The sequence below is a fragment of the Zootoca vivipara genome, chromosome 4 (genome assembly GCF_963506605.1).
Source record: "Zootoca vivipara chromosome 4, rZooViv1.1, whole genome shotgun sequence".
Lineage (NCBI taxonomy): Eukaryota > Metazoa > Chordata > Lepidosauria > Squamata > Lacertidae > Zootoca > Zootoca vivipara.
Genome location: NC_083279.1, coordinates 592,872 through 737,050, shown reverse-complemented (window position 1 = coordinate 737,050; position 144,179 = coordinate 592,872). Strand labels below are relative to the sequence as shown.

The 144,179-nt window shown below is 40.6% G+C and overlaps 1 protein-coding gene across 1 annotated transcript; it reads right to left on the bottom strand.

Annotated features, from left to right (window-relative positions):
• Window positions 1-24,774: 24,774 nt before the first annotated feature.
• DIAPH3 (diaphanous related formin 3) lies at window positions 24,775-139,221 on the bottom strand. Its single transcript, XM_035116128.2, has 28 exons — window positions 139,054-139,221; window positions 136,752-136,784; window positions 133,353-133,529; window positions 132,031-132,135; window positions 129,189-129,319; window positions 126,784-126,858; window positions 125,143-125,212; window positions 122,254-122,390; window positions 121,024-121,129; window positions 117,958-118,068; window positions 117,446-117,564; window positions 116,988-117,104; window positions 114,333-114,451; window positions 113,829-113,893; window positions 112,470-112,574; window positions 111,182-111,490; window positions 109,748-109,862; window positions 108,483-108,572; window positions 106,006-106,100; window positions 102,943-103,044; window positions 101,617-101,856; window positions 100,295-100,424; window positions 97,273-97,397; window positions 91,308-91,472; window positions 90,015-90,150; window positions 87,612-87,704; window positions 87,337-87,402; window positions 24,775-26,250 (listed from the first exon to the last, which is right to left on the bottom strand). The coding sequence occupies exons 1-28, from the start codon at window positions 139,180-139,182 to the stop codon at window positions 25,991-25,993; spliced, it is 3,525 nt and encodes a 1,174-aa protein (XP_034972019.2). The 5' UTR covers window positions 139,183-139,221; the 3' UTR covers window positions 24,775-25,990.
• Between the last annotated feature and the right edge of the window lie 4,958 nt (window positions 139,222-144,179).

Here is a 144,179-nt window from a genome sequence, read left to right as displayed (position 1 = left end):
ATACTGTATTGGATTCTTGTCTCATTACATCTGCATACTACCCATTGCTTTTTCCTGTAGGACTAATTGCAGTCGTTAACAGTCGTCAACAGGTTTACCACCCCTATCAGCCAATCATCACCCATTCCCACCACCCTTCTGAGTAATACCCCTCCTCACCCTCTCACTATATATAAGGGTCTGGTGACTTCTGTTTCAGTGTATCTGAAGAAGTATGCAAGCACACAAAAAGTTTATACCCAGAACAAACTTAGTTGGTCTCTAAGGTGCTACTGGACAATTTTTTATTTATTTCAACAAGGATATAGTTTGAGTTCCTCATTAATGTGTCAACACAAATAGAAATTATTCATATTGCAGTTGGTGTATAAGGGATTATTATGATGACTGGAATGTAATGGAAATTAATAAGATTTTGGAACGCAGAAATAAAGCAAATAATCAAACCATCAATTCTAATGTGTGTGGGGCCACTTTATCTAATAAATAATTGGTATTAATAACTATATTATAAATTGGTATTGTTATAATGAGGCTATTACTGGATTGTAATGAAAAACTTTTTTAAAAAAATATTATCCGAGAAGCAAAGATATACTCATTTCCCTGAACACGTGTTCAGTTCTGGGATCTCACCAGCCACTGTTCCTGCTTTTTCAAGCAAAGGGACTAGAAACTTGTTCCAAAGTCCAGCCAGGGCCAGCCCTAAGGCAAGGCTGGGTGGCGCAATGTGCAGAAGGGATCTTCGCACCAGGGTGTCAGATATGCTTAAGGCGGCCCTGAGTCCAGCCAAACTGCATGGGCTTGCGGGGGGAAAGGGTATCAGCTAGGTGGGAACTTTAGGCAAAGCATCTCACAGATCAAGTGCATGACCCTAAAAACAAGTAGCATAGGACCAATTTAAAATGGTATCGCTAATAGCCTCTTCCAAGTACAATTTAAAATTCATTACAACAGCTCCATTCTTTGGCAGCAACCAAGCATGGCAATAGTCCCACCCTCCTTTTTATTACTACTCTTGGGAAATAAAAGGCCACCTTGTTGCTAGTAACTTATTGATCACTTTCTGCTACTGGCAGAACTAAAAATAAAAAGGAAGGTGGGTTGCTTCCTTTAGAATCAAATTTCAGTGGAAAAATATAAAATTAAAGACACTTAGCATAGCAAACCCATAAAGTTCCACCTAAATAAGCAGTACAGAGGAGCAGATGTTTTGAGATTTCCCAGGCAAATGGCACGGTGTTATAGGCCAATCAATACTGTTAATGCTAATTGTAATGTACTGTTGTCAAAATGGCACTTTATCTTAAAGCTAATTCCTGATTTATACAGTTTCCCATAAAAGTAGCCCCCCAAAAGAGACAGCTTGTTCCCTGCTAATGAGAAACTGGCGTCACTAAAACATTGTGCTCTGAATATTTGAAAGCAAAATCTGAAGTTTCTTTGTGGAAGAGGCAGAAATGAGCTTAAAGAACTCACTTGCCAGTTGTTCTTGCTTATGATCATCTTGTTCTATTATACAGGTGGTAAATAATAATAATAATAATAATAATAATAATAATAATAATAATGTGATTTGGCACATTAGAGGTGTTAAGGTATTGTAGCATGTGCTTGCATGGGCCGTGATAGCTTATTTATTTATTAAAAATATTTATACCCACCTTTCACTGAATGAATAATCCCAGGGCAGGGAACGTTAAAACCAGCAAAACATTTTCACAAGTAAAGCAACTTCAAGAGGGCAGGTGAAGACAATGAGGTAAAGCAGCAGGTAAAACAAACCAAGTGGTAACTTAAACAACCTGGGTGATTAGAAGTGTCTTTCAGCTCGTTCCAAAAATATAAGCAGGTTGGTGGAAACTGTTCTGGAAGGGAAGACATGTTGAAGCAGATCAGGAAGTGCGGATGTAAGAAGGCATTGACTTCTGTTCCGCCCTGCATGCAGCGCTGCTTCCATTCTGCTACAGTTTGGCTTCCAAAAAACCCTGTGTTATCCATTTCTCTCTGTCGGCAATGGTGAAACTTTATGTAATTTCAGTTATGTTATCATTGCATCTTTGCACATTGTTGATTTCAATGCAACAGAAACACAATGCAAATGGTAGAGGGAATCGTCAGTTGCATACTGTTATGTATCACTTCTTCTTCGGCCGAGTAAGATTGTCTTCCATGAACATGTTTGGGATGGGTTTTGGGAAGACGCCTGTGCGTGAATTTGTTTTATGTGTGTAGATCAGTGCACGCTGACCAACGCACAGTCTTTGCAGTAGGGCTCTGTTCTGATGGCATGAAGTAGTCATGACAAACCAGTAAATTCCTATCTGCTGCAGCCTTCATCTGCCTTCACAGCCGTTGTAACATATTGCTTGTTATCATCCGCCTGTTCTGCCGTTGAGGACATTCTTGGATCATTCTTTGTCTAGCTCCTTCCCTTTGACCTTACCGCCTTGGGTGACCCTGCTGGGAGTCCGAGATTCCCGACGGCTTTGCTCATAAGGGTCATAGGAACATGCAAGCCCACTCATTACGACAAGGTGGTGATCCAGCGAGTGGGTATTTAAAATGCATACCCCTACATTTCCTCTTGGCTAACTATGCCAGTGGTGAGCAAAGCTAAAAAAAATTAAAAAGCCATTTCGCATATGCACTAATCACATACATATACACATCACATCACAAACTCCCCCCAATCCTCCGCAATTAGGCTTTTTAAAATCTTCACATTTTTCAAGTCCAATTGTGTGTGTGTGAGAGAGAGAGAGGGGGGGGGTCTCTCCCAGTGCACTCATGCTGTAATTTTACTTGAACAAGACAGCCTATTGTGGTTTCTTTAAAACCTAAATCATGTGCAAGGCAATGGGATGAAGGCGGAACACTGGGCCACATCCTGCCTATGGGCTGACAATTCTCCACCCCAAAGACACACCTGTCAGGAATGGCTAATACTACAGAGTGATCTGTACTCACAACAGTTGCAAAAGCAGCACAGATGACCAATTATTCATGAGGGAAATATCTGCCAACTTTCAAAGGATTATATGCATAATATTTCAGTCAGCCCACGAGAAGCCTTTTCAAGTCTTGGCTCTGCTGGTCTCTCTCCTCTCTTCATCCTTACTATTCAACATTGTGTCAAACCATATGGGGACAAAATTTAATATAATTTGGAACACTACCACTTCCTAGTCCAGCTTTGGCTTGGCAATTTTTACGTGCTTCTAATGAATTACTTAACTTAATAGAGTCTGGCATTGCCAGATCATGTACTTATGAGAAAGGACTTGCATTTTTTGTTTCTATCCCAAACACAATGTTAAAAAATTAAATCACAGTTGGGGGGTTTCAGATGCCCACATGATTTACTGACAGATTGGATCACTTTTCTTCAATCTCAAATTCATTCCAGAATGATTGATGCTACCATGCTCTTCAGCAGGTAATTGACATTAGTGAAAGAGGTGCAAAATGTGTCTATGTGGTTTTTAAAGTGACCACTACCATCCCAATTAACATCAGCACCATCCAAACTAGAGCCAAACATAATTTGTTCCAAATAATTGTCTCCCAAATTCTTCCCTGGAAAGTTTGACACCAAATGTACTTCATAAACTTCATCCTACAGTATTTTATTTTAATATGAGATACAGTGGTGCCTCGCTTAACGAACGCCCTGTAAGGCGAAATTTTCGCTTAAAGAAAGGATTTTTCTAGCAGAGGTTGCCTCGCTAGACGAATTCATTTCACGAAAAATTCTTCTAGCGAACCGTGGTTTCCCATAGGAATGCATTGAAATTCAATTAATGTGTTCCTATGGGCAATTTTTTTAAAAAAAAAAATTCAATGCATTCCTATGGGATTTGCTAGACGAATTTTTCGATATAAGAATAGACCCGTGGAACGAATTAAATTTGTCTAGCGAGGCACCACTGTAGTTTGTAATGCCAGGCAATGGCACCATGTAATAATGTTAGATGGCTGGTACACAGTGCTTTCGAAATAGTTAAACTGTGTTTGAATTGAATTTAGTATTGTATAATATTTGATAGGCGACAGTTTGTGAAATTTCATGCCTGATCAAGAGATGCGGACAAATCTAAAGCATTCTAGTTCGGATGTAAAATCTCACATTCAACGTACGTCTTTAGCTTTTCCTGTTCAGAAACTGAATGTCAAGATGGGCACTTTCACCAACTCCCAGTCATTTGTTCATCTATATCAACAAGTTATGCTAAGAGGGGCAAAGCAGATGATTAAACCTGAGTAGGCATGGTAAGATCATCTTGTGGGTGACCACCCTGAATCCTAGGATTATTATTTATTAATTCTTTACAAAAGAGAATTTCACAAGGCAGGGGAAAGAATCATGCTATCTTTCCTGTCCACGTCATGTTCCCCTTTTTAATTCTCACACTGTTTCATGGCCCTATTCTTAGTTACAATCTGGCTGCCCATTGGACAAAAGAACAACCTGCTATATAGAGGAGGCTTCTCTTCAAAGAAAAGAACTGGTCTTTTTGGCTGGTGCATTCTCTCTTTAATTAAAGTGGAACTCCGGGTAATTGTTCTGCAGGTGAGATGTCTGCTCATCTCATGCCAACACCTGGCTGCTTCCTCGGCCATCTTCCTCTCTTTTCAATACTTTTCCCAAAGAAAAATGGCTTTGAAAGCCAAAAGGCATGATCATAATAGGTACATTTTTTAAAAAAGCAAAATTGAAATATTACATTCTCTTTGTCCTGTGGAACTCAGAGACTGCACCAGCAGCCTGCCATTATCAAGGCAATGCACTGAGCAATGGGAAATAATTTTTTCATTGTTCATGTAGGCTCAAATACCGAATGTGAGATAGTTTCTAAAATATGCATGGGCTCCACACACAATCTCTATGTGTCCTAGAGGCAAGAAGAGATGCAGGCAAAATGACACCTATGGCTCTCCATCAAATGCCTTGTTGCCTTCAGACATCAGTTCTCAACTTCCATGCTTTCCCAGGATCAGAAGATGGAAACCAGAAATAGATCTGGGTGTCATCAGCACACTAGGGACATCCACCCTAGCCCAAATCTATGGATGACTTCCTGCAGTAGAGTCACCTGCTGCATCTCATGTCCTGTGGTTTGCCATGTCATGAGATTTGGATCCTTGCAGCACTTGGCCCAGCACAGGCCATGAGATGCAGCAGGTGTCTCACAACATCACTTTATGGGGGTCTGTCTACCACATAGCACTGAATCCCCCTTACAGTGATATGTACACATTCTATCCTGGCTAAACTGGGCTTGAAAAGGACAACTCTTTTTAAAGGGGGTGTAGCCCTTCTAATAGATGGTTACCCATACTTCCTTCCAAGTGCAATATAATATGACTACCTGGTCCCAGCCAGCAGCCGCATTTTGAACCAGCTGACGTTTCTGAGTCATCATCAAAGCCAGCCCCACAAGGCGTGCATTACAGTAGTCTACTCTAGATGTACATTGTGGATGCATGACTTTTACCAGCTGCACTTGGTAGAACTCTGGCCACGCCTGGACCAGGAGACCTTGACCACAACAGTTCAGGTTTAGGTGACTTTCAATATTGGGTTACTGCAATGTACCCTTCAATGGGGCTTCCCTTCTGCTTCCCTTGAAACTACAGCTAGCATAGAATGCTGCAGGACAGTTGCTGAGAGGGGCGAGACCCTGACAGCATAGAACACCTCTGCTCAGTGATCTGCACCTTAATAGCTCGGGAACAGCTTACTTGCAGGTTTGCCTTGCCCCAGATGTGCCTAGCTGATCATTTGAATTTTAATAATAAAACCCCCAGTTGTAAAAAAAATATATTTTAATGTGGCAGCCCTTATGCTTTAGAATTCCCTAAATATTGGCACTAGGAAGTCACCTTTATTGTTCTCTGTTTGGTGCCTGCTTAAAACATTTTTGTTTCGGCAAGCCTATCCAGACCTGTAGATGTTGGTGCGTTTTAATATTTTATTGTTGATTTTAATTATGTTTAATCTTTAAACTGTTTTTAATGATGACTTTAATATTTCTTGTAAACAGCTTGGAGGTTTTATTGCAATCAAGCAGCATATATGTTTTGTAAAATAATAATAATAATAATAATAATAATAATAATAATAATAAGAAGAAGAAGAAGAAGAAGAAGAAGAAGACTAGGTTCATTTTCTCTAGAATCATAGAATCATAGTTGGAAGAGACCACAAGGGCCATCCAGTCCAACCCCCTGCCAAGCAGGAAACACCATCAAAGCATTCTTGACATATGCCTGTCAAGCCTCTGCTTAAAGACCTCCAAAGAAGGAGACTCCACCACACTCCTTGGTAGCAAATTCCACTGCCGAACAGCTCTTACTGTCAGGAAGTTCTTCTTCCTAATGGAATCTTCTTTCTTGTAGTTTGAATCCATTGCTCCGTGTCCGCTTCTCTGGAGCAGCAGGTAGGGTCACAACTTGCATGCCATCCTAAGCTGGCAGGAGACACTCCTGGGCAGTGCCATCACCTGTGCACCCACAGCCAATGCCAAGTCCTGAAGAACCCCCAAACTGTGAACTTGGTTCTTCAGAGGGAGTGCAGTTGCACCCCTTTACTCAAATCAGCTGATTTCCCTACCCATAGCACCCACATTGCATCCTCCTTTAGGCACCCATTCAAGATTTCTGCAGCCCTCCTGACATTAGTAGATGGAAAACAGATGGAGCTGCATTTCGTCAGCATATTGCTGACACTTCAGCCCAAACCTCTGGATGACTTCCTTCAGCAAATTCATGCAGAATAGATATTTAAAAAGAATTTACGAGAAGATGGACTCTGTGGCACCACATCTGCCAAAGGCCATTTTCTTCTACTTGGCAAACACCACTGTTCAGAAAGACTTGGATCCTGTAACTGTTTAATCAACTTTGTAGCAAAAAGAGAAGAAGCTAAGGAATCATCTGCCACCAACACAATGAAAGTAAGAAGGAAATAAAGGTAAAGGGACCCCTGACCATTAGGTCCAGTCGCGGACGACTCTGGGGTTGCGGCGCTCATCTCGTTTTACTGGCCTTGGGAGCCGGCGTATAGTTTCCAGGTCATGTGGCCAGCATGACAAAGCCGCTTATGGCGAACCAGAGCAGCACACGGAAACGCCGTTTACCTTCCCGCTGTAGCGGTTCCTATTTATCTACTTGCATTTTGACGTGCTTTCGAACAGCTAGGTTGGCAGGAGCTGGGACCAAGCAACGGGAGCTCACCCCGCCACAGGGATTCGAACCACCGACCTTCTGATCAGCAAGCCCTAGGCTCAGTGGTTTAACCACAGCGCCACCTGGGTCCCTAAGAAGGAAATGGCAGGCAGTAAATTGAAAAGCCCTCCAAACATGGTATTCTCCAGCTGCAGTTAACTATAATCTATTAGTCTGATGAGTTAAGATAACTTGCTCTCTTTTCATGGCAGAGGCGGCCCAGATGTTGTCAACAGAGCTTGATGTATCAAGAGACAGGGAGCCTGTGGCCCTTCAGAAGTTGTTGGATAACAATTGCTATCAATCAAGAGTTGCAGCCTAGAGTTGAATCCTCGTCATATACGGTATATACCGTATGTGCTTAGGACTACGCTTGGCTCCCCCCCCCATTGTGATAACAACATCTTCGCCCACAGTAGTGGGAAACTGTTGAAAGGGTGGTATCTTCTAAACTCCAGATGCATACTGTGGCTGCCAGCCATCTTCCACTGACCATCTGTCCATGTTAAGAAAAGCCACAGTCAATAACCTCTCCTGCATCCATTTGGATCTAGAAACTTGATTATTAGTACCTGAGTGTCCTGCCAAAATTCTAGTCCATTAAAAACATTCAAAAAGGGTTGCCAAACCAATCAATTCTTCCTCGTATCCAGTGAGCCATCCTTTTATAGCAGAGCTTCTTACATGGGGGCGACTGGCCATCATGGAGTCTGTCCTCTTGACACACTTGTTGGGAGAGGAGCATAAGATTAACGTCTCCTCTGAGTAAACGGGCTTTGGCTGCAATAAAAAATGGGATTGCTGACTGTTCAGATGACCACGGTAGCTGCATATTTAGCAGCAGCTTGAACTGCAGGCATTAGCTCATATTGATCTCTGTCCTGAGAGATAAACTCACCTGCTGATGTTTGTATATTAAGCTGCTGTTAAAGGCACAAGAGCAGGCTAGGCTACTTTTTTTCTAGTAATTTGGCAAGCCTAATAAAGAAGTGGCTGGAATATGTCAGAGGCTGCAAAAGTGGGACCAATCATATACAAGGCTTATTTGCTCTGACCATTCTGCCCCCCCCCAAAAAAACCGTGGTGTGTTTGATTCAGTTCATATGTGACAATTGTTTCATGCATAGAGCGTACAAATGTCAATTTCCAAAGCAAAGTTTGTCAGCTAAGCCTGTAATTTCCATTTAGATTTGTTTCATTTTTCAGAGCATGGAAGCTACAGAGCGGAGAATCTCTTGGCTTGTAAAGTCCCTTTTCAAATAACAGTAACTGCATTCTGAGGGCTGCTTCACACATTACATTTTTCACTACACTGAGGTAAACAAGCGTAGAAAAACGAATCTCTTCCATCATTTGAAATGCAATGCAAAGCTTCTTTTTGTCAAAGCATCAGTCAATGGGAACCGGCCCAATCCCATTAACCAATTGCCCACATGTCACACAATTAATCTTCTACGGTGATTTTGAATCAATTATTTTGCCACCTCTACATTATTCTTTGCAAGCCTTCTGAAAAAAACCTTGTTCCATTTTGTCAGTTTTTGCCTATGCGGCTGCTACAGAATCAGGATGTGAGATACGTGTGAATGAATTTTATAGATCTTTCAGCTGAGTAGCAACTTTTCCTTAGGTCACACAAACTGTTTTCAAGTAATCCAAATATACAGCTATATTGTAACATTATAAACAGGAACAAAATTGGAAAATTGTGTGTGGCTTCCTGTTTCCGGTGGTGAGAAATGGCTGACTCCTGCACAATTGGACCTCAGCCGTGCCGGTAATTCAGGGTTGATATGGGGGTAATTAGCCCTGGCAGACTCCCCAGGGTGGGGGAAGACTGTCTCGTAGACCCGCACATTGTCCGAGATTGCCAGCTTGCATCAAGGTGCAAGCGGCAGGACACTGGGTCCCAGAGCACGACACGGCTGGCACTGTCTGAAGTCACTTTCATAGCCAGAAATATCTGTTTGATAAAATAATTAGATTTGGACAATAACAGAGATAGTCTGGACTGAAGAAGATTGAGAAAAAACCTGCAGAACTGCACAGTCCCTGGTGTTTAAGCTTGGACTTCAAAGAGATTCTCATCATGGTGTTTGGATTACAGAGGTGATTGGTATGTTCTTTTTTCTTCTTCTCAATACCTACAATTGTTTTTTTTATGCTAAGCCTCATTAAGAAACCTATATATATATAGATGGACTTTATAATTAAGTATTCAATTGTGCAGCTTTACTTAGACTTGAAAGACTTGATAAAAAGAAGAAACAAGATGGCACTTGTTAATATGACACAGCACGGAAAATGAGAATTCCTCCCTTTTTCGAGGGAAGTGGGAAATACTTGCTAGCTGACTTTATAATGATTTGAGACAACAATTTGGGATAACATACAGTGCATCTGTTTGCATAATTTCTTCATTATGAGCGAGAGAGAAGGCTAAATGGATGTCTAGCAACCCCCTTCTAGGGCCCAGATGGGGGGATTGTGTGGTCTTTGGGAAAGCTGATCTATCACCAAATGATTTATATCTGTGGAATACAGTTCATTTACATTGCAATATTGCAAACCGTATGCTCAACAATTTAACAATGGGAAATCAGTAACACCTTAACAATGTGGAAGTTACTGCATCATTAAATTTCAAACGACAGGCTTGGACAACAGCCCGGATTGGAATAATTTAACAACTTGGGAGTTGCTGCGTCATTAAACTTCAAACGATAGACTTGGAAAGATTGGAATGAAGTCAAGAAAAGCTGCGCTGGTAAATAGACAGTTGAACACACACACACACAAATAAAGCTATACTCGATGGATGAAAGGATATATGATTTCTGACATGATTGAGAATCGCATAGCTTTTCTTTCTTTCTTTCTTTTTGGTTAATATTTTGGGGTTGAGAGTTATGAAGTATTAGGAGCTAATCACATTTAATTATGGTTCAAGTATTTTGATTTATTGATTTACCTACTGATTTAAGTATTTAAATATTTTTATTTTTGTATATGAATTGAAATATTTGAATTTTGTTATTTTTCTGTTATCTTTTTTGTTATCCCTGATATATATGATTTATCCTAATTTTTTGTTATCCTTACTCTTTTTTCTTTCTTCTTATTGTAAGTTATATTTCTTTAATAAATAAAGTTTATTTAGAAAAAGAAAAAGAGAATTGCAGAGCCAGGGATGGAGAACTTTAAAGCGTTAAGATCGGAATGTGGAAAATATGAGAACAACAACAAGAAGGCAGGAACGAAGATATTGGAGATATACTTCAGAGGTCCAGACTATGGGGAGCCCGGAAAAATTAATAATTTGGATTATAATTTGGTTGTTTTTTATTTGAGTTTATTGTTTTTAATTGGATTATGATTATGATTTGATGGATATGTTAATTGGCTGTTTTTATTGGAAAATCAATAAAAATGTTTTTAAATAAATGTTTTAAATTGTGTGGATAGGCCAAGGTTTTGTCTGCAATGAAAAATAAGAGAGGAGAGAAAGCCTGGTTGCACTGCTACCTCCTAGCACAACTGTTTCATTGAATCTAGGCCTAAAGCTTTAATAACTTTTCCTCAAGAATTCTGGGCACTGAATAGGGTTACCATATTCTGAAGAGCAAAAACGAGGACACATTTGCTGACTTCTACCTTTAACTATTGATAAATATCCCTACTATATGTAGGGTAAAGAAGCTGTGCTATATTGCTGAGGTGGCCAGAGAAGAGAAGAGGAAAGCAAGTCTTTAACCACCAGTTATGTCTATGTCTCATCCAGAAAGTATAGCCAGAGTTTTCAAAAGCAGTTTTCAATCAATGTGCCAGTCAAAGCAAATAAATGCAAAACACACTAAAATAGGGGTCAACAAACTTTTTCAGCAGGGGGCCAGTCCACTGTCCCTCAGACCTTGTGGGGGGCCGGACTATTTTTGGGGGGGAGGGGGGTGAACGAATTCCTATGCCCCACAAATAACCCAGAGATGCATTTTAAATAAAAGGACACATTCTACTCATGTAAAAACACACTGATTCCTGGACTGTCCACAGGCCAGATTTAGAAGGCGATTGGGCCGGATCTGGACCCCAGGCCTTAGCTTGCCTACCCATGCACTAAAACAACAAGCCCAAAACCATTACACTAGGCAACACAACCAACACTGAGCTCTCCTGAAAACATCCCATTTTACCATCAAGGTACAACAATGACTCCAAGGACATGAACCTGTGTTGTATGTTAACTCATGTACAGTGCATTTTTGCAGCCAAACTAGACCTGCATTTGATGCTACATACCCATAAATACCCTCCCAAAATAAGACCGCATACTAACAGATGATAAGCAGAGAATGATGTCTTTTTAAAAGAAACAATTGATTCTTTTACCATTCAGAGAGCTACAAGACCCAATAAACAGTTCAGAGCACAATGCTGGAATTAAAATTAAATAGAGTTTATTAAAAAGCAAATAATTATAATTACTTTAACAATCCCTTCCTTTGTGTGAAAACTGGAGGAGAGCAACCATTTCCCTTTAAAAAAAAATGCAGTATAAAAGGAATTTTTTTTAAAAAATGGAGAAAACTAAAATAAAGCTATTAACACATCTACTGAAAATCTCCAAGCATTTTCCTTAGTTTTAAATGAGGCAATGAACCCCATCAAGGTGTGTGCATTAAATCCTGGAATTTCCAGCATTGAATTGACACCTTCAATGTATACAGGCAAGCAGCCGCAAAAGTCTGATACAGCTGATTTGCCATGAAATGGTTGTTCCTTATACATTATTTTTAAGGCTGCTGGAGCAAGAGGATGTGAATTAAATAACCAAAAAATCTCTGCAAAGTAGGAAGACACCCCCCCACCCGCCACCACTACTGGGGGGCGTCCTGTAAGTTACATATCACTAGGTATAAAATCCCAAAGAGTCCAGGACGAGGGACCTCTCCAGCACAGGGAATCCCACCCATACAACAGCCGGGTTCCTTCTCTGCGCCTCTTCCTGAGACCACAACCCTCCCTGAGCTCTCATGCGGTGGGGCGGGATGCCGGCTGGAGAGACCTCGTGTTCATCCAATTAATTTGAAGGGAGGGTTGATGGACACTGCTGCCACCCAACCGGGCTTGCCAAGCCACTTGAAAAGCAGGCCCTAAAGCGAATCAAGTCTGCAGGCGGGAGATCCAATGGTGGTGGTGGGGTGGACATAGGTGGGTAAGAGAGCACCTTGAGCCAAGGAGCACTGCAGAGCTGCTGAATGACGGGAGGCGCGCCCAATAGACGGATACCTAAGGTGGGAGCAAGGGGAGCAAGTAAAAACGAAAACAAAAACCCGGACATTTTGGCTTTTTTAAATACAACAACCACCACTCCAGGTTTGGCGTTTTACCCATGGAAAAGAGGACATGTCCAGGAAAAAGAGGACGTATGGCAACCCAAATTAAAGGTTGCTGGGAATTATAAATCGGTGAGGGGTAAACTACTGGCCCCAGAATTCTTTGAGAGAAAGAGTGTGTTTCTAATCTGCTTTAAAGGTATAATGTGTGCACAGCCTGGAAATCATCATTTATGACGATCTGGCAAGAAACGTCAATAAAATCAATTTATTTATAATTTAGCAGGAACTAGTAAGTAAGTTATTCTTAAAGCAGTAAGTTTAGAACAGAATATAGCCATGTAAAAACATCCGTGAAATCAGAGTTAAAACATCCAGCATATAACAAGAATCTCGATTTGATGGAGCACTAAGAAGCAGATACTGAAACTGCTGCTCTCGGTTTAGATCTCCTGGAGGCCAAATGCCCTCCAGAAAGAAGTTGTGCTGGCTATCAACCTAAAAGCAGCAAACGTTAAGAAAGTTAGGAGATCCTTCCTGAGCAGTTTCATAACTGGGACACCACTAATGCGAATGCCCTAGATCTTACTGACTCCTGTCACAGCAGGAGCTCTGCAGGTGATCTAAAAGCACATGGAGATCCCTACTGGAGCAGATAGCCCTTCAGATATCCAGGGGCCCAGACTCGTAGGGCTTTAAAAATTAGTATTCAAATTAAACTTGAAAAGCAGTGCAGCCCCTTCCTGGTCCTGAACACTGAAGCAAAAATGCAAATAGGGATTTTCCATGTCTGCATCTGCTTATATGTTACTGGGCCAATTAATCTGCAAGGCCTTTAATGACTTTGGTCCAGGATACTTGGGGTTCTCGAAGCTATGAACATGAGTCTAACCAAATTGCGGGTTTGCCTGGCGTGCTCTGGTCCATGGGGTCACGAAGAGTCAGACACAACTAAACGACTAAACAACAACAACAAACTTTACAGTCCTCCTGATTCCTTCTATCTCTGCCCAGTCACCAAGATCTTCAGTGAATTCCCCACTTGGCTCAGTTGCACGGCTCATTCCTACCAGGAGATAGATTGTGGGCCAGACTCTGCGGAACTCTCACCCAGCTGAGAGCAGACAGGTCCCTCTCTATTCCAGCAAGTAGGCTCAGATCTTTGACTTTGTCCCACTCCTGGCAGCAGACTGGGTGGAGAGAAAGACGGAAGGAAGGGAAGGAGTGTGGTGGCAGAGAGAGAAGTTAGGGTGAGCCAATGCTCTGCTGCCAGGATTTGATCCCCAGCAGAAATCCCCCCCCCCCCAGAAATGCAGCCTTTGACAGGGAGGAGGCAGTTGCCCAGCCCTGGTTTAAACAAAGGGATGAACTAGATGCGATGGCAATTATTTAATTTCTAACAATGTGTACATTTTTAACAGTCACAGGGTGGGGTTTGAGCAGGGGTGCAGAGGAACAGTCCAGTCCAGTCCTTCACACACACATGCTCAAAGCACATCATGGAGAAGCCTTCATTGGGAGGGAAGCCTCTGTTGGCAGGAGGAAAGGTCTTAACCTCTCTCTTTGCTCCCCCTTCCCAGTGGGTGCTATCTGCATTCACACACACACACACACACACACTAACTGCATTCACACCATTATGTCAAGGTTTTTGTCGCTACCCCCCTCCTCCCACTAACTTTGAACATATAGAACAGCCATGCACTGGCTTAGACCTTTGCTCCATCGAACCTGGTACTGGCAAAGGCTTCCAGCAAAGGCCTTTCCCTTTCCTGCCATGGACCCCCTTTGGAAAGCACACAAGGTCAGCGTATGGAAGTCCCCTAATTTAAGCCAGTGACAAAAGAATAAGCCTCAGAAAAATGGTTCATTAAAGTGAAGTGAAGAACTCAACTTTCCAAAGACTAAAAGCAAATATTTCTGTGCCCACACTATGTAGCCTAAAGGATATTTACAAGAAAACGAGACTCAGTTCTCCCTCGCCCCATTCAGGCCTCCATAAACACTATTTATGACCACTTTCACTACCAACCAATAACTCTTTCCCTTAAAGGACATCAAACAGAGAAAACGTAATATGTCGAGACGTACTTTTTATGTCAGAATTCTGGTAACAAAAGAAGCTCTTTGATGTGCTTCTTCAAGGTTTACAGTCCACCAATAAGTAAGTTGTGCAGATGTAGTTTATAATACTGCACATGGAGACATTTTCTCCCTGTATTTCTTAAATATATTTTCACTGGGGAACTACTCTGCCTCGTCCACTCCTGAAAATGGGGAAGGGCATATCCAGAATTGTAATACTACAGGTTTCTGTTTTAAGAACAGGCAAGGATACATATTCTAATAATCTTATATGTTAGAAAATATATCTGGAGCTATAAAAAAACAAATGAGGGAAAATAGTTTCCTCTGCTCCCCCCCCTTCTGTTTTTAGGCCAGTGCTACTACGATTGGCTTTAGCAATCTTTATCTCTGCCTCCCAGAGCCTGGGAAGGAAGGTGGAGAGCTGAAATATTTATGAATAAGAGCATGGTCCATTGTTTTAGGTTGATTATTTTTATATATATATTTAAAAAATCTTTACATACTCATTTTGAAATTGATACAATATGGCAGAATATGACGTATTGACCTAAAAACATTAGGAAGAACTTCCTGACAGTAAGAGCTGTTCGGCAGTGGAATTTGCTGCCAAGGAGTGTGGTGGAGTCTCCTTCTTTGGAGGTCTTTAAGCAGAGGCTTGACAGCCATCTGTCAGGAATGCTTTGATGGTGTTTCCTGCTTGGCAGGGGGTTGGACTGGATGGCCCTTGTGGTCTCTTCCAACTCTATGATTCTATGAAAATATTTTGATACTATGCAGTGGTTTTTTCCTGGGGGTATGCATACCCCTCAACATTTTGTGAATCTTTGTACTTTTGTCCATTTACTGTATTTATTTTTCCTGATTTTAACTATAAAATGGTGATTTTCTTGAGTCAAAATGAGAGTACCCCTAAACATTTTTAAGGAAAAAAAGCACTGATATTATGTAAAAACTAGTATTTATGTCTCTGTGTGTATATATAATTAAAAATTGCCTTTAGTGGTATAAACCTTCTCAAAGTGACTAAGAGGAAGATATATTTTAGCATATGTGCTGCCGAAGCGAGCACGAGTGAGGAAGATATATTTAAAATACAATTTACTAAACCAACAGCATTAAAATAACATTCAAATTTTAATCAAAAATCATAAATGTAAAATATAAAATCAGCATCAATTAAAAACAGGCTTAAATATTTAGGTCTTTTAAGGGAAGGATTTGGGCATACACAGGCAAAATTGCAAAATGTCATTAAAGGCACCCAGTGAGATTTGATCTAGTCCTTATCTGCAAAGCCCCACCTAGCACCTGCACTTAAGGTTGCAGCTCCCCAAGTGAAATAGAATAGCAGAAACCCTACCAGTTCAGCCTTCAGGTGGGGAATGGATTTTTGAGTGGTCTTAAACATAAAATACTCTTAGTTACAGGTAGGAAGCCGTGTTGGTCTGCCGTAGTCGAAACAAAGTAAAAAAAAAAATTCTTTAAAAATTCAAAGCAAAATAAAAAAATTCTAAAAAAATTCCTAAGAGGTGCTACTGGAAATAATTTTTTAAAAAATTTTGTTTATAAAATACTTTTGCATACAAAAGCAGAATGTTATGGGCTTGTCTTTTTGTAAGTCTAGGAAATATTTTGTGTGGAAGCATGAAGACTAGGCTTCCTCAACCTCAGCCTCCAGATGTTTTGAGACTACAATTCCCATCATCTCTGACCACTGGTCTTGTTAGCTAGGGATCATGGGAGTTGTAGTCCCAAATCTGGAGGGCCGCAGTTTGGGGGTGCCTGCTCCAAAAGGCACAATTTGTGAAAAGGCACAATTTGTCAGCCCATAAGGGACACATTTCACTCACCACCTTCTGTGTATTACATTTAAAATCTTTAGTTATTCATTTTAGATGCCTCCGTGCTCATGTTCCCCGAAGCAGCTGAAGTACTAAATGTAGCTGAGGCACTGAACCTTTAAGGATCAGCTTTATGTGTTTACCTACCAAATCTAAGCTCTGATTTCAGACTAGCCTAACACAAGCTAAATTGGGGATGCTGAAATACTGACATTTCCCTGTACCTAGCTGCTTAAGCAAGGGTGAGGTTTATCTGAACAAGATTCCGCCTTAGATAGTAGAAGGGTGAGCAATGACAACTGCATAATGTTTTCCAATGAGAGCTTCATTTTTGAACCTGTCTGATATTTGATGCTTTATCCAAGCAGTGTTATGCTGAAGCTGTTTACTAGTTTCTGCAGTTTGTCAGAGTCAAAAGATTTACTGCCAAGATTTACTTTCCCTTCCAAGGGAAAAGAACAAGAAAAAGAGTAGAATGCTCTGATCCTTCTTGGGGGACTTGACAATCACAAAGGAAAAAGGTTCCTGTATTTCAGAGGTGAAGTTAATGGGAGGTCATTCTGCTATATTATATAGAGCCGAATGCTCCTGTTGCGGTTTTGTTAGAGGCAAAGAAAACCTGCAATGTGGTTGATGTTGTTTCAACAGGATAATCCAGTATTGTAGACCTACCAATTAGAAACTGATATAGACCACTTACCTTTTGCTGGATGATGTGATGTGACACAGCTGTTGGGGAATGGGGCGGCGGCGGCAAAGTCCTCACTCGTGTGACCGCAGGCAGCATTAACAGCCTCTGCTGCTCAAGGCGTCTTCTGGGATGTCCTGCAAAGCACTGAAATTCTAATTTGCCAATCATGGCCAGACTAGTGGGTGAGGTTTTGGAGATAGACCTGGGGGAGCCAGTTTGCACTCAGGTCCGCCTCTGTGGCTGCACTGTGAGTGGGCAGCGAAGTTGGTGTCGGACATCCTACCTACCCATCCTGTGCAATTCAGCCCTACCAGAAGGTAAGTTGTTCTAGCATGACCTGGAAACGATGCCTTATGAGGAACGGCTTAGGGAGCTGGGTATGTTTAGCCTGGAGAAGAGAAGGTTAAGGGGTGATATGATAACCATGTTCAAATATATAAAAGGATGTCATATAGAGGAGGGAGAACGGTTGTTTTCTGCTGCTCCAGAGAAGCGGACACGGAGCAACGGATTCAAACTACAAGAAAGAAAATTCCACCTAAACATTAGGAAGAACTTCCTGACAGTAAGAGCTGTTCGGCAGTGGAATTTGCTGCCAAGGAGTGTGGTGGAGTCTCCTTCTTTGGAGGTCTTTAAGCAGAGGCTTGACAGCCATCTGTCAGGAATGCTTTGATTGTGTTTCCTGCTTGGCAGGGGGTTGGACTGGATGGCCCTTGTGGTCTTTTCCAACTCTATGATTCTATGACCTTGCTTGGGAATTAATCAATCGCCATATCTGGGGCCAGGGAGGAACTTGCCTGCAGACAAATTGGGCCTGTCTGGAGGTTTTGCCTACCTCATAGCAACAGTCTCCACTTTGTGGAGGAAAGACACTGGGTTGGATCCTTAGTGAAAACTGGAACAAAGTTTTTAGGGTGCCCCGGTAAAGGAGTCCATGGAAAAAGTTTTGTCTGGAGCTACTGCCTCCCCCCCCCCAGTAAGCACCATGCTCACTGCTCCTGGGATTGCAATAAGAGATGAGCTTCTGATGCTGTAACTTATCAGACTGGTCTGCCACATGACCTAGGAATCCAGGATTTACTACCATGGGGCATAACCTAGCCAACTATGGGTGCTGCACCCACATAGAATCATAGAATTGGAAGAGACCACAAGGGCCATCCAGTCCAACCCCCTGCCAAGCAGGAAACACCATCAAAGCATTCTTGACATATGCCTGTCAAGCCTCTGCTTAAAGACCTCCAAAGAAGGAGACTCCACCACACTCCTTGGTAGCAAATTCCATTGTCGAACAGCTCTTACTGTCAGGAAGTTCGTCCTAATGTTTAGGTGGAATCTTCTTTCTTGAAGTTTGAATCCATTGCTCCATGTCCGCTTCTCTGGAGCAGCAGAAAACAATCTTTCTCCCTCCTCCATATGACATCCTTTCATATATTTGAACATGGCTATCATATCACCCCTTAACCTTCTCTTCTCTAGGCTAAACATATCCAGCTCCCTAAGCCGTTCCTCATATGCATTGTTTCCAGGCCTTTGACCATTTTTGTTGCCTTCCTCTGGACACATTCCAGCTTGTCAGTATCCTTCTTGAACTGTGGTGCCCAGAACTGGACACAGTACTCCAGGTGAGGTCTGGCCAGAGCAGAATACAGTGGTACTATTACTTCCCTAGACATGCAGAGGATTCCCACGGACTCAACAAAACCATTTCCCACATTGGTTTTTAGACTGGGCCCAGAGGCAGTGAGTGGGGTGCATAAAGGTAAATAGGAGTTCCAAGGTTCCTTCACCTGCCCCAAGACAAGTTAATTGTGTTCCACAGCAGGCATGAACTTGCACCAAGCAGAGGGGAAAGCTAGAAGAGGATATGGTGAAACATGCAGGCCTGCCATTCACCTTAATAGCCTCCACAGCTGCCTGGAGGTGTGCAATTGAGTGGCAGTAGAAATTCTGCATGCTTGGACCCTGCACCCATGACTGACTAAATTGTGTCCATGCAATTTAGCAGCAGGCTGGCTGAGCGTAACAAATCACATTCTGCAATACTGTTTATCAAATGTTTATGTTCTTATTTTAGAATTGTCATATTCATCATGTTTAGTGTTGTGTTACTGAACAGATTAAATAAAGAAGTACCTACCTCTTGACTGAAGAGTGTGCTCATGCTATCAGTACCTTCTCTCAAACCACCAGTGTGTCAGAAAGTTCTTGAAATTGAAATTGACAAACATACCATTTTTTTTCTCAGGGGCAAATATCAGGTTGGGAGTGTAAATAAAACCAGGCATGGATCTGCTCATCAGCATGATGAAGATCAAGTGCTTGCAAATGCTGTCACTCCAATAAATGTCAGTTAACGCACAAGCAAATGGACCCACCCACCCATAAGTTTTTCCCAACCTCACAATTTGGAAATCAACTGCTTTAGTTGATATTTAAGATGACGCTTGCATTGATCATGTGGCTAGACCACTTTTCAATGTTGCAACTGGGACAAACTCCATGTCAAATGCATTTTGCATCATATTCAGGAAAATTGGCATGCTGAAACTTTTTTTTTTTTAAAAAAAGGGAAGAGCAGTTTCACTGAATATCCTTTAAATCTGTGTTTCCCAACCTTTTCCCGACCATCTCCCCTTCTGACTTTGTTTCCTTCCTGTGACGGTGCCCCCCCCCCAAAAAAATCAATACAAATATTGTTTTTCTTCACTTCTCACTCCCCCCTGTAGCTCTCTAGCCTTGTGCTGTACCCCCCCCCCATTTAAATGATTTTTACCTGTGGCCCCCTTGGAATATTGGGGGGGGCGCAGGGGGCCATATGGCCCCGAGTTGGGAACCACTGCTTTAAATGCATGGCTCAGGATCCCTTTTACCCTCACAATTCTCAGTAGAGCTATAGCTCTTGCCCCATGAAAAGGTACACAAAGCAAGGGGGCATGGAAGCAACTTAGGATCAAGTAGAAACACCCCTTGCAGCGCCCAGTTATCACCCCTCCCTTATACTCCTTTGGCAACGAAGTGTCAAAATTTAAAGTGGTAACCATGCTCAAGCCAAACCTATGAACCATATCTTGCCCTTGAGGCCGATTGCAACTGGCTCTTCTCTGCCTTCTGCTGATGAAGTTGTTCCTGGGTGGAATGAGGGAAGGGTGCCTGTGCAACCATCACTTACACCAATTTCGGGGGCAGTAGAGTGTCATCTCCTGCTTTTCCCCCTACAAAAGTAGTGGGTCTCTACGCATGGTTGGAAACCTTCCAGCTGGCCCAATAAAGAACATTCAGTGTCTCTATGTATGCATTGAAGGTTGCAAATAGATGCAGTCTCACTAGCTTTGGCAAAGGATGACTCACTAAGGCCATTTCCATGCTCAACATAGTACTCGAATATACTAGTGAGTGTTGCCAATTCTTTTCAAATAAAGAAAACTGGAGTTATTTTTGTCCACATATATTTTACTTTTGGCTGAACTTAAAGATGCAACAGAATGCCAAAAGGACACGCCCTAAACAACATAGCACCTATAAACTACAACTATTCAGTTAGTTTACATAAAACACAGATATTGTGGTATATTGGACCACATCTCTTCAGACAGGAGTCGAGGGATAGGATGGCTGAATATTCCCCAATAAGGAGATGGGGAGCTCTGTACCGTATTGGCCCGAATATAAGCTGCACCCGCAAATAAGCTGGGGAAAAAAGAAAAGACAGTACCTGAATATAAGCCACTCTACACCTATAAATGGCAAATGTAGAAGAAATTCTTATGGGTACCATTTCCCCCGCGCTGCTTCGGGGGGGAGCCACTCCGCTTTGCTGGTAGCCTTCCCCCCCTTCTTCCTCTCAGCCGGCGTAGGGGAGGCTGGGGAGCTGTTTCATATTGTAGAAGCCAATTTTTGTAAGGTTGTGAATTTAAGACGCCCTTGACTTTCACGGTCGGAATTTGGAAAAAAAAAGTGCAGCTTATATTCAGGCCAATACGGTATGTACAAAAACTAGCATTTTAGATAGGCTAGATTAGTACTCTTCTACCCAAGTTTTCCACATGCTGCAAAGTGTGCATGTGTAAGTATAGAAAGGTATACATTAAAACACTCAACCCCCTTTTGCATTCTGAAATGTTATGAGTAAGTTTTAACCACAACCACCAGGTTCTCTAAACCAGGCTTCAGTTATTGAACCATCTCAGACATTTTGGTGCTCCCTTTATTGGGCCTTAGAAAGCACTGCTAATAACAAAGCCAGTGGAAGTGATGATATTCCAGCTGAACTATTTAAAATTTTAAAAGATGATGCTGTTAAGGTGCTACACCCAATATGCCAGCAAGTTTGGAAAACTCAGCAATGGCCAGAGGATTGGAGAAGATCAGTCTACATCCCAATTCCAAAGAAGGGCAGTGCCAAAGAATGCTCCAACTACCGCACAATTGCGCTCATTTCACACGCTAGCAAGGTTATGCTTAAAATTCTACAAGGCAGGCTTAGGCAGTATGTGGACCGAGAACTCCCAGAAGTGCAAGCTGGATTTCGAAAGGGCAGAGGAACCAGAGACCAAATAGCAAACATGCGCTGGATTATGGAGAAAGCTAGAGAGTTCCAGAAAAACGTCTACTTCTGCTTCATTGACTATGCAAAAGCCTTTGACTGTGTCGACCACAGCAAACTATGGCAAGTTCTTAAAGAAATGGGAGTGCCTGATCACCTCATCTGTCTCCTGAGAAATCTCTATGTGGGACAAGAAGCTACAGTTAGAACTGGATATGGAACAACTGATTGGTTCAAAATTGGGAAAGGAGTACGACAAGGTTGTATATTGTCTCCCTGCTTATTTAACTTATATGCAGAATTCATCATGCGAAAGGCTGGACTAGATGAATCCCAAGCCGGAATTAAGATTGCCGGAAGAAATATCAACAACCTCAGATATGCAGATGACACAACCTTGATGGCAGAAAGTGAGGAGGAATTAAAGAACCTTTTAATGAGGGTGAAAGAGGAGAGCGCAAAATATGGTCTGAAGCTCAACATCAAAAAAACCAAGATCATGGCCACTGGTCCCATCACCTCCTGGCAAATAGAAGGGGAAGAAATGGAGGCAGTGAGAGATTTTACTTTCTTGGGCTCCTTGATCACTGCAGATGGTGACAGCAGTCACGAAATTAAAAGACGCCTGCTTCTTGGGAGAAAAGCAATGACAAACCTAGACAGCATCTTAAAAAGCAGAGACATCACCTTGCCGACAAAGGTCCGTATAGTTTAAGCTATGGTTTTCCCAGTAGTGATGTATGGAAGTGAGAGCTGGACCATAAAGAAGGCTGATCGCCGAAGAATTGATGCTTTTGAATTATGGTGCTGGAGGAGACTCTTGAGAGTCCCATGGACTGCTAGAAGATCAAACCTATCCATTCTTAAGGAAATCAGCCCTGAGTGTTCACTGGAAGGACAGATCGTGAAGCTGAGGCTCCAATACTTTGGCCACCTCATGAGAAGAGAAGAATCCTTGGAAAAGACCCTGATGTTGGGAAAGATTGAGGGCACTAGGAGAAGGGGACGACAGAGGACAAGATGGTTGGACAGTGTTCTCGAAGCTACGAACATGAGTTTGACCAAACTACGGGAGGCAGTGCAAGACAGGAGTGCCTGGCGTGCTATGGTCCATGGGGTCACGAAGAGTCGGACACGACTAAACGACTAAACAACAAATTATTGGGAAAAATGAGAGTATCGCTTCAGGGTCACAACCCCCTGGACTTAAAAAACTAAATTTGAAGAATAGTAGGGTTTCGCTTAGATTTCACGGGGCCCTTTATCTATCCTTTGTTCATTTTGAACAGTCTGAAAATAGTGCAATAAAATAGGTGTGTTCTAGTATATTTCTTTGAATAGACAAGACACCTGTGGCCAGAAAAAGTCTGGATCACCTACCATCATTTCCTTCATGACCTTTAAAGATGTCATTTGAAACTATTTCATTTCCAGTTGCTTCATTCTGCACAAGATGCAATTTCAGGTCCCCAAAGTGAAATCAAGTAGCACATTTATCAGATCTGTTTCCTAACCTCCCTGTTTCTGTGCTGTTATATGTCAGGTGCAGCATGCATTCAAGAAGCATGAAGATCCTGGCCTTTCAAAACACATTTCATTCTTACATCATCATCAGGATAAGCCTGTTTAGATGTAGGGAAGAAAACCAATTTTGATGATGAAATGCTTTTTCAGCCTTTTAGAAGATTTACGTTCAAGCACTACAGTTCTCATAGTATGTTGAAGCAGTTGAAACAATGTTGACCTAATTGAAGGTATTCTTGCTCTATAATCGTAAGACCACACATCACTTTAGAATCTGTCCAAATGTAAGACCACACAACTCATAAATTAGGGGTGGGGAGGATTGCAACAGTGGGGAAAGAAACTACCTTTACACACCTAAACACTACAACTACCAATAATATATCGCTAAAGTTAATGCAAAAGGTTTCAGACCATAGAACATGCTGTGATATTTCAAAGAACTGGATTTTTCCCCCTATCAGCATTGTTTGCAAATGTAAGTTTAAGAAGAAAGTGCAGGCAAATAGAGACTCCTACAACTGGCCTTCTCCCCTTTCCCCACAAGGGGAAGAGGTCACTGACTAGTTCAGTACAATTTGAACTGTGATTTGGCTTTGCTTTAAGCACCATTGTGGTAATCAAAGGAAGCCACTATGGCAAGTTTTCAACCTTTTTGGGTCCATTGACCAACTCCATTCTTTCTGGGACACACTATGGGGCTCAGGAGCCCAGTTATGTCACCCCTCCCCTGCAGAGCTGTCAGCCTCTCCCCCTTTTTCGAACACCCTCCCTTGTGGAGCGTTCCTTCAGCCTCCTCTCCCCTCTCCCTTCTCCTTGGGAGTCCTATGGTCAGCCACAGCTGCCACCCCTGGTCTTTGAGCTGCCCCCCTGCCCCATAGAGAGGTGCCTACTCAAACTGCCCCACAGGGGCCTGGGGAGCACGTCCTGGCTAGCCCTAGAGGCACCATTTGCCTGGAGAGCTTGTAGTCATGGCTGCTGCAACAAACAGCTGTGCAAGCCTTTGGGAGGCAGAGATGCAAGAGGACATCAGAGGAGGGAGGGAAGGAAAGAGGGAGAGAGGCCAGTGTTGCCTGTGGCACCCCTGGCCATCATTCAAGGCACCCCAGGGCGCCAAAGCACACTGGTTGAAAACCACTGCCTATGGCATTGGCTGGTACTCGTCAGCCTGCAGCAAGAGTTACATTCTGCCCTACTTGGCCACAGAATTCAGTGTCATATCTAATGGAAACACACCAATAATTTGGTTAATTTCTCTTTGCAAGTGAATGGTTCCCAGCCAGCAGCTATATCCTGCTTTGAGTAAATCTAGTACCTTTTTTGCATTTCTCAAGAGGTACAAGCCCACAAAAAGTGATCTGAGTTCTTTACATTAAAAAGAAATTCACATCTTCCAAAGGCCTATTTGTCTGATTTTTAAAGGAGCAAATAAATACAAGAAATGTGTAACAAAGAAATATATTAAATTCAATAATCCCTAAACCATTTTGGTGAGGAATTTGAAGTTTGATCTGTTTCAACATTCTGGTTTTATTTGTTCAAAAATAATAAAGGCAATGCATTTTTTTTAAAAAAAATAGCTCCTACACAACATTTTGAAGAAAATTATTAATTGGTGTCCAAATAATCTGCAGGTATGATCTTATAAGGCTCTCATAAATGGATCCAGAAGCAACATACTATTGCAAGAGTAATTAATTAGTCAACACTGCAGTGATGTGCAATTTACAAATGAATTTAAAATACACCAATATTGATTAATTATGTGAGAAATCGCTACCAAATCCAAGAGCATGCCTCGTTACAAAGCGAATTAAAAGCCAATTCTGGCAAATATTTCCTTAGGTGTCTTTCTGTGCACAACAGAAAAATTAAGATCAGTTACAGTCAAAGAGTAACTAAGTTCCTTTAGTAATCATAAATTTGTGCTAAGGCAAAATTGTGTTTTATTTCAAGTTTGAGGAACAGCTATAGGTTGGATATACATTTTATCATACATTTAATATTACTTTATGCATAGATACGCAGTGTTGTCTGTAGATTAACAATAAATGAATGCATTTTAGCACTTACCTGATGAAGAATATACTATTAAACTTATTTATAACTTATGTAATATTGTATTGCACTTTTTTCTACTAAAATTTCGAACTCTGCAATGCAAAATACCCAGGATGTACATAGCTTGATTTGCATTTTTTAAAATTTAAATCAATAGCTTACAATTGTTTTAAAGTGGAGCACATTGGGGAGGGGATGAGTGTTAATCAACAGTCAACAGATCTGTGAACCAAAATCCCCCCCCCCTTTCCCTCCTTGAATTGTCTTCCAACTATGCAAGACATCAATGCCATATTACAGGAATACAAAGAAGAGTTTTATATTCAGGCACAAAACATTATAAATCCATACATCAAATGTGCATCATGCAAAACATGTAGCAGCCATGAGAAGCTTCTTTTTGGTGCCAATCAGATAATAACATGTACTGTTTCAGAAAGCTAATGGAGATCAGTTGTTCAAAAGCTCATTTACATCCAATACTCACAGCATGTGAAAAGCTAATGAATTAGTCTTTCTGAAAGAGAGGAACATGCTAATTTTTTACTTGCAGGTATTTCTGATTTGGAGAATCGTTCCACCTGCATTTCTGAAGTTGTATATTCTGCTATAGACCTACATTTTTCTTGAGCATCTTAAGGGACTCAGTTTTTGCTTTGTTCGGTGAAGTCAAAGATTACAGTGCTCGTAATCTTGCTAGCAGAGCTTCTACTTCAGGAATTGCTTCTCCTTTAGAAACAAAGCCAGAAAGCTCCATTTCTTTCCCTCTACTACTTCCTCCATTACTAATACCCTTCTTCCCAGCAGCTGTTCTCTTTTCTACAGATGAATTAGTTTCCATCTTGAAATTAAGGTCCTTGTTCATTGGATTCCTTGTTGATGTTATGTTCATATTGTGGTGCAAATGTAACTTTTCTGTTGGTGCCTTTTGGTTTTCTGTAAGGTAGAAAACAGACAAATCACAATTATTTTTGACTCAAGCACCCCAACTGCTGAAAACTGGCAAAGCTGTGCAATTCTACATGCTAAAGAGAAGAGCGGATGTTTGATTAATGAATTGAAAGAGCAGAGAAGCAAAGTAAACTGTGATCTAAGGAAAACACATTGAAGATGAACTGTTAATAAAATAAAGAAGTCTACCCACAGACAAAGTGTATGGCTAGGATCCTAAGAGCCACATACTGTAAGCAAGCCCAGTGGGATGTTTAAACTTTCCAAGGCATGCTTGGGTACATGGAAGTGGAACCCTAGCCTGACATTTCATAAAGATAAAGCAGGAGCGCTTCTCAAATGCTGAACACTCATTCCTCACACTGAAACCAATAACATATTGGAACCTTCTAAACAAAGAATTAGCCCCAGAGGAAATAAGAGAATGGTGATCCTCGTCCCCCACCCCCAAGTAACAGTTCAGCTCAGATGAGGACACTTGTCAATAAAATCAGTATAGGGTATTTTTACATTTGCAAATTCATGAAAGTGAACACAGCAGCTTCCAGATACACAGGGTTGTATCCAATGCTGTGGGGATCTCGCCTTCCTCTCCTCTCCCTGTACACACAAAAAATCTCATTAAGAAGGCCCCTTGGCTGGATCAGGCCATCTACTCTAGTATTCTGACGTCAAAGCTCCCAAACCAGATGCAGTTGGGAATATCATAGTTCATTATTGTCCCCATAATTTGATCTATTAAAGAGGCAGAAGAAAGTGTAGATTCACTTGGGGCCTTAAACAATACATAAGGCAATTATAAAAAATCAATAGGTATATTCTTCAATTTACTTGTCTAAACAAACCTTCTGATGGACCCTATACTTTTTCTTTTAAAAAAGGCATATTCAATATTCATGTAACCTTGAACAAGGCTTGAAAATGGTTTCAACAAACTTGACATGACATTTAGAGTTTTTTGGTTATTCGCTGAAAGATGTTCCATCATCCCAATAGTAATGACTTTGGAGCACAGGCAGTCACTCATGACAGTGTGTTTTATGTGAGTGCTGAAAATCCCAACCGAAAACAGCTTGTACATTAAAAGGCTGCTGCTGAAGATATTTACTGCACTGTCATTCCCTGGCCAGGGGCTCACAATGATGGATGAGTTTTTTACACAGTTTCTTGGGCAATCTCGACGAATTTTAGAAGTATGATCACCTTTTGGCTGTTAGGAGAAAATAAAATAACCTCTTCTATCTCCTGCATCAGGGGGACAATTGTTACTTAAAATCCAATAAGAGAGAAGCAATTTTCACTTAGCTTCATTTACTGTATGAGAAAATTGCACAAACATATAACCAGAATTAGATACACACAAGACTCAAAGGAATGGCACTAAGCATGTAAGATGACTGTGCCTTTTTGAATTTACATAGTATGAATTTAAAGAGATAAATACTGGAATGATTATATTAGCCTGAAAAAGAAGAATAGCCATATTAGAGACAATTCAAACTTAATAAAGGCTCCTGAACAAGAAAACTATTTTCTTCCTATCATGCAATTTGTAGAAATTCCCATGTGCAGCTAGACTTTGATATGAGGGCATTTTAACCTTTTTACACATTTGGGGTCATAACTCACCTTAAAAGATGCAAAACTAGCCTACTCCACTTCAGACTACTTGCTATTTCCTCAAAGTACAGGAATTGGCTGCCCTGTGGTACTGAAACTCCCCTCCCCATTCTGTCTATATATTTTTGTGTGTTTTAATTTGAAAGTTTCTTAAAAGGGCATCAACATGGTGAGAAACCGTTTTTTGTTGATGCAAATGTTAACCATTCAATATCCGTGGGGCAGTATTTAATTAACTATTTACCCTAATACAAGGGGATTCGTAGATGCCCAGTGCATTTTGGGGAAAACCTCAGAACAGATGTAGGTGGTGTGGGGCGGAGGGGGGGGGATAGAGTGGTTCCAGCATGCAGGGGGAAATCCTTGCACTGATGGAACAGTTAACTTAGTAATAATAATAATAATTTATTATTTATACCCCGCCCATCTGGCCGGGTTCCCCCAAAAAACTTAGCTCTTTTTTGCATATACAAGTAGCTCCAAAACTGCATGTGGTTTTCGGCTTCAAACAAAAAGCATCAGGGGGGCTGAGAAAATAATAATTCCTATGGATGTATTACATTCATATCCCATGCTTGTGCCATCTTAAGCTGTAGCAATTGTCATGAGGGTGCATAACTACTGTTGGTTGTTTTGATTGTTGTTAATGTGAAGTGCATCTTGTGAAGCAGCTCTGGATATGAACAAAAGCCTGGATTGAAGTACATCTTAGTCCTTTTATGTGATAGTCCTTTCAAGGACCCTAGGGCAGTACACATTCCCCATCCTGTTTATATCCTCAATGACAAATAATTACAATTACAACAAATAAAGGCTTGACATATCTTGCTTTGCATGCCATGCTTCTATCTCATATATTGGTTTCACCTTTTAAGTTGCATTACTGAAATAAATGTACTTTTCGACGATATTCTAATTTTCCGAGTTTCACCTGTATACACATCAGGTCACTATGTTCTGTACGAGAGTTTCTCCTTCAAGTTCCTGTTGTTGCTGCTGCTATTATTGTTAAAAATTATGTACCACCCTTCACCCAAAGATGTTAGGGCAGTTCACAAGATAAAAACACAGGATAAAAGCACAAAAACCCCAACCCCCCCCAAAACAAAAAACCCCAAACCCTCCCACAAACACATGGGCACCATAAAGTAGGCCATAGAATATTAATCAGTCCAAGGCTTGGTTGAAGAGAACATTTTTGCCTGGTGCCTAAAGATGTACTGTACAGTGGAACCTCAGGTTATGGTGGGGATCTGTTCCAGAGGCCCTGCCGCAACCCGAAAATGACGCATATCGAAGTGCCATGTCTGCACACATGCAGTGCAATTTAGTGCTTCTGCGCATGCAGAGAACCCAGAAGTAACCTGTTCCGGTACTTCCGGGTTCGCCCCGGACATTCACCAAAGCGGACGCAGAACGAAGTTTGACTCTATAATGAAGGTGCCAAATGAACTTCCCTGGGGACAGCATTCCACAAACGGGGAGCCACTGCAGAAAAGGCCCATTCTTATGTTGCCGCCCTTTGGACCTCATGCGGAGGAGCCTCAGATGATAAACACAGAGTCTAGGACAGTTTATCTGGGGAGAGGCGGTCCTTCAGGGATTGCGGTCCTGAGCCCTTTAAGGCTTTATAGGTCAAAACCAGCACTTTGAATTGGGCCCAGAGGCTAATTGGTAACCAGTGCAGTTGGACCGGGATCGGTATAAAATGCTCAAACTGCCTTGCCATGCTCAAACTGTTTTTATATAAAACGCTCAAACTGTTTTTATTATATTTTGTACATTGCCTTGGTGCACAGGTGGAAGACAACTAATAAATACCGTATTTTTCGTTCCATAAGACGCACTTTTTCCTTCCTAAAAAGGAAGGGGAAATGTCTGTGCATCTTATGGAGGGAAGGCACTGGACGGCAGTGGGATCCCTCGGCTGCTGCTGCAGTCGCAAACGGAGGGACACCTCTGCCGCTGGAGCCATGGCTCCCAGCGGTGGTGGAGGAATGAGCAGCCCCAAAGCAAGCTGCTCATTCATCCTCCGCAGCCACCGACAGTGGCAAAGGGGCGGGGAGGAACGAGCAGCCCAAATGCGGGCTGCTCCTTTGGGCCGCTTGTCCCTCTGCCACCTCTGCTGCTCGCAGGAGCTGGCATAAGAGTTGCAGTTGGGAGAGGCACAGTGCAGCGCCTCTCCCAACCGCGCCTCCTGTGCATGCCCCGGCGAGAGGTGGCGACGGGACCGGTTTTAACCCTCTAAAAAACTAAGTGTGTCTTATGGCCAGGTGCATCTTATGGAGCGAAAAAAAAGGCAATAATATTAGAAACCATTTAATAGTTAGTAGTACTCCTTGACTTAACCATTAAAAACAACAGAAAAGCAATATAGATTTGCCCATCAGAATTGGGATTGGTTGTAGCTCTGTTCAATAAAGTCCCTGGGGCAAACCTAGATTAGCAACCCCATAATGTCTGAAAAGGGCTTGTGAAATTGCACAAAACCATAGTGAATGTTTATATGCCCAAACATGTTGTACACCTCATCCCCTACATCCTGCAAAAATACACTTTCTACTATGGGTTTTGAATAGTATTTGTTCGATTTCATAATCTAATTCTTAGTGGCGAGTAGCAAAGTCTGACATTTTCTACTTTGGTAAGTTGATAGCAGCATCTTAGAGCACCTCTAGCACTACGCATTCTATTCAAAGATCTTTTCTTGGGTTTCTTTTTATTTCCTGCCACTTCACTTTTGATTGCTGGAAATTGTGTTTGAAAGCCAGGTTCACTACATGGCTCAGAGCTGATTCACATTATTTTTTTCTGACTTGGATATAATTACTCATGTCAAGAAGAGAGCATTAAATGTAAGATGCAAGGAACTTTCAGCATTTCTCTCTGGGTATATGCATCAGGAAGCAGATAAATGTAATAGGTATCCAGCAAGCATACCTAGGGAGATACTTTGTGATTTGCACTTGCTGTTTTCTACATGAATTTAATCTTCATGCTGAAAAAAAGGAGAGGTGAAGCTGTATCTATTTAATTGCTTACAGTTGTGCTTATTTGAATCCTAAGATTTTGGAAAGGTATCAAACCCAATATTATGCTTACTGGAACTCATCTTTCTTGGATCAAAGATGTATGTGGTCTATGCACAGGAACTTGTTCAAAGCTTACAGTGGCTGTCCATCTGTCCATCTCAGCAACAGAAAGGAGAATTGAGTTAGCACTTACAGATCTGCTGTTTTGAACAGTTTTAAATCTGATAATTGCAGAATGTGTCTAAAGCTGGTTCAAATGACAATTAGGCATATGAAATGCCCATAATGTTAGATATACTGATTTAATTTGTTCAAATGGGATTTCTTAAATAGATATTGCTGTGTGTTTACAGAAAGCACTTTTGAGTTTTCATGTGGTTGGTTAACTTTGGTCACATGAGAAGTACCAAGTCACACACTCGATTTTGTGTGAGTTCACTGTGCTGTCACAGCATAAAGAGATGGCTGTATAAAGAAGCTTCTCTGAACACTGCTAGAAGGAAAGTGTTAATGTTTTTTCTCTGAATAAAGAATACAGAGAGGGCTCTCTATGAATAGTTAGACAGCAGTGCAGCAGCTATTGGGTCTCTGAATAGAACAGAGAGAAAGGTTGAAAGTGAATCTCTTCAAGGAACTGCAAGGGCTATAGGAAAGTCCAGACTGAGTGCAGAGCTGGAAGTGGGAGAAACAGTTTATGGTTTAAAACAAGAAGCTATATTTTAAGTGAAGCTGAGTCAATACTTGGATAAGCATATCTATTGCAAATGTGAATATATTCTTTTATCATCTGTTCTGCAAGTAAAGATTTTGAATGTTTAAGGAATGTCTGGGCACTGCTTTAATTCCTAAAAGGGAATTTAACTAATGCTCAATTTTGATGTAGGAATTGTGAGGGCATTGTATCAAAACAAGATGAACGCTGCACCCCATAGTCGCCTTTGACTGGACTTAACCATCTAGGGGTCCTTTAACTTTACATGAATACATCACTCCTTTCCAAGCTTTCCAATATGTTCTTCATGATAATATATACAAATATATCCTCTAACTCTATACTATACTACTTCAGCTAGTACTAGTCACTAGAGAGACACAGTGTACCAATGGGTTACATCCTGACCTAAGCTGGGTTATAGCAATGGCCCTGCCATTCCCCTTCCCCTTTTTCTTTAGTGGTGGCCAGAGGCCATGGAAGAAAGCAGGAAGCCTGTGCCTTTAAGAGTTAGGCAGAAAAGGGGATTAACATATTGGCTGTCTCTTAGTGCAGGTGCAGATAGGGCCTGAGCCTCCACAACCACCAATGGCCATGAACCACCACTGGCAGCAACAGCAGCAGATATTGAAAAAAATCTGGTAACCTTACCCTGGACGGCCTCAACCCAGTATACCTGAAGGAGTGTCTCCACCACCATAGTTCAGCCTGGACACTGAGGTCCAGCGCCGAGGGCTTTCTGGCGGTTCCCTCGCTACGAGAAGTGAGGTTACAGGGAACCAGACAGAGGGCCTTCTCAGTAGTGGCACCCACCAAGTGGAACGCCCTCCCAGCAGATGTCAAGGAAATAAGCAACTATCTGTCTTTTAAAAGACATCTGAAGGCAGCCCTTTATCTGAAGGGAAGACATCTGAAGGCAGATAAGCTGCCCAGAGTGGCTGGGAAACAACAACAACCATATTTTTTCTTAACTTTGTTACATTAAATGTGCATTCTGTAGCTGACCTTGGTAATGTTTTGTTTTGAAATCTGTAAGAAGTTAGGGAAGTTTTTAATGTTTGATGTTTTATCACATGATGATGATGATGTTGGGAGCCACCCAGAGTGTCTGGGGAAACCAAGCCACATAGGTGGGGGATAAATATTATTATTATTATTATTAAGCTAATATTTGACTTTCCTGTTAATTACATTGCTTTGAATTTATACTTTATATTTGACTTTCCTTAGTAATGTTTTATTCTGGATTGCTTTATTTGATGTTTTAATGTGTTGTAAACCATTCTGAGTTTTTTCTTTAAAATATAAAATGGTATACAAATAAATTAATAATAATAATTAACTTTTCTCACCCTATATGACAAGCCACACCTACAAAAATTCAATCTCTTATGCAATTGTTAAAGATACAGAAACTCAATCTTCTCTTACAACTCTTTGTCCTGGAGAGAAAAGCTGGAAAGTATGGTTACCAAAAAACAAAAACTCATAAGAATAGGTTCCCAGGTACAGTTAAAAATTCTGGGTCTGAAAATTGAAGATGACAAAGAATAAGGTTGTAACACCCAAGTAAAAGTCATGCAACCATTTCACGCTTGCAGCTGTAATATGATGCCAGGTCAGCTTATGCAATCCAAGGAACCTTGAAATGTTAGCCTGAACCCCTTCCTCTAACACTACATTCTCCTTCCATTATTCAGCATCACCCTTCATCTAAACTAAGAAGAAGCGACAGAGTAAGGTCAATTGTCAAACCACGTCAAGGAAGAAGCTTTGTGAGCTGTTGACAGAGAAAGCAGGAGATCTGAGGTGGTGGAGATAAAGAATGTGGAGAGATGAGATGTAGGTGTGTGGAAAGGGGAGGGGGTTGGGGTTGGAACTCACACAAATTGATTCCAGGGAAAGTAGTATATAACAGGAGTAGCAGGCATGCAAGAGAGGTAAAGTGGGCTAATACGGACATAACCAGAGAAATTTTGAGAATTAAAATCTATTACTGAGAATTTGTTGAGAGGAACATTTGATGCAGTTCAGCAACTGCTAGCAGTTGTTTACAGTGAAGCTGGCTTCCTGTGCTAAAATGTGGCAAATTCACTAGATATTGGAAGTCATGCTGCATGTACTGTATCAGCTAACGGTGCAAACTTAAGAGTGCTACATTTACACTGAATTGCAAGAAGCTGCTTGCTGTACAGTATTCCAAATTGAAGCTGTATTTACAAATGCCTTGCCCAAAGTGGTTGCTTCTGCCTTCCAGGTTTCTCCTTTGCCTATTAGTAGATGTACAAAGACACCCACCCATATGGTTTGGAAGGCTTATAAACCACACTTTCAGCAAGCAGCCCCTTGTGATGTCCATTGTTGGCATGGTATGTAAATACGTAAGGAAGCCAAATTAAATGTGTAAAGGCTTTATATGAGTGTGGGATCAACTACAGAAGGAGCAGCATCCATGTTAGTAAGAGGTGAATAACGTCTAGTAAGGAAGGAAGTACAGTAGTAGTTCTCCCCTACCCAAAATCTGGAGAGTAGAACCGATTCTAGGTCTAATCCAGCTCTAGTGGCATACAGCAAAGCATGTGTCCACAATCTCTCTTACTAGGGCAGTCTTTCTTTGTTCTTGGAAGTACCGTACTTGATGTCCCAAGATTAACTTTACAACAGCCTAGCTTAATTCAGAATGTTGATGTCTTTAAACACTTGTGCAGAGCTTAAAAAGTAGAACAAGCTAGCTCTAGGCTAGCTTTACTTTACTTGTCATTTGTATTTCAGGGGCACCCATGAAGAGTTGTGGTTATCAGTGAGGTACTAGCTATGTCACCTTCTCCTAAATGTGATGGAAAGCAAAACATCTGATTTGAGATGACAGTGAAGCTAGCTCTTGGAATGTGTTGAGAACAATGCGGCTGCCAAGTATGAAGAGAGAACCAAATAGGAAAAGCTGGGAATAGGCCTATTTAGGTATAAAAAGCAGATTATGGCACGAGAATGGACATATTAGCAACAGTGCCATCCTACTTAATCCTATAATAATAATTTTATTATTTATTAACACACACACACCCCACTCTGGGTGTCTTTCAACACCTATACAAACATCATAAAATGTCAAACATTAAAAACTTCCCAATACTCTGGTCTGTGGAATGCTCTCCCCAGGGAAATTCGCCTGGCACCTTCATTACAGGACTGTCTCTCCCGGTATGCCCCGCGGAGGACCTTAAGGTCCATAAACAGTAACACCTTAGAGGTCTCGGGCCCGAAGTAAATCAGATTAGCCTCAACTAGAACCAGGGTCTTCTCAACACTGGCCCCGACCTGGTGGAACGCTCTGTCTCCTGAGACCAGGGCCCTGCGGGACTTGATTTCTTTCTGCAGAGCCTGTAAGGCAGAGTTGTTCCGCCTGGCATTTGGCGTGGAGCCAACCTGATTCCCTCCCTCATTTTCCCTTTCATATGAGGTTGCCTTTTTAATTTAATTTTGATGTATTTAGTTTTGTTGTTGAATTGTATTTTAACCAGTTGTTTTATATTTGGTGTTAGCCGCTCTGAGCCCGGCTTTGGCTGGGGAGGACGGGGTATAAAAATTATTATTATTATTATTATTTATTATTCACCTTTAGGCACCAGGCAAAAATGTTCCTTTTTAACCAGGCCTTTGGTTGATTTGATTGACATCCTATGCCCTTATAAAATGTGGGTTTTTTTGGGGTGGGGTGTTATTGTGTTGTTTTTATTTTGATTATATATTTTGTGGTTTTGTGTTGTGGCTTTGTTTTGTGAGCCGCCCTGAGACCTCCAGGTACAGGGGGAATATAAATTCAATAAATAAATAACAGTCGTACCTCTGCTTATGTATCCCTCCGGTTACATAAACTTCGGGATATGTAAGCTGCAAACCCGGAAGTATATTTCTGGGTTTTTGCCATGCGCGCATGCGCAGAAGTGGATGAGGGTGGAGACACTCCTTCAGGTATACAGGGTCAAGGCTGTTTAGGGCTTTAAAGGTCAGCACCAATACTTTGAGTTGTGCTTGGAAATGTACTGGGAGCTAGTGTAGATCCTTTAGGAATGGTATTATATGGTCCTAGCAGCCGCTCCCAGCCATGAGTCTGGCTGCTGCATTCTGGATTAGTTGAAGTGTCTGTGTCACCTTCAAAGGTAGACCCATGTAGAGTGCATTGCAGTAGTCCAAGCGGGAGATAACCGGAGCATGCACCATTCTGGTGAGACAGGGTGCAGGCACTGTCCTAATCCTTATCAACAGTAAATTCTATTGAGCACACACCAACTTTACTGGATTGCATTCTAGCAGCAGCATACACCCCAGCTAAGCAGGAAAGCTTATGAGTCTTAAAAGACAATATAAATACTGGTAGATACAGATATTCTGTTGTCTTACTTGAGACACAGATAACCTGTTCCCTACCACAGAAACAACAGCTATTTTGCAAAAGTCCTGGGTGAGGTAGAAAGCTCAAAGGGCATGTTACAAATGCCATCTGTTGAAGCAAGATCAGAGAAATTACTGGCAAGATGGATTTAATATATATAGATATGCACCCTGTGGTCTATTGAGACCACATAGTTGCATGGATGATTGCAAAAATATATGGATGTTAAGGCCTCCGTATGAAACAGCTCAAGGGAGCACATCTTACATATTAAATGCTTAAAACTAAGCAAACATTTTATATGAAAATTAGCTTTGCTCCCTTCTCTATCTGGGGAACAAAGAATATGATTTGATGAGTTTGAGGCCTTATTGGCAAAATTATAATTGACAAATCGCTGGACCCACATGCCATCCACCCAAGAATTCAAATGCAAAATTGCTAAACTGCTAATACAAAATATGTAAAGCATTAAAGATCTCAAATGCAAAATTGTTAATCTAACAAAAAATATGTAAGCTGTCCCTAATATCAACCTCTATACCCGAGGACTGGAAAGTTCCCATTAAAAAATGTGGTTAATATATGCTTAAAAAAAATAACCAGTTAGCTCAACATCTGCCCCAGGAAAACTAGTGGAAAGCACGATCAAGGATAAAATTACCAAGTGTATAGAAGAACAAGTGTTGCTGAACTGGAACCAGCATGGCTACTGTAAGGGTAAGGTAGGGGTCGGCAAACTATGGTCCGTAGGCCGGATCCAGCCCAATTGCCCTCTGGATCCGGCCTGCGAACAGTTCTGCAATCACCACTTGGATTGGCGTGATTGCCATTTCCCGCAATTTTGTTTCAGGTGCCATTTTTTGCTATTTTCCCTCTCCCTCCCTCCCCGTAGCGGCGCCTCCTTCCTCTTCTCTCCCTCTTCCTGGCTTCTCCCCACCCTGCAGTGGGGGGAGGAAAAAGAAAGTTTATTAAATAAAAGATATGTTTTACAAAGCAGCTCACCAAATACTGCTGACTAGGTCTAGAAGTTAACAATAAAAGGAGAACTCTTGCACATCAGTAACTGGTAATGAAACAGCTGAGTAGGAATAAATGGTCAGTTTTCCTAATGAAAGGCTATAGAAAGTGGAGTCCCCCAAGGACTGGTACTGGGACCTATGCTTTTTAACATGTTCATAAATAATTTAGAGTGGTGGGTGAGAAAAAGCTCCAAAAGGATCTCTTCAAACTGAGCGAATGGGCACTAAAATACCAAATGCAGTTCAATGTAAACAAGTGTAAGGTGATGCACATCTAAATTTCACACATATGCTTATGAGGTTTGAACTGACAGTGACTGATTTAGAATGCCATTCATTACCTTTTGGTTGTAGTGAACACCTCGATATCTGAAATTTAAGATTATATATATATAGTTTTGGAAACAGAGAAGAAAATTAACCCAACAAAGAAATTAGTTTTGGTAGTCTTTAACACTGCAGTGCCCCTTCATGGATCAATGCCTTGTCATGGCGAAGGGGCTTGAATAACTCAGAGAAGCTATGAGCTATGCCATGCAGGGCCACCCAAGATGGACAGGTCATAGCCTGAGTGCTCACTGGAAGGACAGATCCTGAAGCTGAGGCCCCAATACTTTGGCTACCTCATGAGAAGAGAAGACTCCCTGGAAAAGACCCTGATGTTGGGAAAGATTGAGGGCACAAGGAGAAGGGGACGACAGAGGATGAGATGGTTGGACAGTGTTCTCGAAGCTACGGACATGAGTTTGACCAAGCTGTGGGAGGCAGTGGAAGACAGGAGTGCCTGGCGCGCTCTGGTCCATGGGGTCATGAAGAGTCGGACATGACTAAACAACAACAACACTGCAGTGAGGGTGGTGGCAGTGGGTGTATATAGAACAATGTTTTGTTTCTCTCTGCCTGCTTCAGTTTAACTAAGCAGCCTTGGAAAGCGGATGTCTAGACCAAGAGGCAATAGTACAAACAGAAGAATGGAGATCATCATGGGATATTGATTATGCAACAAGTTGAATTCAATCAGAAACAGCCAATGTAAGAATGCATGCATGTTTGTGTGTGTAAAGCAAATATTTATGATAATACCAGAGCATCTGCTGATTACAGGGGAAGCTGTAGGACATTTCAATAAATATTTGATATAAACCATATCATAGAATTAAATAGAAAGCATTATGGAGAAAAAAAAAGTCAACAAAACTTTTATAAAGGGATGTATGACTAAATCTTTTCAACAGAGTGATTCTACTCACAGCAGTTAACATTGGAATTTTATGTGTCTACTACTCAAGAAGTAAGGCCTATTGAATTGAATTTAAGTATGAATAGTGCGCTTAAAAGCAACATTTAATGTCTTTTTCATATTGCCTGATATTAACTTCTTCCTTCCATAACAGACTTATATAAAACTAATATCACATCTTGTACTGCACAAACATGGCTGTGATGCTTTTATTCCTGAAGAATCTCTAGTTATGAAAGCAGCATTTGACCTATACTATACAGTACAATGCATCAGAACAGTGTCTGTAAAATAATACACACAAATGTGATAGGCAACAGTGAAATTATGTGGTGAAACTTAGCACCCAAACTCTGAAAAACAAGGTAGTAAGGATTCTTCTACAACTCTGCTTCATCATCTTGGTTCTTTGGTGTATCATATAATATTCCGTCAGAGAATTGCTCTTAAGGGATTTAGCAGCCAGTTGCGGTGCTTCAAAATGTATCTCTTTCCCAATCTACTATTACTGTTACTTCCCTGGGGCTGTGGAAGTTCAGGGAACACAGTTTACTTCATCCTTCACTGTCCAATCCTCAACTCCAGTTTAATAGGATGTCAATGAACTTTTTTTTTCTTTTTCTTTTTATGATTAACTGAGAATGGAAGCATTGAGAAGGTGCTGCTTTATAAAGAAACATTGATGGATTATTATTATTTCTTTCATAAAATTTACGTACCACTTGACTGTAGAAAAAACTTCAAACCTCAAAAACCTCATCAATGCCTTTCATTTAAAAACTGGGCCACTTATTTTAAATTACAAAGGTAAACCCATAACATACAACTGCATGTAAAGGCACTTTCATAAGTGACCTTAAGATCTGCTGCAGACATATCAGGCGGGAGTACTTCATGACCTGGTGGCTCCTCCTCCTCCTCTCCTCCACCCAGTGGTGTACATTCTGCAGCACATTACCTCATTTGATTTAGTGTTGGATTTGCACCAGCATGACTTGAATCCTGGGCTTAAATTGTGCTATATTTAAATTCTGCCTTTAAATACTGTTTCCTTACTATGGGGTAAATAGATGCTTCACTTTGCCAAGACATCAGCCTCTCCATCCTGATGTAAGTCCTGGGTGGCTGATATTTTGTTTACTATTCATTATTCACTGAAATGCAACAGTGAAATAATAACAGTGAAAAGAAACAGAGAAAGATTTGGTAGCTATGCTCTTGATGAATTCTTTGCCTTGCTGCCATTCTTCCTGCCTGCTCTGCACCCTGCAGTCATGTAGGGCTGCTTGCCATCTACCTGTCCCATTTTTGATAGCTCCCACCTATTGGTACATTGCTTTTTTCGCTCCTTCTACTCCTCTGATGGTGTTACAAATCGTAAATTGAAAAAATATTAATGTTTTAAGGCTGATATGAATTAAGTGATATGATAATTAAGTGATATGATAATTCATAATTAGCTGATATGAATTAAGTTGAACATGCTTTGATGATATTTCCTGCTTGGCAGGGGGTTGGACTGGATGGCCCTTGTGGTCTCTTCCAACTCTATGATTCTAGCTAATATTTCTTTTATTTTTAAAATGAAGGGGTGGCTAAATTGTGGCTCTACACTGTGGCCAACGATCAGGGATGATGTGACGTCCCAACATTAACAGCAACTGGTTAACAACCCATGGCCTAGGAAAGCGCAAGGTGTTGAAGCTTCCCAGTGGACCTGATGAGTGCCTGAATGGGACAGCATTGGAAACCCCCTGCAAGGGATTTTTAGATGGGAAGAGAAGGGCAAAAAGAATAGAAACAAAATGGCTGGTACTGATAGCTCAAGCTGTTAAGTGCAGTAGAATTTCTAAAAATATTTTCAGATAGGAAACATGCCACATAAGGTATCAAGACAGGAATGCCAAACACCAGAAGAAGAAGAAGAAGAAGAAGAAGAAGACACATTTGTGACTTAATCCAGAAATATTTTTAGCTGTTGTCAGAATTTCATGCAAAATTTATTCAGTTTGAATAATTTACTTAGTGCATTTCCATAAGTATCATAAAAAGCAGTAGCTAATAAAAAGATAAATACCTTAATCATCCTCTCATTTTCCAGCAAATCACAGCCATTGCTTCATAATTATTAACATTATTACATTCTAGTAACAAAAGTTCTGCTCAACACGAGCCATTAACCACAGCCTCATTTGAACATATGCAGCCTCTTTATTCAAAATGGAATATAAGCGCGCCAAGAGCCCCCTTCAGTGCATGGAAGGTTTGAGTATATGTGCCTAGTTTGTCCCATTTTGCTCCTCAGTAGGACCTTACACGAGGTTCTGAAACTCCCTCTGCAGACATGAGGATTTGGGGTGTTTGTGTTAATCTTTAATTCTTGATTCCTTGTTACCTGCTTTAAGGTTTGGATCTTTGACAAAGGGACATTATATTAAAACTAGCAATGATCTGGCCTTTTTTGTGGGCAGCACTAGAGTAAGACAGACTTTCACACCACCATTTATTCTTCTGATTTTGTAAGCTGGTCTGTGACCGTAAGAATAAATTCAATTCACCACCATTTACTGTATATGGTCCCATTCACTGAATGAGTCTTGTAAGACTTGTTGCTAGTGTAACAAAGGAAGTAGCTAAAATTGCCTTTGTAGCCTTAAGAATGTGACACAGGTTCAAGGGCACAATGTAGTTAAATTGTCATGACACATCCAATGAATTATAACTGGCATAATTTTGGATTACTATTATGTGTCTAGGACAATTTACTTTCACTGGTTTACGGTTTATATTTTTGCAGGATTTTTTCTTTTCTTTTCTTTTTGCAACAGCATACAGCTAATGCAATAAGGCTGATGAACTGAAAAACAAAAGCCAAGAATTGTTTGGTCTTCTTTGAACAACCCTCACTAGATTTAGGTAGCTAATACTGAAAATTACCATGGTGTGTTTGGGGTTCAAGAAATACAGTCGTACCTTGGTTCGCGAACATCTTGTGAGTCGAATATTTTGGCTCCTGAACGCCGCAAACCCAGAAGTGAGTGTTCCAGTTTGCAAACGTTCTTTGGAACCAGAACATCAGGAGCTTTCTGCAGCCAATCAGAAGCCACGCCTTGGTTTCCGAACATTTTGGAAGTTGAATGGACTTCCGGAATGGATTCCATTCGACTTCCAAGGTACCACAGTATACCAATCTGTGATTATTCTTACTGTAGCAAGACAGACACTGTTTGTTAGGTAAAATTTTAGTGAAGGTCAAGGGAGCTTCTTTTTCTTTTTACAAAACAAAAAACAAGAAAGAAATCAGCAGCATAGAAATATTCCGTATCTGAAAGAAAATTACTGTTCCAACATAGGCAAGCAATTAAAAAGATATGCACTGGTACACTCCTCAGTAATTCATGTCCCCCCCCCACTCTAAAAATCTTATTCTAAATTCACCCACAGAACAAGAAGAGGGGCACATTATTTTTTCTTTTAAAAAGCAAGCCTGATTTTAAATTATATAAAGGACCTTGAACACTAGCTTATAGGTGGTTTCCCATCTATGATTAAAAGTACACTTTATTTTAATTGCTTTTAAGCTCAGATAAAATGTCATTTTAGTTACTCTAATTGCTTTTAAGAAAGCACCAGGAAATAATGTTGCAAATGGATCAGAACAATTTAAAATGAATGAATGAATAAATAAATAAATAAATAAATAAATAAATAAATAAAATATTTGATTCTATTCATGTAAGTATTTTGTTGATACATGCAAAACACTAGACAACTATAACTGCAATACAGTACTATTGGAATAGAAAATCGAGCACAGTTTAAAAAGCTGTCACTAGATAGAATTACTGTTTCAAAACATAAGCAATTGTTTCTTGGTGACAAGGGACATGTTCCCTTAATGTCAGAGCTTTGTTTTGTTTTTGCATTGCTGCACACCACCCTAATCTCAGAGCAGTGCAAGATTCCAGGAGTTCCAGACCCGTACCCAGGGTTCCTGTTTCCTTTGGGAATGAGGCACAGCAGAGGCAGTGATTTATGATATATGGTTTATTTACACATATATACAATAGCGGGGGGTTCACAGCAGTAACACCCCCAAAAGGTCCTGTTTCTCCCATACCTGCAGCCTTAGATTGAAACAGAAATCAGACATTGCTCTCAAATGTTGCTCTGTCTCAAGCTTGCTGCTTTGCTTCTAGGTCCCATCACAGCAACTCCACTCTAAACTCAGGTTTTCCCCCTTCTAATGTTCTAACACAGGCATCCCCAAACTGCGGCCCTCCAGATGTTTTGGCCTACAACTCCCATGATCCCTAGCTAACAGGACCAGTGGTCGGGGAAGATGGGAATTGTAGTCCAAAACATCTGGAGGGCTGAAGTTTGGGGATGCCTGTTCTAACCCCACCCACCTGCCATCTCACACAGAGCCCATTTCCTTTGTTTCCCTTAATAGTCCATCACCCAGGCTATCACCTGAACACAGGAAGCTAGCCTGGCTTATATTTTAACACTTGCGAGATCCAGGGATTAGAAGTGTCTCACATACAACCTAGCTCCCCCACCCCCCAAAAGCTCATAGTACAATATAGAAAAGCAAACATGAAAGCTGCTACATAGATAGGACAAATATCTACTGTATGACTCTGAATTCTCGTACAATGGCTTCATTCATTTTTATAATACATCTGTACTGTTGATGCAATCAGTTCAGACCTCACCATTATTTCAAACCAATCCATAACAGAGAAAAAAGGGAGGCTGTTGACAGGAGTTAATGTGGGTTTTATTTTGCTTACAATTGCTTTCTAATCTACTAAATGGCTGTGAAAATTGATGCACTGTTCAAAGTGCTTTTATACACTACTATAGATAAAAGGCTGATGTGCTGCAGTAATCCCTGTAATGCTAAATTGAATTTGACAGTGTTCTTTGTTTTCTCAATTTCAATGTAAACAGGTAAGCCTCCTGAATTTATATTAAATTTAACTGAAAGCATATCCTGTTAATTGAAATGAAGGCTGAAAATGGTTGAATGAGATAGCATAATTTTAAAGAAAAATTACTTAAAAACACAATCCTAGGACCAGAAGCAAACACTCACTGAAAGCTAGGTACCCCAAGGGTACCATACCAAAGTTAAGACTCCCCCATGTTTAAAAATCTGGATAACCCACATTCTCCTGCAGTTGCAGTAGATACAGCTCAAAAGACAACATCTTTAATAGTACCCCTCATATCACCACTGACTATGGATCACCTCCCCCTGGCTAATGGATAGGGTTAATCCAGAATTTCACTTAACAGAAAAGCTTTTTGTTATCACTGCAATCATCTACAACATGTATCAACCACATAGACAGGCTAGTATGCTTAGACAGGTATTCTATAGGTTATGCTTAAAATTATACGAGGCAGGCTTAAGCAGTATGTGAATTGAGAACTCCCAGAAGTGCAAGCTGGATTTCAAAGGGGCAGAGGAACCAGAGACCAAATTGCAAACATGTGCTGGATTATGGAGAACGTTCCAGAAAAACATCTACTTCTGCTTCACTGACTATGCAAAAGCCTTCGACTGTGCCCTTTTTTTTTTTTAGCAAAAAGCACCATCTTATACACAGAGAAATATGGTATTTAATAGCAGGAAAACAGCAGAGCACACAGCAGCTAGAATACATAGCCTGGATAGACATTGTACAGATGATTTTATTTGATTAGATGACAGCCAATTGGAGTGGATGACCACTATTTTGGGTTGCTTCATCCCTCAGTGAGTAGTTTTCCTGCTGTGAGAGAAGACTAGTCTGCTAGCTGTCTCTTGTAAAACACAAAAACACACACCATAATAACAAACAAAAACAATACCCCTTGTTTAAATGTCCATAATTTAAAATAATAATAATTTTATTAAAGGTTTTCTTGGATTACAGAAATACATACATCATCTCTACTTTTTTTACAGACCTCCTCCTCTCTTCTCCCTCAACCTTATACTGTATACAACATCGAGTCTCACAAGGCTGTAGATCAGGCAACCCCAAACTTCGGCCCTCCAGATGTTTTGGACTACAATCCCCATCATCCCTGGCCACTGGTCCTGTTAGCTAGGAATCATGGTAGTTGTAGGCCAAAACATCTGGAGGGCCACGGTTTGGGGGTTCCTGCTGTAGATTGTTTAAGCAGCCAAAGGCCTGGGAAAAGAGGGATGTTTTTGCATGGTGACTAAAGATATATAACAAAAGTGCTAGTTAAGCCTCGCTGTGGATATTGACAGTATAATAAAGGGGTGGTTCATCTTTTTTGGCCCAACCATACAGGAGCCCTAAGAGCAGCAGTGGTAGAGTAGCCAATTCTAAACACATACTTCCGAAAATTAGACTTGAAAGTAACATTTTAACTTCGCTAGGGAGATATTTTCCTGGCGATAGCAGGTAGGCTGGATAAAAACTTTCTATTACCCACTAGTGAAGTTCAATCCATCATGGTCCCTACAAGCACTATATGCATTTTCAAAACAGATATCAGTTTCAATATTCTAATAATGAAGTTACATGCTTTATCTAAGTTAATGAAGACACGAAATAATATTTTTACTGTTAATCAGTGAATCCTTTAATGGCATTTGACCATTTTTTTAACCTTTCTACTTTTTATGGCTGATCGTTTTTCTCCAACAAGTCTTTTATTAAAAGCTAAAATATTAACCACATAAGTTTTCAATTACCAATCCCAACCTGTTAGGAAAAAAGAGGATTTTTTGCCAGAAAATGAAAAGTGAAGATTTCCAAAGCAAAATGCAGTAAACTTAAAAGGGGAGGCATGTTGGAAATGTAAAGAGAAGGATGGCACATTTTATCACGTGGTGGAATTGAAACATAATTTTTAAAAATTGGGAAATGATTTATAATGAAATGAAAAGAATGTTAAAAGACCAGAAGCTTTTTTTGCTAGGCATTATAGGTCAAGACTTGCCAAAGGAGCAGAAGAAACTAATTATGTATGCCACAACAGTGGCTAGGATATTACTAGCCCAAAAATGGAAATAACAAGATACCAACAAAAGAAGAATGTCAAGAAAAACTGATGGACTATGCGGAAATGGTGAAACTGGAAACTTAGAGACAAAGCCAATCGAGACTTCAAAAAAGACTGGGAACCATTCATGTTGTACTTACAGAAATATTGTAAAGAGGTGAACTCACTAGCAGGGTTTGAGTAAACACAATTAACAAAATGGGCATAGAAGTTAAGATGTATACATTCGAAAATAAAAAAGTGTAAGAGGTAGTTTGAAAACAATTATGATATAAAAAGGATAAGAATATTTAATAATAATAATATTTAAATAGGGAAATAAGAATATTTTTTAAAAAAAATGTAACATAAAGGTATAATAAAACAAGCAGGAGAAGTTAATATGCAATGAATCAGAAGAGGAAGTTGAGGGAAGTAAGGGGGGGAGATATGGGAATTGTATTTTTTTCTTTTTCCATGAAATAATGTCATTGTAATCAATATAAAATTGTAAAACTTGATAAAAATTATATATTTTTTTTAAAAAAGGGGAGGTATGCACAGAGAGAAGGGTGGTTCATATCTTGGTTTAATGAAAAATACGAGTCTCTCTCATGAGAGACTCGGAGGGTGGCAATATGAGAAGCTGCCTTTTCTGCAGCGGTGCCCTGCGTGTAGAATGCTCTCCCCAGGGAGGCTTGCCTGGCATCTTCGTTACATATCTTTAGGCGAAAGGCAAAAACATTCGTCTCCCATGCCTTTGATGAACAATTCATAGCCTTATAAACTGTGGGGGTGAGGTGGGGGCGTAATTGCTTTTATTACTATGTTATGTATTTTTGTGTTTCTACATTGTAAACTGCCCTGTGATCCTCAGATAAAGGATGGTATATAAATTTTATTACTACTACTACTACTTTTCCTCCTACTAAATAGTGATAATGGTAAATAGGACAGATTTAGTGTTGGGAAAGATATTCCAGTGTTTTCTAGAACAAGAAAAAGCTCAGTGTGAAGAAGTCTTGTTGAGAGAGCCACTTCCGCGCCTGCGACGGAGGTGGGGTTGTGGGCTGCCCGACTGTACCATCGCGTAGGGGCTGCACACACGGGTTGGAGTCGGATATAGTCTGTTAGGTTCCAACGCCTAAGCCAATTCCGCTCAACATGCATAATTAATAAAGTTGTGGCCTTAACCACCCAATTAAATCTTAATCACTGTGTCATGAGTCTTTATTACATGGGAAGGAGGGCTATTGCCACACAATTCTGACACATTCCCTTAAAGGGTTACACCAAGAAGCAATATAGGTGAGAAGAGGCAGCAATAATGGGTGCAACTGCAGCTAGCTATAAGCAAGCTTTGTGAGCAAATTGAGCTTGAAACGCTTCAGGTCTTGCCAAACATATAACCCAGTGTCAAATGCCAGGTTGAGTCAAGTAGACATACATAACAGGGTATAATTTTCCTTTTGAGATTCCTAAGAAGTTGACCTTCTTTCTAGCTGTCTGGTTAAATCAAAACTATACTTCAGGCATCTTCGACCATTCACTCAAATGGCAAGTAATTTGCTGTAATTGTGGTGTTAAGCTTATGTTTCTGTTTTGTTGATAGTGTTTTATAGACTGCAATTGTTTTATTGATTATTTGTTCATCAATCACAGGAATGACGTTGTGGGAGAACGTGGCAAGATTTTTGAGTGACGCCATGAAATTACATCACCATAGGTCCTAAGAAATCCTAACATATCTCCAACTATGTTTTGTTAATTGTTAATTGTGTTATGTTCCAGTCCATGTATACAATGCACTTTTTCTATGCCAATAAAGGAGATTGACTGATGATCATTTGTGAATTATTTTATGGTATATGATTTATGTTGCATTTGTGATGTTCTATTATAATTATTATGTTGTTGTCATTAGTTTGTAAGCTGCTTTGAGATTCATCTGAATGAACGGCATAGAAATACAATCAGTTAAGGAATGAGCAGCAGTGAGCTCATTTCCCTTCAGCCACAGAAATGTGCATTAGAATTAACTTTTCCCGACACCAGGATAAGACACTTCACACTTACATTTCTAAGGTGCTAAGAGTGTTTTATTCTATGTCTTTCTTAAAATGCTACAACCAATATGCCAGCAAGTTTGGAAAACTCAGCAATGGCCAGAGGATTGGAGAAGATCAGTCTACATCCCAATTCCAAAGAAGGGCAGTGCCAAAGAATGCTCCAACTACCGCACAATTGCACTCATTTCACACGCTAGCAAGGTTATGCTTAAAATTCTACAAGGCAGGCTTAGGCAGTATGTGGACCGAGAACTCCCAGAAGTGCAAGCTGGATTTCAAAGGGGCAGAGGAACCAGAGACCAAATAGCAAACATGTGCTGGATTATGGAGAAAGCTAGAGAGTTCCAGAAAAACGTCTACTTCTGCTTCATTGACTATGCAAAAGCCTTTGACTGTGTCGACCACAGCAAACTATGGCAAGTTCTTAAAGAAATGGGAGTGCCTGATCACCTCATCTGTCTCCTGAGAAATCTCTATGTGGGACAAGAAGCTACAGTTAGAACTGGATATGGAACAACTGATTGGTTCAAAATTGGGAAAGGAGTACGACAAGGTTGTATATTGTCTCCCTGCTTATTTAACTTATATGCAGAATTCATCATGCGAAAGGCTGGACTAGATGAATCCCAAGCCGGAATTAAGATTGCCGGAAGAAATATCAACAACCTCAGATATGCAGATGACACAACCTTGATGGCAGAAAGTGAGGAGGAATTAAAGAACCTTTTAATGAGGGTGAAAGAGGAGAGCGCAAAATATGGTCTGAAGCTGATCGCCGAAGAATTGATGCTTTTGAATTATGGTGCTGGAGGAGACTCTTGAGAGTCCCATGGACTGCAAGAAGATCAAACCTATCCATTCTTAAGGAAATCAGCCCTGAGTGCTCACTGGAAGGACAGATCCTGAAGCTGAGGCTCCAATACTTTGGCCACCTCATGAGAAGAGAAGAATCCTTGGAAAAGACTTTGATGTTGGGAAAGATGGGGGGCACTAGGAGAAGGGGACGACAGAGGACGAGATGGTTGGACAGTGTTCTCGAAGCTACCAACATGAGTCTGACCAAACTGCGGGAGGCAGTGCGAGACAGGAGTGCCTGGCGAGCTCTGGTCCATGGGGTCACGAAGAGTCGGACACGACTAAACGACTAAACAACAACAACAACATTTCTTAAAAACAAAATTTGCAAACAGCCTCTGAACTGTTTACAAAAATATTAAAGAAAACATCAAAATTATCAATAAATGGTTAAAAACATTTAAAAATATTAAGAAAATACTGGGTGGGGGTGTCACATAACAAGTTAGTTTGACTTGTACACACTGAGAGGTGTATTTGTTAAGAATGTTCTATTACCGTACACAAATCTAATGTGCCATCAAATCAAATGTTCACTTCAATTTTCAAAATCTTGAACCCAAAAAAGTATTTGCTGGCACCCTCAAATCTAATACGCACCCTATTTTTTTGTGATGTAATTTGGCCAATAATGGTGTGCATTACATTCAAATAAATACAGTATATTAGGAGTGGCTGACCTGTGGCCTCCAGATGGTTGCTGAGCTGCATATCTCCCATCCCTGGCCTTGCTGGCTGGGGCTCGTGGAGTTGTAGTTAATCAGACCCAGTCAGCCATGAAACTTGCTGGGTTGCGTTCGACTGCTCACCATTCGACAAGGGGTTTACTGCTGAGTAATGCATGGTTGTTGTGGTATGAATACACACTAGAAATGGTGAGAGCAGGGACCCCTTCTGAACCAAGATAAGGCACTTTAAGTATTACCAAAACCGTGAGGTTTAAATGTCCGGTTTCTTTGCAGAGGAGGATACAGAAACAACCAGAACAGATGAAGGCCACACATCTTTTCTCCTGGCAGAGAAGCATCTGTGACAGCAGGGCCTCCTTCTGAACCAAAGTAAGACTTCTTCAGTTTAGTTAAGGTAAAGGGACCCCTGACCATTAGGTCCGACTGGGGTTGCGGCACTCATCTCGCTCTATTGGCCGAGGGCTTCCAGGTCATGTGGTCAGCATGACAAAGCTGCTTCTGGCGAAGCAGAGCAGCATACGGAAACGCCGTTTACCTTCCCGCTATAGCGGTACCTATTTATCTACTTGCACTTTGATGTGCTTTCGAACTGCTAGGTTGGCAGGAGCTGGGACTGAGCAAGGGGAGCTCACCCTGTCGTGGGGATTCGAAATGCCGACCTTCTGATCGGTATTAACCCACAGCGCCACCCACACCCCTCAGTTTAGTTACTTCCTAATAAAGAAACAATGCTTATTTCTAAAGTATCATTCCAAGGAAGTAAGATGGGGACAAAACCAGAACAATTTGGCCAAATCCTGTGACTGATCATTGGTCAGCCTCTGTGACCTCTCAGCAGGCCTAGTAGCTCTTGTGGGCAGTGGCCGCTATTGATCACACCCCCACCATTAGGGTTAAGGGTTAGGGTTAGGACAGGACCTTGCAGTTGTGATGTGCATACTCTGAAACAATAATTCTCATTTGGCCCCTTTGCTATTGGTCATTAGGTCATTTGACAAAGACTTTTGTTATTCGGCCAGTTCCTTAGAGTTAGCCCTTTTGTTTCTCATAGGTCATGGGGATCTTTCTTCCTGGCAGGCTACCAGTGTATGGAGAGGGGAGAAAATAAGAGATCGGATCCTCCCTCTTCCCATGGCCCTTGTGGAGTAAGTGTTGTGTAAATGGTGTCCAAGTGATTAAGGGAGCTGGATGGGTAAAATGTGAATTCTTCTATGACTCTGTTTTTAATCCAAGCTGGATAATGCAGATGCCTGAAATGAGCATTACGAGTCCTTGAGTTTCTGTCTGGAGCCAAGGCTTTTGATCTTCACCAGCATCTCCAGTTGGTAAAGTTATTGTCTGTTAAGGTATTTTGGTTAAGACACCATCACCTGAACTACTAGAAAAATAAGTCAGGATGCAAAGTGTGTGTGTGTGTATTTGGGGGGGGGGGTAATTTTCTTTGAATAGCAGCACTCATTCTGAAAACCCTGGACATGGCAAACTGCTGCTGGTATTCTTAAAAAATAATAATTCAAACTATCATACTCCAGTCTAAATTTATAAGTACGGTAGGTCATAATCCAATATCCATGCTCTGCTGTTTGTCCCCATCAGCCAGTGAGCATACACTACCTCTACTCATAAAGTCTCCATTTGGCTTATATTAGAACAATAACATAGAATTAGCCTCCAAGGGTTAGCTTAGCTCCTTTAAAACTTTCTAGACCAATGGTCATCACAACATGTTTTAATACTAAATTAGGAACATCAGATTAAAAATAGGTTTGCCATATGCCACAGAGGTCTAAAATAGACTTGTTCCTTGGGTCACAGAACCATGGAGTTGGAGGGGACTGAGGGTCATCTAGTCCAACCCCCCGCCCGCAGTGCAGGAATCTCAGCTAAATGGGTCCTCATTCTCTTTTAAGGAAAAGGCCCCTTATATCACCATTTGCAATATGAGAGTGCTTTGTTATAAAACTGTACTAACTAAAGACACAAAAACTAGTAAATATTAGTATCTTTTTCTAGAAACAAATACAATTATATTCATGCAGAAACAGAAGACTCAGAATTACAAATCCAAAATAGTGTTACAGGCATGCATTCATAAAAGAATATGTGCATATTATTATTTAATAAGGTCACAATAACATGTGACTTAAATCCACCACAAATCTAAGATATGCAAGCAATACACTAATATCTGATTAATTCCAGAAGTTAAAGGAACTGCTTATTGCTTGAAGTAATAAGATTGAAGTACATGTTTAATATATTGAACTTCAACCCAACAGAAGCAATCCACAATTACAATGTGTTTAATCAATGTAATATGGCAAGCATCTTTAGCTATCCATGGCAAAGCCAAGTATGACATATACCCTGTAGATATTTTGCAGCAGTTGGCAGGATTAACTGTGCAGCAATGTCTTATCACTACTTACTCTCCCCATAAAGGGAGTTATTTATTATCATTTACAACAACAAATACTGTATACAATTTGATGTAAAAACAGAAAGGCCTGAACTGGCATGCAGTTGCTGTTTGCCAGCCACATTTTTCCTAATGAATTGCCCCTGTTGCTCTGCATCTCTCTGATTACAGTCAACAGCTTTCATTAGTCATTGCAAATAAGGCTTGGTGCCACCTTATTTACATTCCTATTGCAAATAATTAGAATTTCATGTTATAATCATGCAAGAAGCTTCTGAACTTGAAGAGGCCATTTGACATCATTCAGCACTTAATTTTGCCCAAAAGAAACTTGGAAAATATAGTTCTGCATTTGTTAGAAATGTGGTTTCAACACACACACACCCTGCCCCATCTCAGCTTCTAAGACAGGGGTCGGCAAGGTTTTCCGGCCGTGGGCTGGATCGTTCCCATGGACGATTGTCCGTGGGCCGGACACGCGCAGCGTGATGCCGAAAATCGCTTCTGCACATGCCCGGAAGCCAAAAATCACTCCTGTGCAGGTGATTTCCGGCGTCTGGGCATGCACATATGCGATTTCCTGCGTCTGCATGTGCACAGATGCCATTTCCAGCATGTGCACGTGCACAGATGCCATTTCCGGCACTACTCGGCGAGTTCCTGCGCCGCACTGCGCCGGTTTAGTGCAGCATGCGGGGGACTTGCCAAGTGGGCGGCTCAGCGAGAGGGCAACTTGTGGGCTGGTTAAATGGCCTCTGTGGGCTGGATACGGCCCATGGGCCGAAGGTTGCCGATGCCTGTTCTAAGATGAGGGGAGCTATTTCTCAAAAATGATCTGTCACAAAGGGAGTCAGGCAAGGTGAAGTGGGGCAGATAATGACAACAGTAATAAGTTACAATTCCGTAATTACTCCTTGAAAATTAATGCTGTATATCAAACAACTAACAGTAAAATGGGGTGCTCATGTTATAAATTTGTATAATATAGCTTTACATATTATTTTTAAAAGTTTTATCCCACCCTTCATCCTAATGACAGGTTGTGTTACAAAAATAAATAAAAGCAACCAACATTTAAAAATATAAAATATTAGCTATACAATAAAAAATAGAAACAGCCTGACAGCTTCCTGAAATTCTGTCAATTTTCTTTTGCATTAAAAAACTTGGTAGCAAAAACAAGACTTCAAGCTGGTTCCTAAAACTAAACTTAGATGCCAGCCAAACCTTAAAGGGGAATAAATTTGACAAATGGGCTGCCATTACTGGGAAGACCCTTTGCAGTTGGGAAAAGCATTTGGGAAAAGTCACTCAGAGGTTTGGACTTTGAAGTCTCCAATATGCAAACAATGTACAGCTCTGCCACAACTTTTCCACCTACGGTATGTATGTCAGGAAAGCTCTGTGAACAGCAGTGTTAGAAACTCATAAGCTAATCACCTTATATCTAGGTTACGGGCGCCACAACTTAATGTTTGGGTGCCGTGTTTTATTTCAAAACGATTTACACCCAGGGTTAGAAATTCAGATATGTAAGCTATTCACTAAATGGCCCCTGAAACCTAGGTTATGGGCGCAACAATGGAATGTCTAGTCACCTTTTTATCTTTTTTTCTGGTTACAAAGCAAAAAATAAATGCCGGCTCCCTCGCCCTGTAAAGCGAGATGAGCGCCGCAGCCCCAGTCGTCTGTGACTGGACTTAACTGTCATGGGTCCTTTACCTTTTTTACTGGCAACATTAATATAATTAACAATTCATTCACACATTTTACAAATTACAATAATCTCTTCCCCACCCTCCGGAACACATGAACTTACACAATTCCCATCAGTGACACATTTGAAACATCACTTTTAAATAGCAATTAATTAATTAATTAATTACAAAAAATAAATTAATTAATTACAAAAAATAAATTAATTAATTACAAAAAATAAATGAGGCCCAAGTTCAGCAGTATTGTCATTTGAATAATTAATATTTAAAAATACTGGAGGGGGTGTACATACACACACTCTTAATCCAGTATGTTATGTCACAACCTCAGCAAGTACTGTGGTCAAATATGTCATTATATCAAAATATATCAAAATTATTGGAAGAGCAGGCCTAACAGCACAATGCTAACCAATTAATTCTACACAGAAATAGAGCCTTTTTTTCTTTTTTCTTTTTGTGTAGCCCAATAGTTTCATTTCATTTCTTATTTTTTTTATAATACTTTTTATTGGAATTTTTCAAAATACAAAGAAATAGACACAAAAAGAAAACACTACAACGATAACAAAACACAAAAAATAAAAACACAAAATCAAGTTACTTATTTCTTTTTCCCTTCACATTGTATATGGGGACCCCCTCGGATTCCCTTCCCCTGTGGTTCTTTGACAAACTTTTATTTTAGCAATTTCTAAACCATTTTAATCACCTTATATACTCTTCTTTTAATCCTTTCAATTAACATATTCATAAATTCCACAGTTTATTTTCAGCCTAATTCTGATCTTAATATATTACTTTTGCATATTTTTTTAAAATATGACTTAAAATCTTTCCATTCTTCTTCTGTCCTACTGAATTCAAAAGGGCTTACTCCCAGGCAAATGGGATTGGGACTGCAACATAATTCATTATTTTTTAGCAGTACCTCTCCAGCAGCATGCTTATGAACATGTTTTGCAGGATTGCCTATGCAGCTGAGCCTTCAAAACCCTGCTTCATGTTCTGGATACCTGGAATGCCACATTTACTGTGGCAAACAACCTATGTAAATGTTAATGCATTTTGCACCCCTTTCTTTTAATATCCAGAATTTGAGAGTATTTCAAAACATTAAAAGATTAATGTAAGCACCACCCTCCCTCTCTCACATGATGGCTGCCATGTCCACTCAAGAGTGTGGAGAAACAAGGAGATGTCAAACTTACATTACTGTGGCATAAAATAAAGGAACATTTGTAGGTGCATACCGCAGTCTGACAAAGTGGTCTTAAATGTGTTAAGACTTTAAAAGGCCATAATATTCTTTGGGGAGAAAGGGTGGTATACAAACGTAATAACGAATAGAATAGAATAATTTGTTGATCATGCCAAGTCAATTTAAAAGAAAGAAAAACTGTAATACAGAAATGGGTTTTTTTAAAAACCGCTATCACTAGGCAGGTAAATAGATCTCAGAATGCCCCTTTTTGAATTTTTGTTTCACAGCCAACTTATCAGTTATGGCAGAAAGGTATGTAACATATTCTAGGTAACTTTCTGGGTTTCAGATTGCCATCTTTTTCCTGGTGAGCACGTGCAGCTGCAGAATATGCACACCAGACAGAAATTCAACAGCTCATGCTTATTTTATCACTGTATGTTTGAAATGGGGAGGTTCCAGCAGTTTGAAATGTTTTACTATGATGCTGAACTTGAAAGAAATTTGAGAGAGAGGAAAAAGTGAAAGAAATATTTTCTCCTGCTCTGAAGGGTAGGACTCAAACCAATGGCTTCAGGTTACAAGAAAGGAGATTCTGACTGAATGTATGGGAAAACTTTCTAACAAATAAGAGCTGTTCAACAGTGGAACGGTCTCCCCTTGGGAGGTGATGGACTCTCCTTCCTTGGAGGTTTTTAAGGAGAGGTTGGAACAAGTAAACCAGTAAAAGGAACAAGCTGAAAATTAATCCAGATAAGACCACGGCTCTGAAGGTTAGGCTGCAGCTGATCAGAATGGAGGTGTGAGAAGTCCTGGATGAGGTTACACTACCCCTGAATGATGTTCAGTGCTTGGAAATGCTCCTGGTCTCGCCACTATCTGAGGTGCAAATAACACCAGTGATCAGGGGTGCCCCTTAGCAGTTAATGCATGCCACTTGAAATCCTAACTAAAACAGTAGAAACTGACTTGTTACTTCCCAGCTGGACTTCTGTAATGCATGAAAATTATTTGGAAACTTCCAATTGCTGCAAATTGCAGGATGTTGGTGGGAATTAGGAAGCCACAACATGAAATCAACTGTACAGAAGTTCTCCTAACACAATGCTGATGTTAACCTTCAAATGGTTTGGAACCAGATGATCACTATCTCAATATGTACAATCTTGCTTGTACCTTATGAGCAACTTCGGAGGTCTTGCTCATATATCCACTGAGAAGATCCGTTATCATGGTGAATGGCCTTAAGTTAGTGCTGGCTTGCAGGGTGGCAGAGGTGGGGGCTATGTTGCTCTCCTGAGTTCCCAACACCGGTTATCACAAGCAGTTACTGAGAGGAGAGGGGAAAGGCAGTGAAGAGCTTGGCATGATGCAGGGATAATATTAGAGCCTATCCTATTCTCCCCACATTACGACCACACTGCCCCAAGCTCCCCACTAATTTACCAACTCCTGATAACCATTAGAAATCAAAGACAGCCTCACTCATGCTGCCTTGCCAATTTAATAAATCAATAAACACAACTGATTTATTAAATTTGTTACCACCCTTCACCCGAAGATCACAGGGCAGTTCATGACAAAAGTGCAAAAGTACTGTTTCATAATAATGTATGCCGATTTTTTGTGTCCAATGTACCTATGTATCTTTTTCTATTATGCATGGCATTTGTGTGCCAAGACCCCATGATCCCGCAGTTCAAAACAACAGTATATGGTATTATGGGTTCAAATAGGCCACAACCTGTATTGGTTACAGATGAGGTTTGGCATAGGCATTGGGTGAAGCCAGATTATATCATTCTAGCCATTCTGCTGGGAGTGCATCTAAAGGTAAACCACCGTTGGGATGGGGCTATGACTGGCAAAGAGAGGCAGAAGGAGTGACCTAAGCCAGGCCACAATTTATCCTGCCCAAGAGCAGGCCCAGCCAGCACTGATTGGTCAGACGGGTTTTTAAAAATCAGGGGAGGCCTGCCCAGCCCCTTGCCGCAAAACCACCCACCAATTAAGGCAAGCAGACTTTTTGAGGCCTTTACTCTGAAAGAGTGCCTAAAACACTTACTTAGAACAGGCATCCCCAAACTTCGGCCCTCCAGATGTTTTGGACTACAATTCCCATCTTCCCCGACCACTGGTCCTCTTAGTTAGGGATCATGGCAGTTGTAGGCCGAAACATCTGGAGGGACAGTTTGGGGATGCCTGTTCTAGAATCCTGTGTAACAGAAGAATTCTATGCCAAACTCATTTCTTATCTCACTCCATCATTCTTATTCTTTTCCTCTCCCTCACACCCACCCACCCACTCATACACACCCACACCCACAAGAGGAGCAGTAGCAGCAGTTCCAGTGGCATAACCCACCTTATGCTGGGGTGTAACCTAATTGTGCATCAGGAGCCATCATGAAGACAGGCATATTAGGACAATTCAACAGAATCAAGGTTCCGTAGATGCTTATCCTAAGTGGAAGACATCAGTCGTGTCAAGCAAGCTCCCCTGAATAGCTGCCTGGCCACAATCTTTGGCTTTTCCTAAAATGGGCGTCTGCAGGAAAGACTCGGAATCCTATTCAGCACACTGGGGATTTGTGACACACATAAAACAAACACAATAAAGAAACTGCACATTCACATTATAACAATATTGTTTCATGAAATTTATAAAAACATAGAGGCAAACAACTTGAAGAAAGTCTATATTTTTACATATTGTTCACAAATGTATCACTATATAAAGAGCTTATGTTTTCTGCTATCTCCCTATGGAGAGTTTTCAGTCCCTCAAGAATAAGTCCTAGCGACAATTCTGCTTGCTCTTCCTAGGAGAACAGTCTTGTAATTCAAAGGAAATTCTTACTAGCTCTGAAGCCTCTATATTATTACTGTGTCATCGGCTTTAACCTATATTTCTATTGTTTCTCAGAGATATTTTCTTACAAAAATTTAAGTACAACATATGCCAATTGCAATAGAAATACTATTCCTCCTTCATCAAATATATTTTTGTTATTATGGTACCAGTCCTGTATGCACCAAACCTTTTTTCAGCCGTTTGTTATATAGAGCACCATACAGCTATATTAGGAAGGTGTGACAGGATTAGGGTTCTGTAGATACCCATCCTACTTTTTATATTGTTTTAGTTTTGAAAATAAAGACAAAATATAAACAAAATCAAACATAGTGATACAAAAGGTGGAGGATGAAAGCTAGGATAGAATGGGAGGGAAGACAGTACCCTACATTAACACATGTGATGCATCTTTTAATCACAATCCAAAGCATTTATCCTAATCTTATAAAATATATTCTCTCCACAAACTCAATTGAACCATTGGGGGTCTATGTTGCAGTGACATGTATCAAAAATTTAGTTCAAATAGCATCGAAATGATTTAGATTCTTCCCTGCTTACTTTTCTTTGATACTCAGAGAGAGCTACATTCCAGACTCCACCAAATCAATGATCAAGCAAGGGAGGTCAGCAAGTTTTCCATTGACTATCTGACATTCTTCCCGCTGCTAGTAATAGAAAGACCAGTATCTTATGAGATACTCTGGGATTTGTAGTGCTTTCTATTGAAAGCAAGTTCAATACTCAATCTGGTGTTAATGATTGATCTATGATTTGAGTGATAATGGTAAAAACCTTTATCCAAAAACTATTCAAAATTTCACATTCCCACCACACATGCACATAAGTTCCAATAGTGTTACAAGATATTTGTACTGTATTGGTTTTGGAAAGGCGTAACAGAGTATCACCTAAATACTGCTTTTAGAGTGGATTATTGAATCCTAGAAGATAACAGTTTTTAATGGAACATTTACCGAAATTTGACCCCATTTATGTTCACCAATCTGACATTAAGGGCACCATCCAAAGATATCATAAGACCCTGAAAGGAGCCCACTGCCTGACTTACTAGTAATTTGTAAATATTGGATACCAAGCCTTTAGAATTCAGAGTAGTTAGAGAACGTAAACCAGTGGTTCCCAATTATGGTCCGTTTTAGCGCTGTGCAATTTTTCTTTCTATTTTTCTTTTTAAAAATATTTATTAAGATTTTTTTTGTTAAACAATACAAATTGCCTATACATAATCTCTGCAGCTGCTTTTCCTCATCTCCATGCCTGATCTGCACGCACCCACCCGCCTGATCTCTGTGACCCAAGTCCCTTGGAAGGATCATGGATTTCCTCCTCAGAGGCAGAACTGTTCAAAAAGCTCTTCAGTTGAAGAAATCAGTACCGTAGTATCAAGCAAACTCCCCTGAATGGCTGCCTGCCCATGACTGTTGGCTTTTCCTGGAATGGGCACTTGCAGGAAAGGCTCATAATCCACTTCAGTGCAGTGGGAATTTGTGGTTGATATGTGAACAATCCAATATGGAATAGGTTCACTGAAGGTAGAAAAACTGAGAACAACTCTTAGGGACAGTTAACAGTTAACATGCAGGCATTATGGTTTGGCATTATGTTTGCACCTAATAAACCTCCCCTATCAAATATTCTACCCACAAAAAGTGAGTTCGGCAATTAGATTTGTCTCTAACATTCCCTCTCCAGAGAAAAGTTCAATTAGTGAGTGGCCTTCAACAGTCATCCTCAAAGTAGCTAGGAAAAAGACATTCTGACCCGGTAGTTTCAGAGTTTGATGATCAACAGCATTTTCCAGAATGTTCCTTCTTAAATTTTACTCTTGTACTGTACACATTTTCTACACAAAACTCAGGCCCAACTACATCTCAGCCTAATTTTTTTTGCATAGAGAAGCATTTTGATCAACATGTTTTCTAATCATCATATAACTTTGCCTTTGAGGAGTAATGCCATTTCCTTTCCATGTCAATTCTCTGCACCACTGGTCTGCCACAATCCATGGTGCCCACTAGAGCAAAACTCAGATGTAGCTATCAAATCAATTATAACAGCTTGCCGCTGTCTTATACCGACAAGAGATGATTGATAACAAAACCTGCCTACTTTCAGTTCTCAAGTGACAGCAGCAAAACAGCCCCTGACTGCTTTTACTTGTATTTGTCATAAATCAATAGCAATTTCATCACTCAAAAAGGTGCTGTCAACTGTGTTCAGTCCATCAGATTTCATTTTAGTCTCAATTTTAGCTAAAACTATTCAACAGCATTAATGCATAGACTTCAGTTCTTAAGGTATGATAAAGAATGCAAGTACAACAATTCAGAACTAAGACACATTTTTTTCTGCATGTATAGGGAAAAAAATAATTGAAGCTCAATTACAGTTGAAATGAAGTACAATGCTTAGTATTTATGCAGCACTTTTTTGAAATGCTTAAAGCAAAACACATATATTATCTTAGTTTACAGCAGCCCTGTAAGGTTTCGGCGGGAAGAGTTCATTGCTGACCTGAGATGTGTACTGTAGATTTTTTAAGAGTACTGTGCCTCTAAAATAACTACACTACATACCAGCATCTCCACTTTGCATGGGATTGTCTTATGGGTATGCAAACAGGATAACAAAAGTTTTCCATCTATGAAATGCCCTTTCCGACATAAAATGTTTAGATAAGACAAGTGGGAAATTTCTATCATTGTTGGTGGACATGCCCCAAGGTGGCGGAATTCTGGAATAAGATATATGAAAAATTGAAAAAGCTGTTAAAATGTACTTTCCGAAAAAGTCCTGAAACCTTCCTTTTAAGTATGACCCCTTCAAATGTCCCGAAGGACAGAATAAATATCTTGCTTTATGCTTGTGCAGCGGCAAGGGTTTTAATTGCATCGAAATGGAAAGGAGTTAGCCTACCAACAGTCCAAGAATGGCAAGAAAAATTGGTTCAATATCTGAGGATGGCAAAATTAACTGCAATAATTAGGAATGTTCCGAGGCAAAAGATAATGGGGGAATGGAAATATGTACAAGATTACTTGGAAAAAGAAAATTTAGAATCTAATTTGGCAAAATGCTTAGAATAGAGATATAAAAGGAGAGGTTAAATTATAAAGCAAAGAGAAATATGGTAATTAAATAGATCAAGAGGTATAGCAAGGAAAAGAGAATCTACAAAGGAAAGTGTACGGTAAATAACAGGAAGTGAATTTTTATTTTTAATTCTTTTTCCCCCCTCATTTTTTCTTTGTGCCCTTTTGCTTTTCTATTTTTGTCCTGTATCTTTTTATGTCTGAAAATTTATGATTTGTTCTTTATGATTTTGTAGTTCTGTTTTTTGTGTGTCCTATTTTTTCTTGGATTTGTACGTTTTATAAAATCGAATAAAGATTTATTTTAAAAAAAAAAGTTGCATCTTCCATTCAAGAATGACCAATAGGCAGGAGTGTTATTACACCCCTATAAAAAGTTCAATGAACTAATTTGACTTCTACTGAAAAAATAATTGCACATAATATTAAAATAAATAGCTTCATTTTATGCAGTATTAACTGGCTTGTAGAAGATTTACTTCAAGCAGGTGCATTCCAGCAATACCCATACAAGGGCTTTTCACAACATGGAACAAAACAGAAATGTTAAGCAACAGCTACAATAGACAAACTTGTAGCCTTGCTACAAATCTGGAATAAGTGTATTTCAAAGGAAACCACATTACATCTGAAGTTGAAGCACATACTTCCAAAGCAGAAATTATAATTATCCATTTAAAAAAACCATTAACATTGATTGATAATTTGCTTAAAACCACCTTTGATGTTTACAGAGCTCAGCACATCTCTCTCCAACAATACACCCTCATTTCTTTTCTTGGACAAGGGCAAACCTAAGTTTTAATCTGCATAATATGTAACAATAAAAGCACGAAGAAAAAGAAACATCTATAAAAGTCCACATAAACAATTAAATTTGGCTTGCCAAACCGTAAACAATTAAATACAGGTGCTGGAATGCATGGCCAACTCACAGATTTCCTGTTCCCCATCTCCCCCAGGAGAAGTGGGTGAGCCAGCCAGGTTTAGAGCCTCCACCTAAGTGCTCAGCTGGTGGCACATTAGGCTACTTGGGAGGAAGTGGAAGTGCATGAAAGCACCTGCCTGAATCAAGGCCTGACATAGTCAGAAAGGGGTGGGTCCTCCAGCTCCATTATAAGCTCCCAGCTGGAGCAATTCATTGCTGAAGTAACAGCTCCTTTCCATGCTCCAGTATTTCTGATCTGTGGGGAATGGACACTTTTAGAATAGTGTCTGGAGCCTGCCGTATATCACAGCTTACCTCCTAACAGGGATGAACCCACAGTGTGTTTTCTTTAATTGATACAATGCTTTCCCAAGTTAGGGCTCATCTGCACTTCCATTTGTCCTGCTGCTTTCCCCTGGGAAAACCCACAGTTTAGGACTGAATCAGAGCGAACAGAAATCATGATTTGCCATTTGTTCCAATTTATCACTAATGAGTGAGTTTTCCTGGGTAAAGTGGCAGGGCAAACACAAAATTGCTTGGACAAGTGGAAAATGACCCAGACCTGTGCTTTCTAAACCAGTGTTTCTCAACCTTTTTTGGGCCACGGCACACTTGTTCCGTGAAAAAAATCACGAGGCACACCACCATTAAAAAAGTTTAAAAATTTTACTCTGTGCCGCCCTATATTATAATTATGACTGTAAGAAACACTTGCCAAATATTGCTTTCCGGCGGGTCAGTGTTGTGTATTGGCGGCCGCCAGGCTCGTTTGCACTGAGCTTTGGGAAAGAGGAGGAGAAATATTGCTTTCCGAAGGGCAAATCGCCCTTCTCGTCGCCGCACGTTGCGGCACACCAGCCAGCGTCTTGCGGCACACTAGTGGTGCGGCACACAACAGCGGCACACAACAGCGGTTGAGAAACGCTGTTCTAAACAAAGGACAAGTGGAAGTGTGGACAAGCCCTTAATTACTCAAAGTGTAGCAAACAAAAGGAATAAAGGAAAGAAATGAACATTTCAGGAAACACATAACAGCACTTGTCAGGGGACCTCTGTACAGGGAGCCTCCACCTCTCCTGTTGACCAGCACTTTGCCCAGTGAGAGCAGCAGCATTGGGTCAGGTGAGGGGAATCAGGAAGTTAGCGGGACGGAGGTGTCAGGGCTCAGCGATGGCCAAGAGGTGGAGGGGAACAGGCAGCCCCTTCTGGCACCCGAATTACGGCGCGCCACTAAGCGGAAGGTCGGGAGGAGGCATTTTCGGGTGCCCAAACTCTTATGCTGGTTCCGTAGCTGGAAACGTCCACTCCCGGATTCTGCAAGTGACTGAAAGGTCATGTTTTCTGCTATCTCTGCACTGCAAATACTATGCACAATAAAACTCTTAAAGACAGAGTGGACTTGGGCGTCTTTACTCAAGAGTAGCCGCAACAACACCATAACAGCACTGAACCACTTAATTCAGATAGCAAGATAAGCTATCTATCCCCAAATAGTCCTACCAAATTCAATAGGTCTTAGGTATTGTAGTAAAACCAGAGTAAAAGTGAATTGTTCTTTCCTACATAAAATACATAATTACATAAATTATGTACCTGCGGGACCACCTCTCCCGGTATGCCCCGCAGAGGACGTTAAGGTCTACAAATAATAATATACTGGAGTCACAAGGTGGTTAGGCTGGCCTCGACCAGGACCAGGGCCTTCTCAGTACTAGCCCCGACCTGGTGGAACGCTCTCTCTCAGGAGAGACTAGGGCCCAGCGGGAGTTGTCAACTTTTCGTAGGGCCTGCAAGACAGAGCTGTTCCACTTGGCCTTTGGACTGGCTCAGTCTGACCCCGGTGTTACCCTCCCCTAAGGTTGTCTCCTCACAAATGTGGAAGAAAAATGTATAGCACTTGTATAAGTTCCTCAGGCCAAGGAGACAAGTAGGCATGTAGGTGGCAAGGTGAGCCTTCAAGGAAACTGGTAAATACACCCTGAAGCTAATATTTGAATATGAAAGATGATGAGAACTATTCTGTCATATCATTAACATGAGTCATGTTGACTTATATCAGAATTTTGCCCTAAAAGATGATTAATTGGTTTCTCATATATCCATAAATCATATAATACCTTGCAAGTATCTAGTTGCTGCAATCTATTTGTTTTTTAGATTGCCCTTAAAAATACATTGTACACACAGTATTTCAAAAGAATGACAATGATTGCTGAGGCACTTCCTTTATGAACAACCTGAATACTGTGTTGAAATGGGAAATGGAGATAAATAATCTACACCTCTTTATGAATGGAATGGCATAAGAGAACTGACATTTTCACACTGTGAACTTGGCATGCTCTCTAAATTAAGAGTAGTATGTTACCAAGGAAATTTGTTTTGGGTACTCTGCTTTTCCATTTTATTTCAGTAGACCTTAAAAAATAAAGTTGGTCATTTCTAGCTTGCCCAATATGGAAGCATGCAGAGTGTAAGTAATTTATAAAGTTTGTGAATAACTATGAAATGACCTATCAAGCTGATACATCTTTTTGTACTTTCTTCTCCTTTTAAATGCAAAGACTTGTCCATTTCTGTGACTGCTTCATCCATACACTCCGCTGTAGAGTAGAATCACACCAAGATAAAGCTTTAAGCATGCAAGGCACTTAAATTTATGACATTTTCATGTCTGCCTATATTATGAAAGATGAATGCCATGGCAGTTTACATTTCCTACACAGCAAACTTAGAAGATTTTGTTAAAAAGTTACCACCTGCACTTTAACATTTCTTATGAAAGAAAAGCAGTTAAGATGTTACAGATTTGTTAGGCATTCTCTTCTGAGTACTATTAAGAGCAACATTTCATCGATTTATCCAGTAGAAGCCTACATCATTGTACAGATGGAGAACCTTATCTCATTCTATTAAAACTGACTAACGTAACATGAACTTAGGATATATTTTTAAAAGAATGTTAATTTGGATGTCATATTATTTTTCTCATATAGCTCATGCTTAAATAAACTTATTAATGATACTCTGTAGGGACTGGATGAAGGAAAGAAGAGAGAAATATTCAGGAGCATATTGCATTTTGTTAGTATCTGTACAGATCAGTGCTGCTCCTTCGCCCTACCCCATTGTTTAATGCCAGTAGTATTTTAAGAACATGAGCTTGCTAGTTCAGGCCAGTGGCACAAGTCTTCAGAAGTATATTGACTCCAACTGTGGCAGTACAGTGGAACCTCAGTTTATGAATTTTCGGTTTACGAACGCTGCGGACCCATCTGGAACGGGTTAATTCACTTTCCATTACTTTCAATGGGAAAGTTCGCTTCAGTTTATGAACGCTTCAGTTTATGAACAGACTTCCGGAACCAATTACACCCATGCTTCGGGTTAAGTACGCTTCAGGTTGAGTACTCCGCGGACCCGTCTGGAATGGATTAATCTACTTTCCATTACTTTCAATGGGAAAGTTCGCTTCAGTTTATGAACGCTTCAATTTATGAACAGTCTTCCGGAACCAATTGTGTTCATAAACCGAGGTACCACTGTATAACATATCCAAATGGGTTACTTAGTAGCCATTTAAAGCCTTATCCAGGATCCCCCCCCCAAATGATCCCTTTCCATTAAAATCTGGTGATTTGCCAGTTTTTGTTTTGTTTATTAGTGTCACCAGTGTTTGTCTCAGTTCCTTAGATTCGCTTCCACCAAATGTCAGTTCAAGCATTTGGAATCATATTGGATCCACAGCTGTCCATGGAGGCACAGGTCAATTCTGTGTCCAGGACAGCTGTCTACCAGCTCCATCTGGTACGCGGGCTGTCCGCAGGCTGTCTCGCCAGAGTGGTGCATGTTCTGGCTATATCCTGCTTGGATTACTCACTGCAATGTGCTCTATGTGGAGCTACCTTTGAAGGTGACCCGGAAACTACAGAATGTGGCTGCCAGATTGGTGACTGGGAGTGGCCACCAGGACCATAAAACACCTGCATAACAATGCAGACCCTATAAGGTCTACATTGGCTCCCAGTACGTTTTTGAGCACAATTCAAAGTGTTGGTGTTGACTTTTAAAGTTGTTTATTTGACTATTTGTATCTGCTGAGCTAACCAGTTTTTGAACAAAGCAAAAACTTATGGAAAAGTACACAGCATTTTTAATTATTTTATGCTGACTTTTCTTACAGAAAAAAGCAAATAATAAATAACTAGGGTTTTTAAAAAAATCTCCTTTATAGACAACACATTGCTTTTCTTCAAATTTGTTTGAAGGTAAATATATTTTGCATTAAACTTGTACACCTTTAAACATTCTGCATTACAATGTAGCAATGTGGAATAAAAATGAATACATTTCAACTAAAGTGATCTTTTTTAAAAATCGTGATTTGCAGCATATTGATTATAATAGGCCAGCCGAAAAAGCAGCAGGAGTACAGGTGAATGTCCCTGTGCATGTAAAGTGTTCATCACTGAAAAGGCTCTCATAAATATTAGATAACTACAAGAATAAAACAGTTCTGAGAACTAGAAACTAATGAAAGCCTCAGTCTGGATGAGACACGTTTTTCCTTTGGGGAATCTTGTGGTACCTGGGGGCCTGGTACTCAGCAACCCGTCTCTGAATGGAAGTGTGTTCATATTCCCATGTGACCATTGTGGGTGTGGTGAGTCAACAGCAACAAGAGGACTGGGAAGAAGAAATTTTAATGCAACAGCTCTCCCAGAAACTCCCAGTCTCCCCCAACAGCCACTGGTGTAATCTTTCTAAGGAGGCTTACCAGACTCAAGCAACATCCTGCTGCAAAACTTTAAAATCCTCTTTTAAGGAATTAATCAAACTATAATGAAAACTTTAGAATCAAGATGCTACTTTCCAGATGCTTACAGTGGCACCTTGGTTTACGAACTTAATCCGTTCTTAAAACAAAGTGTTTTTAAACCAAGGCGTGCTTTCCCATAGCAGCAGGAGACTCAATTTACAAAAGGAACACACTCAGCAGGAAGCAAAACATGTTCTGCTTCCAAGGCAAAGTTCAAAAACCAAAACACCTACTTCCGGTTACAGGTAGGTAGCCGCGTTGGTCTGAGTCGAAGCAAAATAAAAAAATTCCTTCAGTAGCACCTTAAAGACCAACTAAGTTTATATTTTGGTATGAGCTTTCGTGTGTATCTGAAGAAGTGTGCATGCACACGAAAGCTCATACCAAAATATAAACTTAGTTGGTCTTTAAGGTGCTACTGAAGGAATTTTTTTATTTTACCTACTTCCGGGTTTGCAGTGTTCTTAATCCAAGTGGTTCATAAACTAAACTGTTCTTAAACCAAGGTAGCACTGTACATTGTTGCTCAATTTTACTATGTAAACTGCTCCGAGTGTCCGACTCTTTGTGACCCCATGGACCAGAGCACGCCAGGCACTCCTGTCTTCCACTGCCTCCCGCAGTTTGGTCAGACTCATGTTGGTAGCTTCGAGAACACTGTCCAACCATCTCATCCTCTGTCGTCCCCTTCTCCTTGTGCCCTCAATCTTTCCCAACATCAGGGTCTTTTCCAGGGAATCTTCTCTTCTCATGAGGTGGCCAAAGTATTGGAGCCTCAGTTTCAGGATCTGTCCTTCCAGTGAGCACTCAGGGCTGATTTCCTTAAGAATGGATAGGTTTGATCTTCTTGCAGTCCATGGGACTCTCAAGAGTCTCCTCCAGCACCATAATTCAAAAGCATCAATTATTCAGCGATCAGCCTTCTTTATGGTCCAGCTCTCACTTCCATACATCACTACTGGGAAAACCATAGCTTTAACTATACGGACCTTTGTCGGCAAGGTGATGTCTCTGCTTTTTAAGATGCTGTCTAGGTTTGTCATTGCTTTTCTCCCAAGAAGCAGGTGTCCTTTAATTCCGTGACTGCTGTCACCATCTGCAGTGATCATGGAACCCAAGAAAGTAAAATCTCTCACTGCCTCCATTTCTTCCCCTTCTATTTGCCAGGTGATGGGACCAGTGGCCATGATCTTAGTTTTTTGATGTTGAGCTTCAGACCATATTTTGCGCTCTCCTCTTTCACCCTCATTAAAAGGTTCTTTAATTCCTCCTCACTTTCTGCCATCAAGGTTGTGTCATCAGCATATCTGAGGTTGTTTATATTTCTTCCGGCAATCTTAATTCCGGCTTGGGATTCATCCATTCCAGGCTTTCGCATGATGAATTCTGCATATAAGTTAAATAAACAAGAGACAATATACACTACAGCCTTGTCGTACTCCTTTCCCAATTTTGAACAACCAATCAGTTGTTCCATATCCAGTTCTAACTGTAGCTTCTTGTCCCACATAGAGATTTCTCAGGAGACAGATGAGGTGATCAGGCACTTCAATTTCTTTAAAAACTTGCCATAGTTTGCTGTTGTCGACACAGTCAAATGCTTTTGCGTGGTCAATGAAGCAGAAGTAGATGTTTTTCTGGAACTCTCTATCTTTATCCATAATCCAGCGCATGTTTGCAATTTGGTTTCTGGTTCCCCTGCCCCTTTGAAATCCAGCTTGCACTTCTGGGAGTTCTCGGTCCACATACTGCTTAACCCTGTAATGTAGAATTTTAAACATAACCTTGCTAGCATGTGAAATGAGCGCAATTGTGCGGTAGTTGGAGCATTCTTTGGCACTCCCCTTCTTTGGGATTGGGCTGTAGACTGATATTCTCCAATCCTCTGGCCACTGCTGAGTTTTAAATAGTTCAGCTGCAATATCATCACTTCCACTGGCCTTGTAATTAGTAGTGCTTTCTAAGGCCCATTTGACTTCACTCTCCAGGATGTCTGGCTCAAGGTCAGCAACCACACTACCTGGGGTGTACGAGACCTCCATATCTTTCTGGTACAATTCCTCTGTGTATTCTTGCCACCTCTTCTTGATGTCTTCTGCTTCTGTTCCACTTTTGTCCTTTATTATGGTAATCTTTGTACGAAATCTTCCTTTCATATCTCCAATGTTCTTGAACAGATCTCTGGTTTTTCCCATTCTGTTGTTTTCCTCTATTTTTTTGCATTGCTCGTTTATAAATATATAAATATAAATAAGTACTTTAAATAAGTACATTTTGAGAAAAAGCATTTTCCATGCCGAAAATATGTGAAGATATATTTTGAGGCAAGGCTGGCACCAACCAGAGTTGGGGGGCTTAGGCAAAGTGCTTCTAATGCTGCCCCCAACATAGATACACACTCAATGGGGCTGCATTCCACCCTCTGATCGGCGGCTGCTTCTACAATGACAACAGTAGCAGCACAACTTACCACCCTCCTCATCAGACCTCCAGGCAGTGTTTTAGTGTTGGGTGGTGGCAATGCCATTTTTGAAAGGAAGCCAAGCCTACCTCGTATTACTCATCCATGGTAGCCACCTGCCACTTTAATTTACCACAAAAGCAATGTCCTAGCCTGGATTTCATATATTTATGGACTGTGGCATTCATTATATTTTGGATAGAGTAAAAAAGGGGGGAGCCATTGCAGATGGGAACCAAGAGATAATGATAATAGTCTCAAAACTTGCTATATGATGCCTTTCATAATGCAGCCTATGTAATCCATTGTGTTTTTCATTTATATTTTTAGTGGAAGAAATATAACACCATGTAAAACAACCTGAAGCATTCTACCTATTTATGCAACCATAGGCAGGTGCTCTTCCCATCTACTACAAATGCTGTATGAGGTTAAATCAGCCAGAATAGCTGATGCTTTTTACAGTTATATCAGACTTGTTACTAAAATCCCCAAGGATCCTTGCAAAGGTATAGCAGCTGACATTCCCCATCAAACCTGCAGAAAAGCTGTGCTCTCATGGCTTGCCCTTGATAAGTCAAATTTACTATAGATGAGAAGAGGCCATGAAGTCACAGAACTGTGTATTTCCTTACCTGTAAGATTAGCCAAATGGTACATAATGAATGCAGGTTTGACAGAAGGAAGAACTATTAAATAAGCCAATACTTGCCTTCAATGGGGTGGGGGGTGGAATCACTCCAACCTTTACCTCCTAAGAAAGATCTATAATCTTCTGCCACAAGTCATTTGGATAGTAAATGCCAGAGGCAGGGACCTTGCTGAAATATCTGTGACATAACTTCAATGGGATAACTAGCTGCAGTTTACCTTGATAAATTCTCTTTACATTCCCACTTCATAATATGCTGATCATTTTATAATGAAGTAAGGAATCGTTTAGGACATAAATCAAGAAAAGGACAAATGTTATTCAAAAGCTATTCATGATGACTAAATTGCGACATACTCAAGTTGAGGACTGTCAGGTGCAGTACAGACAAAAAGGAAATTAATACCACTATTTAAAGTGGCTAGAGTGTGCTAGGGGCTGCACAAAACTCAGAAGCTACATGGTCTCGGTCTAGAGACCTTTAAAATGCAAACATATAAAGAGTAGGGGCAGTGAATGAAAAGTACAAGATGGCACTGGAAATTGAGTTAAAGGATGGGATACCTCAAGAACGGTACTGTTAAAGCAGTGGCTTTTGAAGTGAGGCGTGGAAGAGATGGAGGAAGATGACAAAAATAGAGTGGGGGTTATTTTGGATACCAATGACACCTGAAAGATTCAGATGTGCTTCCACGCCCCATCTGTTCTTGAGTGTGGGGTCCTTTTGGAGTAGAACAGAATAAAGTGAGAAGAATGTTGCTTAAAGGGAGAAAAATTAAGAGAACATCTGTTAACATGTATAAGTGCTTTAGGTGCTTTTACAGGGCTCTTTGAATCCATAGGAAGCTTGACTTATGAAATGGAAGTGCAAGGAGAAGATTTGGGCAGAGGAAGAAAGCATTATGAAGAGCTCATCAAAATGTCTTTTGCCTGAGATCATCTTTTGAAATAGTAATGCAATTTCATTTTAAACAGCTGTGTACATAATAAATCCCAAGTATAAAGGGATAGAAGCCATTTGCTGTATTTGAAATAAATTCAACATATATACACAGAATAAAGGTCATATTGCTATCAGAATCAGAGAGCCATCTAATTTTTATTCAAACCCTGTAAATCCACAGTAAACTATAAGTTTCATATAGTATATGAACATTTTCATCAGTTATCACATTATCATTATAGTGCTACTAACTTTAATCAAAGCAAGTCCATATGAGTTAATATTCCAACTATTTGAAATGTTACATCTGCTAACTATTAGAAACACACTCAAGAGTTCTGTGTGTTTCCTTGCTATAAAAGAACTTGGGAACCTGAGGAATCATTTTTCAATGCTGAAGACAGAATATCTTCATATATTCAGAAACATTACATGGCATTTTTCCTGGGACTATACCACTGCAGAACAAAAGGTAGGGAATTAGACACTTGCCCACAAACACCCTATGTCTACAGAAAGCTAAAATGTTATGATGCGACTTTTCTCTGTGATGTAGTGGTACCTCGGGTTGCGGACCCAATCCGTTCCGGGGTGCCGTTCGCATCCCGAAAAGTCCACAACCCAAGCGGCGATAGAGCGCATGCGTGAAAGCGCAATAGAGCGTTTCTGCGCATGTGAAGCGCAAACACTTCTGCGCATGCAGCAGAACCCAGCAGTAAACACTTCCGGGTCTGCCGCGTTTGCAACCCAGAAAAACGCAACCCGCAGTGGACGCAACCCGAGGTATGACTGTACAAGCATTCCACCAGCAATGAGTTTTTTACTTGTTGGGCCATCTCTTAGGATGTTTCCGTATGTATAGCTCAAATACAGGCCTACTGTAGGTGATGTGCTCTGATCATTTATTCTTTTAGATACATACTGTATTTTTCATCCCCTATTTGGGGGGACTCCAGATTAAGAAAACACCCCTCAGCACTACCCATGTATAAGACGAGCTCCCATTTTAAACCTAATTTTTTTGTTAAAAAAACCCAAAAATCTTATACATGAAAAAATACAGTATGTCTTTGTAATAGAAGCTTCTCTTGCTCCAGTAATATACAACCAGTTGTACAATAAAATAGGCCTGGTAAGAAAAAGAAAAAGGGTGGACAACCAGAGCACATATCGTAGTTTTCTGTACACATATAATTGATTCCTTTATGTAGATTGCACAGTCTGTAATTCTCTACCTATGCTATGTGCCATGTTTCTACGAAAATAAGACACCGTCTTATATTTATTTTTCCTCAAAAAACAAAACAAAACACGATGGCTTATTTTCAGGGGATGTCTTATTTTTAATTACATGTCCAGCCTAGCCTCTTCCTTGGCACCCTCCAGAAGTCCAGTAGTCCAAGAGGAAGATAACCAGGGCATGCACCACTTTGGTGAGAAAAGTCTGCGGGCAGGTAGGGTTTCAGCCTGTGTACCAGATGGAGCTGGTAGACAGCTGCCCTGGACACAGAATAGACCTGTGCCTCCATGGACAGCTGTGAGTCTGAAATTACTCCCAAGCTGTGCACCTGGTCCTTTAGGGGCAGTTAAACCCCCCACCCAGGACCCAGGTGGCGCTGTGAGTTAAAGCACAGAGTCTAGGGCTTGCTGATCAGAAGGTCGGCGGTTCGAATCCCTGCAATGGGGTGAGCTCCCGTTGCTCGGTCCCAGCTCCTGTCCACCTAGCAGTTCGAAAGCACATCAAAGTGCAAGTAGATAAATAGGGATCGCTCCGGCGGGAAGGCAAACGGCGTTTCCGTGCGCTGCTCTGATTTGCCAGAAGCAGCTTTGTCATGCTGGCCACATGACCCGGAAGCCGTCTGCGGACAAACGCCGGCTCCCTCGACTGGACCTGATGGTCAGGGGGCCCTTTACCTTTACACCCCCACCCACCCCCTAGCCCCCCAAAACAGTGCTTCTGTCTTGTCAGGATTCAACCTCAATCTGTTAGCTGCCATCCATCCTCCAACCACCTTCAGGCACTCACACAAGACATTCACTACCTTCACCGGTTCTGATTTAAAAGAGGTAGAGCTGTACATTATCCACATACTGATGAAAACCCAGCCCAAACCCCCTGATGATCTCTCCCAACGGCTTCATATAGATGTTGAAAAGCATAGGGGAGAGGACGGGACCCTGAGGCACCCCACAAGTGAGAGCCCAGGGTCTGAACACTCATTCTCCAACACCACTTTCTGGACACGACCCAGGAGGAAGGAGCAGAACCACTATATTATAGTGCCCCCAGCTCCCATCCCCTCTAGCCACTCCAGAAGGATACCATGGTCGATGGTATCAAAGGCCGCTGAGAGATCCAGCAGAACTGTGAAGCAGCTTTCACCTTTGTCCTTAGCCTGCTGGAGATCATCAACCAACATGACCAAGTTTCAGTCCCATGATGATGCCTGAATCCCGATTGGAAGGAATCCAAATGGTCTGCATCCTCCAGACATGCCTGGAGTTGTTCAGAGACCACCCACTCAATCACCTTACTCAAGAATGGAGAATGGAGACTGGACGATAGTTGGCCATTGTGGCCAGGTACAAATATGTTTTTTTAAGAAGCAGTTTAATTACCACTTCTTTCAATGCGTCTGGGAAGACTCCCAACACAGAGGGAAGCATTCACCACCCCGTGGAGCCCATCATCCAGTCCTTCCAGGCTTGCTTTTATTAGCCAACATGGGCAAGGATCAAAGAGACAGGCAGGCAGTTGGTTTCACTTGTCTATGTCTGAAACCATGGGTGTAGACCAGGGGTCAGCAACCTTTTTCAGCAGGGGGCCGCTCAACCATTCCTCAGACCATGTGGTGGGCCGGACTATATTTTAGAAGGGGGGAAAAAGAACGAATTCCTATGCCCCACAAATAACCCAGAGATGCATTTTAAATAAAAGGACACATTCTACTCATGTAAAAACACACTGATTCCCAGACCGTCCACGGCCCGGATTGATAAGGTGATTGGGCTGCATTCGGCCCCTGGGCCTTAGGTTGCCTATCCCTGGTGTAGACAGTACTGAGCCAGGTTGACCAATAAGGAAGCTTCCAGTGTACCTATGCAGAGTCATTTATCCAAAGGAACATTTTTTCTTTGCAGGCTCAAGCCAAATCTACAAAGAAAAATGCTTCATTTGGTGCCATGGTAAACTCTCATTTAGGCTGTAATGCACTATACATGACATTAAAAGTGGTCTGGACATTGCAGTTGTCTAGAATGGGTTGCAAGATTATTAACTGGATTGTGTCATTTGAACATATTCATTCTGTGTTCTGTCTGTTGCACTGACTCTCAATCTGTCTCTGGGCCAAATTTAAATAGCTGCTTTTAACTGGTAAATCCCTAAGGATCTTGAATCATATAATTGTAGAGTTGGAAGGGACCTCAAGGGTCATCTAGTCCAACTCTCTGCAATGCAGGAAAATTGTCTTCAGACACCCTGCTCCATGTACACACCCACCATATATTATTATTATTAGTAGTAGTAGTAATAGTAGTATTTACATTTATATATCACCTTTATCTTCCAAGGATCTCAAGATGGTGTACATCAGGCATCCCCAAACTTTGGCCCTCCAGATGTTTTGGACTACAATTCCCATCATCCCAGACCACTGGTCCTCTTAGCTAGGGATCATGGGAGTTGTAGGCCAAAACATCTGGAGGGCCGCAGTTTGGGGATGCCTGATGTACATGGTTCTCCTCTTCCCCATTTCATCCTCACAACAATCCTGTGAGGTAGGTTAGGCTAAGAGACTGTGACTGGCTCAAGGTTACCAGTGACCTTCATGGCTGAGCGGGGATTCGAATCCTGCTCTCCCAAGTCCTACTCCAACACTCTAACCATTGTGCCACATTGGTTCTAATGTGAGGTGGATAACTACCAGATAAAAGCCCTTTTAATTAGTGACACCTAGTAATGGAGCAGACTGGAAGCTCATCTGGCACCATCTTTGCAGCCTTTGGGACACCCAGGTCTTTTAAACTGTTCGACAGTGGAATTTGCTGCCAAGAAGTGTGGTGGAGTCTCCTTCTTAGGAGGTCTTTAAGCAGAGGCTTGACAGCCATGTGTCAAGAATGCTTTGGTGGTGTTTCCTGCTTGCCAGGGGGTTGGACTGGATGGCCCTTGTGATCTCTTCCAACTCTATGATTCTAAACGGGCATTTCATTTTTTAAAAAACAGGTTTTGTCTTTTATTATTATATTTGCATTATCCTTACTTACTAACTGTAAACTGTGTGGAATGGCATACAAATGTTGGAAATAGATAAATAATAACAAACCAGCTTTTAAACAGCTCTCTATCCCTGAATTTCTCCCTTTCCAATCAACAAAATCAGATTGTATCCCTGCTCACAAAATGGCACTGTCAGCACTGTTGACTGCTGAAATAATTACTTCCAAGTCAAGCATTCAGTTTCCTTGAGTAACAGTACTTTTTGGGTTCTCAATATTGCGCACCCAGCACCTCAGACTGCTTTGCAACCATGCTAAGTTAAAGACTCAGAAGGGAACAACAAATGGCTACAATTAGCATTCACCCTGCTCCTGCAACAGAGTTCCATTGCTATGGCAACTGGAGTTGCCCAGACGACACAGGGCTCTGGCTTCAGCTTGTGTACAACATAATCGCTATTAAGCAGAATAGCCATGGTTCTGTCCCATGCATTTGCCCACTGGCATTTCAGAATGTTTGCTTTATTTTTTCAAGATTAATTAAGAAATTGTGTCTTTATTTTCCTAACATACAGTGCCTCTAAGAGTAATTAACCAGAAAGATTTGAAATGGCTCAATTTCTGCTTTCCTTTCTAAACCATTTAAAAACACACATACAAACCTTGGAATACAGCCAAAAAAAAATCAAACAGAAGGTTCTTCCAAATATGCAAATTCTCACAGGTGGCTAATATTTTATAGCAACTGATGTAAAAAGAAAAGAAAATGATTTATTCTTAAGCAACAGAGCTGACCAAACAGTAGTGTACAGACTTCTATATGGGTGGGATAAGTCTGTTTGGAAAAACAAGATAAGTATGCCACTGCAATTTAATTATTCCAAAGTGCATTGCAAGTTATTAATTCAAAATGAATTTAGGTTAACTAAAATGATTTTTTCAGAAATGAAGAAATGATAAAAATGGTCATTTGTTTTCTATGTAATTCTGTTGAACCATGGAAATTGAAGAAGCCAAAGCTCTTTCTCTCACACATACACAGGCTGTTAGGATACACACATTTAACAGAAATCTTTAATGGTTTTTTCTAAAATCTCAAGCATATTACAACTGCTTTCTTGTAAAAGATAAAGGAAATGAAGTAAGCAGTTTAGAGGATGGTCCCACATTCAAAACAGTATCAACTAACCACAGCACTGAGATTGGTTTTTAAGCAGAGGTTGTATGGTCAAGTGTCATGGATGCATAGCTGCCAAGTTTTCCCTTTTCTCGCGAGGAAGCCTATTCAGCATAAGGGAAAATCCCTTAAAAAAAGGGATAACTTGGCAGCTATGCATGGATGCTTTAGTTGAGATACCTACAAGTGCAGGTAGTTGGACTAGATAACTCCTGAGTTCCTTCCAAGTCTATGAAAACTGAAGATGGCTCAACACTATAATGCTTCATCAATAAAGACAATGCTACAGATTTACATTAACAACATTGTTCCAGTAAAGGATGTTCTACTAAGAACCTTAAGGCCTGTTTCTCATTTCACAATATAAACTAGAAAGCATTTAGACAAAAACTATGAGAATGCTGAGGATCAGTGAGCCTAGTCATTTTTATTTACCGCATTTTTCCGTGTATAAGACTAGGGTTTTTTCCATTTAAAAATGTCAAAAATTAGGGGGCGTCTTATACACAGATAGTGCCGAGGGTGGACTGGCGATTGGTTGTTGCTGCAAAAATATGGGGTGTTCTTATACATGGGGGTGTCTTATAGAAGAAAAAATACGGTATTTGAGCTTATTTCCTACTGACCTCTGAGGCTCAATGAAGACAAATAACACATTTTAAAAAGCGAAAATTGAAATACCAGAGTGTCCTATCTGGGCAGTTAATGCATTTACACTGAACCACTCATAAAGTTTCCTAAAACTGGAGTAGTAGCAAGAGTTATAACATATAGGGAGCCATAGCTAATCTGACCTCTTGAGTGTGCTTACATAATACAGTGGTATCTCGGATTAAGAAGTTAATTTGTTCCGGAGGTCCGTTCTTAACCTGAAACTGTTCTTAACCTGAGACACCACTTTAGCTAATGGGGGCTCCTGCAGCTGCAACGTCACTGGTGCAGGATTTCTGTTCTCATCCTGAAGCAAAGTTCTCAACCCCAGGTACTATTTCTGGGTTAGTGGAGTCTGTAACCTGAAGCATCTGTTACCTGAGGTACCACTGTATACTGGTCTTCAAAACACAGCCGCTTTATATTTTTAAGATGCACATCCAAAACAATGTCTGCTATAAAGGCCTTAGCCTAGATCAGTAATGAGGAACTTGTGGCCCTCCAGGTGTTGCAACTTCAATTCCCATCAGCCCCACCCAGCATGGCCACTGGTCAGGGATGATGGGAGCTGTAATCTAGCAATACCTGGAGTGCCACAGATTTTAATTTATTTCAGGTATTTATGTACCATGTTTTATAAGCGAGAGCTCACGAAGCAGCTCCCGATTAGTGGCCCAGATAAAGTAGAGCAGGGACACAGCATACTTGGATACATTCATGGGGTAGAATATATTCATGGGAGTCGCCGCCGAGACCATATAGCACCAGTTTTGAAAGGCATTGGCTCCCAGTACGTTTCCGAACACAATTCAAAGTGTTGGTGCTGAACTTTAAAGCCCTAAACGGCCTTGGCCCAGTATACCTGAAGGAGTGTCTCCACCACCATCGTTCAACCTGGATGCTGGGGTCCAGCACCGAGGGTCTTCTGGCAGTTCCCTCCCTGTGAGAAGTAAGGTTACAGGGAACCAGGCAGAGGGCCTTCTCGGTAGTGGCGCCTGCCCTGTGGAACCCCCTCCCATCAGACGTCAAGGACTATCCGACTTTTATAAGACATCTGAAGGCAGCCCTGTTTAGGGAAGTTTTTAAATGTTTGAAGTTTTGTTTTGTTTTTAATGTTCTGTTGAAAGCCGTCCAGAGTGGGTGGGGTAGAATTATAATTATAATTATTAAGCTATGTGGTCCTGCTAGTGAAGTCTGTGCAAGGGCTGGTTCAAATGGTCTTTCCCCTCTCTCCTCCACCATGTGCCCCCCAAATTGGCATGGGGTGGTGGTTGAAGAACTCCTGGAATAGCATACGGGGTGGTAAAGAGAGGATGTTCCACCAGGCAGGCAGAAATGTATTCAGTGACAGAATGTTTTAAAAAGCACAGAGTTGAACTCCTCCCATAGTATTTAAAGGAATGGTCACAATCTTAAGACACCAGGGGAAGGTAAAGAGGTAAAGGAACCCTGGACGGTTAAGTCCAGCCAAAGGCGACTATGAGATGCAGCACTTATCTCGCCTCAGGCTGAAGGAGCTGGCATTTGTCCACAGACAGCTTTCTGGGTCATGTGGCCAGCATGACTAAACCGCTTCAAAACAGAGGAATACACATTTCTAGACATAGTAAATAAGCACACAAACATTACTAGCCTGCTGTGGGCTGGCAGTCGAGAGATGGAGAACTTTATCTCTCCTGTAAAAACCTACTGCATTTAAGAGCCAAGCACTACTATATCAAGAGCAAAGGCCTACCTAGACCAGCAACCTGTTTTCTCCAAGGCCAGCTAGATGCCTGTGATAAGTCTCCAAGCAGGACATGAGCGCAACAGCCTGGCCCTGCTGTTGCTCCCTAGCATGCTCTGGTTATAGAGGTAGATATAGACTTACCCTTCATTAAAAAAAATTCTAATACCCCTCTAAACCCTTCCAAATTGGTGATAAGTGAATTCCATAATTCAGTTATGTGCAAATCTTAACTATTCCCATTCTGGATGTAGAGGAGGGAGCCGCTCATTTCTGGAAGCCCACTTGGTTCCTATGCTGAGCGCAGAGGATTACTACATCCCTCCGCTGACAACTTGCTCACTAATCTGTGTGGAATTGCATGCACTTGGTTGCATGCAATTCCTTGTTGCCAATGACTACCAGGCAAGAATTAAAATACGAGAGAGGCAAATTGATTCTATAATAGCTGAGCATAGCTACAGCATAAAAACAGTGGTTTTAAACTACAGGATATCAAATTTAGATTGAAAGTGTTTGAACAACAACAGGCCACATAACGGAGACACAACACAAAAGCAGACGATGCAACAGCCCCAGTTGCCTAATGCCATTATCTGTAGCAGCAAAAACGCCATAAGATTATGCTTTTGTGAACTACAGTCTACTCCTCAGAACCTTATAATAGCTTTCTCTGTTATCTATGGTTCTACACAACTTTTTGTTCAGAAATCCATTGGGAGAACATTTCAGCCTCCAAGGATACTCCACTGCCCACATGAACATTGTTATTCTCTAAAGAAATAATTTAAAGGGACGACTGGTGTGAAATTGTTGAATTAGACCTATTCAAGAAGTTTGATTTATTTGTTTAGGCTTGAATTGAGACAATAGTGTCCAGTCCCAACACAAGTGTTAATTAACATTTCGAACCTGGGATGACTGCACTACCCCCATTTCTGCTACTGGAATTAATTTTTGTATGTGCTTATCTTAAATTTTACACAGAATTTTCAAAGACTGTACTTTTGGCATTTTATTGCCAGTTGTCCGTTTTCCTTTAATATACTAGGCTTTTTGCAGTTTTTATTTTATTTCACATATTACGGTATTTAATTGAGAATTTTGTCCTAGGTTATTTAATTTTATATTTAATTCTGCTGGCCTAAGGAAATGTCATATTACAAAGGAAACTACCCCCCCACCCCGTATCATCTTTCTTGCTCTTCACTGAATGTTTCCAATCCCAGAACGGGGAAACACAGAATAAAAATAAACAGAGAAAAACAATACACACTAACTACAAAATAATTTAAATACCAATAAACAGCCAAACAATTCTATTGTAAACATGCAAAACTACAGCAACAACAATTAGTATTTCCAACTTAACCAAATACCTAGGTAGCAACAAAGACTTAGGCTTTTTTGTGTGAATTTTGTAATTTCATACGGGCACACCTGTGAACTGAGAATAACACATCTGATGAAGTCCCCTCAAGTCTATGAAAACTTGCACTTTAACGTAGGCCAAGCTACTGTGTTGTTGTTTTTTGCTGCCACCAGCAAACACTACCACACCTCCTGAAATGGAATCTAATCAGCCTTCTAATAAGGCACCTCACTGCTATCACATTTGCTGCATACAGCAGGGGAAAACCCACACTATTTGAGTGTAAAAAGGAAATATGTATTAACAGATTGAGGCCAGATGGCTCTCCAGCTATTTATGACACACTACTGTGGCAGCTAGCCCTACACATCCAGCCCTGATGACTGAATCTCCTACAGAAGACCTAATATAGCTCTCAATGTTTGCTCACAAGATAAATCTTGTCTAGCTAAGGACTTTTGATAAGACCAAGATATATCCGTTAACAAGGAAAAGGTTGAATTCTACAATACTTGTCCACAAAAAGCACATTCCTTATTCACATTTTTGATACCATACATAGGAACAAGCAACTATATACCAATTCGCTGGTAGAACGTTTTGCAAACCTAACCGATACTGCTCCGCTATTGTTAATTTTCAGGTTGTTATATTTTAGAAGTATATAATCCAAATTAAGGGCAGTATCCAACTAAATAGTTCTGCTACAGCAAATACTTTTGGCTGTGCAAAAGTACCCCCCACCCCCCACCTGCTGTGGGTTCCCCCCAACCCTCTGAAGCAGATTTAGGGAGGGTGCAGGGGGCTCGTGGGGAGAAGAGAGGGAATTCAGTTGCACAGTCAAAAGCTGCACTAACAGTTTAGTTGGATACCACCCACAACATGTGACTGTGACAAAGACGCTTCAGGTATCAGCTACTAGAGTAACCCCTGGTGACAGAAGTTAGTGTCCCACACTTATTAGATTCCTCTGATTAGTACAAAAAGTAAATGTAAGGTCAGTTAAAACCCTCACATTTGGCTGCATTTGGATGTCACAATAGACCTTTGTTTAGGTCTATTATCTATATTTAGCTGCAGAAGAAACTCCCAGCACATCCATGAAATATGAAGCCTTTATGGTCACTACAGCTCAGCATTACAACCAAACCCTAAACTGTAGTTCATCTTAACTAGTCAGGGGGGGGCACTAGCTTGACAGGTGGACATATACCAGTGATGGGCAAGACCACAGTCAAAGTGGGTGGTGCAACAGATGTGACATTTAGTACCTTTGTACAGTAGGCTATATTCCAACCATGCAAAACACAGAGATTTCTACTGCCCCTCCTCTAACCTCTCTCTCAAGGCAATCAAATGTCACATTTCACATATGCCAGCCATGTGAAAGCACTCAAGGAAGAGATGGAGCAGGGCTGGTGAGATGTGGCCTAGGGAAGGTCCTGAGTGAAGGATAAAGAGGTTTGAAAGGCTACATTTTGTCCCTGAGACTGAGGTTGCTCATTGCCAATTTAGTCAAGCACAGCAATTGTTTCTCTCTTTTTTATTTCAAAACTTTACTGCAGAACAGTCTTAAAAGTGATTTACAAATAAACATTATATGAACAAAATAACAAAGTAGTACATTGAAAACAAGCAATGTGGTCCAGCCATTTAAGTCCTTTATGCCAGTGGTTCCCAATTAGCTAAGTATTGCAGACCCCCTGTTGTCTCTCTCTCTCTCTCTCTCTCTCTCTCTCTCTCTCTCTCTCTCTCTCTCTCTCTCTCTCTCTCCTTTTGACCAAGTTGCGCCCCAGGACCTGATTCAAGATGCAAGTGACTAGAAACCACAGGAGGGAAGAGCAGAGTTATACTTGGTTCCTGCTTCTAGGCTACCCACAGGCATCTGGTTGGCCACTGGGAGAGCAGAATGCTGAACATGATAGGCCACCAGCCTGATCCAACAGGCTTCTCTTATGTTAAGTGCTGTCAAACTGATTGAGAACAAATGGATACTATAGAGCTGAAAGGGGTTCAGAAAAGGCGAACCAGGACAATCAAGGGGATGGAGCAACTTCCCTTTGAGGAAAGGTTGATTTGGAACTTTTTAGTTTACAGAAAAGGAGAGTAAAGAGGGGAGATGACAGAGGTTTGCAAAATTGTGCATGATGTGGTTACAAAGACATTTTTCTCAATCTTTCATAATACTAGAAGTCAGGAAGATTCAGGTCAGACAAAAAAACAGTGCATAGTTAAACAATGGCATTTGTTCCAACAAGAAGTAATGATGGCCATCAACTCGGTTAGTTTAAAGAAGGACAAGGCTTTTGATAGCTAATAGCCACAGTGCCTACTTTCTACCTCCCCTGCGGCAGGCAGTCTGCCTCTGAATGCCAATTGCTTGCAACACAAGTGGGGAGACTGCTATTGCACACTCATCTCCTATACAGTGGTACCTCTACTTACAAATAACTCTACTTACGAATTTTTCTACTTACAAATGGAGCTCTGTCCGCCATCTTGGATGCGGTTTAGATAGGATTTTTTCTACTTACGAATTTTTAGATAGGGTTGCTTCGACTTACAAATCCCCCCCCCAATGCATTCCTATGGGATTCGACTTACAATTTTTTTTTTGACTTACAAATGTGTGTTCGGAACACATTAAATTCATAAGTAGAGGTACCACTGTATGTGGGCTTCCCCATAGGCATTTGGGTGGTCACTGTGAGAACAGGATGCTAGACCTCTGGTGTGAGCCAGCAGGTTGCTCTTATGTTTAAATTCTTCTAAATAAAGGATATTGTCAATTGGGAACATACACTTATCATTTACCAGCACTTCTGGGGGAAATGTACTTACATTCTGCTTTAAATACTAGCCACAGAGTATCCTTTGAATAAAGTAGAGACCAAAAATGTGGAGTGAAATCATTAAATTAAAAACCACAAAACATAACGGATCATAGCCAACCAGCCAGGATGGCTATGCTCTGCCTTCACAGTCAAAGGCAGTACTGCTTCTGAATACCAGTTTCTGAAAACCACAAGAGAAATGAGCTCTTGTGCTCGGATCCTGCTTGTGGGTTATCCACAAGCATCTGGTTGGCAACTGTGAGAACAGGATGTTGGCCTATATGTCCCTTTGGCCTGATCCTGCAGGCCCTTCTTATGTTCTTATTTGGGCAATTACCTTCTGCATAAGTGTTGGCTATTTGTGGTGTCATTTCACATTATTTGCATAACTCAGATGTGCAGGATTGGTTTTTTCAATGTGCTAACTGGCTCAACAGAAAAACCTCTGAGTACCTAACAGAAATATGTGAATGTTTTAATTAAAATTTATTTGAAATAATTTGTTATTTACCCTAATTTAGAAGATGTGTAACTAAAAATGAAAACACATGAAGAATATGCTGCCATAAGGAGGCAATCATGCTTTCCACTGGATAAAGGGAAATGGGTTAACTCAGCAGAGAATAATTGGCTGTGTCCTGTTTTCCGTCAGTGCCTAGCAAACAGAAAGCAGCTCAAGTTAAAGCAGGGTGTAAGCCTGGAGACTGATTAGTTAGGAAGCTATTGCTAAAGGCAGTAAGAGCACAATCTGTCCCATGAGCTCCCTCTCGCAGCAGTTTCCTCTGCCCTGAGAGACTCCACTGGAAATCCCTTAATGCACTATGCCCTTCATTTATTTTTGCTACTGGACATTTGAGAGCATTTAAGAATGCTACTTTTTGAACAGTTGCCTGATGATGGATCACACTGAATTGAATATATATTTATTCTGCCCCTACCCTCAGAAGAAGCAGTAAAAGAGTACCACCTACAGTACAACTGTGAAAGTATACATTTCCCTTGCTATCTTAACACTTTATCCAACAATGATAAAAAAATTGTTCATTATTATAATACCACTTAAGCGCTGTTTATGCTAGCTGTAAATACTTAATGTGCCTAAGGCTAAGAACAAACCTGATTAAGCTAAAACTATATAATTAGTTTCAACTGAATGAAGTGCATGCAGTATACAGCATCATGAAAGTAAATATTACCATTATATTGTTCTGCAAACTTTAAAATTAATGCTTGTACCCTCTTCATTTATGTATATTTATGAAATGTCAGGACAGTAATAATTATTTTACCAGGCAGTATGGCAATAACAGCTAGGTAGCAGAGGTCTTTAGTTTATAAGATATATATCTAGCTCGTTATACATGAATTTCATAATAGCTTTTTTATGCATTCTTATTTCATTCTAGAATTCATTTCATTCTGACGTGAGAGAATTTTGCTGCCCACATTTTCAAAGCAATCTAGAGTTAAACAATGGATGAATGGCACCCCCTAGTGTTGGTATTAACAAAAGAGCTTTCTGGATATATTGGCAAGTTTCTCAAGACTAGGAGTCTGGAAATGACTGCTTATGAGACAGGTGGTTTTTAAACAAACCTTTGCAAAGACCTGGTCTTAAATACACACACACACACACACACACACACACACACACACACACATATATATCACCAATGTAAATATGCTGGGAAGAAATTTTGCTAATGGAAAGGCTTTCAAATATGGGCCCTCAAAATTAATATAGAGGAATTTATGCCACCACTCAAAGAGATTATTACTTTGCTACGAAGTTCTATATACAGTAAATGACAAAAGGTTTTGAAAACATAGCTCCACTACTCAGAAAAAAATACTATTGTGAGGGATTAGGGCAGGCATCCCCAAACAGTGGCCCTCCAGATGTTTTGGCCTACAACTCCCATGATCCCTAGCTAACAGGACCAGTAGTCGGGGAATATGGGAATTGTAGTCCAAAACATCTGGAGGGCCGAAGTTTGGGGATGCCTGGCTTAGGCTAATGTTCATTATCAGCCTAGCAATATGCCTCTTCCTGTAGTAATGGCTTTGTAGTAATAGTATCTGGCATCCCTACTATTGAGCCACTCAACTTTGCAGGTGTGTTTGGTGATTGCAGCCCACTAGCTAAAAACAAGTGTTGCTGCCATGGTTACTGAAACACCAGATTCCATCAATCCACTTTTCTGTCCTACAAGGCAATCCAAATCAGACAGCTGATTCAACTACTCAGTATTCTCAGAATCAAACAGCATCATTCCAGGGCTTCAGACCTGTCTTTCCCAGCCTTACCTGGAGATGCCAGGGATTGAACATGGGACCTTCTGCATGCAAAACATGGTCTCCACCAGTTATTTATGGTCCTTCCCCTTAGCTGGACTGAAGTAGCCTCTACAGACTTCTATGTACAGTGGTACCTCGGTTTATGAACACAATTGGTTCCGGAAGTCTGTTCATAAACTGAAGCGTTCATAAACTGAAGCGAACTTTTCCATTGAAAGTAATGGAAAGTGGATTAATCCGTTCCAGACGGGTCCGCGAAGTACTTAAAACTGAAGCGTTCATAAACTGAAACATGGGTGTAATTGGTTCCGGAAGTCTGTTCATAAACTGAAGCGTTCATAAACTGAAGCGAACTTTCCCATTAAAAGTAATGGAAAGTGAATTAATCCGTTCCAGATGGGTCCGCGGTGTTCATAAACCGAAAATTCATAAACCGAGGTGTTCATAAACTGAGGTTCCACTGTACCGTATTTTTCGCTCCATTAGACACACTTTTTTCCTCCTTAAAAGTAAGAGGAAATATCTGTGCATCTTATGGAGCGAATGCATGGTCCCTGGAGCCGAATTGCCCAGGGACCAAAGGCAGATTGTGCACTTGTGTCCCTTTCCTTTCCTAGAAAAGCTGCAGAACTGTGTGTTGAACCCCATAAAAAAAGATTTTTTTCCCTTTGCAAGGTAAGCTCAACAGCTTTGAGCTGATCCTCAAAAATGGAGCTTTCCCCCTTTGCAAAAGAAGCTTCCTCAAATATTTAACATGGGGGGGGGCGGGGCGGCAAAGGTACCTAGGCCTCGAGTTGGCTGCTATGCCTAGGACAATTCAAGAAAGCAAAATATTTTTTTCTTGTTTTCCTTCTCTAAAACTAGGTGCGTCCTATGGTCAGGTGCACCAGGAATAGGGGCCATATTCTCCATATAAGAGAATGGAAGCAAGTCACCCATACAGGGAAAAGTGACACATTGAGAAGTGCCAACACATCCATCTCTGACAATTGGTGGCTTACTTGCATAGGAGGAATATCATGTTATCTTTGCAAATTACATTCCCACAATGCCATGCTTCTTCTCTGCTATGTTCTTTCCCCCCACCAACCTATTCTGCAGAATATTGCTACTTAAAATCAGTGTTTGGAAACTCCTGACCAACATGTCTACATAGCTTAGGTAAGCAATTTAGTGGAGAATGCCTGACAACAATCTTCTATAACTGGTTTAATGACGCTCTGAAAATCATTAGCCAGTCTACACAGAAATGGTCACTGTTGGTAGGGAATGAGATCACAGTGCCAGATGCAATGTCTAGAATGGCTTTTTAAACAATTTTCATAAACTTCTCTTTACTGACTATCTGAAAAATTCAGTTCTTCGGGTGCCATTAAAAATACTTTTTTTACAAAGACAGTTTAAACAATACTGAGTTGTGATATAGGTGCATTAGACATTTTCTCCCTTTTCACAAAGTTGATTTACCTGATCCCATTTTACAGTCTGATCAGCTTCTGCTGTCCTTCAAAACTGTTTCTAAAACTAGATTGACATCTAAAGGTTGCATATTTAAAGGCATGCCAGAACTTATTCATCCCTGTTTCAGGGATCAACCAACTGCAACAGTAAATTAAGAATCTTCCAACAAGAGAAAGTTGATCAGCAGTAGGATTGGGACCAAAAAAAAACAAGTGTTGAATCACACAACACACTATTATGGAATTCACTGCTACAAGGTGCAGCAATGGCCATAAACTATCAAGCAGTGCCCATAGTAGCTAAACGGAACCTCTATATGTATAGAAGCAGTATACCTCTAAAGACTAGATGCTGAGACAGACAGAAGAAGGCCATCACACCTTGCTTATGAGCAATCTGGCTGACTGCTGCTGAAAGCAGGTGCTGCGTTAGATGCGTTTTAGACTGAGCCAGCAAGGTAACTCATGTGTTCTAGGAGGGTTTTGTATTTCCAGATCGTAAAAAACGAGGACGTATGAATCAGCCTGCCTTTGAAATGGTTTTTAGCAGCAGTAGCAATAATCAGCTTTAACCTCACAACAGGGATATTTTTATAACAAAAAACAAACCATGTATTGCTTCTACAAAGATCACTCCAAATAGAATAGCTTGCACATACTTTTCTCATAAAAGTATAATGAAATGTATTTCACTGCATTCTAAACCTGCTTCACTTCAGCAAAGTTGCTGTATCACATGCCTTCAGACCACAGGGAACAGGGAATGCATCATATTCTAAAACTATAAAATGGCTAGCTATATCCCCCCCCCCCATGATTTTTGTGCACATATAAGTAAACATTATGTATTTTTCGCTCCATAATACACACCTGACCATAAGACACACTTAGTTTTTAGAGGAAAACAAGAAAAAAAAATCTGAATCAATGCCACTGGCAGAAGGAAGAGAAGCCCGCTTTCGGGCTGCTCACCCCTCTGCCGCCTCTGGGAGCCATGGATCCGGCGGCAGAAGCATCCCTCCGCTTGAGGATCCCACTGCCGCCCAGTGCCTTCGCTCCATAAGACGCACAGACATTTTCCCTTCCTTTTTAAGAGGGAAAAGTGCGTCTTATGAAGCGAAAAATAAGGTACTTAATAAAAGAAATTAGTTAATAAAATAAGGTAAAGAAAATATTCTTTTCCTTTCTAGGTGAAATAAATAGATAAAATCCTCTGCTGAAATTCACAAACTTGCGTATTTAAAATTATTATTTTTTGCCCAAGATGTGAAATGGTACTATTTTATAAATAAGACAGTATATTATAATTCAAGAGCTAAAGACATACTTTGCTAGTATTTTGATTTATGTTATTTGGCATCTACAGCTCTTCAGATTTTAGACAAATTAAAAATGCAGGCCAGATATGTAAAGATAAGAAGAAAACTTCTAAGAATGTAGACACTAAGCAACTTCCATTTGGCAAGCCAATCCCAGTGGCTTATTCCAGATATGACAGCAAACAAGGAATATAACAGACCCTTATGGAAATCAATAGGAATCAACAGTAAAAACATATGATTTATGAATTACCATGGTTACAAGCTTTCAGAACAGGTCTTTCAGAGGTTGGGCTGAAATTGTGTGGCACATCTGTATCTAAAAAGAAGAAGAAAACAAATATGTTTAATATTTACACAAAAGTGTATTTCCAAAAGGTAGTTTCCTGGAAGGAAAGATGTACTCTGAAAACGTTACAAATTATCATTTAATGTTGTTACTGCAAGTAGTTCTCCACCAATTGATGCATTCTGCAGTAAATAGTCCTGTGCCCTAAATCTATAAAAAGAAGTGGGGGAAGTATTCACCTTTAGCCCTTGTGCGTTTTCTTCTGTCTCGAAAAGCAGCACCTGACTGCAAGGCCTCCAGTAGGCTATCCATCACACCTGTCTCATCACCCTCTGTAAAAAGATGGAGGGAATTCCTTCAGCTTTCATGGTTACCATAGCAATGCCAAAGGATTTACAGAGCTGGAGAAGAAACCGTAGCAATAAAAAGCTGGCAATTCCAAATTCAGACAAGCCTTTAATTTACTCATAAATCAGATACCCAAGAAGTCAGCCCTGTTAGTGTTCATATTGTGTCCAATAATGCAGACCAAAGTTCATTTGATTCACCTCACACCACTGCCTCCTAAAATGAAATAGAGCAGTAACTTTTAATATAATGCAACATCATTCATATGCTTCTAATATCTCTGAACCCTGAATGAAGCCACATCATAAAGCCATGTGAGTTTGCAGAAGCAGGTTACTTTGTAGGACAAGATGAAAATGATTATTTGCATACAATTAGTTGTTCAGATTCTGCTTCCCTAAATGGATCATTTATGGATTTCTGAATGTCCACTCATGAAAACACTCTCATTCACTAAATACTTTGATCCTCTGTATTTTTTAAACAATTTAACGCTGCATTTAAAAAAGCAGAATTCATTCAAAGTATAGCTAGATCTGAAAGTGTGTGTGTGTGTTCACACACATATGCAGAGACACAAACCAGAGATAGCTGGTACAAAGTAGTCATACCAACTTTAGCAATGCTTTCACTGGCATTGATTTCACTGGCTGCACCTTCCATGGACTTGCAGCCTTTGGGAGGATTGTCCAGAAGCCAGTACTACCTCTGAGCCAACAGTTTAGTTTCTCTGCTATAGGGTCTTATAAAGCTACATAGTTTCAAAAAAGCTACATAAAGCAGATATGCACACATACTTCCCATTCAACAACAATTTTGCAGTTGTTTCGTTTCAAAAAATTTAGCCTAGATAAGAGGCTGAGAGTAAATATAATAGCCATCTTCAAATATCTGAAGGGCTGTCACATGGAAGATGTAACAAGCTTGTTTTCTTCTGCTCTGGAGGGTAGACTTGAACCAATGGCTTCCAGTTACAAGAAAGGAGATTCTGACTAAACATCAGGAAGAACTTTCTGACAGTAAGAGCTGTTCCAACAGAGGAACAGACTCCCACAAGAGGTGGTGGACTCTCTTTCCTTGGGGGTTTTTAAGCAGAAGTTGGATGGCCATCTGTCATGGATGCTTTAGCTGAGGTTCCTGCATTGCAGGGGGTGGACTAGATGTCCTTGGGGTCCCTTTGAAGGTCCCTTCCCTTCCTTGGGGTCTCTTCTATGATTTTACGAGCCCCAGCTGAGCTGGGATGACAGAATTGCAAACTGCCTTAAATTTTTTGATCAAAGCACAATCTATAGGCAGCAATAAGTTACCATTTTTACTGCTAACTTTAAATTAATATTCTCCTCCTACTGAAACTGATATGCTTTCTGAGCCAACTGACAAACTGAGCTAATGCCAACCCCCTTTTTAACAATTTAGGCATATGCTGATTGTATTGCAGCATAGCTCTGAACCTACATCATAAGTAGTTCCCCCCCCCCTATGGTAAGGAAATTGTATCAGCAGAACAAAAGATGAAGAAATCAAGTTTAAAAATGATAGTTTTTATGACAATCTACATTATGAACTGAGCACCATGTCCCCAGTAAACTCTCCTCCAGCTCAGAAAGTAAATGGGATTTTCAGCATGGATAGATTAGTTTAGAGCAGCCTTTTTCATCCTTGAGTCCCCAGATGTTCTCAATCCATTCCTAACCAGCCAGGTCAGGGATGATGGGAGTTGTAGTTAACACCATATGCGGATCCAAGGTCAAGGAAGGCTGGCCTAGGATACAGTTGCAGCATTTTTCAATTTCAGGTCCACTTAAAATTTGGGAGGTACCTACCCACTACTTCTACATGTTGTGGGAGGTGTGCAGTGCAAAGCTGAAAAGTAGGAGCATGCAGCATCTTGAATCAAGGAAAGAGATTTCTTTTCTTTTTTTAAGTTAAGTGCTGGCATGGGTGAGCAAGGAACTTACCTTACTTAGCACCCTAATGCCAAAGCAAGAGCCAAGAGACAGGCATTAGCACAACAAGAGGTAAGGTAAGAGTAGCCAGCGCATGGGCAAAGTGCACCACATTTCCCGAGCATCTTAATGTTAGCTTGAGGGCAAGAAAAATGTGGAAAGCAAAGAAAGTGTGGCATTAACTGGAATTAAATAGGAATTTAATTCTCCAGAAAGCAAAATATTGCCCTGAAATGATTTAAGCACATTTGTGAAGTGAAACAACCAGTTCTGCTTTTAGAAGCCATCAAGATAGTAACACAAAAACAGTATTACTACCTAAAATAACAAGGTTCCTGTCCACATTACCTGTTTTCATTTCCAGCAAACACTTTTTCTTTCTTTGTCTTTCTATTTTTTCCCTTTCTGCTTTTTCTTTAGCAATTCTAGCAAGTTTCTGCTTTTCTTCTGCTTCTTTTCTTCTCATATTCTCCTTTGCAGCTTGCTAGCAAAATATATTAAAATTTCACCAGCATAAACAATTATGACTTAGAAAAATATCTACATGCCTGTTTACAATAATTTCTATGCTGCTTTTCATTTGAAAATAAATCCTAAAAGAGTTTACAACAATAAAACACCATCACAGCAGGATAATCTGTTATAGTACTAGGGTTGTTTTTAAAAGCTGGCATCACTTGCCTTTCCTACCCCCTTTTCACTCCTTCAAACTATTCACGTCTTCCTCTTGCACACACCCAAGTCAGTCCAGCTGTTGAGCCGTAATGCCATAATCTTAAAAAAAGGATGTTCATGCAGTGAGTGGGCAATTTTTGTAGACCACTCTTCTCACCTGCGCATCCACTTGCTATTCCTCCCTGCTTTTACTGTTATGTTTTGTTTAGGGGGGAGGGGTGGCAGGGAAGGGTTGCCCCATTCTATTTATTTATGATAAATATTTTTTGTATTTGTGCATACCTTGGGAAACCCCAAGCATGCAGAGACCTGCCTTTTGTACTAATATGAGAGATCAAACTATTATGGGTATGTAAGAATCAGGATCAACACTCACCCCTGAACACTTGAAGTAAGAGGCAGTGGCACAGTTATATACCTAGACTAGTAGCTGCTCTTTCAAATGCATCATGTAACTTGGGGTGAAATGGTCCACCATGCTTGTATTAGGTTGCTGCGACCAACAAAATACCTACTGTATTTTTCGCTTCATAGGATGAACTTTTTCCCTCCCAAAAAGGAAGGGGAAAAGTCAGTGCATCCTATGGAGCGAATGCGAGAGCCAGAGCCCACGCAAAAGCCTGAGACAGAGCCAAAGCCACGCCTAGGACAATTCAAGAAAGCAAAAAGATTTTTTCTTGTTTTCCTCCTCTAAAACCTAGGTGCGTCCTATGGAACGAAAAAATACGGTGCTCATCTTTCTAGTCAGCCTTCCCCAACCTTCAGTCCACCAGATGTTGTTGGACTGTAACTTCCAACATGTCTGACCACTGGCCATGCTGAGATTGTAGTCCAACAATATATGGAGACACAAAGTTGTGGCTGGCTGCTCTTAGTGATGTAAAGAACAGCTGAACCTGTGAAGCAAAATCATATTCATCTATACTACTTCTGCAGAGTCTAGAATTTGATAGTCATATGGTTTACCATAAACATTGTCCTAAAATTGTTCAAGTCAGTTAGAAATTCTTCTACTGAAACTTTCTTCCAATCGATGGCATAAAATTCCATTACATTCCGATAGAGTGTTTCCATACTGTTATGCATCCTCAAGAGTTTCTGGAACTGTTCCCGTGCTTGAATTACAAAGGTGTATTAAGTTTGTTAAGGTTACAAAATTGGTTGTGACTTTGAAGTGCACCTGTCTCCATTCTCACTAACTTTCAGGAAGAATTTAAAACATTCCCATTTACTCAGGTGTTTGGTGGCTGAAGAATATTGTTCCTGGCAACTCCAAGATCACTGGATGGAAGAAAGTTTTTAACAGTAAGCTTTTAGAAACTTTTGGTGTTTTACAATTCTTTTGCTTTGTTTGCCAGCCTGGGTTTCTTCAGGAAGAGGAGCGGGATTCATTCATTCATTCATTCAATCAATCAATCAAAATAAATGGAGAATACTAAGTTTCCAGGAAAGAGGAAATAGCAAGTTATCAGCAGTAACAACATCTCTCCAAAAGCATGTAGTTCTTCTCATAGTCAGCATTTTTCAATTCCTTCCTATTCTTCCTACATTTTTCATACCTCAAAGATTAATTACCTCTGCACAACCCAAGTCCCACTTAGATAACAAATTTGAGGGAGTATCTTGCTTTAACTACCGGTAACTGCATGTAAGCTGCTCTGGGAGGCTGCTCCCCCCCACCCCAACAGGGAACAAATACTCTAAATAAGAGATCAGGGATTTCTACTTGGGCACCAATACAACACAAATTAAACACTGCGAAAATACATACATAGGTTAGTTACTCAAAGCGCTAGTCCTCTGAAACAAGTGAACTTCTTTGGTAGCAAACTTGCTGATCCTTCTCAAAATCAATGCACTGAGAATTACTGTTCTCTAACTAATATTTTACTAATGCTCAAAAATTAATGTTTGGCAGTAATTTTAATAAAGAAAAGTATTGGGAAATAGTTCAGCACTTTAATATTCTAATTAAACTTTCACTTCTGTTCACTCACATAATTGTTCACTTCCATGCCTCTGCACCTTTTTTTGGTTTAAAATACACAACATTGCCAACATTTTCTTAAACATATCTATATTTTTCACAATTAGTAATCATCACTTTTTCTTTTATCTAGTATACCACAATGTTACAGATCACGTTGCAACACCCTCAGCCGATACTTTACTTTTTCTTCATATTATTCCTCTACATGTCATTTTGTGATTTTTGGCTGAATTTCTGATAATCTTTAAAAACCTCCTAATACTTAAACAAACCATTCTAGTAAAAGCACAATGAAAATCTAACATGTGCTTGTTACAACTGAACCAATATTCCTAAACTTCTTGCCCCGTGTTTCTAGAGTCTCAGTTCTTATGATTTTGCTAAGCATAATAGGAAGTCATTATTCAGATGGCATTTTCATTATGTGCCTATATCAAGTTGGTTCCAGTGGCAATTTGATTTTCCATCAACAGATCTTCATACATAGCCAATACTATCATCTCACAGAGAACAATTTATACAAATCCCTTTAAGGATCAGCACACTATTAAAACATATTACTATTATTAATCAAGCAAAATTTAACTGGGTACTAAAATGCTTTATTTCCAAAACTGTCATTTTCTTGATAAACTGAGACACTATTTTCCTGTCATTCTGAAAAAGTATGAAGTACAAAATACCATTTAGTAACTGTTCACAAAATTACTTTTATAGATTTGTAGTCTCTTGCAATATATATTTAAATGGCTTTCTAAAGTGACAAAGTGGTAGAAGAAAAAACTGACAAAAGTATTTTATCAATTTGTTTTTGCAGATAAGAGCTCTAGAGCTTATCGTGTATTTTGATAATGGTGTGCCTGTATTATAATCAAAGAGAAATGTGAGCTTCTCAAAACTGTTCAAGGACCCAATTTTCATTTAACTTGTTTGCACATCTATACCTATCAAGTAATTTTAATTACATTTCATCATAATGTTTGCATAAATGGTTTTAATTTTCCATGCTTTATTTCTCTGGAATTCCTATCTACAGCAAACAAAAAAAAGGGAATTTAATTGCATGTAAAGTAGTGTACACAACTGCAATGGACAGCTAACAAAATAATCCAGTAAGGAAGTCTTTTATATAATTATAGATTCTATCAATAATAGAACCCACTGACTGTGCACATATCTGACTTCTAAAAGAAATATGAATGCTAATCAATTCATTAGCCGGCTCCAGGTTGAGATATTTAGTGACAGGATGTAATAGCCGAGTTGCCTACAGAGCGTAATTGTATGGCAAGTGAAAAATTAGTTTTCACAAAGCCCCATCCTTCCTGTCTCCGCTTTCCCACCGACTGCTTTTTACGAGCCGTGTGCCTTTCAAAAGACATCAGCATCATTCAACTTCCCCTGCCATAACAATAAGAGCTCGGACAGGCCCCAACTTCTTCATGCTGTGCAGGTTCATCTAACCTTTACATCAAGTCTCCTTTGGTTTGTAATTTATTGTAACTCCACTTTTCCTGGAAGTGAGTTTCTTTAATTAGCAAGCTCACAGCCATTACCAGAAACCACATGTAACTCCACTGTTCCTCAATTATTCCCTGCCTATAGGGAGTGTTAGCAGAAGAGAGCTAACTATTGCATCTTAACAGTGTTTAAAGATCAAACCATCTGTTTAAGTGTCACATGGGAATTTGATTGAAATGGTGAGGTATTTTTGTGAAGTTTCAGATAATACACTCTTATAAATAAGAGTAACCTGTGTGTAAACCTGTACGTAGGTTACAGGTAGGTAGCCGTGTTGGTCTGAGTCAAAACAAAATAAAAAAATTCCTTCAGTAGCACCTTAAAGACCAACTAAGTTTTTATTTTAGTATGAGGTTTCGTGTGCATGCACACTTCATCAGATACACTTGAAACAGAATCCACCAGACCCTTATGTATATTCAAGACCAATTGCAGTCATTAACAGTCATTAACAGGTTTACCACTCCTATCAGCCCATCACCCATTCCCATCACCCCCACCCTCTGAATATACATAAGGGTCTGACTACTTCTGTTTCAGTGTATCTGAAGAAGTGTGGATGCACACGAAAGCTCATACCAAAATAAAAACTTAGTTGGTCTTTAAGGTGCTACTGAAGGAAATTTTTTATCCTGTAGGTAGGGTTTATGAATAAGTTTTCCTGTTCAGTGCTGTCCTTCAGGCAAGCAATGTATATGCTAGAATGCTTTCAAGGTGCCGGTCAAGATAGCAAAGACAAAAATAAAATTACCATGTGCATGCATTAGCCATGCTTACATGTGAAAGCACAGAAAATCTCTAACCATTTTGAGAGCTTCAAATCCTTATCATTCAGATGATCAACTGCTAATTTTGGACAGTCATAGTCTCCACTAGAAACACTTGTAAGCTAGAAGCCATGAATACCTATAGAAGTGTCATTGCACCTTGGTGACTTAGAAACAGCATCGCTCAGTATGGTGCAAGAGACTTTCAGGCAGGACTGTTTTAAAATGGTATGCATTTATATCCATTCAGTGGGTGTGAAGGGGTGATCCCTGCTGCCTTGAAAGAGGCAGTAGTGCGGCCGCTCCTAAAAACACCCCAGCTCTGGACCCTCTGGACAACTATTCACCAGTTGCATATACCCACTTTGGGGGGAGGTGGTGGACGGCTGTGGTGTGGCAGCTGAATGTATGCTTGGATGACACAAATTATTTAGATTCATTCCAATCTGGGTTCAGGCCTGGACATGCAACTGCTTGGATGCAGTAGTGAGAAAGATGATGGAAAACAATCTGGGCTTGAATCCGGGCATGATAGAGACACTATGGACAAGTGGTTCCCATGTCCGAGAAATTGGTCAATTGCCTATCCTGGATGGGGTTCCACTCCCAGGTTTGGGGTTCCACTCAGCAGGTTTGCATTATGGGGGTGCTTCTGGATCTGTGTCAATGGAGGCTCAGGTGCTCAGAGGCTAGAAGTGTCTTTTATCAACTACAATCGATTTGACAGCTATGAGCATTTCTAGACAGGAAAAGCCTGGTCAGAGTAGTTCACACTCTGGTTACTTCAAGACTAGATTACTGCAATGCTCTTTGTGTCGAGCTTCCCTTGTGTTGACCTGAAAGCTGCAGTCAGTACAGATTGCTGCAGCACAATTGCTGACAGGAATAAGGCATTGTCAGCATATAATATTTGCTCTTAAGAGATCAACACTAGTTGCAGATTTGCTACCGGGCCAAGGTGTTACAATTAGTATATAAAGCCCTTGGGACCAGTTCACCTGAGAGACACTTTACCCCACATGGGCCCATTTGATTGCTTCAATTTGCAGAAGTGGCGCTGTTGCAGGTGCCACATTTGTAAGAAATCAGTATTTTATTGTGGCAGCACCTATACTTTGGAACTTGTTGCCTACCGATAATGGGGCAGGTGCCCTCACTGTACATTTTTCAGCATGTGCTAAAATATTTTTGTTTAGCTAGGCCTACCCAGATACCTAGCATGTTGGTGTGTGCTTTAATCTGTTTTTACTTTATAGCTGATTCAAACTGTTGTTAATTATTTTAATTGATAATTTTATTGTTTTATTCTTTTTGTAATCTTCTTTGAGGTTTTTTTACAACCAGGCAGTATATACATTTTAAGAAATAAATAGATATATATGTACAATACTTACAACACTTACAAAGTATTAAGTATGAAAATATGTTCTGTAGCCTCAAATGGCCAACAGGTAACATTACGTCTTGGAGGAAGCTAAATTACTCTGGTTGGTAACCTGAAGTGTCATGGGAACTGAATGTGAAGCATAATAGTTTAGAGCAGCGTTTCTCAACCGCTGTGCCGCGGCACACTAGTGTGCCACGAGACACTGGCTGGTGTGCCGCGACGTGAAGGGCGATTTGCATTGTCACGTGCCTGGCTAACCCGCCGGAAAGCAATATTTCCCCTCCTCTTTCCCAAAGCTCAGTGCAAACAAGCCTGGCGGCCGCCAATACACTACACTGACCTGCCGGAAAGCAATATTTGGCAAGTGTTTCTTACAGTCACAATTATAATATAGGGTGGCACAGAGTTAAATTTTTTAACTTTTTTAATGGTGGTGTGCCTCGTGATTTTTTTCACGTAACAAGTGTGCCGTGGCCCAAAAAAGGTTGAGAAACACTGGTTTAGAGCTGCAGCCAATTAGTTCTTTCATACCTTCATTAAACCTTCCTATTAGGCCAACAAAAACAAGAAACCTACAATAGCACATCTATCTGCTTTTTGTGTGTGGGGGGGGGAACCCTCTGTGCTGTCTTTGTGCTAATCATGCTACTTGCTTCTTAGTGAATTACAAGCCAGACACAGGAAAAAACACACATCAAAAAGCATCTGAAAGGGAAAAAACCAAAATTAGCAGATAAGAAGCACAGGATTCATTGAAAAGAATGATGGCAGCTCCTATAAATTCAAAGGAATAATTACACATAGAATTCCAAACAGTGAGAGAAAAGCTTTAAAAAATTGAAATTAGTTTGTAGTTCAGACTAAAAAAAATAATCAAAATGGGCAATCTGAACTGATACCCCAAACTGGCAACTCTTCCCTCGTTTCTCAATTAAGCTGTTTTCCATCCAATTTAAGTTGTAGTGCTTAACTAGTCAACTTCTCAACTGTTTCCTCCAGTAATATTTTCCATTCAATGAGCACTTTCATGCTTGTATGACGAAAACGCCAAACCACTGGAGATGACACAGTACTACCTTCAGATTATGAATTATAGGTGAATCTTCATTAAAGCCGTTTTAGGTTCTTAGTAATTCAAGGTAGAAATGAGGTCAGGGTTGTCAGAAGTGATGGCTATAACTTGAATAAAGATTATGCAAATAAATTTTAAAAGTGTTAAAGAACCTTAGACAAAGCCAGATAAGTTATTTAACAGCAAAAGGATATGGACATCTTTGTCACAAATTTGTCATGAATATCTTCAGAAAGGGGAAAGGTCTCTAAATCCTTCTCAAGTTGTATAAGCTGCCTTTCCATCTGTTTTAGGCTCTTCTCCAAGCTTTCTGCTGAAACTAAGCATATATTTATAATTAAAACTTCACACATATCAAAAGGTGAATACTGTTAGTAGATGCTTTCTTGCAAAGATTCCTCTAAGTCCACATTATGAAATACTTTTGTCATGTGTAGAGTTCTACTATCTACTCAATATCTTCATGAATGATCAGTTTAATAAACTTACTCAATCACATCACCAGAAGCAGCAAATGTACTCAGGCTCTGACTAGTTAATGCACAAATAGAGTAATTTGGAGGCAGCATAATGATCACAGTAGAGACAGTACATACGTATACAATTGGTACCAAACATACTATAGTACCCTTCATGGGGACATATGCTTCTGCCAGACTCTCTCATCTTAAAGAGAGAAAGTTGTTCAGTGGTAGGTGCAAAACTTGTCTATAGCATCCTGGTGAAGCATATAATTACCAAGAATAGACTAATAACCATGAGGTGCACATGACCAACTTCATGTACCAGCCAGTCTGCTTTCCAGATAGAAACATGTTAAAATTTTAAACTTCTAGTTTTGCTCTCCTGTGTTTCAGGATTTGCTCCAGTTACAGGTAGGTAGCCGTGTTGGTCTGCCGTAGTTGAAACAAAATAAAAAAAATCCTTCCAGGAGCACCTTAAAGACCAACTAACTTTTTTATTTTGGTATGAGCTTTCGTGTGCATGCACACTTCTTCACATACCACACTTCTTCAGATTTGCTCCAGAAAACTTTTCTCTCAGTTCACCATGAAACTGTTGTCTCTAGTATTGGGTGAGATAGATTTGAATGGGCTGAAACACTTGATTTAAGGAGCAAGAGCAAATAATTATGCATTCCAGAATTTATAAACCTCTCTACAGAGAATACCTGAGTTATGTTCATAATAAAATGTCAACTACAGTGCTACCTTGGTTTATGAACACAATTGGTTCCGGAAGTCTGTTCATAAACTGAAGCGTTCATAAACTGAAGCGAACTTTCCCACTGAAAGTAATGGAAAGTGGATTCATCTGTTCCAGGCGGTCCACGGAGTACTTAAACTGAAGCATTCATAAACTGAAGCGAACTTTCCCATTGAAAGTAATGGAAAGTGAATTAATCCGTTCCAGATGGGTCCGCAGCATTCATAAACCGAAAATTCGTAAACCGAGGTGTTCATAAACCAAGGTTCCACTGTAGATCAGAGTAGAGCAGGGTGTCTAACCTTTAAACTTCCATCTCTAGCTGGACTACAACTCCCACTATCTCTGACCATTTATCTTGCTGCCTGGGCTGTTGGGAAGTGGAATCCAAAAATATCTGAAAGACCACAGATTAGCTGCCCATGGGATAAAGAAACACCACTTGTATCCTGAGATGTGCCCCAAGCACCACTAGTACCTCAGTGAAACTTTGGATGTGACTATGAGCCCAAACAGCAACTACCTGTACTGGAAGTGGCTGAGATACTGGGGGAAGTGTTGAACTTCCATGAGCACCATATCAGAGTGTGTGTGTCTACTTCTGTGTGCCTGGGTACTCTGTAGTTCAAGCACTATCCAAATGGACCTCAATATTTTCATCTTGACTCCTTTATTCAGAATATGTAGAACCACTTTGGAGCATCCACATTCTGTCGCACCATTAAAAAAAAACTCCAGGGTGCCTCTGGGCCTGTGAAACTAAATGCTCAGTAGGTACTACGCCCAGAATATGGTTGATGACTAAGCGTGTGAGCCAGTAATGGCGCTCATTTCTGGATCTCAGCGGGGTCTTAAATCTGTTCCTTACACTCCTGGCAAATTTCAGTGGCTACCTTTTCAGCCCATATATTCATGCTGGCCTGCGACGTTTCCCTCGAGCTCCGAGGGAACGGGCTTCAAGAGGGGGAGGGGAGAGCCACGAGAGCGACGCGCCCCCCGAAAGAGCTCCAGATAGAGCGTTCTGGAGACGAAGACTCGGCAGAGCCTGAAAGAGCGACCCCTTTACTCCCCGGTAAGCCCTAGTAGGAGCTCCGGTGCGAGTGGGGTGTCGCGGGCCATCGAGCGCCATTGTTACCCTCTGGAAGTGAAGCTCCGCGCCGGCAGCGGAGAGCGGTGGATTGTTCCCAAAGAAAAAAAATTGACATTGGGCACCGTGAGTAAAATCTTCGATTGGCTATATAATTCTAAAGAATTGGTCACGGTGGGAGATTCTAAAAACGGAAGTCGGTCTCCCACATTGATTATGTTGTGATGCAGTCTATAATGTTATGAAGTCTATAATGTTATGAAGATTTTATAAGATTATTATATTTTTTTCTCTTTTTTTTCTGTGTGTTTTGTTTTCTTTTTCACTTTTTTTGTATTTTGTATTTTTTGTCGCTTCAATGTATTGTTTTTTCATGTGTGTAAAATGAATAAAGATGAATTAATATATTTATATATATATATTCATGCTGGCCTGCTACCCCTGGGGTGCAAAGCAAAAGGATGCAGGATGTGCAGGATAACCTGGCATTAAGTGCAGCACGGCTTCTGCTTTCTGAGGGAGGGAGGATCCCTATGACTGAAAGTGTGAAGAACTCTTCAGGCCTTGCTGCTTATCTGTTTGGATATACATCTGTTTGAGCCTCTGGTACTGTAGGACTACTTATCTTTTTTCAGATTTGAATTCTTGTGCCAGTGTAGTAGCTTCTTACCTTTCAAAGACACATACAATATTTCCAACTCTGTGTTGCTGCTTTCTTATTGCACACCACTATTCTGCTCTGGACATTTTCTTACTTCAATATGAACTTTCCTGAAATGACCTTCCACTTACAGGGAAGCTTGAAAAGTAGTAAATTCTGGAATGTAAATTCTTGGGTGTGGGTACGAACTTTAATATTCAAATCAAAAATAATTCTGGACAACAGCTGAATAAAATATATTAGCCCATTCTTGAATACAAACCTCTGCTTCCTTTATCTAAGCTCTGCAAGTCTTCAACAAATCTTAGGACTTCAGGATACTTCTCTTCACACAATTCCACCAGAAAATGAAGCAGTGTTATCTTTTGATCAACTGATTTGGTGTCCTTTAACTAGAAATTAGTAAGTGAATATTCAGAAGCAGTAGTACATTTTGATTATATATTTTATGATTTACACACTATAGAAATTGAAATCAATTTTCCTGCACAATATCTGAAAACTGAGTTTTGAACCACTTTAAAAAAATTGCATTTAATTTGCCATTTTAATTGAAAATTTGATTTTCACATCCAAATTTTGTTTTCTAATACAGAGTTACAATTAGCACGGACATGGTCTAAAGCAATCCCTGCCAATTTGGTGCTATCCAAATGTTTTGGACTACAACTCCCATGATGCAGTCTAAAGTATCTAGAAGATACCAACTTTGTAAAGGAACACAATGTAGCAACCTTATTGAAATTAAGCAGGATCAGGTTTAGTCTGAGTAGGTGGGAGACCATCTGCTCCGAGTTCCTTGATGGAAAAGGGGGGGGGGGTCCTTAAAAATGTCTAAAATAAAATGTCTAAAATAAAAATAAAATAATAAGCTTTTCAGATTTTGACATCAAAGTTTGAATTTTTTTTATTCAGGGAATGTTTCCCAAAGTGTTTAATGGATGAAGCTATTGCAAAATTTCTAAATAAGACTGCACACCAGGAGTCATTTAATGGAAGATACTGCAAGATTCAATTCTAATATTGATGCTTTAGTATCAGATAGTAGCCAAATATGTACATATCTAGTGCATATTTGGAGAATATCAGCCTTCAAAATCAGAAGAAAAAGCTGAAATATATACTCTGTGTTGTACAAGTATACTCTGTGTTGTACAAATCTGAAGTTCTTGCAGAACTGGGACCAATTACTTGCTCCGTTGAACCCTTAACAGAATTCACTAAGTGCAAGCTTTCAGTTTCATTTTTGATGTACTGCTAAAAATATTCATAATTGAGACAATGAGCAGCAACAATAACTCACCATGTCACACCTCTTTCTGTCAGCTTGAAACACCAAAGCTTTTAAAACCGTACAGCAATCTCTAAACCGAGCATACACATTTACAATATCTACTATTGTCTAGATCAAAACAAATTAACTGCTTTTATAAGTGGGTGGGGGTAAATGAATAGACATTTAAGCTGCAATTATTGAAGATGTTAGGTGTCAAAAAACAGAAAGCAATTTAAACTGCATTGTAAATATGAAAAGCAAGTGATTGCAGCACTCAACTCAGCATTCACAGCTCGTTAAAGACTCACTTTACATAAGGAGCAGAGGTTAAATCCAAATGTCTGTGCATTTCGAGATCCTGCATTCATGTAGTTTCCCATTAGCAATACTAGTTCCAGAAGCTTACTGAAGCTCCTGCTCTTCTTTATCTCTTCACAGGCAGCACTGACAGCCATGATGTCAGGTTTGATGTTATTCACCTGTTCCTCAAACTGAAGCTTAAAAAGAATAGCACTCAGCCGTGGCTTCAGCCTCTTTACACCACTCATCTGATTGAAAAGGGGGGAAAGTTATGCTTTAGCATGGAGCAGGTTGGTTTAATCTTGGATGATTTACAGGTATGACATAACCTCATGCCTATATACTATCCCAAAATAGATGAATGAACGAAGAACACTTGTTTGAGCAATATTTAACTTGTGAATAATTATCCTTCTCAGCTATATTTAACTTGTGAATATACTAAGCCAAAAAGCCCACCAGCATTTCTTCTGGCCTTCCAGGTGCTTCTTATCAAGCTGTTTGTACAGCACCACACATTACTACTGGTGCATAAGCAGTTGCTTAGGCCATAATAAAGTTTGAGTGACACATATAGTTCTAAGCGTAATTATTCAGAAAATGTTATAGGAGAATTATTTGTGTACATGTGTTCTTGGGACTGCAAGTTTCTTCCTTTTTTTCTGCTTCACTATTCTAAATTCAGGGGATAAGGTGGCAGAAGTGCATAAGCTAAATCCCAGCAGTATATCACAATCCCAGTATTATCTTGGACATTTTTTGCATCTAATAAGGCTGGCGTCGGCAATGTTTTCCGGCCGTGGGCTGGAGCATTCGCAGAAGCAATTTCCGGTGCCACGTTGCACATGTCCGGGGCGCCAGAAATCGCTTCTGCGCATGTCTGCAGCGCTGAAAATCACTTCTGTGGCTGCGCAGACACCAGAAACCGCGCCTGCGCAGAAGTGATTTCCAGCGTCTGCGCAGGCTCCATTTCCAGCGCTGCTCGGCGAGTCCCCGCGTGGCGCTGGTGCAGTGCACGGGGGACTTGCCACGCGGGCAGCTCGATGACCAGGCGGCTCGTGGGGCGGATAAACGGCCTCTGTGAGCCGGATCCGGCCCATGGGCAGGAAGTTGCCGATGCCTGTAATAAGGACACTGTTCAAACACTCATAGCCCTTACTGCCATCGAACAACCAACAGAAACTAGTAGGCAAGTGTCCAGTTTTCTACAATTGTTATGTAGAAGAGCCAAAAATACAACTTGAGGTAAAATACTAAAATACTTTTCAATGATTCAAAAATTATAGAGATATTGTTAGTATCACATATGAAGCAGAAGGAACAGTGCTACTCACCACAATACCAAACTGTTCTGGTTCAGACAAGTTTTCATATTCACTCTTCATTTTGGACAATTCATTCAGTTGTTTTTGTTCGGGAAGGTGTTTTATTAGATTCTATGTATCATGAAAATATATGAAATATATTAATTTTCACGGTCTTTTCTCAATAAATGTTCCCATGAGGTTTTATTTTACACAATCAGTTCAATAAATTTCAATCAGTCTCACAAAGAATCAAAGGAATTTGCTCAGACAGCAACACATGTAAAGGAAAAAGGATTTTATCACCAAAAAAATGAAAACTAAAACTGACTCCAGTGAAAAAAATAGCATAATTCAATTTTTGGGTGCAAAAGCAGAGATTCCTGATTTTTAAAAGTGCAAGTTTCCATTTTCTGCACTGCTTGAAAACTGTTGTAATCATAGCCCCAGGAAAAAAGCAAAGTACCAATCAAAAGAAATGCCATATAAGAATATGGGGGTGGGGGTGGGGAAGAGTTTTTTTAATGAATTCTGACAACTTGAAATTATTTTCTCATGGAGAAGTGAACTCTTAAGTGGGTTACTGGACTGGCCTCCTAGTCAGAACCTGGCAATTCTAAATCCCAGAAAACACCAACGTTGAATTTCTATGCCACAATAAATATTCCTTAAATTTTATGTGAGTTTATAGATTGAATATATTATTACTCTGTTGCATAAGTTGTTTAATAACATTTTTGTCAAAAATGTTATTATCTACATCAGTTACTATGCTTGTTTATTTGGGCAAACTGCTTTTTGTTTGTATAGTGATAGCACGTAGAAAATTTGTGTCAATAAACATATAACCTTTAAATAAAATAAAAGTACTATTAAAAGTACATTACAGTCTAACTTAAGAATTGATCTAGACCAGTGGTTCCCAACAGGTGGTCCGCGGACCCCCAGCTATGCCAGAGGGGTCCGCAAGATGCTATTAGAATAAAAAATATATTAAATCTATTTCGTATGATAACAGATTTTTTGTTTTGGCCGCTTCCTGCATGAGCAGAGTCTAGCGCAAAACTAGAAATAGATAGAGGCAGTAGTTCTGCTGTATGCCGTTAGGTGGCGCTTTACAAACACTACTGTTTTGCAAAGAGGCAGCGCGCGCATTCGACTAACGCTCACCTCCCCAAGATGCTTTGCGCGCTTCGGCTTAATTTGTGCGCTACTGCGCAGGTACCCTTTCTTCTCCATTCCCCTCCCTCCTCCCTGGCGCGCGCTGCCTCTTTGCAAAACAGTAGTGTTTGTAAACAAAGCGTTGTTTTTCGCGGAAGCTACAGTTCGCGTAGTTAAAAATGGACCGTTGGTTTAAAAGTGGTTCGTTAAAACGACAAAGGCCTACAGATGAAGAGGAAGATAATGCATTTGATGTTCAAGCAAGTAAGTCAGTGACTCTCAAACCGATCTTGCCAGTGTCCATTGAACCTAAATCGCCGGCGTCCCTTGAACCTAACTCTTCCAAGATCAGTGTTAAGCTTACTGGAAAAATTAGATTAGGAATTAGGAATTAGATTTAGGATTAGGAAATAATGGGGGTCCTTGTCACAATAGCGGCTCGATGAGGGGTCCTCGAGAAAATTTTGTTGGGAACCCCTGATCTAGACAAGATATTTAGCATTGGGATTTCAATCTACATCAATGGCATTAATCAGCACAGTTAACAAATTTACAGCATGATGGCACTCAACTCGAGCTACAAATTGTACTAGGTGATTTAAACAAAGGGGCTGGAAATTATGTAGCTCTGTAGAGCTTTGCACAAAGGTTTTAACCAACAAACTAATGCTGTGTGAGCCCACTGGACAGAATAAAGCCTGAGGTTTTACAACAAAAGCCTGTACCTTGAAGGTGGGAGGGTTTGATATTCATACCACACATGGCCTAATAGAAAGTGAATGATGTAGAACAGGCATCCCCAAACTGTGGCCCTCCAGATGTTTTGGCCTACAACTCCCATGATCCCTAGCTAACAGGACCAGTGGTCAGGGAAGATGGGAATTGTAGTCCAAAACATCTGGAGGGCCGAAGTTTGGGGATGCCTGATGTAGAACCTTCATTAGAACCTTCTCCTTCTCCCACTAGTGGCCTGTGCTACCGTACTAGATGGCTGGCAAGAGAGACCATACATTAATTAAGGCCTAATTACACCAATCATCACATTCACTAGCACAGCTGGGGGGGATCAATATATACCACAATTTATACAACGCTTCTTGCTCTAACTCTTGGCTGCTGTATTGCTTCAGAGATTTCATGCCATTTTATTCATCTCCTATCACTTGGGATATTTAAACTGAATGTTTTAAGAAAGCTAAAGCAATTGGGGCTGTTTGTCACTGAACTGCAACAATAGAGTACACTTGTCACTTCGAAAACTTGATCACTGAAATATGGATAGTCAGTGATATTTAGTGAAGCCCATCCACAGGCAAAAGTGGCTTACACTCTCACAACAGAACAACTTCTTCCCCTTCCACTTGAGCAGTTCCCAAATCGACTCCAGAGAGTTGATGGGACCTTCCAAAGCAGAAGTGGGGAGCATGGAGCAGCAGGTGAAGAGGAAAATGAATTCTGCTTATACAATGTCGAATATCATCCCATCACTCTCCACACTTCAAGAAAACCAGTTCTTCCCTCCACCCCAAAGCCTTTAAGCCCCGGAACCATCGAAACTCCGGACAATCCCTAATATCTCCAACTATCCCTATTTGCTATATCATGTAGTCTACTAAGTGATTACATCTGCAGTGAATTGTGCTTTGAGGCATTAGCTTGAACTTCATGACCTTTTGCTCCTTCCATGTTTTACTGTTGCTTTTTAAATGGTTGTAACCAGCCCAGGGACCTTAAGATGAAGGAATGATGATGATGGAATATTCAGACCTTTAGGAGAGTATTCTTTTCATCACTGGAATTACATCAGGCTAGTTTTATTTTAAAACTTACATCCTGCCCTTCTGCTTTAGCAGCCAAGTCAGCTAAACATTAAATCAACAGTTTTGTATTCATAAAAACCTGATTATAAAGCTGCTTATCAGTTCACCATACCTGAAGCATAGACTCCGACAACTGGGCTTCATCTATTTCCAGTATCATCATTTTTATTTCTTCATAAGGTACCCGAAAATAACCTAAGAAGATAGCTAAGGAAAAGCACACAAACACAAACTATGCTTATCAAATGGGAGCACATTTTGGCTAAGCAAAAGTAATATTGTCCAGCTACAGTGCTTGATGAGATGTCTACAAAAAGTTTTAAAGTGAACACTTGCTCACTTTATAAATTTGTGGCACATCAATAACTTTAGCAAGATACATGAGCTTAAATAAGGAAAGAGAAATGGAAGATAAATTAGTAAATAAAATTCTCTATTAAACCTATTAGTTGCCTTTCCCCATAACAGTTATATCAAAGCTACTTACAAAAACAGACATTAAAAACAATCTAAAACATTAATCAATAATATGTATCAGAGAGCAGATCCAACTGAAACCCATCCTATTACAAGCTAAGCATAAAATTAAGATACAAATGGCTGAGTGAATAAAAATGCTTTTGCCTGACATCTAAAAACAGAAAGCAGTGGTGCCAGGCATGCCTCCCAAGGAAAAAGCATTTCACAAATGGGGAGTCACTACTGAGAAGGCCTGTTGTCATGTTGCCACCTCCTTTCAAAATCACATGCAGAGAAGGGCCCACAATGATGAATGTAGGGTTCAGGTTGGTTAAAGTGGGGAGTGGTGGTCCTTGAGGTACAAAACTCCAAACTGCATATGGCTTTACAACTCAATTTGTGCCTGGCAGCCACTGCAGTCATGCTAAGATTGGGGTGATGTTTTCAGACTATCATTTCTTAAAAGGAGAATAGCTGGGCTACCAGACAAAGCTGGTGGAAGGCACTCTGCACCACAGAAGCTACGTGAGCCTAAAGTGCACCCAGAAGTACCCAAAAGCTACACACCTGCTCCTTCAGTGGGAGTGTAACCCCATCCAGGCTAGAGAAACACCCACTAACTTTATCATCTTATGTGGTTTAAACTTCAGTTTAGTGGCTCTTATCCAGTTCATTACTGAGGCCAGACACAGATCTAGCACACTCACTGCCACACTTGCAGATGTAAAGAAGGAATAGAGCTGTGTACCAGGAGCTGGACGTCATCTGTCTATTTCAGGAAACAAAAGGAGGAGTGCAATGCACTCCAAAACTCTGGATAACCCCACTCAGCATTTTCACGTAGATGTTAAGCTGCATGAACTCTGAAACCTGCAGCACCTCACAATGAAGGCTCCATGAGCCCCAATCACCACTTTCTGAAGATGGTCAGCCAAATAGGAACAAAACCTCTGCAAAGCAATACTGCCCACAGAGGCGGAGCAAGGTGGGTGTGGCGCGCTCCGGGTGCCATTGGGGCCACCGCCTGCCAGCTAAGCGGTGAAGGAGGATGGCAACAGAGGCGGCCCCTGCGCAGGGCTCATAGCGGTGGCCTCGTGGGCGGGTCACCCCAGGTACCAGAGAAGATAGCTATGCCCCTGACTGCCAACTCAAAACAGCTGCTCCAGAAGAATACCATAGTGGACGCGAGATTGTGCCATGGCTGGAATTTCCTCACCACAACAGCATGGATGGTGAAGTCACCATTGTCTAGTCAATAACTATCTCTTCTCCCAAGGCACTGGGGAAACTTATTAATTCTGATGTGGGAGCAAGTTGAGAGCTCATCCACACTTCTGCTTGTCCCATGCTTTCTAGGTAAGAGTGCAAGAGGTTTTTTGTTTGCCCCACTGCTTTCCCTGGGAAAATGTGCTGTTTACCACTGAATTGTTTCAAATGTCAATCTACAGAAAACTGACGTTTGTTATGATTCACTGTAAACAGAGGGTTTTCCCTGGGGAAGCGGCAGAGCAAATTAAAAACCTCTCAGAAAGTATGAGACAAGCCAAAGTGTGGACAAGCCAAGAGAAACAAGCTCATTAGAAAAATCCCCACTGAAGATGGCCAATACTGAATAAAGAAAATTTCTGAGTTTAAATATAAAGAACAAGCATCTACTGATAGTTATATTTGTTTCTGATGGATAATATTCCAGAAATTTATGTACTTTTGCAATTTAGTTTCAAATGTATGAAAGCTCTGGTATGTACAGTAATGAATCCTACGCCCACCATTACATAAATTAAACCTACTGTTGATATTGTTGCTATACAGGGGTAAGCTAACATAACTCCTCCATGTGTTGGAATCATGCTGCTTGAGACTGATGGGAGGTGGAGTTCAACAACATATGGAGGGCACCATGTTGACAATCCATGCTTTAATACAAAGTGAAAATTGAGTTTAAAAATTCTGTTTTAAGCTGTTTCTATTTAGCTGTAAGCCACCTTGAGTCCTTGTCAGGGAAAAGGGCAGGATATAAATAAATATAGTAATAATAATAAAAAACAATTCAGTAAGTAGAACACAATGTTATTTTCAAAAAAATCTGATACTCTAAAATGTTTTAAACAAAGTAAAGCATTTACATACAAAGGTTTTGAGCAATCCTTGGATCCAAAATTTTGAGTTCTTTGATTCGTTTTTTAATACTTCTCTCTTCAATATTTTCATCATTTTTAACTGTCAAAGAGCATAACGTTATTAGCACACAATAATGTTAAGTATCAAACATTTCCCTAAAACTACATTTTTGAGGTTTTTAAATTTAAATTTTTATCATCTACAATGCTGTCTTATTTATATTATAGTACAGAACATTGATTATTGCTTTCATTTTATGGATCAATGGTCTCGTTAGATAGTAAAAATTCATGTTAAATTGCTGTTTTAGGGGTTGTTTTTAAATGTCTGGAATGGATTCATCCATTTTGCATTACTTTCTATGGGAAAGTGCTTTGGTTTTGGAATGGACTTCTGGAACGGATTAAGTTTGAGAACCAAGGGACCACTGTAAAGCCAATTTACTCAAGTTTAATTTCCTTTTAAAAAAGAGAGAGAAAGGCAGCCATGTTAGCTCAAATGAAAAAACTCCCAAATCCACAATTGTAGATTGCCTTGATTTGACTGGTTGTAAGAAAAATATTGCTAAACTAGATAAAAAATGTTAATTAAGCTACGCCCACACATCAAACTGCTATGGGCTGAGCTATTTTTCGAATCACTGACAGTCTGTAACCAAATACAGTGCATTTAATACAGTACACAATCAAGAGCTGTTTATCAAGCAAGTGTCTGCAACTTGAACAAGTTTCATACTCAAAATCAAAAGTATGAATAGCAGCTTGAACCACCACCGGAACACCACTCATCTATTTAAAGCCAATGAAGATTAATGTGGAGATGGAGATAGTGATATTCTGATTTCAGCTGCACTTCTCTTATAACATTATAACACATAGAGCTCTAGGGAGTCACTTCCTTTGCTCCCTACTTTCTCCATTTTCCAATAAAGGCCATCAAGTCACGGTCAGTTTAATACACGCACACACACCCCTCAAAAATCACAGATCTGTCTCTTGCATTCCTAACTCTGAACTATTGTATATCCCATTATAAAACATTGACCAAAATTTTTCATGTTATATGTTCCTTTTCCTACTTGTTCTTAATTACCATTCACATGGTATCACTTATAAAAGGCTTTAGGTAAGCCAGAGTACTATTCAACTTGGTTCTCAGACAGCACCTGTAGATATTCAACTGTAGTTGTAAGAAATTTTGATGTTTCAATCAAAATCAACTAGGCTCATTTTCTAACCTAATAAGAATTTAAAACAAAACAATTAGTTACTTACTGGTTTTTTTACAACAAAAGGTAAGCTCCAGCTTGCCTAAAAGATCAGCACTCTCATATTTGCCATCATTTGCCTTAATCCAGAAACAGTTCTCATTCATTTCTTGTGGTCTAATCTGCAAATATATTAACATAACTGCTGAGTGATATCACATTAGCTACAGATATATAATAATAGAAATCACGCACAAAATATGGAAGTTGATCATTAATATAGCTGATGACGATGAAGAGAAAGTAATATTAGTTCTTCCAGTGGCTTAGAAGTCATTCCGGATAGAGGCAGGGTTCAAAATTAGCAGGGCGCCAGGTGCATTTCACCTAAAGATTCTCCATTTGCAAGCACCTCAGAAATCCTAGGTGCCATTTTTTGCACCTGGCTGACACTCAAGGATTACTGAAATGTATGTGCTTTGAAGCCTCAAAGTACAGTACAGTATACGTTAAGGATAGACAATATGTTTAAGGAGGTTAACAATAAAGAGCAGAGTGTTTTGAATACTGAAGTATGGTGCCAATACAGTGGTACCTCGTGTTATGTACTTAATCCGACCCGAAGGTCCGTTCGTACTGTAATAGGAAACCACTCGTAACATGAGGCGCACTTTCGCTAATGGCACCTCCCGCTGCTGCCGCCGCGCCGCTAAAACCTGACTTCCACTCGCATCCCGGGGCAAAGGTCACAACAAGGGGCATCTACTTCCGGGTGAGCGGAGCATGTAACCCACAGCATTCGTAAGGGCCACGGTACGTAACATGAAGTACCACTGTATTTTTATTGTAAACGCCAAATTAAACATGTATTAACAATTTCTGTTAAAATTGTAATATTAGCAATGTGTCACTTATGTGAATTGCATATTTCATTCCTGTTACATGCAACAAAAATGCAGCCCCTTTGATGCTTAGTATTTTATATTGCATCAGAATCAAATGCTTCGTAGCCTAAACAACCTATAGGGTATTGTAGTGTTTACTCATGAGTAAGAGAAGAATGGGGTGAATAAAGAAAGACAAAGACAAGAGACTTTTACCAACAAAGCTCTCAGGAAGGGAAAGAGGAAAGTGTAATAACCCTTCTCCTTTCCTGCAGGCTCTTTTTATTAACATCCAAAGGTGGCATTCCCACAATTCATATCCTCCAATCACATCTGAGCTGGCACCTCCCCACACAGTCCTCATGCAGTTCTCATGTGTTTTTCACATGACCTAGGATCAGGTTTCTACACCTCAGAGCAGGAAATACATCAAAGGAGGCAATAAACTCAGGAAAGGAAAGACCTTCTGATCGGCAAGCCCACAGCGCCACCCGCATCCCAAAATGTGGGGTACAGGTCTCTTAATAAAGGAATTAAAATAAATAAACTAATGCCAGTGTATAATAATTCATTTCTACTTAGAATTTTGCAAAATATGCTTTCCGTTTTTTATTTACCTTTAACCAGTTCAGTCTTTTCATAGTGACCTCAGGTTTAAATTCTTTTTTAGGCTTCAATCCATAAGGCAGCACTTGAGGAGGAGGAGAACACGGTGCTCCTGGCAATGTCTGTAGTGGTGGTGGTGGTGGTGGTGGTGGTGGTGGTGGCACACCAAAAGGAGGAGCCTTTCCTGAACTACTTGTCAATGAAGGTGGCAATGGGGGTGGTGGCGGTGGTGGCAGAGCTCCAGCTAATGAGACTGGAGTCACATGTCCTTCCAAAGATTTCACTGGAGAGGCACCTATGTCATTCGTTATTGAGCCATCCTAAAAAGCAAGTTTCAAATTTATGAATACAATCCCTAAATATCATTTAATAATATCAAGTTAAACTTATGAAACCCAGCATAACTACTCTGTTGTAAATTTGCCATAGAACTGTAAAATGCAATGCCTACACATGTGATGAGACAATTTAGGGGGCAATTCTATTCTCTAACCAGTAATTACATGATGGCATAGCTCATCAATAACATGCAGGTCTACTGTGTTGCTTAGCCATTTGCTACCAACCACAATGCAAAGAACTAGCATTGTATACAAAAGCCTTATGTAGCTTAGACCCAACATTTGTGGAAATTAGTAATGCTATAATATCACATAACTTGCTCAGGTGTTACCAGTTAGGAAACTTGGAAGCCTTGTGGGATCAGTCTAAATGTCCATCTAGTCTAGTATCCCACTTCCAATAGCAGCCAATCAAATGTTCCTAAGAAGCTTACAAGCAGGGCACATTAGCAAAAGTCCCCATCCAACCTTGTTTGTCTACCAACAATTGCTACTCAGAGGTATATTGTCTCCACGTGTGGAGGCTACATTTAGCTATCCTTGCTAAAAGGCTTCATCCATGAAATATGTCTATCTTAAAAAAATACTGTACTTTTATGAAGATAATAAAAGTATAACGTAAAAATATGAATAAAGCACAAGACACTACCAATATTAGAATTCTATCTGAAATGCATAAATGTTCTTCCTGTTCTATCTAGCATGGAGTAACAGCAGCTTCTTGCTCAAGATTCTCTTATCTCCACATTGGAACCATTCTGCCCAATGGTTTAATTTTTTTTTTAGTTTTAACATTATAAATATTATGTACATATTATATAAAAAGACACTAAATTTATAAAAAATGAAAGAACTTTTATTTAATTGTATTATAGTAACTAGTTGTAACATTACCTGAAAAAATTGTTTTCAAATATTTTGATTAAAAACCAAATTTCAGGAATAAAAAATCATTTACCTTATGTTTATAAACTTTTCCATTTGCTTCAGTGTGAAGAATATTTTCTTCAATTTTTTGAAGTTGTGCTTTTGTCTCTTGATGTGCTACAAATTCATTTTCAAACTGAAATACAAGCATTAAAGTGCTATATATCATTGTATTCATTCTTTCAATGCCTAATATAACTTCTCAGTCCTTAAGTGTTACTTATATCCAATTAAAGTAAAGTTCAGCACATTTTTACCTGGGAGTAAGTCATAGTGTAGAGTGCACAGGGTTGCACCATTTAACAGTTAAAAATTAAGCTACAATGATAGAATTTAGGCAATAATAGTGTGACACTAGTGGAAAAAATGACTCAGATGAATAGATTTTAATACTAAGAACATACAATTTCCACAGAAATAACCTTTCTTTTCAGTAAAATGAGACCATTACTTCTGTAACTGTGAAATAGCCAGTTAAATGTAAAGCAGCTGTAAAAATGGTGGACATCAGACTACACAGATGCCCATTTTCTAGTGTGTTATGTTCTTGGATTATCTTCAACCACTTCCAAAAAATTATGGTAATTCAGAAGATCGGAAACTGGTAGTTTCCCAAGGTACTATTGTGCAGACACAGACCGCAAGGTACATTCAAGCATGCTGGTTTTTGTTTTGTTTTTGAGTGTCACCAAAACTGTCTTTCCATTCATGATAATTTCCAGCTTCCATTATCCACACTGGGGAAATAAGGACAAATGCAGTACAAATATCTGTCTAGTTCCTAGCAGGGTGAAGCAGGTCGTTTACTTATTTCACAGGTTGATGTACTAGTTAATCATAAAAATCTCTTAGCAGTTTACAATAAAAACAGATGTCAAAAACAAGTTAGCCTAAAACATTTCAAAATAAAATCAGCAGTTTTATAAATGTACACTATAAAACAATTATTACATGTCAGGATAAGGTTGCTTAGACAACAGAGTTTTAGTAGGCACTGAAAACAGTAACGCAAATACACCTGCATAATATCAATGGGCAGGGAGTTCCAAAGTGCAGGTGCTGTCCCACTGACAGACCAAATCCTTACACGTGCAGAATAAATATCATGTGTAATTTGTAATGGCAGTTGGGAGGGGATATTCATCAGGAGAATGACATGGAAAAGAAGGTTTAGACAGCACTTTCCCAAACGACTGCACCAATCCAGGAAACAGGAATCACTTGATTGCTTTTAATGTGAAAACTAAAATGTTGGATTTGAGTTACAGATCTTGGGCATCAGGCCTATTTTAGCTCTTTAAAATCATGCATTATTAAAGTCTCAGAAGACATTGTAATGTATACATGAAAAGTTAAGCAGATCTAAATAAAACAACCTGAAATTACTAACCTTTTTTGAAAATTCTGAAGCTCTCTTTTCAAGTTCTTCTATTTTCTTTTGCTCAATACAAATATCTAATAGGAAGTCAAGGTTTGGTGTTTTAAAAAGTAATTCGAAAAGCAAGCGCTCAGCTCCTAGTCAGACTGCCCGAGGCTGATCTCTATTTGGCTCACATTCCACACACAGCAGTGTCAGAGCAATCAACAGAAGATGAGTATTGAAAAATGTTTAATGGTGACTCAGTTGCCCAGTATTACTTCTCTCCCTTGTCAACACATAGCCAGCTGTGATATCAAGACAGATAGAAAGCCCAGTAGCTATCAGAGACCACAGAAAACAGAGTGTTAAATGGGAAGGTAATTGTGACCCATTATTGTGGCCCACAGCTAAGCTTTCTAACCAGTTTTTTAAAAGAGGAATAGGTTTGCTTTTAACCACTGTTAGTCAAATAATACCAGCTAATCTTTTTAAACATGCTTTTTATAGGAAGAATAATAATATAAAAAGACTTACCCATTAAATGACTGAAGTCTACATCCAGTCTTTTACGATAACTAAAATCTGGGTCTACTCCACTTCGATGTAAGACTATCTGTGAAATGCACTCTTCAATTAACTTAAAATATAGTGGCCTATACAGGTGAAAGAGGAAAATACATATTGCAGAACAAGCTGAAAATTCTTCATTCTACAAGTAATGTTGCTTCTGAGAAGCAAAGGTTTCATATTACAGGGTTTATTATTAATACTGATTCAATTTATATCCTGCTTTCCCCCCAAAGGAGCCCACGGTGGTATGTTAAGGTTTTTTATTTTATTTTTAAGAAACTTCCTCATTTTCAGAAAAACAGCACTCTTGAAGCCTGGAGGCCTGACCAAACATTACTTCCTATGACCCAAGCATTATTCTGCCTCATGTAGTGATACATGCCAGTCCTATGTGGTTTGATTTTAACAATCAAAATCTGATTTAAAATTGAACAGTTTAGTGTTACTTGCAATACTGATGTAACACTTGACTATTTGTAAAGCAGAGATGAAAAGAATACTGCTAAGGGCCTTTTACTTAGTGCTATATTGGTTACAACCAAAATGTCATAATATGTCTTGTCCCACTACATAAATCAGGCCAAGAAAACAATAATATGTTCATATGAAACAAGGCTCTAATGTGTGTTTTAATAACATAGCCATCCATTACGATGCAGCATGTTTGACATGGATAAAGGAATGGATATTTTAAAAATACTAGATTGCTGGATCTATAAGGATATGATATGGCATGCATATCTGTGGCATGAAAAAGCAAAGGTCTATAAAGACTTTTTAAATTAATCTGTAAGGAGAAGGTTTTTTGTTGTATGGACCAAGTATAAGAATCTGCAGCCATACCTCGGTTTAAGTACGCCTCGGTTTGAGTACTTTCAGTTTAAGTACTCCTCGGACCTGTCTGGAATGGATTAATCCACTTTCCATTACTTTCAATAGGAAAGTTCGTTTCAGGTTAAGTACGCTTCAGGTTAAGTATGGACTTCCAGAACCAATTACACTCATACTTTGGGTTAAGTACGCTTCAGTTTAAGTACTCCGTGGACCCGTCTGGAATGGATTAATCCACTTTCCATTACTTTCAATGGGAAAGTTCGCTTCAAGTTAAGTACGCTTCAGGTTAAGTACAGTGGTGCCTCGCTAGACGAATTTAATTCGTTCCACGGGTCTTTTCTAATACCGAAAAATTCATCTAGCGAATCCTATAGGAATGCATTGATTTTTATTTTTTATTTTTTGCCCATAGGAACGCATTAATTGAATTTCAATGCATTCCTATGGGAAACTACGATTCGCTAGACGAATTTTTCATAAAACGAATTCGTCTAGCGAGGCAACCTCCACTCGAAAAATCCTTTCGTTAAGTGGAAATTTCGTTAGGCAGGGCATTCATTAAGCAAGGCACCACTGTAGAGACTTCCAGAACCAATTGTGTACTTAAACCAAGGTACCAATGTACTTAAAAGGAAACCGCCATAGTTGCTATCCCTCAGAGGCTTGTCCTTCAGCACCAGGCACTCAGCTCTCAGGCAGGCCTTGCACACAGCAAGCACAAGAAAGGCCAGCACTGTGCCTGCCTGCCCTCCTACTAGTCTGTCCATTCCCAACAGTGAGGGCTGGAGGACTGACTGGCTGGCTCGCTGGCTGGGCTTCCTCATCTGCTTGCTTGCTTACTCCGAGGCCGCCTCAACTCCTGGCAACCAGCACACCCCAGAGGCACCATTCGCCTCGGGAACTTGTTGCCAGGGCAGCTGCAACAAACAGCTGTGCAAGCTTTTGGGAGGCAGAGAAGTGAGAGGGCACCAGGGGGAGGGAAGGAAAGAGGAACACCCCTTTTCTGGGGTGGCCTACCATCTCTGGAATATTATCCCAGGAGAGGCTTGCCTGGTATCAGCACTACATGTCTTTAGATGCCAGGCAAAAACATTTCTCTTTACCCAAGCCTTCAGCCATTAAATATTATGATTTTTTTTTATTATGCTGCCTATTATTATGCTTTGTATTATGTTTTTATTATTATGGTCCACAGAATATATTTTAAATGTTGTACACCACCCAATGATCTTTTGATAAAGGGCAGTATGTATATTGAATCAATCATTATCATCATAATCTAAGTGACAGTTCATGTGTCATTGGAAACAGCTCAATCTTGCAAATAACTACTCGATCTACTCATGTAAGCAGAGAAGGGAACATCTGCAAAATAAGACTTCTCTTTCATGATGGAAAAAGCACTACCTTAAAAAAATGGAAGGGAGCAGAGTTTTCTCATATGTCACTTTCAGAATTATATTGCTCCCATGGGTAATCATGTGAACAGTTGTTTACAAGTAAGCTTGTTCCAATATAAGAACTGGTTCTTAGATATGCTGGCAGCAAAGACTACCTTTCCTTGGCAAGCATATGGCCATTTTAACCTTGATACTCTAGTCTAGAAAAGCCCAGTTTCCCTTGGAATTCTTCCTCTTATCAAACAAAGTAACATGTGTCAGTTCACAAATTATTCCCTCTTTACAGGGGGGGGGGGAAACAGCCAGAAAAAAATTCCAGGTGGTAAACATTACACAATCTGTTATAATAAATACCTAGGTAAGAACTACTGCAAGTTTTCCTTACCTTATAAAAGAGTCATTTCTGATCAACAAGAGATGCTGAAGTATAGAAAGAAAATAGCCTTCTGCACTAGTGTCCTTGACAGTGTTCCACACCACATTGTAAACATCATTTGCTTCAGTATCCGGGTCAAGGATGATACAGCTAATTTGCATTTTAGGTCATACAAGTACTTTACTCTTTCAAAGCAAAATTTATTTTTATTATAATTTTAACATTCAAATAACTAAGCTGAGATGTGTAAGTTAAAATGAGCACAGCTACTTCATGTGTTTGGCCCAAACTGCCTTCCCCACTCCCCTGGACCCATAGTCCTGGAATAACATGTACACTCTCATTTTCTACATCAGCACCTCTTACTTCCATTTAAAATGGAAAAAAGAAAGGCATCACCATTGGGATGCTTGCTACCAATCCCTTGTCTAATATTTTTGGGTTTTCTGTCCTCTTTCAAAGGATATTCAAAGTCCAATCTGATATCTTCTAAACGATGGGAAAATTCAATCATGTCTTCTTCTGTATGTTCACAGAACACTTTTAGTTGAATATCCAAAGCATCATTCTTCAAGCATTTCAGTTGCTGAAGCAGGAAGAGGGGGATACAATAGTGATTAATGACTGTGTATAAATATAAGTTATTCTGTACAAAATCCAATTTTTAACATAGCAAGGGATTTATTTGGGAGAATTTACGTTAATTATTCAAATAAACAAATGATATATTTTAAAATTTGGAATGCATTACATAAAACAAAGCTGGTACTAAAGATTATTGTTACTTCATTTTCATCTAGACATCTGTGGATCAATTTTTATATGTACCGGTAATCTTTCATTCTCTGTCTTAATAAATTACACCAAAGGGGGCTTAACACAACTTTTCCTCAGCCAAGAACAATAAACTAATTTAAATATTAATTCTCTCTCTCTCACACACACACACACACACACACACACACTATAGGGGACTTACTGGCACTTGCTCTTTCAATCCACAACGCATAAATTCATTTCTAATGTGGAGTCTGAAGTCCAAATCATCAGGAAACGTAACTAGTGCATTGATCAGCTGCATACAGGCTACCTGCAAGAAAAATTATATTTCAGGAGAAAACAGACCAAACAATGGTAAATTGCATGTGCTCAGCTTACAACCATTTATGACTTGATATTTTATTACTTGATATTTTATAACTAAGAGTGCAGGAGTTATCAAATTGCCATGACATGCATCCCAGTGTCCCACCTATTAAATATTGCTAGAGAGTATCTAAATCAGGGTGATCCAACAGGCAGCCCTTTTTTGGCAGCCCTCAACAACATGACACACTCACGCCCTCAGCCCTCATGCTGCCTTCCCAAAGCCAGGTAAGGAGATTCTGGGCTTTAGGAAGAAGGCATGAGGACTCTGGCATGGTCTAAGATTCCTACCACCTTCTTCCCAAAGCCTGGTTAGTGCTTTCCCAGCTTTGGGAAGGGGGTGGGAGGGCTCTAGGACCCTGCCAGAGTCTTGTGGTTCCTTCCCAAAGCTCAGCACCTGGCTTAGGGAAGGCAGTGTGAAGGCTTGGGGTGTGTATGTCAAATTTTGGCCTTGCTCCTGGTCCCTGTGTGACAAGGCAGTGTGTGTCTACAGGTTCCGTGTCAAAGTACTCTTGCAGCCCACTTGGCATGAAAAGTCAGGCCACTTTGATCTAAATCATTTTAGATGACTACTGTATATATGTTAGACTCAATAGTACACAACCAACACATCTGGAAATGTATGCCAACGTAAACCAATAACCTACCAGTTCAAAAGATGAATAAACAATTTAATTTTTTCACCCACGTCCTCTCTCTCTATATATATACACATATATTACAAAAAATATACCCATTATTTTTCTGTGTATAAGACGCCCCCATGTATATTTCTTTGAACCCAAAATTAAGAAATCAATATTTTAAACATCAAGCAGAACAACTTTTTAAAATTTAGAATGCCAGGGAGAGCTCCTGCTCTGCCTAACCTGGCTTGCCGCAGTAGTCTGCACTGTTGGCGAAAGTGGCAAGTGAAATGACTGGTGGTTCTTCATGGCACCTGCAGCGGATTTCTTTAATTTGGCAAAATGTCCAGGTTTTTTGGGGGCCAAGTAGGTTGTATGCCCTTTGAATGGAAACTGGGAGTGGAGCCTGTTGGGCGGTAGGACCCTGTGGGTGAGAGTTGAAGTATCTTGTTTGTGAGTGTGTGTGAGAGATTCAAAGAGGATAAAGTAAGTGAGGCTGGAGGAACTGGAACCAGCAGCAGCGACAATGGCAACAGCCACACATCAAGTCTGCGATGCCTGGGCAGCCGTGCTGCTCCACTGAGGCTGCGAAGGAAACACTGCACAAGAGACAAGGAGCTGCTGGCTGCCTCTCTGGCCCATGTCGCATCTCCATTCACAGCCAATGCCGGCAGGAGCTTAATGGACTGATTCCCTCCGAGAACAGCAAGGACCCACCTAGGTCTCAGCTCCAGCCAGGCATGTAAGTGGCCGCTGCTGTTCCCAGACCTTGGATGGGGAGCGAGAAGCTGCAGGGCCTGCTCAGCCCCCTTTCAGTTGTGTGTGCATGTGTATAGGGGGCACCCCCCTTTTTGGTGCATTGTCTTGAGTGCCTTTTCCAAGCCACGTTGCGCTCTTGCCCTTTCAGTGATTGTTTGTTTGCAAACTTCCTGCTGCAAAAGTGACCCTCCTCATCCTCCCTTGCAGGCTTTAGCTGAGCTTCGGGTCCCCCCCCAAAAAAATACCTTGAAATACCCCCAGGCTTCCTATGCTACTCGTAAGTAGTGGTGACTAAAAAAATTTAGCCAAAAAAAAAAAGTCTTCTACATGGAAAAATATGGTATATATATTTTTACCTTGTATGCTATACATAGAATGTATGTAAATTTTTAATAAATTTCACACATTACACTAAACCTACACATTAGTACAAAGTTTCCTTTAAATCGGGAGTGGGGAACCTTTTCCAACCTAAGGACATTTTCTTACAGCCAACCTTCCAGGATCCACATGACTGCAATGGGCGAGGCCAAAACAGGTGAGGTCAGAGCTGGTGCACACCCACCCATAGGCAAATACCCATTACAAAATGCATGTAAGAGCAATTGCCCAAGTTTGCTTTTCCCCCCTCCCCAAGTACCATTTCCTTTTCTGTTACAAAAGTTTGAGGGTGCTATTATTGGTCTCTGGGAGCTTTTTCCAGCTGAAGGGCAGGATAAAATTCTTCAAAATAAATGCAGCACAAGCCATATGCAGTTTCTCATACTCTCTCATGAAGCACTCAGGCTTCAAAAACCAGTTTGGCTTTTTTACTTTTTTATATGAAGCATCTATTTTTATTAAATTTATTAAATTTCAAACCTAATTGCTGGAGGAGGGGGATATTCATATATTGCAGCTGTGGAGGAGAGGGTTGGCTCAGCCAATAAGTATCAACAACAGCCTTCCATTGGCACCAACACAGGCTGTTAATTAATTGCCAATGGAACGGAAGGTGGGTGTTCAGTAGGCTACACACCAGAACATTCTTACAACAGGAGCTTTTGCAGTTCTAAATCCAACACCCCACAGACAATTAGTGATTAAGATAAAAAGCCCAACCACTATTCAGCTATGTATTTCTTCAGACCAAGTATGTTATCTGGGCATATAAGACTTTTAGTGCACATGTTCCACAGTCCTTCAAACCCCCCAAACTCCACAACACTTAGAAAAATATGAACAACTTCTGGTTTTGCTTTTTTTAAAAAATCCATCACTGTTGGTCTCAGGAAAAAGTAGCTTTTCAAAGTAGATTGCAACATGTTACTAATGTTGCACACTTAAGCTCTGACATCCTAAGAGTCATCATCATAATAGAGCCACAAAACAATACAATTGATTGCACAGAAATGTCACTGCCTGCCCATCTGCAAATAGAACTGGTACATATATCCCATCCTAGCTTTATTTTTAGTCTTCCTTAGACACTGCCTCTGCTATAAAAATAAAAAGCACACAAACATATCATTTACTTGCAGATGGATGGAATTCCCCTGAAGACCTTCCACAATGGGACAAAATCTGTCAATGTTTTTCTCTTCTGCTGCTGTAGTCAAAGCGTCTAAAATTTTTTCAAGGCTATAACATGAAAAACCAAATAAATAATTTATATTTACCAATAAAAGGAAATGGATTATAATAGCATAAAACTACTTTTAATGTCCTTAGAGCACGTTTGAGGAGGACTATGCATACAGAATTCTATATAAAGATTACCAACTGGAATGGAATCTTTTCTAAAATCTATATTATTATCATCATCATCATTTATTATTATTATTACTATTACTGTACTAAGATTTGTATGCTACCCTTTATCTGAAGATCATAGGGCAGTTTACACAAAACCACAAAAATACCCAACTTAGTAACAAACAAAAACAATACCCACCCACCCACCCACAGTTCAGAAGGCCATATCGTTTAGGAGAATTGGGGAAATTCCGCACCATCTGAAGTTTCCAAACAGTCTTCAGAGGCAGCCACATGTATAACATGTTCCAATAATCAAACCTAGATTACCAGAGCACAGACAACATACACATCTTACCTCCCTTAATATAAACAAACACAAATAAAAAACACACAAATTTAAAAGTACTTAAAACAATTTAAAAAACACCATTTTAAACAAATAAGGCAAGGTAGAGAAGATGATATTACCGGGGGGTGGGGCATGATTGCCCCTGCCTCCTCTTAAAGCCATTTCCCACAAAGGGACAACCCCCCCCCCATTGGAACATGTCTTGATAAAGCCCCCAATTCCTTGGTAGATTGAGCTCAAATGGGCTCTCAGCCGTTCAGTTAGCAGGGAGTGAGACGGGGAATGCTTCCCTCTGCCAGCCAAAGGTGCAAAAAGGCTGACTTTCTTAAGAGAAGGAGGAATTAAGGGCCTGCTAAACAGCTCACCTCCTCCACTGATAGTCTCTGGCTGCTGCCACCTTTGAGAGCGAAGCATCAGTTCCCTAGCTTTAACCCTTTTGATTGTACAGTTGTTTGTAAAACCTTGTTTGCAAACACCACCAAAACAATGTGTGCTAATAGATCAAGCTTTCCATGCATTGTTTTAAAATGCTTACTGCTAAGTTATTGGTATTTTCAAGATTAAACTTTAGGTCTCAATACAACCATTTCCAATTAACAACTTTCACCTATTTACTTCTAAGTCACCAACCAACTTAGATATTCAGTGCTGTACTTACATGTTTTCCTCTCCAACAATACATATTGCAGAAAGAAGTTTAACTATATCCGTCATCATGCTGATTTGTTTAGGATCAATTGCTTTGGCCAGTAATGAAAAGCTTCTCTCTTCACCCATTATTCTTTCCAAACCATACTGAACAAAACAAAAAGTGATAGTTAACAGAAAGAAGGCAAGTGCCATTCATTTATAAAAAGAGTAATTTCTATTAGTTTATCAATTCTCCTAGCCACTTTCAAAATACAAATATTCCAGGTAGGCAGGACTGCACACTCCTCAAATGACTTAAAAATTAACATGTAGCATTTTGTTGAAGCACTCATACAAAAACCCTATAGCAATAAGAATAAAGTAACAAGGAAGAACACACAAGTGGAAATTTGCTTAGGCTCTTACAATTCTCAGAATATTTACCGTACTGGCTTCAATATAAGCTGCTCTTCTTTTCCAAATTCTGACTATAAACAGTTAAAAGAGCAGCTAAAATTTGCGACCTTGCAAAAATTGGCTTTTACAATATCGTTGCTGAAACAGACATATGGTAAAATGGAACGGGTGTGAGAGCCTACAGAATTTAAAGGGAGTGGCTTATATTTGGGTAGTTTTTTCCCCTCCCTCCCCCCTTGAATTTTAAAGCTGTAGCTTATTTGCAGGTGCGGCTTATATTCGGGCCAATACGGTAATACTCAGCCACACTATACAGACCCTTGACATTACTCACATACTGTACAGTAATCTTATACTACAGGCATACACACAGTTGTCTAATACCTAATAGTTGGCTAATACCTCCACACTGTGTCCCTCCACATCTGCCGCTAAGCCTTTCGTGCTCAGTTTTTTAAAGAATTTGGCTATTGTATGTGTGCTATCATACATGTGGAGTGGAAAGGGCGACACCCCCACTTACACACATCCAAGTGATGCAAAGCAGGGGGCTGGAATGCAACACGCATATATTTGGGAATTCCTGTATCCCACAGCGGAGCCACAGAAAGAATGTGGTTGGTCAACGGAGCCATGGACTCGAAAAGGTTGAAAACCACTGTCAGAGGCAATAGATTAATTTGCAACATTCAATATTTTTATACAATCCCATTGTTTCACATCCAATCTTTGGCTTTAAATGTCTCATTTTCATATGCATCATCTGCTATCTGTGTAAGCACATACCGTAAAGTTTCTTTTTCATAAATATACTCTGTATGTGTCAACTGATTTACTCCTAAGTGCCATATTTAAATTTTGTTAAGTGAATATTTAGCAGGGAGTGCAACAGATATAGTATCTTCTGCTGCTTTTGGAACATGCATGGGGTCTTATATGGAAACAATGCTGTCCTGCAGAAAGGAAATTGGACTTGAATTTAAAATAAATGTGTTAGTTTCAGTGTGTAAATTTTGAAGTTTGATTCTACTAGTGGACTAAGCTACCTTCTTTTTCCAATTGGCACCTCATAAATATGCATGAAGGCCCCCTAATGAGGAAACTAAATTAGTACCATGAGGTTGAAATCCTAAACACGAGGGGGAGGGGGAGGAGCCCCATTGGACACTACAAGATTAACGTGTAGATTAACTATGATCTTTTGGCACCTCACTGGCTTGATTCGCAGATAATGCAATGCAAAAAAATTAAACTATTATTCAATGGAAATGTGCGGCATGCTAGTACTAACAGCTAAGAGAGTGCTCAATTTTCTCCACCCTCACTCTTTCTATTGCTATGCTGTAGGGAAACATGACCGAGAATGGGTTGTTGTGGTGTCAAGCTTGGGCTCATGGTTTCTTTCTAAATAAAGCACAATTGCGAGCCAACTTTGGTCTTGGATTATCACATGTTGTTTGTTTGGAGAAAGACAAACCATGAGTCTGGTTCAGATATCACAACAAGTCCAAATCTGGCTTGCTTCCTGGTGACACAACAACAGTTGTAGTGGGAGAGGAGCAAAACAAGCATTGCATTAGCTGCACATGCCGGAATCAGTATCGGTTCTATAAAATGAGTCTTGAAGGCCACTCCCTGCAAGGCCCTTTCCATCTGGCCTAGAGGGCAGGGCCCAGACTCGCCCAGATCTACTAAAGAGGCTCCTGGTAAGTCTAGAGGGACATCACTATGCCTGACAACAAATCCTAATTATTGGATTATTTTGCCCAATTTTTTTGTGCCTGCCAAAGAGCCGTGTCATGCTTATGATAATATTTTGTTCGCTTGTTAATTATGCTGTTTTAAATGTGCCTTTTATATTTGACTTCACTTAGCAATTTTTTAAAAAAATGTTTAAGGTATTTTTGTTAACTTACTTTGTGATAAATATGTATTCTGTAGTTGACTTCCTTTGTAATGTTCTATTTTGAAATCTTTAAGGCAATATTTTAGTTTTCTGTCAGTTATGTTGCTTTGACTGTATACTCTATATTTGACTTTCTTCAGAAATGTTTGATTGTGGATTGTTTTATTGATGTTTTCATATGCTGTAAACCGCTTTGAGATTTTTCTTAAAATATGCCATGGGAGCATATTCACCCAGTGCTTTAGCAGCTACACTGGCTCCCGGTGGAGTATAGGGTCAGGTTCAAGATGCTGGTTATGACCTTTAAAGCCCTTTGTGGCTTAGGGCCCTCGTATTTACGGGACCACCTCTCCTGGTATGCCCCGCAGAGGACCTTAAGATCCATGAATAACCACAGTATAGAGGTCCCGGGCCCTAAGGAAGTCAGACTATCCTCGATCACTTAACGACTGTTAACAGTATCAGTTATGTGTGTTTATTCTTCATTTCTTCTTGAAATGAAAGCCTCAATGAGTTTAATAGGGCTTATTTCCAAGTAACCAAGTACTGTATACAACAGCAGCCTTAAATAATTAAGCAAATGATGTTACTAACCTTATTATTCATAAAGGCCTTCAAGCACTGTATGATCTTGTGCTGTAACTTCTTCAGAATTTGTTCCTGTCTGAAAGAAATTCGGGACAAGAAATTTATATCATAATGCAAGCTATTCTACTCTCATTGAGGAGTGCATTAGGGCTGGGCGATATCTGCTTTTCAGCATCGTGATATATCACCAGCAAAGCATCACAATATAGTGATATATCACAATGTCTCAAAATGAGGAGGAATGAGAGCTTCAAAGTGGTTTGAACTACTTCAGTACAGTAGTCAGTCAACCCTCCATAGCCATTCCTCATTTACACCATAATGCAGCTCCCACCTGCACCAATGGGACAGCATACACTGACAGCACAGCATCGCCTTGCCTAAGCACCTCACCGCCCCCAAGCAGACACACCAACTCCCTCTTAGCCTACCCCGTGGCCATCGCCACCTCACAGCATTCTCAACAGCTCCAGCACAACAGCCAGCCCTGCTACCTCCATCTTGCAAGCAGTGGCTTGAAGGGAACCACCCATCAAACATGAAGGTGCAGGCCCGGAGGTGTGGAAAAGGAGCCAGTGCTGCTCCTTCTGCTGTTCTCCACATGCCCCCATCACAAGGGCTTGCAGGAGGAATCAGGTGTGAGGCAGAAGGGAGGAAGGAACAGCCCACTTGCTCAGCCGAAGAAATGATGGGTGGGCAAGCAGCGAGCACAGCACAGCGCACAAGAGGTAGGTGCAGGCACGCTGCCACCCCCAACCCCACTCCAGTATCTTTGGGGATGGCTGGTTGGGCTGTGAAGGGAGGGAGCGTGTAGTATTATATGGACAAATGTATTCCTGTGATTTAGTCTGATCAGTTTTGTTGATGATCGGTGAAGCTCGGCCAAGGTGCACTTGGTTAGCAGTTGTAGCTTAGAGAGTTGGCTGAGTCAGACTGAATGATCTTGGGATACCTTTGTCTGTAGAGATGTTTCTCCATTTTGTGACAGGGAAGGGTCACGTAAAGTGATGCAGAAACAATTTGGCTTCCCCTTTTGCCAACTCCACTGGCAGACTCCTGGCAGTGGCTTTGAGGTAGATCCCAGGAATTACATATCTGCATACCCCTACAATTTCCCCCTCTTCCTGTTTTCCTGTTTAGAAGATGCTTTGAAATGTAGAGGATGCCAGGACTGGGAAATCTGGTTTTCCTACCTGTAGTGAAGTAGATAAATGAGTTGTTTATTGCTACAAAGTGTTTGTCATATTTGTGATTGGCTGGTTTGAATTAAGGCGGGAAATCTCTGTAAAAGTGAATAAAATACCCTGGGGGAGAGTGAGAGATTCTATTCTCTTCTCTTCTCTTCTACTCTCTCTCTCTCTCTCTCTTGGGGCTTTGCTGGCAAGGCTCCTGTGTATGTGTGTTTCTTTCTTTGCACTCTGTACATGTGGTGACACTACAGGAGTGGGTCTTGAGTGGCCTTGCTGGGCTCCTGGAGGATTGAGGAGGCTATGCCTGAAATGCTGGCAACGCCTACGGGCATTCATGGTATATTCCCTGACCTAAAATTGTGAATCATTGCCACAATGCAGGTTTCAAAAATGGTTTTGGGCGATGAATCGATACATCGCCCAGACCTAGACTGTATATTTGTAGAAAAAATCTTACTGCTTTGCTTCAACCAGTCTTTCCAAGATGTCCAGTAGTAATCCAAGTCCTTCATATCCAAAGTTCTCGACCCAACTGCAAGTATTAAGAGGTGGTGAAAAACACATTTTGAATATTGTATCCATTAGGTGACCTTTTATTTCAAGCAATTACTATTACAGTACTATATTTATATAAAAAGAGATAGCACCAAGAGCTCAGAATCCTTTCCGTGTGGTGGGCAGCAAGACACCCAAAAACCAGGAGACTGCAGGCCAGTTTGATTTATAGATTGGGATGTTAGTCTTGGTTTTGAGAAAAAGATGTCAGGTTTACACCCCCCAGCTCAACTATTTATTTATTTATTTATTTTCTTTCTTTATAGGGGCTGTGGAGCTTGTAATCTAGTCCAGGACTGTGGTGGGGGAAAGTGGGGGTTAACCCACAACACTTCTCCACTGAAATGTATCCCTTCCTCCCACAGATACTATTTCCTCTGTGTGAGCACACATTTTTTTTCCTAATCATGGCAAGTCACAGCTAAGGAGAGATATTTCGCTGCAGGAAAGCAGACCACAAAGTTATCTCTCTATCCTATGCTGCAGTCACAATCTGGACTGGGGCTTCCACAGCCTGATTTTGTGCAAGGCAATTATCAGGAGTTGCTAATTATTTCCAATATAACCCACAATAATTAGTGGGTCTTGGGCAAGTAATAGTTTCCAACGGCAGCAAACTATGCAAGTGAATACATCTGTTAAATGTAGATGTATATAACTGAAATTCAAAAACCAAAACAGCAGCAAAAAAGTTGAGAAAAGAAGTAACCCCTCAAATAACATACAATTAAATAGATCAAATTTTATAACCTAACCACAGAAAATTGAAAAATACTTTGAAAAACAGACAAAAGTATGCTTATGTATGATTACCGCCAATGTATCATTTTGACCAAATGTTTTTCAACCAAACACCAAACTTTTTTTAGTGACTGTACAATGGTTTGTATATACACAAACATGGGAAGCTAAATTTCTTAGCCTAATGTGCCAATTATTTTAACCATGTAACAGTAAGATAAAAGTACCCCTGACCATTAGGTCCAGTCACGGACGACTCTGGGGTTGAGGCGCTCATCTTGCTTTACTGGCCGAGGGAGCCGGAGTTTGTCTGCAGACAGCTTCCGGGTCATGTGGCTAGCATGACTAAGCCGCTTCTGGAGAACCAGAGCAGTGCACGGAAACGCCATTTACCTTCCCGCCAGAGCGGTACCTATTTCTCTACTTGCACTTGACGTGCTTTCGATCTGCTAGGTTGGCAGGAGCTGGGACTGAACAATGGGAGCTCACCCTGTTGCGGCGATTCGAACTGCCGACCTTCCGATCGGCAAGCCCTAGGCTCTGTGGTTTAAACCACAGTGCCACCCACTTAAAAACAGCTGTCACATAGGAAATACAAGTTTTAACAGCACTGAAAATCTTTACACACTCCAAAATCTAAACTCCCCGTGTGACACCACTCAAAAATAGGCAAAGACTTTCAGGCAACTTGTATGGTATTTGAGAGAGGGGTGTGCGTTTCATATATCATTTCCCAACTTGTTTACTGCTGTTACGGTAGGTATCAACTTATCTGCACATAGATAAGGAGGAGTCATTCTTTATAGTAAGAATGCAGATCATGCAGATTAATATTGCAGCTCTGCTCAAGATCTCTTCTCAGTAGCCTTACTGTGGGAGACAAATAGTCGACACAGAAAGGGCCTTGAAAAGGTGTGTAGACAATGCTAAAGAATAAGTTCTGAAATGTGTGAACATTTAGGGTTCATAAATGACTTTAAACAATTTATATGTAGACATTGCCATAAAACACTACAGCTAGTATTAAAACTGTTGATTTAATCAAATTCTAATTTTAGTTCAAGAGACCTTTTGGCAACATCATAATGATATGGAGATTAATTTAGTATCCAGTGAATGAGCAACACAGATGAAGTACATGAGCAGCATAGCAATGCACACACAGGAGAATCATTGAGCTGCTATCAAACAAAATCACTATCTTTTCTCTGGATCACAACACAAACTGTAGTCACTTTTTCCTACTTTAAAGTCCAGTTCTGCTATCCCTAGAAAATATTAGACATGCAACTTCATACGGTATTTCTAATACCACTTGTATATATTTACAGGGGGAAAACAACAAGACACCTAGGACAGGCATTTGGAGGAAAGTGACTGCCACTGACACGCTCAGAGATCAAGAATCTGAAGACACTCTACCTTAAACAAAGTCGTAAAACACCTTATAAAATTTCACTAATGTGCTTTGTTTACTGAAGGAAAATGGTCATATAGAAATACAGCGACACACTCATACCTTTTCTTTTCAAGAAAAAAGATTAACTTTTGAACTACTTGAATTACCTGACAGGATTACTAGTCAATGACACGCGGAGGGATTCTAAGCAACCAACAAGTTTTTCATCTACTGTTCCTGATTTAAGTTCATATATGAACTCCTGAGATGAAATCTGCTTGCTCCTCTTGAGGCCCCCCTGCAAGGAAAGTAATACTTGCTCAATATCTCAGTTCACTACATTTTACCAGTTACAATTCACAAGCATCTCATTAAACTACTAACTTTTAGAGAAACTCAGTGTTTAACTAAAGCATTTTCTAGCTAGACTTTAAAATAATAAAATATGAAGAATGTATAACTTAGAAAGCTGGAATATAAATGCAATAAAATAAATGATAATTTAAAATTATAATCATAAAACCTAAGCAATTACACATGGTACATAGGATTGCTTGGAGAGAAATACATGTTTAAAGTTAACTACCTCCTTACATTTCTACAAGTACTGTAGTATTTTTTTAAATATGCCCTACATTACAATAGTTTCCAGGTTGGGGTACAGAAGGTACATAAAATCAACAAAAAACAACTAAACATAAATCCACACACAATGGTCACTAACACATTTAAAAATACTAGTTTGAGTGCTCTAAGAACAAATATGGTACACTAATCTTCTGCACGTGCCTCCCTAATGTATCATCCCAAACATGCTAGCTTGGCATGTGCTGGGGGACCTGCAGTACAGAAGAAAACTGAAATGTGCCATTACCCACCTGCATACTGAGCATTAGACAATTTAAAATTAAATCTCAATACAAGCATATTAAATTCTACATTTAAAAAAATGAATACTTATCTAATACACTGTGGCCACAACTGCATCAAGCCAGTGGAATGATGCCCAGCCCTTTGCAGCAGCTTTTAAAAAATGCAACAAAAGCCATATGGATTTCATGAGAAAGGTTGCTGTATCTATACTTTCCCCCAGATGTTATATCTATAGTAGCCTCTAGATCAGGCATCCCCAAACTTCGGCCCTCCAGATGTTTTGGACTACAATTCCCATCATCCCTGACCACTGGTCCTGTTAGCTAGGGATCATGGGAGTTGTAGGCCAAAACATCTGGAGGGCCGCAGTTTGGGGATGCCTGCTCTAGATGCTGGATCTGCAGCAAGGGGAAAAGGTGGCTCTTTTGCCAGTTTACAAAGAATCCATATTGTTGAAGACAGGTTAAGGTATTCTCCAGGTCCTAGTGGGACCTTGCACGGAAGGGGAACCTGAGATGCAGTTCTGAATATGGGTAAATGTAAATGCCTTTAAGGCATAGGTTGTTCATTTTTAAAAGACTCTGGAAGCTAACTGGTCTATTTCTCAGAAATAGATTGTATCCCTCTATTACTACATTCCAATCATGAGACTCATCCCACCAGGTTTCAGTGATGCCTATTATGTCATGTTTAGTTTGCCATACCAAGACCTCAAGTTCATCTTGTTAATTTCCCATGCTCTGTACATTAGTATAGACATTGAAGACAATTGATCACCCCCCCATGCCTCTTATTTAAGGATTTTTTTCCTTCCACCACTAGGTTTGCGTGTTGTTTGCTCCATTTGGTCCCTGACATTTGATCATCTTCAGCACTTGACAGATTCCTACCTTCAGGACCACGGTCTACCTCCCCCACATAAGTCAGTTTAAAGCCTGATGAGGTTTTTGAGATTCTTGGCAAAAACATTCCTCCCATTCCTGCTTGCACCATTTGCAAAGCCAGTTGTTTACTTCCCCAACTTTCCCTCTCTCCCTGGGCCATGTCGTTCAACTGGGAGGACAGATGAGATGACAATTTGTGCATTTAATTGCTTCAACTTCCTGCCCAGAGCCTCATAATCACTTTTGATCTTCTGGAGGCTATGGCTAGCAGTGTCATTGGTTCCCACATGGACCAAAAGGAAAGGGTATTTGTCAGTGGGTTTTATGATTCCTTGCAGCCGTTCTATTACATCTTGGATCTTGGCCCCAGGGAGACAGCACACCTCTCAAGACATCTTGTCAGGCCCACAGATCACTGCTTCTGTACCCCTCAGTAGGGAATCCCCTATCACCACTACACGCCTCCTAATAGGCTTAGTCATTATTCTTCCATGTGCTGGCCCTTCCAAAGTCACCTGCATATTCCTGGAGGACTGACTTTGCTGCTCGTCTTCATATTCCTGATCAACTGTGATGAGGGAGAGATCTTCAGACGGAGTCTGTTCTTCATCTTCCATGTTAAGGGAGAGTACTTCAAATTGATTGTGTAGTTCTAAACCCTCAGAGCGATCCCTGGGCCTTCTACTTCTATGAGTCACATTCTTCCATACATCTGGCTCCTGTCCTGGGGAACTGACCTCCTCCTCAGGGATGTCCCGTCTCCTCTTTGGTGCAGAAAGTGTGCTCTGCTGCATCCAAGAAGAGCTCCAGCTCATTAATTCTCTGGAGCATAGATACACGGGCCTGAAGTGGCTGGACCTTGTCTTCTAGTAGGTCAACCAACTTCCACTTGCCACAGGTGTAGCTGCCTACATCCTTTGGCAAGAATACAAACATTGCTCAGACACTTGACTCAGACTTCCAACAAGTATTTCGAAGTGATGTTTGGGTTTCATGATGAATTCTAATCATTTTATTGTCCCATTTTCTGTGGATTGTTATTATTTATACCACTTAGAAATGTGAATAATTAAGTGGTATATAAATATCTTAACTAAATAACATGCAGTCTGGCATAAACTGGGCTGTACTTGTTGGAAGCTGTGATTGCAGTTGCTGATAAAAGTCAGTGTTTTCCTTGATTTGCATCAATCTCTTAATATCTGTTAGTTTTTCTCCCACCCAAGCACCCACTCCACCCAAGAGTGCTTACCACTTTAGAAGCAGTACTAATATATTGCACCACCATTTCTTTTTTGGTACTGAAATCTTTCTCTCTCAATGGTGCCTTCCGATCTTCATTTAAATTCATATCTTCCTAAGGGGAAAAGGCAAAACAGACATTACATACTATGATTTACCCCCTTCTTCAAACAAAATCTCCTGCCTACCTAGCAGTTCGAAAGCATATCAAAGTGCAAGTAGATAAATAGGAACCACTATAGCGGGAAGGTAAACGGCGTTTCCATGTGCTGCTCTGGTTCGCCAGAAGCGGCTTTGTCATGCTGGCCACATGACCTGGAATCTGTACACCGGCTCCCTCAGCCAATAATGCGAGATGAGAGCTGCTACCCCAGAGTTGGTCACGACTGGACCTAATGGTCAGGGTACCCTTTACCTACAAAATCACCTTACCATAAATCAGGAATGAATAAAAGGTTCATTAGAATATGCTGGTAAATCTTGAGTTATTTGCTGTAGATCGCAAGGATTTTTTTATTTAACAAAAGCAACAAAATGATCCCCCCATTAACTACTGAATTGTAGAAATATTAAACCTGGAGTGGATTTTTGTGTTGAACAACTGTGAGCTCAGCTCAGTTACAGTGAAAACAAATTCTTTGCTTGAAAGTGCACCTCATTTTCACCAGGCTGTAGTTAGCAGATATAAGTAGATATTCTGAGTAAAGAAGAAAGATCATTCAAGCCTAATGCGTAACCACCACTTCAGAGAAGTCAAAAACAGGATAGGGTCTATTTTTAAACCAATGCTGATATACTTACAACTATATGCTGCCAAAAAGAAGTATATTCCTTAAAGGAGCTTGCAATATAAATCTCCACAAAGGGGAAGAGAGAGAGGACCAAAAAAGGCATAGAAAAGTTAAAAGATAAACTGCAAAGACGAATTAGAGTGTCGTGACTGGGCATTGCTCATGAATTTGTCCTTTCCTCAATCCTTACTAATCTTTAATACAATACATCAAGCATCAAACTTCTCAGTATTACTTGCAGCAAATATGCTACAATTCAGCTTCTGCCACTCTGCTGCAATGATGTTACTGTAGACCCAAACATTCTTAGGGGACGAGGTTGGTGAAGGGCTACTGTAATTGATGTAAGATGCTGGTGGCGCTGTGGGTTAAACCACAGAGCCTAGGGCTTGCCAATCGGAAGGTCGGCGGTTTTAATCCCTGCGACAGGGTGAGCTCCCATTCTTCGGTTCCAGCTCCTGCCAACCTAGCAGTTTGAAAGCATGCAGTGCAAGTAGATAAATAGGTACCGCTTCATAGCCAATTGAACAATTTCTCTTACCATCATTTTTTCAAATAGTGATAGGATCTCCCCATCTGATAAAGGATTAGGAATGAAGTCATCCACATCTGTAAATGTAGGCCAGCTGCTGGTTGTGGAATGCGATTGTTTCATATTCATTATAGTTGGTCTATCTTTTTTGCTCCCAGGAATTCGTATACTTGAAAATCTATCAAACTGAACAAGAACTAAGAATGAACGTGTCTCAACAAGTTCATATTATACACAGTGCATCCCAAAAATACTTCTTATATGTGGGATCAGTTGTATCTCTTTACAGTAGCATTGAAATACAAAAAAGCAAAAACATTTCTTTAAAAAAACGTGATATACCTAGTACTATTTCATTCCTACCAGTGACTCCCACTCATTGTGGCTTTGCTTAGACAAACACTAAACTATGGTTTGATATTACAGTGGTACCTCGGTTTACAAACACAATTGGTTCCAGAGGTCTGTACTTAACCTGAAGCATACTTCAGCGAACTTTCTCATTGAAAGTAATACAGTAGAAAGTGGATTAATCCGTTCCAGACAGGTCCGCGGAGTACTTAAACTGAAAATACTCAAACCGAGGCATACTTAAACCAAGGTATGACTGTACAGGACTGAGCCTAGGCAAGCCAGGTTGTACTTTGTCTGATATACGGTACCAGGTACCTAGTTTACAGGTACTCCCACCATTGTCACTTGAGGTTCAGGTTACCTCAGTGGCTACAACCACATTTTACCAGCTTCGTTTGGTACATCAGCTGCAACCTTATTGGGAATAGTTTGGCTGCATGGGTTCAAGCATCACTAGCCCTGAATATAAAGCAGGCACCCCCAAACTGCGGCCCTCCAGATGTTTTGGCCTACAACTCTCAAGATCCCTAGCTAACAGTACCAGTGGTCGGGGAAGATGGGAATTGTAGTCCAAAACATCTGGAGAGCCGAAGTTTTGGGATGCCTGATATAGAGTATTGTAACCCACCCCTTGGAGAGCCACCCTTGAAGCTGGTTTGTAAGCTGCAGCCAGTGAAGAATTCTGTAGTCTAGATGTTATTGGGCATTAGCTACTGACATCTGTGTTGTATGCCAGCATGCTACCAAGCATGCTGTCAAGGTCAAACTGCCATATTCCTTATACCTCTGCCCATACTTTGCAGTTTGCTGCTGTGGCATATCCAACCATGCGTGGCAGTCTTCAACAAAAAAATTGTGCATTAGTATGGTGATACTGGGGTTATGCAACTCTCTACCTAATCAGCAATAGCTTTACTCAACAAACCATAGTAAATATAAACTACAGTTTAGGGTTCTAAAAATGATTAAATAAACAGTTGACTGAACACGCAAGTGCTTCCAATCTCCTCACAGCAGCACTAGAAAGGTGACCTGGCATGCAAGCCTGGAGTACACTTAGGCTCATACACATAATTCTATAATTTAGTATCATGCCCAAAGAAGTTAATAGGACCCCTAAATACATTCCTGCAGCAAAATCTTGCAATGCAAAATACCTAACAATAAGGTAGGACCCAGGACTGTCACATATAACTGACCTCCCAGCCATAGAAAGTTGTGTTAGCTGAATGGGTAATGGAGAATTCCAGGCAAAACGCAATAAACAGGACATCTCTTTCATAAGTGTGGAAGCACAGTTAAAGCATAGTTGACCAATGGCACACTCAACTTATTGGCTTTGTTTGTATGAACAATAGGATTCCCACTTATTCCTCCTATACTTGTTTTGTCGCAAACTATAGTTTATCACTACATCCAATCTGGGCAAACTATAATTTACTTTTTTTTTTTAAATATTTTTATTAATTTTCCAATTAAAACCAATTATATCACATTCAATATTTCAAATTATACACATATATATATCAATCAAACCGAATGTTATGCCAAATCATCTAAAGAATTTTTTATTTGGCTTCCCATGCTTCAAGAAATTGGGAATTCCTCGCAACTGTCCACTGCCGTCTTTTTTCTAAAGTTCAAATCGTCCTCCAAGTTCATAATAATCCAGATCTTCCCCTTACAGTCACATAGATGTTTTCCACTTTCATCCGATTGTTTCCCAGCCGCTGAGATAGATATCAAACAAAGTTTCACAGATGTTCTTTCTCCTGTGTGAGTTAATCAGTCCAGCCTCCCCATAAATCTTCTTAATGGAGCTCCTTGTTGCGTCGAAGCAGCCCGAAGCAGCGCCATCTCAAAAAGCTCAAATCACTTTCGCTTTCTCTCATAGCCATGAAGATTCACGATCATTATAGAATTTACAGCTTTTTCAGGCAGGAGACCCAAACATCAAACCATAAACTCTTGGTAAATTAATGGATCTCCTTGCCCTATAGCTGAACTTAGCTTCAGGTCGCTGCTCCAATTTAAAGTGCGTCACAACTCATAAATCCTCCGAGCGCGTCCAGAACCCCTTCCGCCCGACTAGGGGGAGGCTTTTCTCATCGGCAACTCCACATCTTTAAAAAAATATGCTCAGTAACAACAGTTATAAAGTTCAACTCACACAGTCTTTTGCTTCTCTTTCACTCCAAACAAGCCAGGACATCGCGTCCGGGAAGGTACGATGCAGCAATATGAAGAAAAAATAAATAAAAACTCACTTCCCTTATCGCTCCGTCCCCATCAATCCTTCTTCCAGATGCAGTACAATCTTTGACTCCTCTCCTTTCAGCAGCATAAATTTCTCAGCAGTAAACAGCGCTTCTTCCCCTCCTTCTGAAGTATGTCCATAGATTTAAGCCTAATTATCTTCTTTAACCATGGAAATCCCCGCCATGCAGATTAGCGTCCGGGAGTCCTGGCCCTCGTAAGTGCTCAGCCCAAGCTCCCCCCACTCCAAAAACAGTCGGAGTGGGTCAGGGGGCATCGCGGGCCAGCGGCCCCTCTCCGTAACCCCCGGAGAGGGTAGGGGGTTGCCATTTACTCCCCTAGCAACCGCCAAATTCCTTACGAAGGTCAGAGAGATGGAAAACAGGTCCGCCATTCCTGCAGGCGGAAACCGGAACCCACAATCTGGGCAAACTATAATTTACAACCAAACCATTAATTCTCAATTCTAGTTTACAAGCAAACTTGCCAATCTAGGATGCCACAGCAAACTGTTATAGTTTTTATTGTTACTATTTCTTACTCACATTTATCCATTTATTGGTTCACTTACCCATTAAATAAAGAAAAAAATATGAGATGGCATTATGGGCAGGGGGAGAGCACATTAGCCCTAGGCAAGTTCATTATTTGGCATTACATCTGAAGTGAATTACTGCATTTCAGTTAAGTGCCAAATTTGAATGACAAAAAGTGTACCAGAATTATTTTACAAAGCAAGTGCCCGTTATCTGTGAGGTAAAACATAGTCACAGCAGAATAAAAGCAAAATAATCTTACCACATCATCTGTCAGTGTCTTGATGTGCAAGTGCTGTAAATAAAGAAACAAGCTCTTAATGCAGTTCAGATAGTCTACCAACAATTAGCAAAGTAATTCTAGGTATAATTTCACTATGCAAGCAATATTCCTTCACTTTCCATCATCACATTGGTCTCTGCAAATGTGGAGGTATTCCTGATGATACCACACTGGACCTCAAAAACCCATCCCATGGAACAGCCACAAGTCCCTGGCCTCCTTGGCTTGGCTTGACTAGCAGTAAGTGAAGAAGTAATGCCCCTGCTGGCCCCCCTTTTTTAGCCTGCTTAAAACCACAGAGCCTAGGGCTTGCTGATCAGAAGGCTGGCGGTTCAAATCCCCACGACGGGATGAGCTCCCGTTGCTTGGTCCCAGCTCCTGCCAACCTAGCAGTTCAAAAGCACATCAAAGTGCAAGTACAGTAGATAAATAGGTACCGCTACAGCGTTTCCATGTGCTGCTCTGGTTCGCCAGAAGCGGCTTTGTCATGCTGGCCACATGACCTGGAAGCTGTACGCCGGCTCCCTCAGCCAATAACGCGAGATGAGCGCCGCAACCTCATGACTGGACCTAACGGTCAGGGGTCCCTTTACCTATGCACAGAAAAGCTAGCAGATAAGGAGACATGCCTTCCCTGCGAACTCTATATGAACTTGTGGCTAAGAGTCCCCTTTATCAATATCAAGAATACAACACCCTAGGGCAGTTATCAACCAGTGTGCCATGGCACCCTGGGGTGCCTTGAATGATGGTCAGGTGTGCCATGGGCAACATTGGCCTCCATCTCTCTTTCCTTCCCTCCCTTCCTCTGATGCCCTCTTGCATCTCTGCCTCCCAAAGGCTTGCACGGCTGTTGGTTGCAGCAGCCTTGGCTACAAGCTCCAGAGGCAAATGCTGGTGGTCAACAAAAGAGTTTTAAAGACTCTCTCAAGGCAAATCTAAAAATAGTATAAACACTGACAACTGGGAAACACTGGCCTGCGAGCGCTCCAGTTGGAGAACAGCCTTTATCAAAGGTGTCATGGGCTTTGAAGACACTCGAACTCAGGACGCAAAGGAGAAACGTGCTAAGAGGAAGGCACGCTTGGCAAATCCACACCGTGATCAACTCCCGCCCGGAAACCAATGTCCCCACTGTGGAAGGACGTGTGGATCCAGAATTGGCCTCCACAGTCACTTACGGACCCATTGTTAAAACCATGTTTTTGGAAGACAACCTTACTTGGATACGAGTGATCGCCAAAGAGAAGCAATGCAGAATTCTGCAATTCAGTTTTTTTTTTTACAGTATTCAAATTATCTTGGCAAGTGACCATCCAGAGGAAATAGGATATCCTTTTACTAGTACAGTATGAGTACCAGTAATTCAATGGCAGATGGACCATTTGTAAAGAATCCTGCACATCTTCAGGGTGCTGCCACCAGTGGAAAAATAGCTTTGCCAATACTTTATTTATACCGGTATTAAATTTGTTGTCACTTTATCTTGCCGAGGGCAACCCAAAGCAACTTACAAATAAGCCGACAGATAGACAGACAGACCCCACAGAGACACTGAAGTCAAGCTGGAGAAATACATTAAAAACACCCACCGCCTTCTAAAAGGCCATAGGACTGCTTAACCAGCCCAAAGCCTGGATGAAGAGGAACCTTTTCACCTGGCACCTACAGATACTTAACAATGGCGGCAGCGAGCCTCCCCAGGGAGAGCATTCCCACCAATGGGGGGCCACTGAAAAGAAGTCCCTGTCCTAGAGGAAGAATGACCCACTGAGAAGGGCCTCCTGGGACAATCTGCAGAGACCCAGTTGGTTCATACAGGGAGAGGTGCTCCTTGAGACATCCATTATTTATTTCATAAAATGTATAACACGTTTAATTGTGTTTTTATATTAAAAAACCACACCCTTAAAGTGGTTTACAAAAAGAGAAAATCAAGAAAAATGCAGAGTGATCAGAAGTGATCAGAATTGGTATAACTTTCCAAGCCTATGGGCGGGCTTGTCTAACCAGGAATGTTTTTCAGCAGCTGCAGTAAAGAGTCAAGGCGCCTCACTGGACCTCAAGAGGCAGCGAGTTCCAAAGGAAAGTCCCTACGCCAAAACCAGCGTAATGGGGGGAAATCAGTTGCATGATTTGTTGTTGTATTTTTTAAAAAGAGGTATTTTACAAAGACGGGACTTCTGGAGGGATTAGGGAAGGAGAGAGAGAGGAATTATGAAGGGGGATTGTTTTTATTATCATGACTCCCTGGAGCCCGGAGGTGCCTCAGGCTACTCACAAACTTGGGCTTTTTAGTGCTGCCGCCGCCGCCGCCCGCCGCCGCCTCCCAGCCGAGCTCGTCTCCGTCACCGCGGAGCATCTTGCTTCCTCCTCGGCCGTTCTTCCCTCGAAGCCCCCCCGGCTCCATGGCTGGCGCGGGCCGCTCCCGAGACGCTCGCCGCCGAGCGGGAAGGAGCCCCACGCTAAGGGCGCGCTCAGCTGAGGCGGTGGCGGCAGTTGGAGAGGCCCCGCCCACGCCACGCCCCCTCACCCACCCCTCTCGCCCGCCCGGGGCCGTTGGAAGCGGCGCCCAGAAACACCCGCCACGCCCTCCCTCGAATCCCAGGCATCCGAATCTTCCCGCCACGAACTCCCCGCCCTTTCCCGCCTCTGCGCAGCCAATCCCAGGCCACCGAGCATGGCCATGGAGCCTCTCTACTCTCTGATAGGTGGAAACGGAGCTCTCCGGAGGGAGGGAGAAAGTCCCGGATGGAGCGCCGTCCGCTAAACGGGAGTCGGCGGCGCCGGGGAATCGCTGAGCCGATTGGCTGCCCTTTGGCTTCGGCGCGTGCGCGGGACTGAAGACTGAATGGGTTCTTGCATATGCGTGTCTATGTTTGATAGAGCTCATCTCTCTCTCTCTATACACAAACAATAATTCTGTTGTTTCCCATAGTTCTTAAACACATATTGTTTTAATTCTATAATTTTTAATATTTTTTTCAATGATTGATTCCCCCATATCTATCTATCTATCTATCTATCTATCTATCTATCTATCTATCTATCTAATGTTTATCAATATAGTTTTAATTCTATCGATGTTAAATGTTAAAAATCGATGTTTAAATTTTAAAATTGCTGTTTTTAGCTGTAAGCTGCCATAAGTCCCCGCTTGGGGGGGGGCAAGGTGCACATAAATGTTTGTTGTTTTTATTTATTTATTTTATTTCATCAAGTTTGTATACCACCATTCCCATTGACCTCCAGCCTGCATGGTGGGGGATAGAGGCTTGGGGGAGGCTGCTTTGGTCTTCCGTCATGGGGAATATGTTCCAGCCCCATGCCCCGCTTGAGTCTTTAAGAGGTGTCACCTCTGAACCAAGGGGTGGGATGGAATCAGGACCACCCATAAGCCAATTAGGAAGTAACTTAGGAGTTCATATATATGACAACACCCTCTCCCATACTTTTAACTGGAAAAAAATTGGGAAAAGCAACACTGTTTTTTTTATTCCGCTCTCTGACATGAGATATTCAAGGGTAAAAACTGAAAACTGGACTTGAACCAACATTATGACTCCTGCCTCTCTGAAGAGCCTGCTCTAATGAGCAGAACAAGTTAACCACTCTGGCAGATGCTCTGCTGAAAACAGCATCTGCCTTTTCTAATCATTACTTGACAGTCTAGGCTTATACAATAATTGTTTTGTTCCATGAGGCTCTCAAACGTGTCACATACCAACATCAATCTTTTTTTGGTGGTTGGGGGAAAGAAATTCCACTTGTTCAGATTACTTTGGCCAATATGTTGTTTTCCTGCTTTTTTAATTTTAATCTGAACACATACTGAGAAAAAAACCCCTGCAGATTTACATTCCATCGCAACAGAATTTCAGAGCAACAGGTGTATCATACTTGTGAGGCAGATGGCCTATGAAATGAAAAATCTTAATCTACTGCTGAGGAAGAGAAAAAGACAGAACAGTGTAATCATGGCCATGTTACCTATTTGTGTAATATTCTCCAAACCAAAGCCTGCATTGCCCCATGCCCTTAACAACTATTTGTGATGAGACATACAGAAACGAGGTGCTAATTATAATGGCTTCCCTGCTTGCATTTCATAACTCCATTAGTGTCTACAAACATTAGACCACCTGTTCACTGTTTCTTGGGACGCAGGTGGCGCTGTGGGTTAAACCACAGAGTCTAGGGCTTGCCGATCAGAAGGTCGGCGGTTCAAATCCCTGCGACGGGGTGAGCTCCCATTGCTCTGTCCCAGCTCCTGCCAACCTAGCAGTTCGAAAGCACGTCAAAATGCAAGTAGATAAATAGGAACCGCTACAGCGGGAAGGTAAACGGCGTTTCCGTGTGCTGCTCTGGTTCGTCAGAAGCGGCTTAGTCATGCTGGCCACATGACCTGGAAGCTGTATGCCCTCGGCCAATAATGCGAGATGAGCGCACAACCCCAGAGTCGGTCACGACTGGACCTAATGGTCAGGGGTCCCTTTACCTTTACCTTTTGCACTGTTTCCCTTCCGCATGTGTGAAGAACCCCCACCCACCCCATATTTCGGAGAGAAGACAAGTAAGGAAAGATGCAACACTCTTCCTCCTGCCAGTTTCCGTGTCAGCAACCACCCTCCTTCCCCCCTCCTAATACTAAAGCATAACCATTTAACCACTTGGGTTTGTCATTGTCTCCCTTATTATCCTCCCTTAACTTTGTACATGAGAGCCTTCAACAACTGTTAAAATGAACAAAATGTTGTTTTACTTTGTCAGTAAAAGTTCTTTTTCTGGGAGCACTCTTGTGTTTGTTGTTCCCCTGGGTGCCTTGCAAGGCATTCCACCTCCCATATATCCCTAAGTTACACACAACCTGTGTATTTTCATAATTGTGCTAGTTTCTGGGCCAGTTCCACTAGACAGATGGCTGCCTGTCCTCCAGCAATATAAAGTCAAGCTTGCAGTGGAGAAAGGTTCCCTTAGCACTGGGTCAGATCCCACCCCTGTGCTATTTGTGTTGCAGAAGGACTTATTTGCTGAAGGTGGAGAAGAGTTTGGAGATGTGCATACCGTAGAGACACATTTCTGGAGCCAGCACTGTAACACCTTTGAGATTTACCTCTGAGGCATTCACTGTAACATCGTCTACTTTGCTTTTATCATGAGGTTTTTGTGATATCTAGATCCCAAGGAGTAATGATGTTCCATTACTGTTCTGTCTTACTCAGAGTTAAATATGAAGTAGCAAAATTAGGCCTAATTACTGCCAGCTTTCTGATTTATGCATTTTCATACAGTACTGTCAAAATGGCCCAAACTCCACTAAACCACTTCTAATTTTTACAAAATAATTCGTAAGTGTTATAAAAGATTATCTCATTATTTAAAAGTTTACACCAAAACTCTGAGTTAAATTGGTTTCATTTAAACTTCACACAGACTTTTAAAATTATTAGGAAGAGAGTCCCACCCCCCTGAAATGATTTATCTTGTACATGTACCAAATCTATACATATCTCAAATATACAGAAAAAGGATGCAGCAACAGAGCCAGGCATTTTAATGAAACTTTGGTACAGTATCTCAATTTGTAAAACATTGCTACGGATTTCTCCTTTTGCAGAATGCATGCCAAGAATTGGTCAACCTTGTGACAACTAAGAATTTATATACAAAAGCATCTCAGAAGCTTTAAAAAGATATAGCCTGAGGCATGTTCTGCTTCATGTAGTGTCAGAAAAAAAATTATACAAAGCTGCTTTTAAATAAGCAGAAACTAAATTGATGTTTGGCACTGACACTCTAACAGGAGGGAACAGTGATTGCTAATTCTTTTATCTTTTAGTTTTGCTTACTTTATGCTGAAGTTATTCATACTTGCACTCTTGAGGCCTACATAGTTTCAAGCCTGCTTGGTTTGGTTTCATCAGTGGTGTGCATGTACACAAACATACCCATCTAGATTCTGGCATGGGAAAGGGCAACGTAATCAGAATGCCCCAACCAATTCAGTGCTACATGCAGGTCTACAATGATGTAGGACAGTACCACAGGTAAAAATTAAGGTATCTAAATATTTTGGTCCTGACTTTTCACTGCCATAGATCCCCAAGGTGATTTCCAAATTAATAATGCAATCCGATGTCTGTCTTCAGAAGTAATTCCAAGTGACTTTAATAGGCATTCTCTCATATAAGAGTGTATAGAATTGCACCATTAAACATAGAAATACAATAAAAATAACAGCAGTACAACACAAACGAGTATAAGATCAATTAAAAAATCATAAAATAAAAATGAGCCAATAAATATAATAGAGAGAGAAAGAGCATAAAAACACAAATGGCTGTGTGGCTGTTGCAATATAGCTAATATGGAAATCAGGTCACAAAAGCTTTTAATACACAAGCTTCCAATATAATAAAATTAGGGGAAGATCAAAATAATGAGTGCCACAAAGTACTGACCAAAACAAGTGTGCCATAGGTGTGTAAAGATGGCAGTTATAAAGTCTGCCAGTCATATGCCTATGGCTTGAAATGACTTGGTCGACATCTGTGCGATCGAACTCGCTTGTGTGTGCTTATTCTTTGAGCACCTTGGTCTGCAATTGATCCAAATGTGTTTCTAATTCTTGGAGCATTCTCACAGGAGGTTTACATCTCTTCCAAGCCTGCCTGTGCTTTTTATGTGATTCTCATCATTGCTAAATCTATAGAGAAGCAGCTGTAATTGGAATAGATGGTCCAGGCAAGACATGTTCAAAGTCCATTTGGGAGGGTCTAATCTGGCCTGCCGGTCGGTTTAATCCGGCCCCTGTGGCAGTTTATTTCCTGGGGTAAAATCCTTTTAAAAAAACACCACAACAAACTCAAGCCTAAAAAAAGGGGTTAACAACTTTGGTTGGCCCTCACGGCCCTTCGCTTCATCAAATCTGGCCCTCTTTGAAAAAAATGGGACATCACTGGTCTAGGCAGTGAAGGTTGTACAGTATTACAAAGCAATTCTCTTTGTGGGGTGGGAGGAATAAAGGGATAAAATGAACACTTTGACTCTTGTGAGCTGTCATCTGACGGCTGGGAGGGACTCAGAGAGAAGAAATGCCATTGTGCCCCTGGAGCAGCAAAACTGGATGCCTTCATCTGTCCCACTTGCAATAAAACATGTCTCTCCCATATAGGTCTCTACAGCCTCAGCAGACACTGTAAGTCTCCAGTGGTTTGACTTTACCCTCGAAGGCACACTCTTCCATAGTCTCCCAAGACAGGCAGATGACAACAACATCTGATTAAAGAAATATTAACTAATTAAATGGGATGCAGGTGGCGCTGTGCATTAAACCACAGAGCCTAGGGCTTGCCGATCAGAAGGTCAGCGGTTTGAATCCCCGTGACGGGGTGAGCTCCCGTTGCT

Bases quoted from the DNA above. Each gene is read 5' to 3' on its own strand.
- DIAPH3 (XM_035116128.2), bottom strand. From the start codon at position 139,182: ATGGAGCCGGGGGGGCTTCGAGGGAAGAACGGCCGAGGAGGAAGCAAG. The intron at 117,105-117,445 runs ATATCCTTTGAA...TGACCCGGATAC, and splicing joins GATATCAGATTGGACTTTGA to TGAAGCAAATGATGTTTACA. The intron at 97,398-100,294 runs GTTTGTATTCAA...ATATATGCTTAG, and splicing joins CTTAGATAAAGGAAGCAGAG to TTTCAGCAGAAAGCTTGGAG.